The following is a 144,179-nucleotide window of genomic DNA, read 5'->3' as shown; positions in this document are numbered from 1 at the left end:
GCCTGACACTGGGAAGTTCCGACACTGGGCGGCACAGTGGTGCAGTGGTTAGCACCACAGCCTCACAGCTCCAGCGACCTGGGTTCAATTCTGGGTACTGCCTGTGTGGAGTTTGCAAGTTCTCCCTGTGTCTGCGTGGGTTTCCTCCGGGTGCTCCGGTTTCCTCCCACATGCCAAAGACTTGCAGGTTAATAGGTAAATTGGCCATTATAAATTGCCCCTAGTATAGGTAGGTGGTAGGGAAATATAAGGACAGGTGTAGGATTAGTATAAATGGGTGGTTGATGGTCGGCACAGACTCGGCGGGCCGAAGGGCCTGTTTCAGTGCTGTATCTCTAAATAAAATTAAAAAAAAATAAAAATAAATAACAAAGGGACCTTGGCGTGTTTGTCCATAGATCTCTGAAGGCAGAAGGGCAGGTTAATAGGGTGGTGAAAAAGGCATATGGGACACTTGCCTTTATCAATCGAGGCATAGATTACAAAAGCAGGGAGGTCATGTTGGAGTTGTACAGAACTTTGGTAAGGACACAGCTGGAGTACTGTGTGCAATTCTGGTTGCCACATTATAGGAAGGATGTGATTGCATTGGAGGGGGTGCAGAGGCGATTCACCAGGATGTTGCCTGGGAAGAACATTTAAGCTATGAAGAGGTTGGATAGGCTTGGGTTGTTTTCGCTGGAGCAGAGAAGACTGAGGGGTGACCTGATCGAGGTGTACAACATTATGAGGGGCATGGACAGGGTGGATAGGGAGCAGCTGTTCCCCTTAGTTGAAGGGTCAGTTACGAGGGGTCACAGGTTTAAGGTGAGGGGTGGGAGGTTTAAGGGGGATTTGAGGAAGAACTTTTTTACCCAGAGGGTGGTGAGGTTCTAGAGTGCCCTGCCTGGGAGGGTGGTAGAGGCAGGTTGCCTCACATCCTTTAAAAAGTACCTGGATGAGCACTTGGCATGTGATAACATTCAAGGCTATGGGCCAAGTGCTGGCAAATGAGATTAGGTAGACAGGTCAGGTATCTTTAATGCATCGGTGCAGACTCGATGGGCCGAAGGGCCTCTTCTGCACTGTATTATTCTGTGATTCTGTGACTCCTGCACTACCTGCCTGGCTCGCTTAGACTGCCTGATGATCACCCATTTCCTATCTGCCTGCACGCTCCTAACCTGTAGCGTGACCACCTCCCTAAATATACTATCCGCATAGTCCTCCGGCTCGCGGATCACAATAGTGACTCCAGCATCCGCTCGGGTTCAGAAACCCGGAGCTCAAGCTTCCGCAGCTGGTGACACTTCCTGCAGATGTGCCTGTCTAGGACACATGGTGCGCCCATGACTTCCCACATGCCACAGGCTGTACATTCCACTCGGCAGAGCTGCCCTGCCATATCTGAACTTTACAGACTATTATAAGTAGAATAGCTTACCAGGTAATCACCAGACCGCTCTTTCCACTGCACTGAAGCAAGAACCAAATACTGGAGGGGTAAAAAAATAGAAAAAAAAGTAGAAAATGGGGCACCTCCTCCCCCCTTCACTGAACTCACTACTCACCAAACTTGAATGTCCACACTCAACTTGCAATCTGCACATTGTTTTTTGCTATCAGGCGCCTCCTTTAATGGCGTGGTCCTGATCAGTGCAGGGGAGGAATTGAGTCTTCCTGGAAGTTTTTACCCTCCCAGGGACCCTTTGAGAGACAAAAAAAAAATCAACTTTTTTAAGGACTTCAAGGCTTTTCCTTTTTAAAAAACGGGATTCCTCTACAGATGACAGACTGACTCACCTGGTCACAATGATTGATTTGCAACCTGTCGATCAGCTCTGTCTCTTACAGATTGGGGCAAGTTCTTTTTTTTCTTACTGTTTGAGCCAGTACTTTTTTTTACTTTCTCTCACCAGTGGCTGTTGGAAAGTCATTTTCATAGCTGTTTTCCTGTGATCTTCAAACCTGGATTTTTTCTTCTCACCACAGCTGCCACCATGCAATGAGAAATTTTTTTTATGTTGTCTGATGCAACATGAATGAGACGCATGGAGTTCAGGTTGTTCGAAGATCTCAAAACAGGTTTATTCAATAGCTAACTAATATATACAGTACAGAGCTAACTATTACAGGAGTTGCCTCTTGGTGTTACAGTAGCAGAGAGAGACTGGCATATAGATACATGACTACTTGGCTCATTAGCATACGAAGATCTTAAAGGTACATTACTCTTAAAGGCAATCACACAACAGCAATCGCCGTCCCATCCCCCACCCCCGCAGCCCCTCCCAGGAAGACACTCCCCCAGCCTCATTGACTCATATCACCCTGTCTGAATGGCTCCACTGATCCCGACCCCACTTACCTCTCGCGGGGCTCCTGACTCTTTGGTACTGCAGAGCCTCTGCTCCCAGTGGCACTGGCAGTACTAAGAGCTGCCGGTCTTCCGATTGTCTGGCTGCTCTTGGAGGCGGGAGCTCATCACTTAAAAAGATGGTGGGCAGTTAATTGCCTGCCCACTGTGGAATTGCAATGGGGGTCCCAGTGGAGTGCTGAGGCGGGGTCTGCCCCAACCTTCTGGCCAGCTGCCGGAATCCCCATCATCAGAACAAAACTCAGCCCATGGTCTTTTTTTCTGATCAACTGTATTCAGAGCTCATGTCACAGTCTCCTCTACACCAGCCAATTAATTGCAGATTAAGTGACCACTTTGCTAAGTTCTTCTATTCTGTCTGCAAATGTGACTCTAAGTTTTTTTTTATTCTTTCATGGGATGTGGGCATCACTGGTAAGGCCAGCATTTATTGCCATTCCTAATTGACCTGAGGGGGTGGTGGTGAGCTGCCTTCTTGAACCCTGCAGAGCATGTGGTGCGTGTACACCCACAATGCTGTTCAGAAGATGGTGTTGTAGAGGTACTGTCGCTGAACTAGTAACCCAGTGGAATGAAAGCAGAAAGTGCTGGAAATCTCAGCAGGTCAGGCAGCATCTGTGGAGAGAGAAGCAGAGTTAAGGTTTCAGATCTGTGATGGGATTTAAATTCAATTAGTTAATAAAAATTGAAAGCTAGTTTCAGTAATTATGCTTTGAAACTATTATCTATTGTTGTAAAAATCTGTCTGGTTCACTAATGTCCTTACGTGTCTGGCCTTCATGTGACGCCAGACTGACAGGAATGTGGTTGACTCTTAACTACCCTCTGAAATGGCCTAGCAAGCCATTCAGTTCAAGGACAATTAGGGATGGGCAACAAATGTTCGCATTGCCAGCAACACTCACATCCAATGAAAGAATAAAAAAAGGAAGGGATTTCCAGGATTTCATCCAACGACAGTGAAGGAACAGCGAAATATTTCCAAGTCAGGATGATGTGTGACTTGGAGGGGAACATGCAGGTGGTGGTGCTCCCATACGTCTTCCGTCCTTGTCTTTCTCAGTGGAAGAGGTTACAGGTTTGGAAGGTGCTGTTGAAGGAGCGTGGTGAGTTGTTGCAGTGAATCTTGTAGATGGTACACACTGCAGCCACTGTGCATCAGTGGTGGAGGGAGAGAATGTTTAAGGTGGTGGATGGGGTACCATCAAGCGGGCTGCTTTGTCCTGGATGGTGTTGGGCTTCCTGTGTGTTGTTACTGTCGCACTCATCCAGGCAAGTGGAGAGTATCCCATCACACTCCTGACTAGTGCCTTATAGATGGTGGACAGGGTTTGGGGAGTCAGGAGGTAAGTTACTTGCCACAGAATTCCCAGCTCTTGAGCTCACAGTATTTATGTGGCTAGTCCAGTTTAGTTTCTGGTCAATGGTAACCACCAGGATGTTGATAGTGGGGGATTCACTGATAGAAATGCCTTTGAATGTCATTAGAATATCTCTTATTGGAGATCCTCATTATCTGGCACTTGTGTGATGTGACTGTTATTTGCTACTTATCAGCCCAAGCCTAAAAGTTGTCCAGGTTTTGCTCATATGGACACAAACTACTTCAGTATCTGAGGAGTTGCGAATGGTACTGAGCATAGTACAGTCATCAGCAAATATCCCCACTTCTGACCTTATAATAGAGCGAAGGGCATTGACGAAGCAGATGAAGATGATTAGGCCTAGGACACTGCCCTGAGGAACTCCTGCAGCAATGTCCTGGGACTGAGATGATTGGCCTCCAACAACTAGAACCATCTTCCTCTGTGCTAGCTGTGACTCCAACCAGTGGAGAGTTTTCCTCTTGATTCCCATTGACTTCAATTTTGCAAAGGGTCCTTGATGCCACACTCAGTCAAATGCTGCCTTGATATCCAGTGCAATCACTCTCACCTCATCTCTTGAGTTCAGCTCTTTTGTCCATGTTTAGATCAAGGCTGTAATGAGGTCAAGAGCCAAGTGACCCTGGTGGAACCAAAGCTGAGCATCATTGAGCAGGTTATTGCTATGTAAGTGGTGCTTGATAGTACTGTTGACGACATCTTCAATCACTTTGCTGATGATCGAGAGTAAACTGATGGGACGATAATTTTCTTCTTTTTTTATTTCTTTGGCCTCCTTATCTCGAGAGACAATGGGTAAGCACCTGGAGGTTGTCAGTGGTGTGTGGAGCAGCGCCTGGAGTGGCTATAAAGGCCAATTCTAGAGTGACAGGCTCTTCCACAGGTGCTGCAGAAAAATTTGTTTGTCGGGGCTGTTACACAGTTGGCTCTCCTTGCGCTTTTGACGATAATAGGCTGGATTAATCGGGGATAGTCAGTATGGCTTTGTCATGAGAAGATTATGTCTAACTAACTTGATTAAATTTTGAGGAGGTGACCAGATGTGTAGATCAGGGTAAAACAGCTGATGTAGTCTACATGGATTTCAGTAAGGCTTTTGATAAGGTCCCACATGGGAGATTGGTTAAGAAAGTAAGAGCCCATTGGATCCAGGGCAATTTGGCAAATTGGATCCAAAATTGGCTTAGTGGCAGGAGGTAGAGGGTGATGGTCAAGGGTTGCTTATACGAGTGGAAGCCTGTGACCAGTGGAGAACCACAGGGATTGGTGCTGGCACCCTTGCTGTTTGTAGTGTACATATGATTTAGATGTGAATATAGTAGGCATGATCAGTAAGTTCACAGATGACACGTAAATTGGTGGTGTCGTAAATAGTGAGGAGGAAAGCCTCAGATTGCAGCACAATATAGATGGGCTGGTAAGATGGGTGGAGCAGTGGCAAATGGAATTTAATCCTGAGAAGTGTGAGGTGATGCATTTTGGGAGGACTAACAAGGCAAGGGACTATGATAGGACCCGAGGAAGGACAGAAGGTCAGAGGGACCTTGGTTTACTTGTCCATAGATCACTGAAGGCAGCAGCACAGGTAGATAAGGTAGTTAGGAAGGCATATGGGATACTTGCCTTTATTAGCCAAGGCATAGAATTTAAGAGCCGGGAGGTTATGATGGAGCTGTATAAAACACTAGTTAGGCCACACCTGTGTACAGTTCTGGGCACCACACTATAGGAAGGATGTGATTGCACTGGATAGGGTGCAGAGGAGATTCACCAGGATGTTGCCTGGGCCGGAGCATTTCAACTATGAAGAGAGACTGGAAAGGCTAGGGTTGTTTTCCGTAGAGCAGAGAAGGCTGAGGGGGGACCTTAGCAGAGGGGTCAATAACCAAGGGGCATAGATATAAGGTCAGGGGCAGAAGGCTTAGAGGGGATTTGAGAACATATTTTTCACCCAGAAGGTGGTTGGAATCTGGAACGCACTGCCTAAAAAGGTGGTAGAGGTAGGAAACCTCATAGCATTTAAGAAGTATTTAGATGAGCACTTGAAACACCATAGCATACAAGGCTATGGGCCAAATGCTGGAAAATGGGATTAGAATAGTTAGGTGCTTGATGTCCAGCACAGACATGATGGGCTGAAGGGCCTATTTCTGTGCTGTATAACTCTATGACTCTATGGATTGGATTTGTCCTGCTTTTTGTAGCTAGGTCATACCTGGCAATTTTCCACATTGTCGGGCAGATGCCAGCATTGTAGCTGTACTGGAACAGCTTGGCTAGGGGTGTGACTAATTCTGCAGCACAAGTCTTCAGTACTACAACGGGGATGTTGTCAGGACCCATAGCCTTTGCAGTATCCAGTGCCTTCAACCATTTATTCATATCACATGGTACGAATCGGACTGGCTGAAGACTGCCATGCTGGGGACCTCAGGAGGAGGCCAAGATGGATCATCCACTTGGCACTTGTGGCTGAAGATGGTTGAAAATGCTTCAGCCTTTTATTTTGCACTGATGTGCTGGGCTCCCCCATCATTGAGGATGAGCCTCCTCCTCCTGTTAGTTGTTTAATTGTCCACCACCATTCACTACTGGATGTGGCAGGACTGCAGAATTTTGATCTGATCCGTTGGTTGTGAGATCGCTTAGCTCTGTCTGTTGCATGCTGCTTCTGCTGTATGACAGGCAAGTAGTCATTTGTTGTAGCTTCACCCATTGACGCCTCATTGTTTAGGTATGCCTGGTGCTGCTCCTGGCATGCTCTCCTTTTTGAACCGGGGTTGATCCCCTGGCTTGATGGCAATGGTAGAGTAGGGGATATGCCGGGCCATGAGGTTACAGATTGTACTTGAAAACAATTCTGCTACTGCTGATGGTCTACAGCACCTCATGGACGTCCAGTTTTGAGCTGCCAGATCTATTCTGAATCTACCTCATTTATCACGGTGGTATTGCCACACAACACGCTGGAGGGTATCCTCAGTGTGAAGATGGAACTTTGTTTTCACAAGGATTGTGTGGTGGACTCTCCTACCAATACTGTCATGGACAAATGCGTCTGCAACCGGTAGATTGGTGCAGACAAGGTCTAGTAGGCTTTAACCTCTTGTTGGTTCCCTCACCGTCTGCCGCAGGCCCAGTGTGGCAGATATGTTCTTCAGGACTCGGCGAGCTTAGTCAGTAGTGGTGCTGCCGAGCCACTCTTGGTGATTGATGTCCCCCACCCAGAGTACATTCTGTGCACTTGCCACCCTCAGTGCTTCTTCCAAGTGGTGTTCAACATGGAGGAGTACTGGTTCATCAGCTGAGGGAGGGTGGTAGGTGTCGATCATCAGGAGGTTTCCTCGCCCATGTTTGACCTGATGCCATGAGACTTCATTGGGTCTGAAGTCGATATTGAGGGCTCCCAGGGCAGCTCCCTCTTGAATGTATATTAGCCGAAACCTCTGCTGGGTCTGCCTGCCGGTGGGACAGGACATGCCCAGGAATGGTAATACTGGTGTCTGGGACATTGGATGTAAGGTATGCTTCCGTGAGTGTGACTATGTCATGCTGTTGCTTGACCAGTGTGTGGGATAGCTCTCCCAATTTTGGCACAAGCCCCCAGATGTTAGTAAGAATGTTAGTAAGTCTTTGCAGGGTCGACAGGGCTGCCTTTGCTGTTGTTGTTTCCTGAGCTAAGTTTGATGCTGGGCATTCTGTCCCATTTTATTCCTTTTCAACTTTTGTGTGACAGTCTTGCTAGGCCATTTCAGAAGGCAGTTAAGAGTCAACCACATTGCTGTAGATCTGGAGTCACAAGTAGGCCCAATCAGGTAAGGACAACAGATTTTCTTCCCTAAAGGACATTAGTGAACCAGATGGGTTTTTACAACAATCAACAATAGTTCCGAAGAAGGGTCACTGACCCAAAACGTTAACTCTGCTTCTCTTTCCACAGATGCTGCCAGACCTGCTGAGTGATTCCAGCATTTCTTGTTTTTGTTTCAGATTTCCAGCATCCGCAGTATTTTGCTTTTATAACAATAGTTGCATGGTCACCATTACTGACTAGCTTATAAATTCAGATTTTCATTGATTAATTGAATTTAAATTCCACCAGCTGCCATGGTGGGATTTGAACTCGTGCCCCCAGCCTGGGTTACCAGATTACTAGTCCAGTGACATTACCACTACGCCACCATCTCTCCTTAATGTCCTATGTCTCATCACTTTGACTCCCCCACCCATTCACAGTCTAATCTCTACAACTTTGGCTGCCTATACTGTTCCAACAGTGCTCAACATAGGTTTCAGGGACAGTGTATTATCTTTCTCCCAGGTGCACTGTATCCCTCAGACCTGAACAGTATCCTCTAACCCAGGAGTTCTCAATGGGGGTCCATAGCCCCTGCCAGGGCTCCGTGCCAAATCAGCATCTTTCAAGAATAAAATCTTTGAAAAAATCCAATTCTGTGACAACAACAAAAAATAAAGCGAGACTGATCACTACTGATGTCAGTGGTGCCCTGTCTATTCTGAATGAGACTTTGAAATAGGCTATGTACTTTTTACCCACCTCCAAAAAAGAGAGTTTAATGCATTGCACCGATGCAAGGTTGGGCAGATGTGCTGCCACCACTGCCCCCAGTGGGATTGAAGATGAGGAAACCCTTCCCCCTCTCTTCCCCCTCTCTTCCCCATATCCTTTAGTGATGGTTGGCAGCAGGTTCTTTTCCCAACAGGCCATACAGTACGCGATCTGATGCTGCCATGTTTAAATCCGGTCAGCAGAACAACAGGTCAGTCAAGTTTGATATCCATTTTGTGAGGTAACTGGACCGAGAATGAATCAAAGGGTATCAGTTCATGCTCGGCTGACTTCGACTTCTGTTCTTTATTCAGCTGACCGCTGCTTGGCTATTTACGGAGCCAAGTATGACAAGGGCGAGATCAAACACCCCACTGCCACCAGGAACTTACAGTTTCAGATCTGAATCCCGGAGGCATCAGTCACATGAGGTATGGGTGGCCATGAATGTTGAACTTTTATATTGGAAAGTGAGCCTGGAGCTTAGGTGCATATTTTATGTGGTGATCTATCGGATTTTCTGTTGTGGGATCTTGCTGTGCACAAATTTGCTGCTAAGTTTTACCACATGACAGAAGTCATTTCTAAAAAATAGTTTTGTTGCAGGAGGTCCCTGGAATTTTTATAACTCGGGAGGGGGTCTCAGAAGCATATTGATTGAGAACCCCTGCTCTAGTCTATTTCCTTTACAGCAGGCTATGCTGATAACACAAGATGGGTATATTGGTGTCTCGGATGAGTGGATATATAACACAAAAGCAAGGTACTGCAGATGCTGGAAATCTGAAACAAAAACTGAAATGCTGGAAATACTCAGCAGGTCTGGCAGCATCAGTGAAGAAAAAAACAGTTAAAAGTTCAGGTCTGTGTGACCTTTCATCAGAAGGATGGATATATGAGTGGATATATGTTTCCTCCAATGTAAGTGAAAATTGGGAGAATATGTAACGGGCAGTTGATCAGATATTACCCATTTTACATTATCGTGCTGTCAAAATTGTCTCCACTGTGTTTTTCTAACAATTTCTTTTTAGATTTTAGGCCTGCTCCATAGGTTTTTGGTGCTTTTGTGTTTTCTTACCTTTTCCTTAGGCAACCACTCACTGTCTTAGTTATTCACATGTCCTTTCTTTTTTTAGTGTCTTTAATTTCTTTTTTTTCCTATTATCAGATTGAGATGATCTTTTAATCAATCTCTGAATGTTTTTCATAAGTAAGCTATAGGTCACTCAAACAATATTTCCTCTTTGTGCCTGGAGATGTATTTTTCCTGTACCTTTTTCCTTTTGTCTATTACTATTAAAATACTTGCTTGTCTTTCATTTTTCAGTTCTGATGAAGGGCCTGGCCTGAAATGTGGAGCCATCTGTTTACTCCATGGATGCTGACTGACCTGTGGTTTGTTTCCAGTAATTTTTTGTTGATTTTTTTTTGAGGTCGCAGGATGCCTCAAGTGTCAAATTAAGCATTGCAAGTGAAAACCTGAGAAATAAATTCACATCCTGTCCTATTATTCCTATAAATGTTGCCTTCCTCCTCTGCACTCATTCTCTTTTATCTCATTTTATGTACATGGATATATGTATGGAATAAAATCTGCCAAATTGGACTTTTCATTCTCAACTGTGCTATCGTAGAGTTCTGGAACAGTGCCACTCTCTCATCATTGTGGGTCTGCATCTATTAATATATCCTTGCATCCATTAACAAGATAGAAAACTTGCATTTATATAGTACCTTGCACATCCTTAGAACTTTCCAAAGCATTTTACAGCCAATGAAGTACTTCTGAAGTGTAGCTATTGTTGTAATACAGGAAATATAACAGCCAATTTGCACACAACAAGGTCCCGCAAACTGCAATGTGATAAAGACCAAATAATAATTTTTAGGTGTTGATTGATAAACAAATATGTTGAGAAAAATTATTGGCCAGGACACTGTAGAGAACTCCCCTGCTCATCTTCAAATTGTGTCATGGAATATTTTATGTTCACCTGATAGGAGAGACAGAGCTTCATTTTAATATCTCACCAGAAAGACAGCACCTCCAACAGAGCAGTACCCCCTCAGTACTGCACTCAAGCATCAGCATAGATTTTCTGCTTGAGGTCTCTGGAGCGGAACGTGTACGCTCAACGTTCTGACTCAGAGCAAGAATGCTAGAACAGGCCATTGCTTTCACTAAACAATGGTGTTTAGCCAAATTAAAAAAAATATACATTCTGCAACAGTACCATAATTTCATGGTGAAGTGCTCACTGACAGAAGTAAACAGATGTCCTGCTGGGCTGAACACTACTGTGAGCTGTACTCCTGTGAATCGGACATCTCCCAGTCTGTGCTCATTGCTCTCCTGCAACTTTCTGTCTTGGATGAGTTTGATGAAGAACCCTCATCACAGGAGCTCAAGAAGGTCATAAATAGCCTAGCGAGCAGAAGGGCACCTGGCAAGCTTGGAATCCCAGCCGCACTGCTCAAGCACGGAAAGACCCATCTGTTGCCACAACTTAATGACCTTTTCCTTTTCTGCTGGAAAATAGGCTCTTTTCCATAGGAGATGCGTGATGCGAAAATCATCACACGATACAAAAACAAAAGGTGACAGAGGAGACGTCAACAATTACAGGGGCATCTTACTCCTTAGCATCATGGGAAGGCCTTTGCTAGGATCATACATAAAAGACTCAATTTTCTAGCAGACCAAGTAAACCCGGAAGCATAGTGTGTTTTCTGTGCTAGCAGATCTACTGTGCTTAGGATCTTCTCCCTACGCCAACTACAAGAGAAATGTAGGGTAACAGAATGTACCTCTTTACGTTACTTTCCTAGGTCTCAAAAGGCATTCAACACCGTCAGCAGAGCAGGGCTGTACAAGATTTGGGGGAAAATTGGCTGTCCACTGAAGCTCCTCAGTCTCATCCACTCCTTCCATGACAACATGCACTGTACTGTACAGTTTGATAGCTCCACTTCTGAAATGTTGGAGTCAAGAATGGAATGAAACAGGGTTGTGTCCTAGCCCCCACTCTGTTTAGTATCTTCTTCTTTATGCTCCTAACCTTCACCTTCCCTGCAGATATGGAAGGAGTTTACTTGCACACTAGGTCAGATGGCAAGCTCTACAATCTATCAAGGCTGAAAACAAAGGCAAAAACACAACACATCCTTATTGGAGAACACCTCTACGCTGATGATGCTGCGTTAGTCACTCACATAGAAACTCAACTACAAGGACTGACAACACACCATTAACATATTGTTTGCCTTTGCTCCGTGACCTTTTGGTCAGCTACGTGGCCTGGTCCAATCTCGACCTCCTTTGTTATCTCTTGCTCCACCCCCACCTCACTTGCTTATAACCTGTGACTTTTCTAATATTTGTCAGTTCCGATGAAGGTCACTGACCCGAAACGTTAACTCTGCTTCTCTTTCCACAGATGCTGCCAGACCTGCTGAGTGGTTCCAGCATTTCTTGTTTTTATTTCAGATTTCCAGCATCCGCGGTATTTTGCTTTTATTACAAAGACTGATGGACTGTCTCTCCCATGCCTGCAACTTGTTCTCCTTGATTTTAAGCAACAAGAAAACTGTGGTCATGGGACGAGGTGTTGCACCTCCTCCCTTGATCCCACTAAATAACACCCCACTGGAAGTGTTTAACAATTTCTGCTATCTTGGTCCATGGTGACAGACAATCTGTCCCTTGATGCAGAGCTCGATACACACATAGGAATAACAGCTACCATCCTTGGCCGACTCGCAAAACGTGCAGGGATAGCACCAAGCTGACCCTTAGGATCAAGCTAATGGTTTATATGGCCTGTGTTCTCAGCACCTTGCTGTATGGCTGTGAAACATAGGTGACTTACAGCTACCAGGAAAAGAAGCTCAATAATTTCCATCTTCGCTGTCTGTGCACATTATGGGTATATCCCAGCAGGTCAAAATCACAAAAGTGGCAGTCCTCTCAAAGGCAGAGCTCCCAAGTGTGTTGGAACTAATCAAACAGAGGCGTCTTTGTCGCATACCCAAGGAGCTTCTGTATGGTTGTCACTGGGATCTTTCTGGAGAAGTTCTATTCAGGAGATATCAAGGAGTAGTCTTGCAGGCTTTTCGGGAGAACTACTGCATCAGTGGGTTCAGCTATCACACTAGATTGTCAGAAGATTTTTCAAAACAGGTGACAAAGGATGAGTTGGGAGGCTTCTGTCTTGGCAGGATACACACCAACAGCACACCAAACAATGCAAAATGAAACCAAAAACTCCTGACCACCATAAATCTAGACATGTGACTTCTCTGTAAACAACTCCAAATAGTTCCATCGTCCATAAGGCTCTGGCTGTTTACTTAGTTTAAGACATGTGACTTCCAGTAAGTGTTTATTTTTAAACAAAGTCCCAAGTGTCCTTCCATTGACCCTTCAAAGAAAAACAAGTCCAGCATCTCCTCAGGTATTTTCCGCTGTCTTAAACACAAGTCCTCAAAAAATATTAATAATGCAAGCACCGTCATGACAATAGAGCAACTGTACAAGGCCCTGAAGCAGATACTGGCTTTTTATTTTAAGAAGCAAGTATCTCACAGGGGACATGCTGTAGACAGTGAGCTGGGGCTGGTGTACTAGCTTCATGTTATTCTTTCAGCTCGGTTTCTACGAAAGCCCTAGGGAATTGCCTTAAATTTTTGGCCTCATTTTCAAATTGCTGTATGCCCCCTCCATTGCTGTAACTCCAAGCTCTTTACTGTTTTTCTCTTTGTCCACTGCTGAAACAAAAAGCTTGCATTAAGATAGCACCTTTCATAACCACTAGCCATCTCGAAGACGTCTGCAAACGCGACATGAAATCCTGTGACATTGATCACAAGTCGTGGGAGTCAGTTGCCAGCATTCGCCAGAGCTGGCGGGCAGCCATAAAGACGGGGCTAAAGTGTGGCGAGTCGAAGAGACTTAGTAGTTGGCAGGAAAAAAGACAGAGGCGCAAGGGGAGAGCCAACTGTGTAACAGCCCCGACAAACAAATCTCTCTGCAGCACCTGTGGAAGAGCCTGTCACTCTAGAATTGGCCTTTATAGCCACTCCAGGCGCTGCTTCACAAACCACTTACCACCTCCAGGCGCTTACCCATTGTCTCTCGAGATAAGGAGGCCAAAGAAGCCATCTCGAAGTGCTTTACAAGAATGAAGTACTTTTGAAGTGTAGTCACTGCTGTAATGTCGGAACCACAGCAGCCAATTTGCACACAGCAAACTCCCACAAACAATATGATAATGACCAGATAATGTTTCCTTGTGATATTGATTGAGGGATAAATATTGGCTATGACACCAAGGATAATTCCCTTGCCCTTCTTTAAAATAGTACCATGGGAATCTCTTACATTCACCTGAGGGTGCAGACAGAGCCTCAGATTAACATCTCATCTGAAAGACAGCACTTCCTCAGTGCTGTACTGAAGTGCCAGCTTTGATTTTTGTGCTGAAGTTCTGGAGTGGGACTTAAACCCAGAACCTTATGGCTCAGAGGCAGGAGTGCTACCAACTGAGGCATGGCTGACACATGGACCTTTATTCAGCCACTACTCTCCTGCCCTCTCCTTACAGTTCTCTCCCTCTGTCTGCTTTAAAAAATAGTTCGCCTAAAGACTTTTATTCTATTGTGCCTTTCATTTGCAAACCAACTCATTTCTTTTTAAACTTTCCTTTCCTGGTTAGAATCCACAGTTTTGCATTCTGCAATGTAAAGCACTTTGAGATGTGTCCCTGCAAAGGCGTACTGTAGAATCGCAAATTGTTGTCTAAGTAAGCCACAAATAGGTTTATAAACCAACTGTCAATCAATATTCATTTATGTTTGAAAAAAACAAAAACTCAGGATTTTTATACCAAATCTCTTGATCTGTAAGAGTTTATTTCATGGTTTATAAGATGGTGGCCTTGGTATTACTGTCACCCTCATAAAAAGCCAACACTATACAGCTCCAATAGCTTAAGCCCTCAAAGGACTGTTTTCCCCAAAAGGAAATCAGTGATGGTATTCCAAAATAATTGATCATCTCTGCAATCACTGAAATGTTTGAGGCCTTAGGAAAGCCATGTACAAAATTTACATCAGCTTTCAGCAGGTATGACTTTTGTTGAGCCTATAGACACTGGCAAAAACAGTGGCGTTAAACCTGCTGTGGGGCATGACAAATAGAGTCATTTGATTTTAATCCCTCATCCATTGGGTTTCTCCTGGGCATAAGCAGTTAAAATTCCCCCCGTATCAAACTGAACTAGGACACACTCTCCTCTGTCAAACTGCCCATTACTCTCAGATTATCTTGAAGGCATATTTAACTGCTACCAAAAGCTATCTGAAGTCCCTGACCCCTCCACAGTCACCTCTAACAATATGAGCAAGGGGTGCATGGATTTCTTCATTACCAAGATAGAGATCAGATGGCACTAAATTTTCCTCTTTACCATGGCTGGTGATCTGGTGGAGTGAATCACCTGTCTGTATACAACTAAAATCGGGCAGATGCCTGTACCTTCAACCCCATTCTCATAAAACTGCTGGACACCAATGACCCTTCTTAGTTAGAATTATAAATGGTTTCCTTCTCTTCAAGCACTGCCCTGCCATCTTTCAAACTGATTTTATTACCACAAACCCCCACCCCAAATAAAACACCCTCGGCACTTCTGTCCTCATTAAATAATGCCCCGTCTCCAGCCTTCCTTTCCTCTTCAAGTTTATTATCTCTTGGATCAATGCCCATATTTCAGGCATCTCCCTGTTTGAACCCTTCCAATCAGGTTTACGCCCACCCCCCACCCCCACATCCTAACATCGAAATGGCACAAACTGAAGTTACAAACCACATTTTCTGTAACTGTCAAAGTGGTGCACTATCCACTCTCAATCTCCTTCAACTCTTCACCCTGCCGCCTTCAACATGGTTGATCACACAATCTCCTTCCATCTTTGCTCCATTATCCAAAACCATGGGACTCCCCTCGATTGGTTTCACTCTTACCTAGACAATCATAGCTAGAAAACCTGTAACAATAGCTTCTCTTCCTACTCCCATAGTAACACTTCATCCTTGGCTGCTCCTCTTTCAACAACAACAACAACTTGTATTTCTATAGTGATTGTAATGTAATAAAACGTCCCAAGGTGCTTTATAGGGGCATTATAAAACATTTGGTTAAGAAGGTAAGAGCCCATGGGATCCAGGGCAACTTGGCAAATTTGATCCAAAATTGGCTTAGTGGCAGGAGGCAGAGGGCGATAGTTGAGGGTTGTTTTTGCAATTGGAAGCCTGTGACCAGTGGTGTACCGTAGGGATCAGTGCTGGGACCCTTGCACCCCCCCAGCCTCCGCATACCTGTTGCAGCCTTTGTGTCAGCTCCTCTCCATCCCTGTGAGGATCAGTAACCTTCTGGGACGCTGCGCTGGAGATGGTGTTACGGAGATGAAATTCCCATCCGTAATTCCTCCAAGGAATGGGAACAGGAAAAGTATTTAATGGCCATAAAGCTCCAATTTTTTTCAAAAAGCGAGAGATATAAAAAGTCACCATTTTAAATAAAAATGGATGCCTCTCACTCCTGGGTAAAGCTGTGTAAACAGAGAGCATAAGTAGGATCAAGAGACAATGCCCTAGAAATTGGACCTCCATGCACTTTTTTGGGGTGCAGAATGACAGTAAAAAGCATCAATTTCACTCTGCTCCAAGTTTGCCTGAAACATGTCCAACCCCATACTGGATCGGATGATATTTAGGCATTCCTGGAGACTGGATAAAATCGGTGTTAGGGTACTAACATCTGTTTCAGGACCCATACCAGAAATATGTTTGCAATGAGTTGAATGCTGGAGACTGCCAACAAAAGACATTTTAAAAAAAACTTACCTTCATGTGGAGTCAAGATGAACTGAAGTGCTGCTTTTGGCTCCAAAATACTACCACAGGCCACTGACAGTCTACCTAGTCCTCCCTTATTCTCCCTGCCCCCACCCCACAATTATTAAAATATACCCAAGGCTCAATTTCAGGTGAGCCTTGGGTCTCTGACTTCTTGTGGTGGTAGTGCATCAATCATTCTGTGCCCAAAAATGGGCTGAAAGCAATTTTTAGGACAATGAGATATATATTTCTGGAGACAGATTACGGTATGATGTCAAGCAGTTGTATGGAGAGCTATCTAAAAGTGACAGGCTTGTTGGACATATGAAATTTCCCTGTTCCTAGAATCTCTTCAGTTATTTACTGGGTGGATCTCCTTAGTATTAACTGCTCTTCCATTTTCCAATGCCTGTGGTCTCACATATTGTGGCAGATGCTGAAGGCAGGAGAATGTGAACTGCAGCTGGCTCAATAAGGAGATAGCAATGGAATATCATGTGGTTTCTGCCAGAAAACCTCAAATGTGACAGATAGTTCAATGATTTACCTGCTGGTATATCTTCTATGATAAATGAGATGTGCAACACAACTGAAGTAGATGATTTATATTTCTGGTGCTATTTGTAAAGTAGTTGGAAAGATGCTCAAGCTCTTAGTCTACAGAAATGTCAACCTTTGATTTGAGTGCCAACAATGATTACATCTAAATAAACATATTTTAGTCATAGCCTTCTGAAAATTCTGTCATACATGTGTATATATTATGGCCTGGAGTTTCTGTTTTGGGCACATTCAGCAATTCAGCCACAAATTTTACTCAAAATTGTGCTGGTTTTGAGAGTTTCTTTTCATTAAAGTTTCTGCTCAAATCATTTGCATATCACCAAACATAAAATCTGCCATGAACCAACACAATTGGGCAACATTTTTATTTTTTTATTTTATTTAGAGATACAGCACTGAACCAGGCCCTTCGGCCCACCAAATCTGTGCCGACCAACAACCACCCATTTATACTAATCCTACATTAATCCCATATTCTCTACCACATCCCCATCATTCTCCTACCACCTACCTATACTAGGGGCAATTTACAATGGCCAATTTACCTATCAATCTGCAAGTCTTTGGAGGTGGGAGGAAACCGGAGCACCCGGCAAAAACCCACACAGACACAGGGAGAACTTGCAAACTCTGCACAGGCAGTACCTAGAACTGAATCCGGGTCGCTGGAGCTGTTAGGCTGCGGTGCTAACCACTGTGCCACTGTGCCTCCCACATTTTAGAACACATTTTAGAATGTGTTTTTTAAATTTCTGTATTAAAAGTATTTCTTGATATAGTTAAGAGTGGTAACCCGATGTGGTTTTATTAATACAGCTGAAAATGGGTTTATCACAGTAAATAAGCATTTTAATATTCTTGTCTCGTTCACCAACTGTGAGTAACCTTATTTTAAGTAACTGAAAATGGCTTTAAAAAACTATGCAGAACCATTTCCTAGTTACAGAGGTGTACAGTAGTCCATTTCTTAGTAAATTAAAAATATCTATTTAGAAGCTTTTAAAATGTGCTTATTAGTGTCCTTATGCCATTAAGGAAAAAGCTTAATTTTCAGAGCCTCCTTGAAAGCCTGAAATGAGCACAATTAGCAAAATTTCACAATGATGATTAATTTGATCTGGGAGTTTGTCCAGTTTTGTGGGTGCATGTGGTGATGTTTTTATACTTAGTTTACCTTTAACCTGCCTTAGGCTGAAAATTCCACCATCTTTTGTGCCGATTTGGCAAATTTCTGGTGAATTGTACTGAGAAAAACAGCACAACATAGCTGAAACTCCTGCCCTTTTTTAACAGACAAGTCACAATTCCACAATATATTCCTGCTTGTTAATTAAAACCAACTATATTTTTTCTCTGTTCCTGTCTTTTTTGTTAAATTCTTTAGCTTCCATTATGATTCACTTTCATTCTATCAATGTACATAGCCCTGCATCTTATTGTCTCAAGCTTTACATTTCTTGCTTCACTTTCCTTTCCTTCTCTTCTTCCATCTACTAAAGTCAAAGTCTACATTTTACAACATCAATGGTTTAGAAATAAACATTCAAAATTATGTAATTTTGAAAATGCATGTTTTAACTGTAGTAATGTTAATAATCAGAGCAGGAGCTGCTCCTACTGTGCACAAGGAGAAACAATACAGGCAGCAAGTTGATATAAATTAATTACAGAGCGATCTGTTCCTACATAGATGCAGTATTGACTGTCGACTTTGTTGACTGCACAGCGTACCACCAGAAATACAGGACCCATTTGAAGGGAGTACAAACATTCAGATGCAACACATAGAGTCTCTGATTTTCAGGATGATGAAACAGATATGATGATATCCAACATTCCTTTTTGATGCACCAGCTGCCTAGGTCTCAGCTCTGGAAGACCTCTCTTTCTCTTGTTCCTTTTTTAAGATGCTCCTTAAAACCTATCTCTTTGGCCAAGTTTTTGATCATCTGCCCTAAAATCACCTTATGTGGATCAGTGTCAAATTTTCTTCGATAATGCTTCTGTGAAGCATCATGGGGCATTTTATTTTATTAAAGGCACTATATAAATGTTGTTTTAAGATGAACTTGGAAGTAAATGCAGCGCATCCATTAGTAGCTTTTTAAACCAGCCACAGTATTACCATATTATTTCCGGGTTTCCCAATCAAATAGGTTGACAAGGAGCGATGACAACTTACATCAGGCGATTTCATCTCCTGTATTTAAGGGGACATTGCAAACATGTAATTTGATGGATTCTGCAGTTGGGAACAGAACACAAGTAAATGGAATGCACATGCTCAAAAGCTGCACCTCACTTTAATGATGCCTCCTGGTATATGATGCTGGGGGTGTTAAAGCCCATAGGGAGATACTATTTCCTACTGATAGAAGGAAGAAGCCTGCCAGTGAAACCAAGAAGGCTTGGCTGAAGGTAATGGAGGAGGTAAGCAACAGGAGTGTGGTGCCATGCTCAACAACCACCACAACCTGTACTTATATAGTGCCTTTAATGTGATCAAATGTCCCAAGACACTTCAAAGGAGCATTATAAAGCAAAATTTGACACTTAAAGTGATATTAGGGCAGATTGCCAACAGCAAGGTTTTAAGGACTATCTTAAAGGAGCGAAGAGACGTAAAAAGGCAGAGAGATTTAAGGAAGAAATTCCAGAGCTTCGGGCCTAGGCAGCTGAAGGCACGACCACCAATGGTGCAGCGATTAAAATTCAGGTGCTCAAGAGGCCAGAATTAAAGCAGCACAGATATCTTGGATGGTTGTAAGGCTGGAGGCGATTATTGAGATAGGGAGAGGCAAGATCATGGAGGAATTTGAAAGCAGGGATGAGAATTTTAAAATTGAGGCCTTGCTTAACCAGGAGCCAATGTAGGTCAGCAAGCAAAGGCATGATAGATGAATGGGACTTGGTGCAAGATAGGACACAGTTTTGAATGACCTCAGGTTCACAGAAGGTAGAATATGCGAGATCACTCAGGAGTGTATTTGAATAATCAAGTTTAGAGGTAACAACTGCATGAATGAGAGTTTCAGCAGCACATAAGCTGAGGTAGGGTGGAGTGGAGGCAGTGATAGCATGGATGTATGGTCGGAAGCTCATCTTGGTGTCAGATACAACACCAAGGTTGTGAACAGCCTGGTTCAGCCTCTGATAGTTGCAAGGGAGAGGGATGATGTCAGTAACAAGGAAACAAAGTTGGTAGCAGGGACTGAAGAAAATGGCTTAGGTCTTCCAAATATTATTTTGGAGGAAATTTCTGCTCATCCAGTACTGGATGTTGGACAAGCAGTGTGATAATTTAGCAACAGTGGATGGGTCGAGAGTGGTGGTGGTGAGGTGGTGGTGGTGAGGCAGGGTGCATGTGAAAACTAACACAGTGCTTTTGGATGGTGTTATCGAGAGGCAATGTACATTTACTGTTGTTTTATAGGCAAACACAGCAGCCACTTGCACACATAGCATGGTCTCACAAAGAATAATGAGACTTGAAATGTTAGTAATGCTTCTATCTGCACAGATGCTGCCTGACCTGCTGAATATATCCGGCAATTCTTGTTTTTATTTCAGATGTCCAGCATCTGCATTAGTTTGCTTTTGTAGACCTGTTAATTTTTTTTAGCGTTAGTATTGATCAGGCCACCATGGGGAAATTCCCTGCACTTCTTCAAAAATAACAAGGGATTTTTCCTTCAACAAAAAAGGCTTCAGTTTAACATCCTATCCATAAGATGGTAACTCCAATATTAGCACCCCTTGAATATTGCAGTGACGTGCCTGCCTTTATCATTATTAGGTAAGATATTATGAAATATTTCACACTCAAATGCTAGACTTACATAGAATCATAAAATCATAGTATGATACAGCACAGAAAGAGGCCACATTCGGTCCATCCTGCCTCTACTGGCTCTTTGGTAGAGCAACTCCTGCACTTTCCCTATAGAAACAACAACAACTTATATTTATACAGCACATTTAATGTAATAAAACATTTCAAGGCACTTCACAGGACAATTATAAAATAAAATATGACACCGAGACACATAAAGTGATATTAGGTCAAATGACCAAAAACTTGGTCAAAGAGGTAGGTTCTGAGGAGTGTCTTAAAGAAGGAAAGTGAAGTGAAGAGACAGAGAGATGTAGCGACTGTGTACCAGAGCTTAGGGACTAGACAACTGAAGGCACAACCTACAATGGTGGAGCAATTAAAATTGGAGATGCTCGAGAAAGCAGAATTAGAGGAGCGCAGATAACTTGGAGAGTTGTGGGGCTGGAGGGTTTAAAGAGATAGGGAACAGTGAGGCCATGGAGGGATTGAAAGCAAGGATTAGAATTTTAAAATCAAGATGTTGCTTCACTGGAAGCCAATGAAAGGTGATAGGTTAACAGGACTTGTGCGAGTTAAGACAGGAGGAGAAGAGTTTTAGATGACCTCAACATTACAGAGGGTAGAATGTGGGAGACCAGCCAGGAGTGTGTTGGAATAGTCAAGTCTGGAGATAACAAAGACATGAATGAGGGTTTCAGCAGCAGATGAGCTGAGACAGGGGCAAAGTCGGGTAATGTTATGAAGTTGGAAATAGGTGGTCTCAGTGATGATGCAAATATGAGGTCAGAAGCTCATCTCTGGGTCAAATGTAACACCAAGGTTGCAAACAGATTGGCTTAATCTCAGATTGTTGTGAGGGAGAGGGATGGAGCCGGTAGCTAGGGAACAGAGCTTGGAGCGGGGAGCGAAAACGATAGCTTCAGTCCCCCCAATATTTAATTGGAGAAAATTTCTGCTCATCCAGTACTAGACGTTGGCTAAGCAGTCTGATAGTTTAGTGACAGTGGACAATTCGAGAGAGGTGGTGGTGAGGTAGAGCTGGATATGGTCAGTGTACACGTGAAAACAAATGCTGTTTTTTCAGATGATGTCACCAAGGGGCATCATGCAGATGGGAAATAGGAGGGGCCAAGGAAAGATGCTAGATAAATCCAAGACTTTCTGACCATGAAATTTGGCTTCCCAGTGCCCAGTTTTTCAGCGCTATGAGTGCTATTTTGGCTCCAAATTTTGGTTCTGAGTTTTATACTGATTTGCATACAAAGTAGTAAAAAGACCTGAACTTTTGCTTTAAGTTTTACAGGCTCATAACTTTCACAAGGATTGCAGATTGGCTCTGGAAAATGCATGAGTATATATTCCTTTGTTAGTTATCTAGTTCTCCTATAAGTCACTCTCTTAGCAGGAAAATGACTGCATCATCTCACCAGAGAAAGGTAAGGAGTTCCCCAGTTTTGAGGTCCTAGAAAGGAATTATTTAGGTGACAGTGTGATGAATCTTGTTTTCTTTCTGATCAGTGATGAGCTTGATATTCACTTGAATAAGCAACTGTTGTATGATTGCCTTTAAGAGTGAGATCCCTTTAAGATCTTAGTATGCAATTGAGCTAAGTACCAGGATGCAGTCATGTGACTACAAGCCAGGGCCACTCTGCAACTGTAGCACCCAGAGTAAGGTTACATAAATAGTTTGCTCTGGACTGTACATAATAGTTTAGCTGTAATAAACCTGTTTGAGATCTTCAACCAACTGGACGCCACACATCTCATTTATGTTGCATCAGGCAACATAAAGAACTCATTATATGGAGGCAGCTGTGATGAGAAGACAAAGTCTAAGTTGAAGACCACAGATAAGACAGCTTTGAAAATGACCTTCCTGCAGCCACTACAGAGAAAGTTCAAAAAACCAATTATCATGCAGACCCCCACCTGCCAAGAATGAAGCATATTCATTTTGTCACATGAACATTGATTTTAAACTGTTGCTGGAGTGAAGAAATGGCTTGCTTGAAGATCACCAGACTTCAGGCTGGAAGGACATTTGAAAACTAAAAGACGCTGCTTGTGGAGACAAAGGACTATTTTCTGCTCCAATTAACCCAAATGGATTTTGATCACCAGGCATTGAAGGTGTAAGGAAGTGCATTCCAGAGACTGCTAAGGTAATACAATCCACAACCCTCGCAGAACAGACTGTTCCAAATAAGAAGCTAGTCACATGACTAACGTGCTGGGCAACCTGTTTTTTTTTAATTGTGCCACAGAGAACGGAACAGAAGGCAGTTTTGCAACTGAAACTGGAACAAGGAAGCCACTCTCTCTTTCTCTCGCTTTCTCCCAAACCACGGGACCCATGGAAGACACGTAAACCTCAAGAGAGAAAAGACTCCGACCTCAAAACAAGTTGAAGCGTGCACTGGGCCCCAACGATTTGCAGGACTTACCAGCAACCAAAGACTCCACAGCAAACTCAAAGGACAGTAAAAATAGAAACCCATCCTTTGCCTCAAACTTTTCCTCTTTATTCTTTTCTACTTTTTCTGTCTCTATCTGCGTGTGTGGTTATCGCGTATGCATGCTAGCATGGTCACGTTGCATGTTCGTAGTTGTTAACCAGATTAGAGTTAAAGATTAATAAACTTCTATCTTTCTTCTTTAAATCTAAGGAAACCTGTTTGATTTCTTTGCCTGAAATTGGAGCAGTGAACAAAGATTCACTGAGGGGGGAGTTAAAAACAAGGTGTTTCTAAAATTAAGCCTTGTTATGGTTAAACCAGGCTGAGAGGGAACCCCTAGACCCTTTCTCACCTGGTTGTAACACAATACTGGCTCAAACAGTGAAAAAAAAAGAACTTACCTCAAGCTGTAGAAGACAAAGCACAGAATGACAGGCTGCAAGTAAATCAGGTGAGTCATTATGCCGGCAGTCGAGGGATACTAGTTTAATAAAAAAAAAGCTTTAATATGCTTAAAAGATTGATTTTTTTCTGAAGACAGGGGAGCCGCTGGAAGAAGGAGAAGGTCTGACTCCTCTCCCAGGCTGATCGAAGTCAGCGCCATTACAAGGAGGCATTTGATTGCAAAAAGCGTGGGAATGTCCTGATCACTGCAGAGTCCCCATTCACATAGAGAAAGTAGAAAAATAATTAAAACACTCGAGCATGAAGAAGAGCTTCCATTCACACAGCCACAGCTGTTAAAAACCCATTAAACGACTTGACCATGAAGAACATAAACAAACTCTAACAAAATAAGCAATTGAACTGCCTAGTGAACAGCTGTGTAAACAAACAGGCTTAAGTGCTGCAAAAAAAGCTCTAGCAAAAAGATAAACAATTGAACTGCCTATTGAACAGCTGTGTAAACAGACAAGCTTAAGTACAATAAGCAAGATAAACACAGATCACTGTCAAACACCTACTCCTCTCAATCCATGCAGAAATCCTAAATAACAGAGAAATTGAATGAGTACAGTGTCATACAACAAGTCTTAAAGCAAGTTATAAGCAAAAGAACAGCAGGAAGGTGGATACCAAATTTCCCACCATGAACTGGAAGGCCATTGACATCCTATCCGAGTTCCAACTGTTCATACAAAGAATGCAGTTATGCTTCACAGACTAGGTGATTGCAGAATCAGAAAAACAGGCTGTAAAAATACTAATAGCAGTTGGAAATGAGAGGTTACACAGAATCAATACCTCTCGCTTATCTGAAGAGGACCAGAAAGATCCCACAAAGATATGGAAAGTGCTAGAAGAACAGTTCCAATTAAGAGTGAATTTTAGAATTCACTGCCTGGAATTGGTGTCCTACAGGCAACAGCCACAGGAATCAGTAGATCAGTTCTTCAGCAAATGCCATAGTAAGGGCAATGAATGCGATTTTTCAGAAACTGAGCTGTCAGAGCGACTAATGTTGCTGGTGATTTGCTCAACACCCATTGAAGCGTTTCAGAAAGACCTCTTGGGGAAAAGAAAGGTCACAGCATTGATGCACTGCTAGAAGATAACAGGAAATATGAAGCCATTGTAATTGGACAACAGCACCTGCAACACTAGGTGAAGCCAACAGTATCGGCACTATAACCCGGCCAAAAAGAGCAAGCAAGCTGTGTGGTAAGTGTGGTTTGTTCCACTCACCATGAACTTGACCTGCATTTCAAGATCTTTGCAAGGAGTGCGGTGCAAAAGGACACTGGGCCCGTCTATGCACTGGCTCCAAAGACGCAGCCAGAAGTCACAGTAGGACACAAACAACAGAAGACAGTCACAGCAGCATGGCAACAGCAGCAATGAGAGCTCAGAGACCTGCATAAATGCAAGCTGGTACACGAAGTCCACAGCAAAACAAACCTGAGACAAGACTCAGAGAAGAGTAATTCTCGGTCAGAACACAAGCAGGCGTTCCACATTGTGAACCTAACACGTCATGTTGATGAAGTCAAACAACTGGAAGCTTTTGCCACTATTAACATCACATATTAACAAAGAAAATTGGCAAACATACACTCAGGGTTAAGATTGACACCGGCACTAGTGCAAATATCCTACCAATTCAAATCCTGAAGGATATGTACCAGAGACTTCGCAAACTAATGACACAACCGACAGCTGCAAAGTTATCTGCATACAATGGGTCACCAATCCCTTGCAGTGACACAGTAACAATGCAATGCAGTCGTGGTAAGTCAGCATGGAAACCACAAACATTTTACCAGATAGACACGAGTGGATCAGCAGTGGCAGGATTATCACTGTGTAAGGACCTCAACAGCATAACTATCCATCAGGTCACCAAGGTACCAATTACAGCAGAAGTGACCAAGGATACCTGCATTGGGACACAGTTCCGCCAGGATCTCAGTGGTTCTGGTTTGGAGATTATCAGCCTCATTTCAGAGATGCCACACCAAGAGAATGAAGATCCAAACTCAGTTGGTAAAAGTTCTTTGTCAACAGGCAGTGTTTCCTCGCACTCCAATGACTTAGAAGAGATTGGCATTGTCACTACTGAGAAGCAAAGGCTGGCAGCGGGGAGCATTGCCAAGGGGAAATCTCCAAGGACCAGAACCTGCTCGCAGTCCCTGGCCAGCATCAAATGGTGCAGTCTGGAAATCCAGTAACAGTACAGCTCTGCTGCACCTTCACTTCTGCTCTCTAAAGAACTGACACCACCACAACGAGCTAGAATGGACAGGTACTTCCATGAAGCCAAGTACTCTTCCCTCCACATGCCCTTGACCTTGAGACTCAGGCCTTCAGATACGGAGGATGAGGAGTGGCAAAGGACACACAATGTCCCGAAGAGGCAGAGGAGGAATGAGTTGAAGCATTGTCTGTTGGCCCTTCGAGATGATAATCCCTATCCCCATACCTGTAAATTTTTTAGTCACTATCCTGTATAACTAATTTTGATGTTATCTAATTTTATGTGTTTTTACTTGTTGCATACAAGACTTACCTTTTCAAAGAAAGAAGATGTTGTATGATTGCCTTAAGAGTCATATCCCTTTAAGATCTTAGTATGTGAATGAGCTAAGTACCAGGATGCAGTCATGTGACTACAAGCCAGGGTCGTTCTGCGACTGTAATACCCAGAGTAAGGTTCTATAGTTTGCTCTGAGCTGTACATAATAGTTGAGCTGTAAGAAACCTGTTAGAAATCTTCAACCAACTGGACTCCACTCATCTCATTTATGTTGCACTAGACAACATAAAGAACTCATTACAGCAACTATTCATGCATTTGACTCCTTGGCTTACTACCACATCATACTGTGAACTGTGGGTGTGTGTTGTGTCAACACTGTATAACTGCATGGTTTTATTGCATAGCCCTGATCATTTTTTTTTACAATAAAACGCTTCAATGAGGCAAAACATCAGTAGACATATAAAATAAAATTTAGAAAGTTACATTGTGAAAACTGTAATTTATAGTGCTATGAGAAACATTACATTTTTGAAAGCTTTGCATTTTCCAATAAAGTATGGCTCACTAAAATTCTATTTGCCAATAAAGATCATTAGATAGTATATTACAAAGTAATTGCATTAACTGCTAATGCTAATTATAACTGTTATCACTTCTGTTGCAATATAATGACTTAGGCACATTTGTTAATAGACAAATCAGAAGTCTAGATGTGATGATGCCCTCAACCATTTCTCCGCAGGGCACTGATGATTAATCCTTTGAGTGCTGAGTTTGCTTTAGAGTATTCAAATATGGATTTTTCTATCATGTAAAAACTGGATAAAGTTTTTTTTAAATTTTCAATGCTATCTTTAAACTACAAAGCATTATAAAATCAAACACCATTTTCCGTCACAAAACCAGAAAATCACTTATCTAGAAAAACCTCTAGTTGTTAAAGGTTAATGGGCTGATGATGATGTTGCTCAGCTAATTATCGCAAAAAGTAATGTTTACTCCTCTCAATTTATCATATATCCCCGAACATCTAATCTCTGTGAAAGTCCCTTTCTGTTATTGTTTCTGACAGGTAGAATTTACCATTCCATCTCCCAAACATGCAATTAAGGTAGCTATCATTCTGTCTTAAAGCAATTAAAATGGAAGTAAAAAGAAGTATTTATTTTGAACAGAAATCTGTCCAATGACAGAAAAGACATTTATGTGATTTTGACTTTTCAATCAAAACCAATGACAGAGGAATGGGAACATTAACCTGCTTTTTAATTGTTTATTTCCTCTTTGACACTGAGAGTTCAAATTTCAGTTGTGCAGCACTGCTTCTAGCAATGTTACAAAGGCCTACCATGGATTTTATGTGCACAGTGCACTACTTGTTGCTTCCTGCATGACCCATGGAGTGGTGCATGCAGGCGCATCCCCTGAGTGCGCCCGGAAACTTTAAACCGTCGCAATCATGACAGCAGTGACCTGAATGCCCTGATGCAACACTAAGATACAAGATTTGGTCAATACATGTGCAGGCACTGTCTTCATTAATCACTCCTGAAACAACAAATGTTTTGAAGCAAGATGGGCCCTGTTCAGATGCTATTTAAAGTGCCACTCAACAAGTTGCAGCTGAGGTGCTTTTGACTTACTTCCAGTAAGGCAAAGTTTGTGAAAGCAGTGTGGTGAGTGGCTGGAGCAATTTGGAGGTTTCTGCTGCGTACAGGAAGGGAGGAAAGACCAGTGCCTTGCATAGATGTGGGGGCAGTAGTTGCAGTGCTACTTGCTCTGCAATATGAGCAAGACTTGGAGAGGAGGAGGCAGAGGAGTCTGAAGCAGAGAGTAGTAATAAGTAGGTCATTCTCAGGATGGCAGGCTGTTACTAGAGGGGTACCACAAGGATCAGTGCTTGGGCCACAGCTGTTTACAATCTATATAATGATTTGGATTTGGGGATCAATTGTAACATTTCCAAATTGTGGATGACACAAAACTAGAAGGGAATGTAAGTTGTGAGGAGGATGCAAGGAGGCTTCAAGGGGATTTGGAAAGGCAACGTGAATGAGCAAGAACATGGCAGATGGAATATCATGTAAATAAGTGTGAAGTTATCCACTTTAGTAGAAAAAACAGAAAGGCAGAGTATTTCTTAAATGGTGAGAGCTTGGGAAGTGTTGATGTCCAAAGGACCTGGGTGTCCTTGTTCATGAGTCACTAAAAGCTAGTATGCAGATGCAGCAAGCAATTAGGAAGGCAAATGATATGTTGGCTTTCATTGCAAGGGGATTTGAGTACAGGAGTAAAGATATATTGCTTCAATTGTATAGACCCTTGGTGAGACAGCACCTGAGGTATTGTGTACCGTTCTGGTCTCCTTATCTAAGGAAGGATATACTTGCCATAGAGAGCGTGAAAGTTTACCAGACTAATCCCTGGGATGGCAGGATTGTCTTATGAGGAGAGATTGAGGAAACTGGGCCTGTATTCTCTAGAGTTTCGAAAAATGAGAGGTGATCTCTTTGAAACTTACAAAATTCTTACAGCATCTGACAGGGTGGATGTGATAGGATGATTCCTCTGGCTGATAAGTCTAGAACCAGGGAACACAGTCTCAGAATAAGGGGCAGACCATTTTAGACTGAGATGAGGAGGAATTCTCTACTCAGAGGGTGATGAATCTGTTGAATTCTCCAGCCCAGACGGGTGTGGAAGCTCAATCATTGAGCATGCTCAAGACAGAAATCGATAGATTTCTGAATACTAGTGACATCAAGGGATATGGGGATAGTGGGTAAAAATGGCATAGAGTTGGATGATCAGTTATGATTTGTTTGAATGGTGGAGCAAGCTTGTTGGGCTGAATGGCCTACTCCTGCTCCTATTTCCGAAGATCCTAGCTCCAGTCACAATGCACCTCGCCTTTAGATGGTGCAGATTAGCTTTAAGTAATGCAAGTTATTAACAACATTGGATCCCCTGCTGAAGTGTGCAACCAATGAACAATCCAGGGAGTGTTGACTGCATGCAGAAATCATTATAATTAACAGGCAACACAGAGTTGGAGTATAGAAACATAGAAAATAGGAGCAGAAGTAGGCCATTCGGCCCTTCGAACATGCTCTGCCATTCATTATGATCATGGCTGATCATCCTACTCAATAACCAGTTCCCGCTTTCGCCTCATACCCTTTGATCCCTTTAGATCCAAGAGCTATATCTAACTCCTTCTTGAAAACATACAATGTTTTGGCCTCAACTGCTTTCTGTGGTAGTGAATTCCACAGGTTCACCACTCTCTGGGTGAAGAAATTTCTCCTCATCTCAGTCCTGAAAGGTTTACCCCGTATCCTTAGACTATGACCCCTGGTTCTGGACTCCCCCACCATCGGGAACATCCTTCCTGCATCTACCCTGTCAAGTCCTGTTAGAATTGTATAGGTTTCTATGAGATTCCCCCTCACTCTTCTGAACTCCAGCGAATATAATCCTAACCGACTCAATCTCTCCTCAAACGTCAGTCCCGCCATCCCAGGAATCAGTCTGGTAAACCTTCGCTGCACTCCCTCTATAGCAAGAGCATCTTTCCTCAGATAAGGAGACCAAAACTGCACAAAATATACCAGGTGTGGCCTCACCAAGGCCCTGTATAATTGCAGCAAGACATCCCTGCTTCTGTACTCGAATCCTCTCGCTAGGAAGGCCAACTTACCATTTGCCTTTTTTACCGCCTGTTGCACCTGCATGCTTACTTTCAGCGAATGGTGTATGAGAACACCCAGGTCGCGCTGCATATTCCTCTCTCTCATTTTATAGCTTTTCAGATAATAATCTGCCTTCCTGTTTTTGCTACCAAAGTGGATAACCTCACATTTATCCACATTATACTGCATCTGCCATGCATTAGCCCACTCACTCAACTTGTCCAAATCACCCTGAAGCCTCTCTGCATCCTCCTCACAACTCACCCTCCCACCCAATTTTGTGTCATCTGCAAATTTGGAGATATTACATTTAGTTCCTTCATCTAAATCATTACTATATATTGTGAATAGCTGGGGTCCTAGCACCGATCCCTGCAGTACCCCACTAATCACTGCCTGCCATTCGGAAAAAGATCCATTTATCTCTACTTTTTGTTTCCTGTCTGCCAACCAATTTTCTATCCATCGCAATACACTACCCCCAATCCCATGCGCTTTAATTTTACATGCTAATCTCTTATGTGGGACTTTGTCAAAAGCCTTCTCAAAGTCCAAATAAACGACATCCACTGGCTCCCCCTCATCAACTCTACTAGTTACATCCTCGAAGAATTCTAGTAGATTTGTCAAGCATGATTTCCCTTTCATACATCCATGCTGACTCTGCCTGATTCTACCTCTGTTCTCAAAATGTTCCCTGCGTTACACTCAATGGGCATGGATTAATTGCGCATCCCAATCCCCATGCTTGTTTTCTGGGTTTAACCAATGCTAGCCCTTTAGATAAGCTCATGTGGCCTCTCAGGTGGACTGGACTTTGTGCCGGATGTGGGGGACCTGGCGGCAGACTGAAAAAGTGGGGGGAATCACACCTCTGCCTTTTCATGCTACCCCGCCCCCCCACACCCCCACCACTAGAGCTATCCTCTGTTTTATTTTTTAATCAAAGTTTTAGGAGGCGGGATCCTCATCCCTTGAAAGACTTTAAACAGAAGGGGGGTCTTGCCTCCATGAGCTGTAAGCCAATCAGAGGGCTGGCAGCTCAGCAGTATCGGCAGCGCTACTGGGAGCGGTGGCCACTGCTGGTACTGCAGAGGCCTCGAACCCGGGCCCATTGGTGGAACCCCGGATCAAAGATTAGTGAGGAGGTGTCGCCGGGATCAGTCCGGAAGACCCTGGCGAGGGGCGGTGGTGGGGGGGGGTGGTCGTGCAGTCCAGAGGGAGGGTGGTCTGAGGGCTAAAATTGTTCCCGCAGGGGTCCTCCGTGCGCCACAAATTGCCCATGAAGGATGGACCTCCACCCCAAGTCTGCAGGGAGGGCACCTCGTTTTACAAGGCATGCTCCTTGCGTGTTGAAGAAATACCCCACCGCTGGTAAGATCCCAGCGACAGCGGGAAGAGGCCCTTAATTGGTCATTAATAGACCACTTAATGGCCTCAATTAGCCTCTGGGCGGGAAGGCCGTCATCGGCCTATCTCACCCCCGGGAAGATCGCTGGGTGATGGGGAGGTGTCGGACCCCCACTGGCCCGCCGCCCCGCCGTATCCCCAGCCACCTGTTGCGATACTCTGTTTCTCCCCCTACCCACCTCCAATCCCGCCCTCAGAGGGCCTCACAAAATCCCGGCCAAAAGATCTTCCAGCACTAGTCAAAGAAAAGTAGGGATTTTTCCTGTTATCCCACAAAACATTCATCCCTCAACCAATATCACTAAAATGTATTCTGCAATATATCTGGGTATTAGGCTGGCAAGTGGCAAGAATCATTCATGCCACACTATTGCCAGGCAATGACCATCTCCAACAAGTGAGAATCTAACCATCTCCTATTGACATTCAATGGCATTACCATCACTGAATCCTCCACCATAAACATCCTGGGGTTACCATTGACCAGAAACTGAACTGGAGCAGTCATATAAATACGGTGGCTACAAGAGCAGGTCAGAGGTTGGGAATTTTACAATGAGTAATTCACCTCCTGACTCCCCAAAGCCTGTCCATCATCTACAAGGCACACCACCACTTTCTCAACGGCAATTCGGGATGGGCAATAAATGCTGACCTAGCCTGTGAAAGAATTTAAAAAAAAGTTAGGAGTGTGATGGAATACTCTCCACTTGTCTGGAGGAAGCGGCAGCAGGAGCAGGCCCTTAAGTGGCAATTAATTGGCCACTTTAGGGCCTCAATTGGCCTGGGGCGGGCGGGCGGTTTGCCACCTCCCTGCCACTGGTAAAATAGCAGTATGGGTGGATGGGTGAAGGGAAAGGCACCCCCTTCTCCACTTAATTTTATGCCTCCCTCATCGCCTCCCAGCCCGCTCCTGAGGTGCGGGGTGGGGGGAAGCATAAAATTCCGGCCATGTAACTTTCCCTCCAAGCCACACACCATCCTGACTTGGAAATATATCATCGTTCCTTCACTGTCGCTAGATCAAAATCCTGGAACTCCCTCCCTAACAGCACTGTGGGTATACCCTGACCAGATGGGCTGCAGCAGTTCAAGAAGGCAGCTCACCACCACCTTCTCAAGGACAATTAGGGATGGACAACAAATTCTGACCTTGCCATCGATGCTCATATCCCATGAAAGCATTAAAAATAATGCATTTCTTCATTTAAAAAAAGATATTTCCTCAAAAAAACTATCCTCTATTTGACATTTTACAATTAATTATTTTTCTTTATAATTTAAAACTTTTTTCTCCCAGTTCTTGTTCACAACCCTCAACACAAGAATTCTGCCACGTTCCTGTCTCCACACACTCGGTTCATTTTGGCAGTCTTTCTTCTTTCCTTCCTTAGTTCAACTTGGCACTTCTCCCCCCTGCAGCCCAATTGAACCTGCCACTCTTCTTCCTCCCCATCCAGTTTAAGTTGACATTCATCTTTCCCCCTCCCCTCAGTTCAAGGTGAGACCCTTTCCCCCTCCTAATCAATTCATCCTGATACATTATTCCTCCTCTAACCCAGTTCAAGCTGGTAATGACTGCCACCTCTTTCCCATTCAAACTGCCACTCTTCTCCCCCAGATCAAGCTGGCATTCATTCTGTTCATCTATTCTAGCTGGCACACCATCTTTCTTCCTGTTCAAGTTGGCATTCTCTTTCCCTCTACCCCAGTTGATGCTGTAAATCTGCTGTTCCCCTCCCCCATCCCTTCAATTAATTCTTGCCTTCTCCTTCCTTGCCCATCCTAAAACATCATTCCCAGCTTCTTTTGTCTTTCCTTCCATCAGTATAATGGTCCTGGCTTCTCCTCCCTTCCTAGTCTCTGTACACTTTCCTTCTCTCTGGTTTACCAGTGCCGGCTTCTTGGTATCTATTCCTCTGACCTTAATTCTCCTTCCCATTATGCTACTTCTACCTTACTCTTCCTTTTGCCGTAAGTGATTCATGCGCAGTAGAATTCATGAGCCTGTGTAAACCTCTGTGCACAGCATGTAGCAGCTAGCATCAATTACAGTCGCAACAAAATTTGAGTGAATATAGATAGGTTAAATGAGTGGGGAAAGATCTGGCAAATGGAGTATAATGGAGGAAAATGTAAAATTGTCCATTTTGGCAGGAAGAATAAAAAAGAAGCATATTATCTAAATGCTGAGAGATTGCAGAGCTCTGAGATGCAGAGGGATCTGGGTGTCCTAGTGCATTAATAGTAAAAGGTTAGTGTGCAGGTACACATGTAATTAGGAAAGCTAATAGAATGTTATTGTTTATTGCAAGGAGAATTAAATACAAAAGTGGGAGGTTATGCTTCAGTTATACAGGGCATTGGTGAGACCACATCTGGAGTACTGTGTACAGTATTGGTCTCCTTATTTAAGGAAGGATGTAAATGCGTTGGAAGCAGTTCAGAGAAGGTTTATTAGACTAATACCTGGAATGGATGGGTTGTCTTATGAGAAAACGCTTGTATCCACTGGAGTTTAGAAGAGTAAGAGGTGACTTGATTGAAACATATAAGATCCTGAGGGATCTCGATAGGGTGGATGTGGAAAGGATGTTTCCCCTTGTGGGAGAATCTAGAACTAGGGGTCACTATTTAAAAATAAGGGGTTGCCCATTTAAGACAGAGATGAGGAGAAATGTTTTCTCTCAGAGGGTCGTGAGTCTTTGGAACACTCTTCCTCAAAAGACAGTAGAAGCAGAGTCTTTGAATATTTTTAAGGCAGAGGTAGATAGATTCTTGATAAGCAAGGGAATGAAGGTTATCGTGGTAAGCTGGAATGTGGAGTTGAGGTTACACTCTGAGCAGCCATGATCTTACTGAATGGCAGAGCAGACCCGAGGGGCCGAGTGGCCTAGTCCTGCTTCTAATTCGTATGTATTAGTGAAAGTGGAGGGATCCGGAACATGCTGATCTTCATCTGCAACTGTGGGCATGTAGTCTGAGCTCCCAAAATGCTAACTGACCATCTATGAAGCATATTGTTACCATCTGTGTCGATGGGCTTATCACAAGCTTTATAATCCCACTTCAGTTCTAAAAATGTTGGTATGGAAGCACAGGGGGAAATTGCTCCATGTACATCAAAAATTTGTTATTTTTTTTTTCCCTGCCAGTTCTATAACAAATTTGCAGGATTGCACCATGTTAAATAATAAAACTTCTGCAAGACTGTATTTAATAAAATGTATTCATGACTGATAAGATGATCGCAATACACCTGCAGTAATGTTGCGAGTGCTACTTGTTAAGTTGCTAATGAGGACTTGAAAAATCTGAAGAATTGACTTCTTCCCTTGGCTGTGGTAATGGCAGAGCAATGCTTCCACCCACTGCTGTGACCTCATCATAACCCAATCCATTTTTCTTGGTCAGGGGTTATTTAGTACGTAAGGCTGGATCCAAGCAGGAATACTACTACCAGGACCAAGCCCACTACTGCTGAAGAGGATAACTTGAGTGATATTGCAGCAGGACCATCTCTGCTGCATCCTAGAAATGGTTGATAGGTTAATAGGCCTCAAATGGAGTATTGTGTCCAATTCTGGCCATTGCAATTTAGGAGGGATGTGAAGTCTTTAGAGAGGGTGCAGAAAAGATTTATGAGAATGGTTCCAGGAATAAGGGACTTCAGTTATGTGCATAGATTGAAGAAGCTGTGTTTGTTCTCCTTTGAGAAGAGATGATTGAGAGGAGATTTGACAGAGTTCAAAACTTTGAGGGTTCCGGACAGAGTAGATAGGGAGAAACTATTCCCATTGGCAGAATGGTCAAGAACAAGAGGACACTGATTTAAGGTGATGGACAAAAGAACCAACAGTGACATGAGGAAAAACTTTTTCCACAACAATGGTTAGAATCTAGAATGCAGTGTTTGACAGTGTGGTGCAGGCAGATGCAATCAAGACTTCCAAAAATGAATTGCATAAGCACATGAAGAGAAAAGAAAATTGGAGGGCTCTGGGGAAAGGGCAAGGGAGTGCAACTAGCTGAGTTGGTTTTGCAGAGAGCCGGCATGGACACACCAGGCTGAATGGCCTCCTTGTGTACTGTAACCATTCTATGATTCTATGAGAATAGCCCCATTGAGAAAAGCAAGATTTTTTTTTTATTTAGGCCTCAGTCAAAATCAAGTTATTTAGGGATGTAATGGAGGGAAGAGGAGGTCAATATTAAGCCATATTCCTCTATTGAAGGCATACCACCAATTACAGATGTCCATGGGGATATGGGATACAATGGGATTAAGGGCAGAAATGGAGTGGGAGCCCAGGCACCACCCCAACTGATATTTATTTGCTGTGGGCAGGGAAGCTAGTTGGTGGCCTTCTTGGCTGGAAAGGAGGAAAATTCAACATGGAATAGAAAAGTGACTGTGGGCCTTACCACTTAATTTTGCCCCTTTTTCACTGTTTGCTCATCCAATTAATTCTGCTGTGAACATGGAGGAATCCTGATGTATCCAGAATGCCTTATATGTACTCAATATTCATAATGCCATCCTTTGTATACTTCAGGAATACAATGTAGAGCCTGTGTTAAAATTACTGCCTGTGAGAGAGTCCTTGCTGTTCATTTAATATCACAGCTCCGAGATATATCTTCAGATTCCTGGATCAGGTCAGTAATTTCTGTAAACCATGAGGAGGAAATCAGATCACACGCTTGAACAAGAGCCATGTTGCAGAAGTATAAGATTTTACCATGTTGTACCAATTAAGTGGAACTGGGGTGTACTCAGATTAGACATATTGCAACAGCTCAGGTGCATTATTATGATTCTTTTAAAGTTATTCTTCAGCAATTTAAATAATAAAGTTACACACACATGTATTATTGTAGCTGAGTCAAACATATAGAAATAGTAATCATATTTTGGTATCCTTTCCTTTTTGTATTGCTGAACTACTATATAATAGTGAAAAAGATTTACTGTAAAATATGTTTGTTGCTTACAACCTGACATTACAAATTGTGAGTTACTTATTCTGTTTGGCCGTTTACTGATCTATGCCTTATGGCATAGCTAGTATATGGATAAGAGCATGAAATCAAGAATATTTTCATTTAAGACCTTTAACCACATTTTTATGTGGCTACATTTTAAATTACAACTATAGCATGGAAGATCAATAAAGAGTTCATAGGTAGTGCAGCGAAGGTTTACCAGACTGATTCCTGGGATAGCGGGACTGATGTATGAGGAGAGATTGAGTCGGTTAGAATTATAATCGCTGGAATTCAGAAGAGGGGGTATCTCATAGAAACCTATAAAATTCTAACCGGACTTGACAGGGTAGATGCAGGAAGGATGTTCCTGATGGTGGGGGAGTCCAGAACCAGGGGTCATCGACTAAGGATACGGGGTAAGCCTTTCAGGACTGAGGTGAGGAGAAATTTCTTCACCCAGAGAGTGGTGGGAATTCGCTACCACAGAAAGCAGTTGAGGCCAAAACATTGTATGTTTTCAAGAAGGAGTTAGATATAGCTCTTGGGGCGAAAGGAATCAAAGGATATGGGGGGAAAGCGGGAACAGGTTACTGAGTTGGGTGATCAACCATGATCATAATGAATGGCGGAGCAGGCTCGAAGGGCCGAATGGCCTACTCCTGCTCCTATTTTCTGTGTTTCTATTTGGTTAAAAAATAGCTTTCAGTGCTTCAGAATACAATAAGTAAATGAGTAGCACTGCAATGCTAACATTGCTTTGCTATGACATTTACAAATGAAAGACCAGTCACAAGAGGGACAGCCAACTCCTTTGTTCACCTTAGAAATAATCATATCAACATGCCACAATTTTTTATTGGAAGGGGACAGAGTTCCTGAAATTGAGTACTTGCATTCAATGGAAAAGGAAAATACAATTATATCATGATAATACCAGGTTGACAGGTTTGAAAAATTTCAACAGTCCTATTAGCACATGTCAAACCTTCACAGTACATACAAAAATGTTTATGGAATTGAGTAGTACAAGTGCACTTCATCAGATCTGCTGGGTGAAATGTTCTGCCCTGTAGCATTGATTATTTGGGCATGTGAGGAGTGGAATATTGAACATCATGACTATCCTCTAGATCTTGCTAGCAGCTTGCCATTTTGAGTTGTGGAATAATTTTTTTTAGGCATGTTACATCTTAACAAAGGGCTATAGATGCTCATGTGAATCTCCCAATGTTTGTGCATTAGTATTGCCTAGTTTTCTATTGTCTATTCAAACCACTCCACAGGTTAGTTGCTTGGGTAAGCCAAACTTTGAAGAATTCACAGGTTTTCCAGATCAGACTATGGAAAAATGATTTTATAAGCGTGTATGCAGTTAGATCATTGTTAACAACAACACAGGAAAACTGACTACAGAGCAGCTTATCCTTAAGGAAAATGGATGTGTAAAGTGATTCCCAAAGTACTACTGTCATTCTAATTCAAGGTACATTAAGGCATCTAACTGAAAGTTACAAGCTTAGAAATTTTCTGATACAGGTGTAAAATGGATGCTTTAGTATACAACATAGCAGGTGGCATGCAGGTGTTCATTCTGCACCGGAAGTGCAGTGCCGACCATATTTGTGAAGAGTTGAGTGTAGGTGGCCTGTCCCATAAAAGTCCTCTGCAACAGAACTTGTGTGCGACCTTGGCCTCCAGTGAGCTGGCACCCGCTCTACCCCTGCCCCCTGCCCTTGGTTGCAGGCCACTCATGCTCGGTGTCACACCACGTGCAGATTCTGCCTTTATACTATCCTCCACGTTACGCGTCATATCAGTATTTGATCTGGTGGCTGTGAGTGTGAAATTGAGAGGCGGTGTTTCTTCTTCATCACTATCTTCTTGCTCTCCCACCACCGTGTAGCTAGGTTGCAGTTCTTGGGTATCTGAAAGGAGAAAGTCACAAGGGTAGGGTTATAGTACCATCATCTCCAATGGTTTCAGCCCTGCCGCTTGTCATGGGTTTCTTTGTGTTATCTTAAGCAACAAAATGAGGTACCTGGATTCCAGTTCCTTGAAGATCTCTAGGTAGTTTTTCAACAGCGAAACTAGCATGTATAACACAGAGCAATATATATACATAGCCTTTGTTCAGGGTGTTGTTGTGCAGACTGACAATGGCTTCTAGTCACATTGTCACATGAATACATCCTGGTACTTAACTCATTAGCCTACTGAGTTCTTAAAGGGACATCACTCTTTAAGCGATCATACAACATCCTCTTTCTTTCCAAAGATAAGTCTCATCCATTACTGATAAAAACACATGAAATTGGATAATATCAAAAGCAGTTATACAGGGATAGAGATTATAAAGTTTCCAAGTATAAAGATAGGAATTGTGAAATTTGCAAGTGCAGAAGCTTAAGGGTCCATATATTGTTGTGCTGGTTTGACAACTCTTCCAGAACTTGTTATGGTATAACCTTCTGGGGATGTGGATTTCACCCTTGGCTGTTTTTGATTTGCAGACATGTTGTCAATGTGCTGTTTATTGTCTGTTGTTCTGTCACACCCTTATCATCGGAATGTGTTCTTTCAAATTCGCTGTGGGTAATTGGAGTATTGCACACTTCTCTTAATTGGCTTCAGTTCCTCCTCAACACTGCTCTTGATGTTGTAATCTCGTAAGACCTAGACTCACTGTATACTTTGGATATCTCTGCTGGTAACCATGTTCTCATTGTAGGGTGTACGACCTTGACCTTTTGTCCTATGTGTAGTTGAGGTAGTTCTGCCCTGCATGTTGGTCATGCACTATCTTCATTCTCCCTTGTTTTTCGAGCAGTGTCTCCTGCATCTCAGAGAATTTGGACAAATGATGTCTTGGCAGAATCGTTATTACTTGTCTGCCAAACATGATCTCTGCTGGTGACAGTAAACCCATATCCATAGGTGTAGCTCTGAGGTGGAGCATGGCAACACAAAAATCTTGTTTCTTCGTTCTACACTTCAGGATAAGTGATTTAACTGTGAAAACCACTCGCTTGGCAAGACCGTTAGACCTAGGGTAATGTGGTGAGGGCATCACATGGTTTACGCCCATTTGGCACAAATATCCCTGAAATGTCTGCCCGTATACTGTGGCCCATTGTCAAAAATAACTTCTTCAGGTGCACCGAATAGACTGACTATGTCACTGAATGTGTATGCGAAAACTGCGCTTTAAGTGTCTTTTACCTGTCTGACAATTGAAAATTTGGAGAAATAATCGGTGACTAAGAATAAAGTCGTCTCCATTCATGGTAAACAGATCAATGTCGATTTAGGACCAAGGAACTGACAGAATTTTATGAGGGTGTAAAGGTTCTTTACGTTGTTGTGGCTGGTGGCTCTGCCATGCCTCACACATCCTCACTAAGTTTTCGATGTCACAGTTGATCCTGACCAATAAACAGTGTCTCGTGCCAGTCGTCCTGTTTGCTCTACACCCATATGGCCCTGCTGAAGTTGTGACAAGAAGTTCAGCTTTGGGCACAATCACTTGTTTTCCTTTGAAAATGACACCTCGCAAGATCCTGAGTTCATCTCTATCAGGCCAAAAGCATCTGAGGGTTTCTGGCATCTCTTTTACCGTGTCAGGCCAACCTTTTATGATGACTCTCCACAGTGCCTTCAGTTGTGGGTCATTGGCTGTTTCTGATTGCAGTTGGTCACGTTTGTGCTGACCAAAATGCTATAAATCGATTATGAGTACATCTTCCATCTCAATGTCCATACTGTCCACTTGTAGATCCAATGGAACTTTTTCATTCTTGCTTGGATTTGGCAATCTGCTTATTCTATCTGAGGTGACCATTTTGGTACCCGGTTTGCAGCAGACGTCGGAGTTGTACCCCTGTACTTTCACTAAAAGTCGCTGTAGTTGGGGTGGCGTTCTTGTCAAAGGCTTGCAGTAGATCATCTCCAGTGATTTGTAGTTAGTTTCCAAAGTGGAACCTTGTGATCTCAAACACCAGAGCAAGTGTTTCACGCTCTGTGTTGGAGTAATTGGATTATGCTGAGGATAAACATTTGGATCTGAATGCAATTGGTTTGCCATCTTGCAGGAGGCATGCTCCTAGCCCTTTCTATGAGGCGTCAACTTCCAGGATAGTCTCTTCTTCTTTGGATCATAGTACTGCAAGGTACAGGTTTCTGCTGACAATGCTTGCTTGAGATGTACAGATGGTACATCTTTTTTTAAAAGCTCTCTCAGTGATGCTTTGTCAGAAAAATTTGGAATGTATGGTGCAAAGAAGTTGAAAAATGCAAGGCATCTCTGTAGAGTTTCCTTGTCTTGTGGCTTAGGCATATGCCTTACTTCTTCAGCTTTGCCTGGGTCAGGAAAGGTACTGCAACTAGAATAGATGGAGCCAAAGAAATTGATCTGACTTACATTCACCTTCTTCTTGCTATTAATAATGACCCCTTCGCGACAAGCTACTGCCATCAGTGAATGAAGATTTCAATCATGCTCTTCTTTGGTTTTGCCCATTACCGCAATGTCATCGGCGATGCATATGCAGCCAGACATATTTTTCTATAATTCTACCCATATGTTGCTGAAAAAGATCTTGACTGACAGATAAGCCGAAGGGTAGTCTCTGGAAGCAACATCTTCAAATGGTGTTCTGAAGGTGGTGACCTCCTGACATTCCTGAGCTCGGTGTATCAACCAATATCCATGTATAGCATCCAACTTGGAGAAGAATTTGGCTCCCGTGAACTTGGGATTCAATTCCTCTAGTGTTGGAATCTTGGGCGGGCTTCTCTTTACGGAGAGGTTTAGATGCCTCGGATCTACACATACCCTGATTTCTCCGTCCTTCTTCAGTACACATGTAATTGAGCTGCACCAGTCCATGTGATGATGCACACAACGGATGATGCCTTTGCGTTCCATGTCATCTAACACATGCTTAGGCTTTTCTTGTATATGCACGTTGCACTTTCTGGGAGAGTCAATTAACGGAATTGCATCCTCACTGAGCTGCAGTACAGCATTGCCTTTGAAATCTCCTACGGTGTCGAACCTGCCCAGTTACATTTGTCATAAGTCTTGGAATGACTCCATGTGGGTGTCCATGGTCTCTTCTGCTGTAATGGGTACCTTGGTGATCTCATGGATATACACAATGTTGAGGTCCTTCCACGATGTTAGTCCTGTCACTGCTGGTCTGCTTGTGTCTACCAGGTTTGTGGCTTCCATGCCAACCTTCCATAGCTGCATTACATTGTTAGTGTGCCACTGCAAGGGATGGGTGACCCATTGCATGCAGTTAAGTTTGCAGTTGTTGGTTGTATCATTAATTTCCAATGACCCTGGTACATATCTTTCAGGATTCAGACTGGTAGGATATTTGCACTAGCTCCTGTGTAACTCTTAGTCCTGAGTGTGAGTTTGCCAACTATCTTTGGGCACATGATGTTAATAGTAGCAAAAGCTTCCAGTTGTTTGATTTCATCAACACAATGTGTCAGGTTCTGGCTGAGAGTCGCTCTACTCTGAGCCTTGTCTCAGGTCTATTTCACTGTGGATTTCCTGCATTGGCTTGCAGTTAGGCAGGTCGCTGGCACTCTTCTTGCTGCTGTTGCCATGTGTCTGCACCTGTCTTCTGTTTGTTTGTGTCCTATTGTGACTTCTGGCTGCATCTTTGTAGCCAGATTTCTAGCATAGGCGGGCCCAGAGTCCTTTTGCACCTTTCGCCTTGCAAAGATCTTGAAATGCAGGATAACTCCGCGGTGAGTGGGACTAACCACACTTACCACACAGCTTGCTTACTTTTTGTGGCCTGGTTACCATGCCAATACTGTTGGTTGCACCTAGTGCCTGCAGGTGCTGTTGTCCAGCTACAATGACTTTGCAATGCCTGCCATCTTCTAGCAGTACATCAATGCTGTGACCTTTCTTTTTCCCCAAGAGGTCTTTTTGAAATGCCTCAATGGGTGTTGAGAAAATCACCTGCAACATTAGTCACTCTGACAGCTCTGTTTCTGAAAAATCGCATTGTTGCACTTACTACGGCATCTACTGATGAACTGGTCAATTGATTCCTGCGGCTGTTGTCTGTAGGACATCAATTCCAGGCAATGAATTTTAAAATTCACTCTTACCCGAAGCTGATCTTCTAGCACTTTCCATATCTTTGTGGGATATTTCTGGTCCTCTTCAGATAAGCCAGAGGTATTGTTTCTGTATAACCCCTCATTTCTAACTGCTATCAGTATTTTTACAGCCTGCTTCTCTGATTCTGCAACTGCTTGGTCTATGAAGCATAACTGCATTCTTTGTTTTAAAAGTTTGAATTCGGATAGAATATCAATGGCCTTCCAGTTCTTGCTGGGAAATTTGATATCCATCCTTTTGCTGTTCGTTTGCTTTCTGCTCCATATTTAACTTTGTTCAGCTCTGTGTGTGCCTTGAGCATGGTACTTATTATGACTTTCCTATTTGTGGCTTAAAACTAGTTTTAAAACATGTTCGACTAACTCTGTGCTGTTGCCCCTTTAAGAAATTCCTCTTTTAAGTCAGCTGCTTTGATGGAGTGTAACAGGTGCTGGACAGTGTTCCCTGTTTTCTCTCTTTCAGCCTTTGCTTGTATGTTTACACAGTTGTTTGATAGGCAGGTGAGTGTGAGGCTTTCAGCAGTGCTAAATGTGTGAGGGTTATGTGAAGCTATCAATTTTAGCTATGAGTCGTGATGGCTGGAGTTTTTTGGTAGGTGAGTAACAGCAGCATGGTAGATTGAGCTTTGTGTGAGGCTAATGCTGCAGGTTGTTGGATATCGCAACAACCATATTGTTGTATGGTTCACTGACCTATGTAAATTGGTCACTCAGGAACTATCTAAAGCCAGTGAACTTTTTGCAGCACTGCACCCAGGTCCTCGGATCTTGACTCGGTATGACAACCGTGGCTATGCAGTCCGCATGCCTTCACAGTATTTATTTGGAGGCTCTCCTGGCTCCTTGTGCATAGATTATATCTCTCCTCTTCTCTACCTTCTGCACCAATGTAGCATCAGAAAATCTTGAAGCTTGCTCTCTGCCATGTTGTGCCACTATTGAGTGTTCTCCACATCAAAATTGCTTTGAGAATGACTTCCAGCACCTGTTCGAGCAACAATGCACCTCCCCTTTAAGAGGTAACAGCTGGCTTTAAGTAGCGCAGGATAGCTTTAACTCATATAACCCTCTTACGATTTTGTGCTCCCTGCTCAGGTGTGCAGCCACTGAACAGTATGCTTAGTGCTGGTTGTGTGTTCCAATCATTTAAATTAGCAAACAGCATGGAAGCAACAAGAGCCGGGTAATCCAGCATCGTGATGTCCCGTCCATTTTCAAGCAGTAATAGTAGTAGAAACTTGTAACATATAGGACATTTTTCTGTTTTTACAGCTACTCTAGCTTTCTCTCAAGCACTGCATTTACAAAAATTAACAAACAAAAAACGATAAATGTTATATTATTCCTTAAAGTGCATTTTTACTTTGCTTCAGAGATGTGCAATTTGATGAAAATGAAGGCGTTGGAGAAATAGGTTTGTTTCAATTATTCTTTCACAACTTTGACAATTGTCCATGATAAACATTAATCGAAGTGCCATTTTCAATGTCAACTGAACATATTCCATCTTGTCATCATCACTGTCACTGCACTCTAGACCAGGGAAATGAAAATTGCTAAGGTATGCAATGTTTTTGTTCCTCAGCTAACTGTATCTTGTACTCTAATAATTTTTATCCTGATAATCCACATCATTAGTCTGCATTTCATTTTTAATGTGACATGAGAAAAGCAGATTCCTCAGATAATGAAGCAGTTCGTGCCTACATGCAGCAGGACCTGGCCATCATCCAGACTTCAGTTGATAAGTGAAAAGAATATACAAAGGCCGGGCAAGGACCCAACGAGAGAATATGACCACCTTCTCTTGGCATTCAATGGCATCACCATTATTGAATTCCCCATCATCAATATCCTAGGGGGTCACCATTGACCTGAAACTTAACTGGACTAGATGCATAAATACTGTGGCTAAAAGAGCAGGTCAGAGGCAAGGTATTCTGTGATAGGTAACTCACCTCCTGACTTCCCAAAGCCTTCCCAACCTATACAAAGCATATGTCAGGAATGTGATGGAATACTGCCACTTGCCTGGAAGAGTACAGCTACAACAACACTCATCAGGCTCAACACCAGGCTACGGGAATCGAGGGAAGGAGTGGGACTGACTTAATAGCTTAGTAGAGAGTCAGCATGGACTCAATGGGCCGAATGGCTTCCTTCTGTGCCATAAATGACTCTATGACCATCCAACATAAAGCACCCACTTGATTGGCACCCCATCCACCACCTTCAACATTCACTCCCTCCAGTACCGGCACAACATGGCTTCAGTGTGTACCAACAACAGCAAGGGCAGGTATTGAGATCCTATGGTTAGATTTTCAAGAAATAGGGAGGAAGTTAAAGATTAGGATCTTGAAGATAGTAATCTTTGAATTATTCCCAGCGCCACGTGCTAGTGAGAGTAGAAATAGGAAGATAGGAAGGATCAATGTGTAGCTTGAAGCATGGTGCAGGAGGGAGGGCTTCAGATTCTTGGGGCATTGGGAGCAGTTCTGGGACAGAAGGTACCTATTCAAAAGGGAAGGGTTGCACCTCAACAGGACTGGGACCAATCTCCTCGTGGGGAGATTCACTGGTTAGGGAGTGGTAAACTAAATTGTCAGGGGGGTGGGCACAAGCAGATAGAAGTAGAAAAGAGGAATAAGGTGAGAGCATTAGTACTAGAGAGGGGAGTAGTTCCGTTTTAGATGGGAGCAGACTGAGAAGGACTATGAGGAATGCAAAGACAGGATTACAATGCATATGTGTAAACACACAAAGTGTGGTGAATAAGGTTGTTGAGCCACAAGCACAAGTAACAGTATGGGAATATGATGAAGTGGCAATAACAGAAACCTCGCTTAAAAATGGCAAGGACTGACTGCTTAATATACAAGGATATAAAGTATTCAGAAAAGATAGAGAAGGAAAAAAATGGAGGTGGGGTGGCAGTACTGATTAGGGAAGACATTGTAGTGTTAGAAGGGGAGGTGTCATTAAAGGGGCAAGGACAGAATCCATTTGGTTAGATTTGAGAAGCAAAAGGGTATGATCATGCTACTAGGGGTATTCTATAGGCCTCCAAATAGTGAGAGAGAGAAAGAGGAGAAAATCTGCAGGGGAATCACAGAGATGTGGAAGAACTATAGAGTGGTAATATTGGGGGACTTTACTTAACCAAATATTAATTGAGATAATGTTAGAGTAAAGGGTAAAGAAGGGGAGGAATTTCTGAAATGTGATCAGGAGAACTTCCTTGATCAGTATGTTCTCAGCCCAACTACAAAAGAGGCATTGCTGGACCTGGTGCTGGGAAATGAGGTGGGCCAAGTGGACCAAGTATCTTGTCGGGGAGCACCTGGGTAAGAGTGACCATCATATCATAAGGTTTAGACTAGTAATGCAGAAAATCAAGGAACTAAATAAGGTAGAATGTCTAGATTGGAAGAGGACTAATTCCAACACGATGAGAAGGGATCTAGCTCGGGTAAATGGAACCAAAGACTGGCAGGAAAATCTATATCGACGCAAAGATTATCTTTAAGGCAGATATACTTCAAGTACAGGCCAGGTACATTCCAGCAAGGGCAAAAGGAAAGGAAAACAAAAACAGAGCTCCTCGGATGATGAGGGAGATAGAGATTATGATGAAATAATGCATGTCAGGTGAATTCTTCAAGTTAGAACCAGGCCTTACACAATAATTTGAGAGGAGTGGTGAAGAGGAAAATAAGACTTGCAAAGAGAGAACATGAGAATAGAATAGCAGTTCACATAAAAACAAACCCAAAAATCTTCTACCGGTATGCAAATAATAGACGGGTAGTAGGAGGTAGAGTGGGGTCACTTAGGGACAAAAAGGGTAATATATGCTTAGAAGTGTAGGGCAAGGCTAGTGTACTTAATGAGTACTTTGTATCAGTGTTTACTAAGGAAGAGGAATCTAAAAAAAAATTGGTAGAAGTTGAGAGAGTAGAGGCAAAGAGAGGGTAAAACTAGAGAGGGTAATGTACTGTAAAGGCTGGCTATGCTTAGGGCAGGTAAGTCCACTTGGTCCGAATGACTTGCATCCTAGGTTGCTAAAGGAAATGGGGATGGAGATAACGGAAAAGGCTTGCTGTAATCTTCCAATCTTCCCTGGATTGAGGGATGTGCTAAAGGATTGGAGAGTGGCAAATGTAACACCCTTATTCAAGAAAGGGTGTAAGGACAGTACTAATGACTATAGGCCAGTTAGTTTAACATCAGTGGTGGATAAGGTTTAGAAACAATAATCAGGGGAAACAAATCGATAGACACTTGGAGAGGTTCGAGTTTATTAAGGATAGCCAGCATGGATTTGTAAAAGGGAGATCATGCTTAACTAATCTAATTGACATTTTTGATGAAGTAACAGAGAAGGTTGATAAAGGGAATGTGATGGATGTTGTTTATATGGATTTTAAGATAGTGTTTGATAAGGTACCATATAAAAGGCAGGTTAACAAAATTGAGGTTCATGAATTGGAGGGTCAGAGTCCAATTGGATAAAAAAAATTGGCTTAAGAACTGAAAACAGTGAGTGGTGGTAAATGGTTGCTTTTCAGTCTGGAGGACAGTGATGTTCCCCAAGGGTCAGTGCTGGGACCACTGCTTTTTTTTCTATATATAAATTACTTGGATCTTGAAATACAGAGCAGAATTAAAAATTTTGAAAATAACACCAAACTTGGAGATGTGGCAAACAGTGAGGATGATATGAAGCACCTGCAACAGGATATCGATAGGCTGGCAGAATGGACAAACAGGAGACAGATGGAATTTAACACTGACAAGTGTGAGGTGATGCATTTTGGCAGAAGGAATAGGGAGAGGCAATATATACTTCATGGCATGGTTTTAAAGAGTGTGCAGGAACAGAGTGACCTGGAGGTGCATGTGCATCGTTCTTTGAAGGTGCAGGACATATTGATAGAGTGGTTAGTAAACCACATCGGATTTTGGGCTTCCTAAATAGAGGCATAGAGTACAAAAGCAGAGAGGTTATGCTGAACCTTAAGAAACTCTGGTTAGGCCCCAGTTGGAGTATTGTATCCAGTTCTGGTCACCACACTTTAGGATAGATGTAAGGATCCTTGAGAGGGTGCAGAAGAGATTTACCAGAATGGTTCCAGGGATGGAGGGTTTTAGTTACAAGGTTAGGTTGGAGAAGCTGAGGTTGTTCTCCTTGGAGCAAAGGAAATTGAGGGGAGATTTACAAGAGATGTGCACAAGATTATGACAGGCTGAGATAAGTTAGACAAGGAAAAATTGTTCCCATTAACTTTTGGTACAGGTACTAGGGGATACAGATCTAAGGCTTTGGGCAAAAGATACATGGGGAATATGAGGAAGAACTTTTTTTACACAGCGAGTGGCAATGGCCTGGAACTTGTTGCCCACAAGACTGGTGGAAGCGAAGATAATCGATGATTTCAAAAGGAACTTGGATGGGCACTTGAAGGAAATAAACTTGCAGTGCTATGGGGATCAAGCAGGGGAGTGTGGCTGACTGGATTGCTCCATGGAGAGATGACATGAACTCGATGGGCCGAATGGCCTCCTTCTTTACTGTAAATGACTCTATCTACAAGATGCACCTCAGCAACTCATCAAGGCTTCTTTGTCAGCACCTAGCAAATCCCTGACCTCTACCAACTAGAAAGACAAGAGTAGCAGGAGCATGGAAATAACACTACCTCCAAGTCCCCATCCTGACATACCATCCTGACTTGGAAATACATTGTTATTCCTTCATCATTGCTATGTCAAAATCCTGGAACTTCTTTCCTAACAGCACTGTTGGTGTACCTTCACCACCTGGACCACTGTGGTTCAAGAAGATGGCTCACCACCACACTCTCAAGGGCAATTAGAGGTGGGTAATGAATGATGACCTTGCAAGTGACACTCACCTCCCGTGAATGAATAAAAAAAATTCTGATATGTGTGCTAATATACTGACACGTGGACTCATAAAAAAGCTTGCATTTATATAGCGCTTTTCATGACACAGACATCGCAGGGTGCTTTACAGCCAATGAAGTGTAGTCACTGTTTTAATGTAGGAAACACAGGAGCCAATTTTCGCATAGCAAACTCCCACAAACTGCAATGTGGTAACAACCATGGAATCACAGAAAGTTTATGGCACAGAAGGAGGCCACTTGGCCCATCGTGTCTGTGCCAGCCGAAAAACATGCCACCCATTTCAATTCCATCTTCCAGCAGTTGGTCCATAGCCCTGCAGATTACAGCACTTGAGGTGCATATCTAGAATCTTTTTGAATGAGTTGAGGGTTTCTGCCTCAACTATCCTTTCAGCCCCCCCACCACCCTCTGGGTGAAAAACCTTTCCTCATCTCCCCTCTAATCCTTTTACCAATCACTTTAAATCTATGTCCCCTAGTCACTGACCTCTCTGCAAAGGTAAATAAGGCCTTCACATCCACTCTATCCAGGCCCCTCAAAATTTTGTACATCTCAATCAAATCTCCCCTCAGCCTTCTCTGTTCCAAGGAGAACAACCCCAGCTTATCCAATTTTTCCTCATAGCTGCATTTTTCCAGTTCAGGCAACATCCTCATAAATCTCCCCTGTACCCTCTCCAATGCAATCACATCCTTTATTTAATGAGGTGACCAGAACTGCACATAGTACTCAAGTTGTGGCCTAACCAATGATTTATACAGTTCCAGCATAATCTCCCTGCTCTTATATTCCATACCTTGGCTAATAAAGGAAAGGATTCATATGCCTTCTTAACCACCTTATCGACCTGTCCTGCTACCTTCAGGGATCTGTGGGCATTTACTCCAGGATCCCTCACTTACTCTACACCTCTCAGTATTTTCCCATTAATCGCGTATTCCTTTGCCTTGTTTGACCTCTCAAATGCATCACCTCACACTTCTCCGGGTTGAATTTCATTTGCCACTTTTCTACTCATCTGACCAGACCATCAATATCTTCCTGCAGCCTACATCTATCCTCCTCGCTATCTACCACATGGCTAAACTTGGTGTCGTATGCAAACTTCTTGATCATGCCTCCCACATTTACATCCAAATCATTAATATATGCCAGAAAAAGCAGGGGACCCAGTACTGAGCCCTGTGGAACAACACTGGAAACAACCCTCCAGTCGCAAAAACACCCGTCACTAATTTGCCTTTGTTTCCTGCCACTGAACCAATTTTGTATCCACCTTGCTGCATTTCCCTGGATTTCATAGCATTTTATTTTTTTAACCAGTCTGCCATGTGGGATCTTGTCAAAAGTCTTGCTAAAATCCATGTAGACCACATCAACTGCACGACCCTCATCAATCTTCCTTGTTACTTCTTCAAAATATTTGATCAATTTGGTCAGGCAAGATCTTCTCTTAACAAATCCATGCTGACTATCCTTGATTAGTTTATGCCTTTCTAAGTGACAGTTTATCCTGTCTCTCAGAACATATTCCAATAATTTGCCCACTACTGATGTTAGACTGACTAGCCTGTAATTATTCGGTCAATCCCTTTCTCCCTTTTTAAACAGAGGTACAATTTTAGCAGTCCTCCAATCCTCCAGCACCACACCTGTATCCAGTGAGGACTGCAAAATGATGGTCAGACCTTCCGCTATTTCCTGTCTTGTTTCTTTTAACAGCCTGGGATATATTTCACCCTGTTCTGGTTATTTATCAACTTTCAAGGATGCTAATCCCATTAATACTTCCCTATGTTTATCACATCCAATACTTCACACCCCTCTTCCTTAACTACAATATCTGCATCATTCCCCCTCTTTTGTGAAGACAGATGCAAATATTCATTAAGAACAATACCAACATCTTCCACCCCCTACACATAGGTTACCCCTTTGGTCTTTTATGTGCCCTACCCTTTCCTTACATATCCTCTTACTCCTAATGTATTGATAAAACATCTTTAGGTTCATTTTGATTTTGCTTGCCAATATTCTTTCATGCCCTCTCCTGGCTTTCCTAATTTCCTTTTGATTTCACCCCTCCACTTTCTATACTCCTCTTGGCTTTCTGTAGTGTTAAGTTCTTGGTGTCGGGCATAAGCTTTCCTTTTCTGCCTTTTCTTACCCTGCAAGCTCCTTGACATTCATAGGGTTCCAGATTTGGCTGTTCCCACCCTTCTTCTTTGTGGGAACATGTTTACTCTGAACCTCTTGAATCTCTCCTTTGAATGCTTCCCACTGCTCTGATACTGATTTGCCTTCAAGTAGCTGTTTCCAGTCCACTTTCACTAAATCACTCCTCACCTTATTAAAATTGGCCTTGCCCCAATTGAGAACTCTAACTCCTGTTCTATCCTTGTCCTTTTCCATAATTATGTTAAAACTGACTGAATTATGATCTTTCTTCTTCTTTGGCCTACTTGTCTCGAAAAAATTTAAATGACCCGGCAGGGCTAGCTGCCCTTTAACAACTGCACAGGCAGCTGACGCCATTGTCATTGTCGGAGAGCTCGCCCCCGCCACATAATTGGTGGGGGGTGGACCGACCGGCTCATTATCCTCAGCCGCCGCGAGGAAGATCATGGTGGCATGGTGGCGTGCGGCCTGCACATGCAGGCCACAATTTTTTCGCCTGCCGCCACTCCTGGAAGCGGGAGAAGAAAATCCAACCCTGCATCTTAGAAACTCCTGATTTCTTTCCTGTTGTACTTCAGTAACTCTTCACCAGCAGATTCCAGATTTCAAGCTTCTGCAGTAGCTACTGCAGACATAAATGACAGTGCCTCAATTGTAGCAGAACCATACCAAACAATATCCATCTATCCTTCCTACTACTTCAGAGATGGAGACAGGAAAGTTCTCCACACAGTCTAACCAATCAGCCACGATTGAAATCCTTCTTTGGCCTCCTTGTCTCGAGAGACAATGGGTAAGCGCCTGGAGGTGGTCAGTGGTGTGTGGAGCAGCTGTTACATAGTTGGCTCTCCCCTTGCGCTTCTGTCTTTTTTCCTGTCAGCTGCTAAGTCTCTTCGACTTGCCACTCTTTCGCCCCGCCTTTATGGCTGTCCGCCAGCTCTGGCGATCACTGGCAACTGACTCCCACGACTTGTGATCAATGTCACAGGACTTCATGTTGCGTTTGCAGAAGTCTTTAAAGCGGAGACATGGACGGCCAGTGGGTCTGTTACCAGTGACAAGCTCGCTGTACAATGCGTCCTTGGGGATCCTGCCATCTTCCATGCGGCTCACATGACCAAGCCATCTCAAGCACCACTGGCTCAGTAGGGTGTATATGCTGGGGATGTTGGCCGGCTCGAGGACGTCTGCGTTGGATATATGGTCCTGCCACCTGATGCCAAAAATTCTCCGGAGGCAGCGATGATGGAATGAGTTGAGACGTCGCTCTTGGCTGACATACGTTGTCCAGGCCTTGCTGCCATAGAACAAGGTACTGAGGACACAGGCTTGAAACACTCAACATTTGTGTTCCGTGTCAGTGCGCCATTTTCCCACAACCTCTTGACCAGTCTGGACATAGCAGCGGACGTCTTTCCCATGCGCTTGTTGATTTGTGCATCGAGAGGCAGGTTACTGGTGTTAGTTGAGCCTAGGTAGGTGAACTCTTGAACCACTTCCAGAGCGTGATCGCCGATATTGATGGATGGAGCATTTCTGACGTCCTGTCCCATGATGTTCATTTTCTTGAGGCAGATGGTTAGGCCAAATTTGTTGCAGGCAGCCACAATCCTGTCGATGAGTCTCTGCAGACACTCTTCAGTGTGGGATGTTAATGCAGCATCGTCAGCAAAGAGGAGTTCCCTGATGAGGACTTTCCGTACTTTGGTCTTCGCTCTTAGACAGGCAAGGTTGAACAACCTGCCCCCTGATCTTGTGTGGAGGAAAATTCCTTCTTCAGAGGACTTGAACGCATGTGAGAGCAGCAGTGAGAAGAAGATCCCAAACAGTGTAGGTGCGAGAACACAGCCCTGTTTCACGCCACTCAGGATAGGAAAGGGGTCTGTTGAGGCACCGCTATGCTGAATTGTGCCTTTGATATAGTCATGGAATGAGGTAATGATACTTCGTAGCTTTGCTGGACATCCGATCTTTGCTAATAGTCTGAAGAGACCACGTCTGCTGACGAGATCAAAGGCTTTGGTGAGATCTATGAAGGCAAGGTAGAGGGGCATCCATTGTTCGCGGCATTTCTCCTGTAGCTGGCAAAGGGAGCATATCAATGGCGGATCTCTCTGCTCGAAAGCCGCACTGTGCCTCAGGGTAGACATGCTCAGCCAGCTTCTGGAGTCTGTTTAAAATGACTCGAGCGAAGGGTTTCCCCACTATGCTGAGCAGGGAGATCATTACCACCAAAATGCTCTCCCACTGCCACTCTTTCCACCTGCCCATCTTCATTTCCTAAAACTAAGTCTAAAACTGCACTCTCTCTTGTTGGACTTGCTACATACTGGCCAGAAAAGTTCTGCTGAATGCACCTCAAGAATTCTGCTCCCTCAATTCCTTTCACACTAAAACTGTCCAGTTAATATTGGGGTAGTTAAAATCCCCGATTACTGCCCTATTGTTCGTGCACTTCTCAGAGATTTGCCTTCATATCTGCTCTTCTATCTCTCTCTTACTGTTTGGGGGTCTACAGTACACTCCCAGCAGTATGATTGCCCCTTTTTTGTTCCATAGCTCAATCCACATGACCTCATTTGATGAACCTTCCAACAGATCATCCCTTCTCACAGCTGTAATAGTTTCCTTGACCAAAATTGCCACTCCCCCTTCCTGTCGTGTCTGAAAACCCTGTAAGCAGAAATGTTGTCCCTTCTTAAGCCATGTTTCTGTAATAGCTATGATATCATACTGCTACGTGTCTATCTGTGCCCTCAGCTCATTTGCTTCATTTGCCATACTCCTTACATTGAAATAGATACTCTTGAGCACTGCCAAACTCTTTTATAAAATGTTCTAACCTTTGTTTCCTCTGTCTTCCAGACTCATCTATTAATTTTCTGCCTTCCATTTTCATTTCTGATTTTGTCCCAACTCAGTCTACCTTCAGGTCCCCATCCCCCTGCCAAACTAATTTAAACCCTCCCCAAAGGCACTAACAAAACATCCCACAAGGAACACAGTCCCGGCTTTGTTCAGGTGCAACCCGTCCAGCCTGTACAGGTCCCATCTCCCCTAAAGTTAGTCCAAATATCCCAAGAATCTAAAGCCCTCCTTCCTGCACCATCTTTCCAGCCACGCATTCATCTGTCTTATCCTTTTATACCTGACTCACTTGTACGTGGCACTGGGAGTAATCCAGAGATTACTACTTTTGAGTTCCTGCTTGCTAGTTTATTATCTAGCTCGCTAAATTCTGACTGCAGGACCATATCCCTCTTTCTACCTATGTCGTTGGTTCCGAGGTGGACCACAACTGCTGGCTGTTCACCCTCCCCCTTCAAGATGCTCTGCAGCTGTTCAGTGACATCCTTGACCCTGGCACCAGTGAGGCAACACACCATCCTGGATTCACGTCTGTGGCCACACAAACACCTGCCTGTTCCCCTGACTATTGAATCACCTATCACTACGGCTCTTCCAGTCTTCCTTGAAGCTGAGCCACCCTTGGTGCCCTGGACTTGGCTCTGGCTGCATTTCCCAATTGAACCATCACTCTCATCAATATTCAGAACTGTATACCTGTTGGAAAGTGAGATGCAATCAAGGTCTCCTGCACTACCTACCTGATTCTTTTTGACTGCCGGGCTGTCACCCATTCCCTCTCTCCCTGCATAATCTTAAGCCATGGGGTGACCACATCTATAAACGTGCTATCCACATAGATAATCTGTTTTTGTGATGTTGATTGAGGGATGAATATTGGCCAGGACATCGGGGATAACTCCCTTGCTCTTCTTCGAAATAGTGCCATGGGATCTGCATTGGCATGTCAGCTTTGATTTTGTGCTTAAGCCCTGGAGGGGGACTTGAACCCAGAACCTTCTATCTCAAAAGGTAAGAGTACTACTTACTGAATCACAGCTGGCACATAACTTGCCATCACGGTTAAACATGTCAACCAGGTGAAGCTACAACCCAGGACTACTTGCATGCCAAACAGCGTAAGCATCGTGCAATAGACAGAGCTAAGCGATCCCACAACCAATGGATCAGATCTAAGCTCTGCATTCCTGCCACATCCAGTTGTGAATGGTGGTGGACAGTTAAACAACTAACTGGAGGAGGTGGCTCCACAAATATCCCCATCCTTAACGACGGGGGAGCCCAGCATATCAGTGCACAATGACAAGGCTGACGCATTAGCAACAATCTTCAGCCAGAAGTGCCGTGTGAATGATCCATCTCAGCCTCCTCCTGAAGTCTCCAGCATCACAGATGCCAGTCTTCAGCCAATTCGATTCACTCCACGTGATATCAAGAAAGGACTGAAGGTACTGGATACTGCAAAGGCTATGGGCCCTGACAATATTCCAGCAATAGTACTGAAGACCTGTGCTCCAGAACTTGCTGCACCCTAGCCAAGCTGTTCCAGTACAGCTACAACACTGGCATCTAACTGGCAATGTGGGAAATTGTCCAGGTATGTCCTGTACACAGAAAGCAGGACAAATCCAACCCAGCCACCCCATCAGTCTACTCTCGATCATCAGTAAAATGATGGAAGGTGTGGTCCACAGTGCTATCAAGCGGCATTTGCTTAGAAATAATCTGCTCAGTGATGCTCAGATTGTGTTCCGCCAGGGCCACTCAGCCCCCGACCTCATTACAGCCTTGGTTCAAACATGGACAAAACAGGTGAGGTGAGAATGACTGCCCTTGACATCAAGGCAGCATTTGACTGAGTATGGCATCAAGGAGCCCTATCAAAACTGGAGTGAATGGGAATCAGGGGGAAAACTCTCCGCTGTTTCGAGTCATACATAGCTCAAAGGAAGATGGTTGTGGTTGTTGGAGGTCAATCACCTCAGTCCCAGGACATCAATGCAGGAGTTCCTCTGGGTAGTGTCCTGGGCCCAAACACCTTCAGCTGCTTCATCAATGACCTTCCTTCAATCATAAGGTCAGAAGTGGGGATGTTTGCTGATGATTGCACAATGTTCAGCACCATTCGCAACTCCTCAGACACTGTAACTGTCTGTGTAGAAATGCAGCAAGACCTGGACAATATCCAGGCTTGGACTGATAAGTGCCAAGTAACATTCATGCCACACAAGTGCCAGGCAATGATTATCTCAAACAAGAGAATCTAACCATTTCCCCTTGACATTCAATGGCATTACGATTGCTGAATCCCCCACTATCAACATGCTGGTGCTTAACATTGACCAGAAACTGAACAGGGGTAGCCATATAAATACTATGCTGCAACAGCAGGTCAGAGGCTAGGAATCCTGAGGCGAGTAACTCACCTCCTGGTTCCCCAAAGCCTGTCCACCATCTACAAGGCACAGGTCAGGAGTGTGATGGAATAGTCTCCACTTGCCTGGATGGGTGCAGCTCCAACAACAATCAAGAAACTCGACACCATCCAGGACAAAGCAGGACATGATTGGCACCCCATCCACAAACCTTCACTTCTTAGACCACTGACGCACAGTGGCAGCAGTATGTACTATCTACAAGATGCACTGCAGCAATGCACCAAGGCTCCTTGGACAGCACCTTCCAAACCCGTGACCTCTACCACCTAGAAAGAGAAGGGCAGCTGATGCATGGGAACATCACCACCTGCAAGTTCCCCTCCAAGCCTCACACCATCCTGACTTGGACCTATATTATCGTTCCTTCGTTGTCGCTGGGTCAAAATACTGGAACTCCCTTCCTAACAGCACTGTGTCATGGAGTCATAGAGTCATGCTGCCGTGGGTGTACCTACCCCACATGGACTGCAGCGGTTCAAGAAAGCAGAACACCACCACCTTCTCAAGGGCATTTAGGGATGGGCAATAAATGCTGGCCTAGCCAATGATGTCCACATCCCATTAATGAATAACAAAATGGCTCAACTAGCTCTGTCAGACACATTCTTACTGTTACTGCCATCTTCAGCCATTCTAAGCTTATTAAAGGCTGCACTCCTAATTTCCAAGCCTCGTCAGCGCACGACCTCCCTGTTACACAGGTGTTGTGCTGAACTAAACTTAAGTGAGCTGACTCCAAAATTTGTGGCAGAGTCAGTGCTGAACAGTACAGATAAGCAGCAAGTCTGGCTCAAGGGTGTAATGGGGGCATAAATAGTCCCATTGTATTTCAGAGCCACAGTCTTTAAAGAAAAAGTCCAGACTCGAGGGTTATAACAAATATTAATTTGGTATAACCTCAAGATAAGCTAGCTTTGAACCAATCTACAGAGTAAAGGAAATGATAAATATTAGTTTTCTGTCACCTCCAGGTTAAGTATTTTTGGAAGAACAAGTCCATAGTCAGAAACAATTCATTTTTAAGCAAAAAGCTACCCTGAATATAAATCTTCCAGCTACTTTTTCTGTAATAGCTTTTTTATGGTGATAAAGTCTTCCAAATCGGTGAAGTACTTTTTCAATTTTCTACGTCCAATCAGACCTAGTGTCATAATACATACATGGTCACTGTTCCTGCCTCATCAGTTGTCTGTGATTCAGGACAAGCAATGTGGATCTAATTTTCAAAATTTGGACCCTGAAATTCCATGCAGTTGTCCCATTACCTGTCATAACTTCAGCAGAAGATCAGCAGAAATTCCAAGGAAACATTGCAAACTGCTGGTTTTAGCTTTTTACACAATTTCTTGACATAGGTGTGGAAGGTGGTTTGTCAGTCACCTGCTGTAGATACCCTATAAAATTTTCTGATGACGATTATTTTTATAGATCGTGGCCCCAGAATTGTGACAGAGGCATTACGATGTTGGAGGTGAGATGGGACTGGACCTTTGCCCACCATGACACCCTGATCTTGAACCCATCTTAAATAACAGGATCAGATAATTACAATATGGAAAGACATGCAGACTGTCTAAATGTAGCCCACAACACATCAGCTATGCTAGAATGGGTGCATTTGGGTGGGGATGGGCATGGCAAAGCAGAAAACAGAGATGAGAGAGGCAGCGACCTGAACAACAGCATGGTATACAACCTGTGACTTAAAGGGGAGATGGAGGAAGCAGACAACCTGGCAAAGAATGATGTCAATCATATCAAAGAGCAGAAAATTTCAGGGAGTCTGACCTGGATATTCTTGTTATGGAAATATTAAGCAGGAGTGATGAGCCGTTTGGAGTTGGAGAAAGAAAATCCACTTAAAATGAAGCATGCACTTTGTGAAGGAAGGCAGCTGTGGCATGAGTTCCAACTCCTCGATCCCCAGGACTCCTCTATAGTGTCAAAAGAAGCTCAATTACCTAACCAGAGAAGCCAAGGTAAGCCCCTGCTCCCCTATCCTGTCCTTAGTCTTTTCATATGTGACACACCCCATCATTCATTCCCCTCACTGTGCTGTAGCACACTAATTTAGAGATACAGCACTGAAACAGGCCCTTCAGCCCACCGAGTCTGTGCCGACCAACAACCACCCATTTATACTAACCCTACAGTAATCCCATATCACCTCCCTACACTAGGGGCAATTTACAACAGCCAATTTACCTATCACCTGCAAGTTTTTTGGATGTGGGAGGAAACCGGAGCACCCGGCGAAAACCCACGCAGACACAGGGAGAACTTGCAAACTCCACACAGGCAGTACCCAGAATTGAACCCGGGTCCCTGGAGCTGTGAGGCTGCGGTGCTAACCACTGCACCACTGTGCCGCCCATAATCTGAACATCTAATCCCTTCTCCTGCCATCTGTCACCCACTACCTACAAATGTACCTTCCTTCAGAGTGTACCAAGCATGAGCCATTCAATACAATTGTCCATTCTTGATTTTTAGTTTAGTTTAGTTTAGAGATACAGCACTGAAACAGGCCCTTCAGCCCACCGAGTCTGTGCCGACCATCAACCACCCATTTATACTAATCCTACACTAATTCCATATTCCTACCATATCCCCACCTGTCCCTATATTTCTCTACCACCTACCTCTACTAGGGGCAATTTATAATGGCCAATTTACCTATCAACCTGCAAGTCTTTGGCGTGTGGGAGGAAACCGGAGCACACGGAGGAAACTCCACACAGAATTGAACCCGGGTCGCTGGAGCTGTGAGGCTGCGGTGCTAACCACTGCGCCACTGTGCCGCCCTTTTTATTTTTGCCTCTCTAATAATCTGATGTGTCAAACTGTTGTACGAAAAGTCTCTGCCCAGCCTTCACTACAATAATCATCTCCTTTTCTCTTTTATTTTAGTCATTCATGGGATTTGGGTGTCGCTGTCAAGTCCAGTATTTATTACTCATTCCTAATTACCCTTGAGAAGGTGGTGATGAGTCACCTTCTTGAATCACTGTAGTCACTGTGTTGTATGTATTCCCACAGTGCTGTTAGGGAGTGAGTTCCAGGATTTTGACCTTGCAACAAGGAAGGAACATCCCAATTTCCAAGTCAGGATGCTGCATGACTAGGAGGAAACTAGGAGGTGGTGGTGTTCCTATGCGCCTGCAGCCATCATACTTCTAGGTGGTAGAGGTCACGGGTTTAGAAGGTGCTATCGAAGCAGGCTTGGCAAGTTTCTGGCACTGCATCTTGTATATGGTACAAACTGAAGCCATGGTGTCCCTATGATGGAGAAAGTGAATGTTGAAGGTGGAGGATGGGGTGCCAATCAAGTGAGCTGCTTTGTCCTGGATGGTGTTGAGCTTTTTTAGAGTTGTTGGAGGCACATTCATCCAGGCAAGTGGCGAGTATTCCATCACACCCCGAACTTGTGCCTTGTAGATGGTGGAAAAGTTTTGGGGAGTCAGGAGATGAGTTCCTCACTGTAGAATTCCCAGCCTCTGACATGCTCTTGTAGCCACAATATTTATGTGGCTCATCCAATTAAGTTTCTCATCAATGCTGACCCCCGGGACATTGAATGTGGTTACACTCTCTCTTGATGGAGATGATCATTGTTTGGCAATTATGCAGCATGAATGTTAATTACTACTTATCAGCCCAAACCTGAATGTTGTCCAGGTCTTGCCGCATGCGGATACAGATTGCTTCATTATCTGTGGCATTCTGAATGGGCTGAATATTATACAATCATCAGCAAACCTCCCCACTTCTGACCTTAGAATGGAGGGAAGGTCATTGATGAAGCAGCTGAAGATGGTTAGACATCAGACACAGCCGTAAGAACATAAAAACATAAGAAATAGGAGGTGAGTAGACCATTTTGCCCTTTGAGCCTGCTCCGCCATTCAACTAGATCATGGCTGATCTTCTACCTCAACTCCACATTCCTGCACTTTCCCCATATCTCTTCATTCCCTTAATACCCAAGAATCTATCAACCACTGACTTGAATATACTCAATGCTTGAGTATCCACAGCTCTCTGGGGTAACACATTCCAAAGATTCACAATCCTTTGAGCAAAGAAATTTCTCCACATCCATCACAGTCCTAAGGCCAGTCCCTTATTCTGAGACTGTGACCTTATGAACTTGATTCCCCAGCCAGGGGAAACATCATCTCAGCATCTACCCTGTCAAGCCCCTAAAGAATTTTATATGTTTCAATTAAATCACCTCTCATTCTTCTAAACTCCAGGGAATATTGGCCTAGTTTACACAATCTCTCTTCATAGGACGATTCCCTCATCCCAAGGATCAGTCTAGTGAACCTTCATTCCACTTCGTCTGGGCAAGTATGTCCTTCCTTAGGTAAGGACACCAAAACTTGCACACAGTACTCCAGGTGTGGCCTCAGCAGTGCCCGGCAAATTGTAGGAAGACTTCTTTACTCTTATATTGCAATTCCTTTGTAACAAAAGCTAGCATATCATTTGCCTTCCTAATTGCCCGCTGTACCTGTATGTTGACTTTCTATGATTCATGTGCAAGGAAACCCAGGACCCTATGAATACAAACATTTCTCACCATTGGTCATCTTTAAAAAATATTCTGCTTTTTTATTTTTCCTACTAAACTGGATAACTTCACAATTAACTACATTGTATTCCATCTGCTGTGTTTCCTTGCCCATGTTTGGCCTGATGCCATGAGACTTCAAGAGGTTTGGAGTTAATGTTGAGGACTCCCAGGGCAACTCCTTCCCAACTGATTACCACTGTGCCACCACCTCTTGTGGGTCTGTCCTGCCAGTGGGACAGGACATACCCAGGGATGGTGATGGTGGTGTCTGGGACACTGTCTGTAAGTTATGATTCCATGAGTATGACTACGTCAGGCTGTTATTTCACTAGTCTGTGGGACAGCTGTCCCAATTTTGGCACAAGCTCCCAGATGTTAGTAAGGAGGACTTTGCAGGATCAACAGGGCTGGCTTTGCCATCGTCATTTCCAGTGCCAAGGTCAATGCCAGGTGGTCCATCCAGTTTCATTCCTTTTCTTCTATTTTGTAGTAGGTTAATACAACTGAGTGGCTTGATAGGCCATTTAAGAGTCAACCACATTGCTGTGGGTCTGGAGTCACATGTAGGCCAGACCAGGTAAGGACAACAGATTTCCTTCCCTAAAGGACATTAGTGAACCAGATGGGTTTTAACAACAATCAACAATGCTTTCATGGTCACCATTAGACTAGCTTTTAATTCCAGATTTATTAATTGAATTCAACTTTCACCATCTGCCATAGTGGGATTTGAACCTATAATCCCCAGAACATGAGTCTAGGCATCTAGATTATGAGCTGATGGACATTACCATTACGTCACCACCTCCCAGAGATGAAACAAAGCAGATAAAAATCCAAGCTAATTAGGGGGGACAAAATCTTTCTTCTCTGGCACCTTAGGCAATCGAAATATGTCCAGGAACCTATCTGACCCTGATTAATGTTATACTGTACCTACCTTTTGTACGAGGTGATCGCCATTCCAGCCAGAAATAGCTCCTATCACACAATGGTTACAAGCACAGAAGGAGGCCATTCAATCCGTCATGTCCATGCCGGCTGTCTTCAAGAGCAACTCAGCTGGTCCCACTCCCCTCCCATTTCCCATAGTCCTGCAAACCTTTACTCTTCAGGTGCTTTTTCAATTCAGATCCCCATGAATTGATAATACCAGTTATATGTTTTGGTCTAATATTAAGCAGCAATCTGTAATATATTTTAGAAATACATCTGCATGTATTTCTTGTCAACATTTCCATCATCAATTCTTACATCTACATTATAAAGACAACTGCCTATGCAAACTAAAATAAGGCTTAGACTGGTAGGGCTGGATTTTAACAAGCCCTCGACATCATGATCCATGGCGCGGGGAGGTGGGGGGGTGGCGGCTGAAAACGGCTCTGGATGATGCCTACTACGGATCTCGATGCTGGCAGGGCCTGGTCCGATCCACCTGGTGGCTGCGAGGCTCTGTGGCAGCTCCCACCGCCCCCCACCCCCGCCGCTGGGTGACGGGAAACTACTGAACATATGTTAATCAAATGAATGAATAAGTTATAATACACTCATCTGCAATCTTGAGAGCCCGCTGCAATCTTTGGGCAGCGACCAGCACTCTTGCGCCTTCCATTCACTGTCTGAGGAAAAGCGGCATGACACTGGTGGGGAGGGGGGAGGAGATAAGATTTTCAGTGGGGGCGGGGGGGAGCAGGGTCAAATAATGGGTGTAGGGGATGTTGGGAAGGGTAGAAGTTCAAAGTTTGTGCCGTCAGTGGGGAGAAGATCTATTTAAAAGGCGTGCTTTTGTGGGGAAAGGCAATTAGTTATTGTAATTGCTATTGGGGGGTGGGAAAGGGGCATAAGAAATTTATTCATTTAATTTTGGGGTAATATTTCTTTAAAAATTTAAATATGCCAGCAGGGCTGGCTGTTCTTTAAAAATGGAGCCAGCGTCTGTGTGCAGGCAGCTATTGCCAATGCGGGGGACGGACTGCCCACCCCCTCCATGAGACAGAGGGGCAGGGGTTGTTGGCCGCCCCGGCTATTTAAATGAGCCATCGTACTTGAGATCACGGTGGCTCTTTAGCGTACGGCCCGCACGGACAGGCCGCCATTTTTTGAGCTCGCCACCGAGATCGGTGGCGGGCTGTTAAAATCCAGCTCATAGAGTGGGCAGATAAATGGCAAATGAATTAAAGATAACAAAGCGTGAGGTCATTCATTTTGGTGAGAGGAACAAGAAGCCACTTATTCTTCGGAAGGTAAACAAATTAAATCGGGTAGAGGAGCAAAGAGATCTTAGATACATAAATCACTAAAAGTAGCAACACCAGTTAATAAGATCATAAAGAGTGCAAATAAAGTTATGGATTCATTTCTAGAGGACTAGAAGACAAAAGCAGCAAGGTAATGATGGATTTATATACACCCTTAGTCACATCATACTTGGAGGCCAAAAAATTCAGTTGCGTAACACCCATATATTCGGCACTATAAGTGCCCCTTTGCATCTAAAATGGCAACCACTCCACATGTACACATTTCTGGTGCTGGCTGCACCAGATGACATTTGGTAGGTTGTCAACCTAGGGGGCGCTGGGAGCATGCACCAGAAATATACAGGGCTGGATTTTAAAAATGGCGGTCCGCACGTGCGGGCCATGCACCACCATGACGCTGCAATCTTCCTTGCAGCGGCCCAGGCTAATCACTCGGTCAGGCCACATCCCCAATCACTTGGGGTGGGCTCTCCGACGCCAGCAATGGCATCGGCTGCAAGTGCGCAGGCGCTGGCGCTATTTTTAAAGGCAGTCAGTCCTGCCGGCATACTTACATTTTTGAAGAGGTATCCCCCCGAAAAGTTAACGAATAAAACTGTAATGCCCGTTTCCCACCCTCAATAAAAAGTACAGTATTAGCCCTTTCGCACCCCCACAAAAACACTTACCTTTGAATTCTGACCTCCTCCCCCACAGACTGTATCAAGTTGAAAGTTCACCCCTTCCCACCATTCCCTACACTGATGATGCTTATTTGATCCCATCTCGCCCTCCCACAGTAAAAATCTTATCACCTCCCCCCTCCCCACCAGTGTCATGCCTCCTTTTCCCATACAGGGAATTGAAGGCACAGGAGTGCTGGCTGCTGCTCCAAAGATCGCGGCGGGCCTGGAAGTTTGCTGGTAAGTCAATTTAAATGCATTCATCTCCTTGATTTAGATATTTAGATTCAGCTCCCGTCGTCCAGCGCCGGGGTGCCGCCATGGAGCCTTGTCACGGCTGGGAGGATCAGGCCGGGCCCTCCCAGCATCAGCCTCCATGATGGACCTCTGCTGGAACCATCTACCGAGCCTACCCACACCACCTCCCCCATGGAACCTGACATCAAGGGCTCGGTAAAATCCAGCCCACAGAGTAGGCAGTTTGTGATGTCAGTCAGCGTGTCAACCTCCTGTCCATCTCCTACACCAAGGCCTTCAGTGCTGTATCAGAGAAACTTCGAGCAAGCTCTCTCCCCTGTTGCACCATTTTTCAGCGCCCCTCCTGCTTGGACCCTCTTCCCCAGCCACTTCCAGCACATGCTGCAGCTAGAATTTGCCTCCTCTTTAAGAAGGGCAAGTTGGCTTTAAGTAATGCAGGCTAACTTTAAGTGGTACTGGCCTCTCACAATCTTGCATCCCCTGTGCAGGCATGTAGCCACTCAGCAGCATGAGGCAATCATCTAAATGAGCATTCATTTCTCCTTCATTACCAACATGGATAAAGCTCCCCTCAAATTTTGGATCATCTGCTATAGTGAATCTGTAATTTACCCAGGATACATTACAGAGATACTCATGCAAAATGTACATTGAAGCACAAGTCTATGATGTAAATGAAGTATGAGCTTTTAGGCAGTCTGTACTACCACTATCAAAGCAAGGGGAGATTTTGAAAGTCATGGTATTACAGAATGCTTTCTCAAACTCTGATAAATTATGAACATATTGGGCCAAAGTTAGTTTGAGCAGGATATCTCTCAGTGTGCGCCATTAGACTTTGTCCCATAACCGACAGCTTGAATATAATTTGCAGCGTAACTTGCTGGATGTGTGAGCTGATAACAATGCAACGAGGGCAACAGGGCAACTGGGACCTTGCTGAACATTGAAACCAACAGTCTAGCTCCTTAAATAATGAGATTTAAGAACTGAGAAAAAAAATAGAGAAACAATAAAGAATGAGGGTGAATTAGAGTTGGTGAATTCGAGTCAATCAGCTACAGAAAGATAAATTCAGAAAAGAAAAGAAAGATTGGATAAAGAGAGAGGGAGAAAAGGGAGACAGAAAGGAAAAGTCAGAAAAAATGTAAAAATGTAAAGTTTGACAACTTTAAAATCTCGGGAAAGAATTTACCACATGTCGGAATGAGACTCCGCAATAAAAGAGGAGGTGGTATTGCACTGTTGATCAAGAAGTGAATTACTCCAGTAAGGAGGGATGATATCTTAGAAGGTTCCTCAAATGAGGCCATATGGGTAGAACTTAAAAGCAAAAAGGGGGCAATCACTTGGCTGCGAGTGTACTACAGGTCTTCAAACAGTTAGGGAGAGATAGAGAAGCAGATATGTAGGCAAATCTCAGAGAGGTGTAAAAATAATAGCGTAATAATAGTAGGGGGTTTCAACTTCCCTAATATCAACTGGGATAGTCTTAGTGCAAAAGGCTTAAAGGGGGCAGAATTCTTAAAAAGCATACAGGAGAGCGTTTTGAACCAGTACGTAGAAAGTCTTAAAAGAGAAGGGACAGTCCTGGACCTAATCCTAGAGAATGAAGCTGGACAAATGGTAGAAGTGTCAGTGAGGGAGTATTTTGGGGATAGTGAACATAACTCTGTAAGATTTAAGGTAGTTATGGAAAAGGAAAATTCGGGGCGGAAATAAAGGTACTGAATTGGAGGAAGGCCGATTTCAGTATGATAAAACAGGATCTGGCCAAAGTGGACTAGGAGCAGTTACTTGTAGGAAAGTCTACATCAGACCAGTGGGAGTCATTCAAAGAGGAAACAGTGAGAGTTCAGAGCCAACATGTACCCGTTAAGGTGAAGGGTAGGACCAACAAGTCCAGGGAACCCTGGATGTCAAGGGATATAGAGGATAGGATCAGAAAAAAAAAGGAGGCTTATGGCAGATTCAGAGCGCTGGAAACAGCGGAGGCACTAGAGGAATATGGAAGGTGTGTGGTGGGAGTGGGGTACTTAAAAAGTAATTAGGAGAGCAAAGAGGGGACATGAAAAAACACTGGCGGGCAAGATAAAGAAAAGTCCTAAGGCTTTTTATAAGTATATTAAGGGCAAGAGGATAAGCAGGGAAAGAGTGGGGCCTATCAGGGAACAAAGTGGCAATCTGTGTGCGGAGCCGGAGGATATAGGTGAGGTTTTAATTGATTACTTTTCATCTGTGTTCACCATGGAGAAGCTCGAAGTAGGTGTAGAGATCAGGGAGGGGGATTGTGATATACTTGAATATATTAGTATTGAAAGGGAGGAAGTATTAGCTGTTTTAGAGGTCTTAAAAGTGGATAAATCCCCAGGCCCAGATGAGATGCATCCCAGGCTGTTATGTGAGGCAAGGGAGGAGACAGCAGGGGCTCTGACACAAATTTTCAAATCCTCTCTGGCCACAGGAGAAGTACTAGAGGACTGGAGGACAGCGAATGTGGTACCATTATTCAAGAAAAGTAGCAAGGATAAGCCAAGTAATTACAGGCCAGTGAGTCTAACATCAGTGGTTGGGAAACGACTGGAAAAAATTCTGAGGGACAAGATTAATCTCCACTTGGAGAGGCAGAGATTAATCAGGGATAGTCAGCATGGCTTTGTCAGGGGGGATCGTGTCTAACAAACTTGATTGAATTTTTTGAGGAGGTGACTTGACGTGTAGATGAGGGTAAAGCAGTTGATGTAGTCTACATGGACTTTAGTAAGGCTTTTGATAAGGTCCCGCATGGGAGATTGGTTAAGAAGGTAAGAACCCATGGGACCCAGGGCAATTTGGCAAATTGGATCCAAAATTGGCTTAGTGGCAGGAGGCAGAGGGTAATGGTCGAGGGTTGTTTCTGCGAGTGGAAGCCTGTGACCAGTGGTGTACTACAGGGATCAGTGCTGCGACCCTTGCTGTTTGTAGTGTACATTAATGATTTAGGCGTGAATATAGTTCGCAGATGACACGAAAATTGGTGGTGTCGTAAATAGTGAGGAGGAAACCCTAAGATTACAGAACAATATAGATGGGCTGGTAAGATGGGCGGAGCAGTGCAAATGGAATTTAATCCTGAGAAGTGTGAGGTGATGCATTTTGGGAGGACTAACAAGGCAAGGGAATATACAATGGATGGTCGGACGCTAGGAAGTGCAGAAGGTCAGAGGAACCTTAGTATACTTGATCATAGATCACTGAAGACAGCAGCACAGGTAGATCAGGTGGTTAGGAAGGCATATGGGATACTTGCCTTTATTAGCTAAGCAATAGAATATAAGAGCCGGGAGGTTATGACAGAGCGTTCTAAAAGGCTAGTTAGGCCACAGCTGGAGTACTGTGTACAGTTCTGGGCACCACACTATAGGAAGGTAGTGATTGCACTGGAGAGGGTGCAGAGGAGATTCACCAGGATGCTGCCTGGGCTGGAGCATTTAAGCTATGAAGAGAGACTGAAAAGGCTAGGGTTGTTTTTTTTAGAGCAGAGAAGGCTGAGGGGGGACATGATTGAGGTATACAAAATTATGAGGGGCATTGATAGATTGGATAGGAAGAAACTTTGTCCCTTAGCGGAGGGGTCAATAACCAGGGTACATAAATGTAAGGTAAGGGGTAGGAGGTTTAGAGGGGATTTTGAGGAAAACAATTTTCACCCAGAGAGTGGTTGGAATCTGGAACGCACTGTCTGAAGAGGTGGTAGAGGCAGGAACCATCACAACATTTAAGAAGTATTTAGATGAGCACATGAAACGCCATAGCATACAAGGCTACGGGCCAAGTGTTGGAAAATGGGATTAGAATAAGTAGGTGCTTGATGGCCGGCACAGACACAATGGACCAAAGGGCCTGTTTCTGTGCTGTGTGACTCTATGCCTCTATAAATTTTTCCTTTACTGAGCTGGAGAGATTGATTGGCATTGCAGTAAAAAGGATCACATCCTTAACAGGGTATTTATGTTGTTAATTATGAGCTCTAACTTTCTTCTGCAAACTTAATGGGTAATGAATGTGCAAATTCAGCAAGTTCTTAAAAGTAACAGGGCGGCTGAGGACAAGATGCTCTTTGTGTGAGGCAAATGGCAGAGTAACGGTAATTGACCAGCAGGCTCTACAGGTTTGCAAATTATGGTGTATCACTTCATCCCCTGAATTTGCTGGTCGATTTGTGCATTAATAACAGCATGCATCATGAATTCATCATTATTTTTCCAGGAGCCCTTTATCAAAACTTGCATCCATCCTGATATGGAATATTTTCAGTCACTATCTGGAATGAGACATCTTCCTGCAACATTGTTATGCTGGATGCATGCAGCAAACTCTTTTCAGAAACATCAAATGTGGTAAACATCATTGCTATATCACTCTCTATTCATTAGATGTTGTTTCTTTTACATTTTCCTGATGCAAATGTTTCCCAGAACAAGACACTACCTCCCATGCCTGCCATCCTCACATTAATATGTAGCTGTCTGAGGATGCAGCACAACACTCTTTCACTGTCAGGGTTTCCTGTCATAAGGCACATTCATAATCCATTCACATACAAATAACAAAGCTGTGGAACTTCCTGCCTGCATCCATCTTTCTGACAGACTACAATCTCCAGTGTTTCAAAAACCACCATTTTCATTATATTTCAAACAATCCAAAATAATATGGTTTGAAGCTGCAGCTTTAGTTTTATTTGCCTGAGCCAACTGTTCCAGTGATTGTAGAAACAACCCCCTCTCAAATGTCAAAGTAAACAGAACCTGTGAGTCTGCCTTGTTACTTGGCACAGGAGAGGTAATCAACCTTCCTTGGTTGTGGCTCACATTTAATCTTCTGCACAACACTGTAGTTGGTGAACCTATCAATGCACAAACTATGTTTTCTTTTCTGGTAATTTGAAAATATGTCATAGTGAATTTGCTTTCCAGTCCCACATGTAGGCTGGGATTTTGTCTGGAGATGGGCTACGAGGAGGGAGGAGCGGGAAGATGGCATGGAATGGGATCACGAGGGTTCCCTGACGCAGTCCCGCTGCTGGGCCAATTTCCGAGCAGTGGGAATGGCAAGGGTTTGTCTGCCCGCTGACCAGAGGAGACTGGCCAATTTAAATAATTAAAAGGTCAATTGATGGACATTTTCCAGGGCCGATGGCATTTTGACAGTGGTGGAGCGGACCCCTGCCATACAGGGAATGCTGTCAGCTGCACAGAAGTGGCCTCCCAGTGGCTTCCTGGAGCGGGAGAGGGGGGCCACCTTTATTTTTGGAGGCTCCATGCCCCAAAGAGGGGGCCCCGGGCAGCAAAGTCTGCTCCTGCAGCTCCAGTGCCACCGCTGGAGGGGCTACCACTCCGATCGTCGGGACCTGCCTGTCTGCCTGCCCCACCCCCCATCACAGAAATACATTTTTCAGCTTCCCTGCGAGGGTGCCTCAATATGAAGGCACCCTCTCTTTCCCTTGTAGCCTCAGCAGCAGCCACCTCTATCAGCGGTGCTGCCAAGGCTGCAGAGCTGTCCCCTCTGATTGGGCCAGCAGCTCAGAGAGGCAGATCACCCTCCTTGATTGGACGATGGGCCTGGTGATGGCTTCTTACTTGGCTGCGGCTGGAAAGATTGCCATCAGGGACATACTGCCTGCCCATGCCGCCTGACCCAGGAAAATCCAGGCTTTACTCCTGTGTACAAGTCACACCTACATGGAACATTAAGCCCTCAGGTAGAGGCCTGCCACTGTCCCACAGTGAGCAAGAGATTGGGAGGTGACCACCCAGTAAGTAGCTGGTTCAGGAGTGGTAGCAAACCGCGGACAGAAATGTGGGCGTGAAAGCAAGGTATCTGGCCCATTTCCCACACCTCTACCCTCACCCCTTCCCCTTCCTCCCAGAACTGCGACAGGGTTCTCCTTGTCCTCACTTTCAACCCCACCAGCCTCCACATCCAAAGGATCATCCAGCCACTGCCAAACACTTCTTCCCCTCCCTTCCCTGTCAGCATTCCAAAGGGATTGTTCCCTCCACAACACCCTGGTCCACTCCTCCATCACCCTGACATCTCGTCCCCTTCATATGGCACCTTCCCATGCAATCACAGTGGGTGTAACACCTGCCCTTTTGCCTCCTCTCTCCTCACCATCCAAGGCCCCAAACACTCCTTCCAGGTGAAGCAGCAAGTTACTTGTACTTCTGTCAATTTAGTATACTGTATTCACTGCTCACAATGCGGTCTCCTCCACACTGGGTTGACCAAACGTAGGTTAGGTGACTGCTTTGCAGAACATCTCTGCTCAGTCTGCAAGAATCACCCCGAGCTTCCGATTGCTTGCCATTTTAATTCACCACCCTGCTCCCATGCTTGCATTCTGTCCTCGGCCTGTTGCAATGTTCCAGTGATGCTCAATGCAAGCTCAAGGAACAGCACCTAATTTTCCAATTATGCACTCTACAGCCCTTTGGACTCAACATTGAATTCAACAATTTCAGACTATGACTCCAATTATTACATTTCTAACCCTTGCCAGTTCTGATGTAAGGTCATCGACCTGAAACGTTAACTCTGTTTCTTTCTTCACAGATGCTGCCAGTCCTGCTGAGTATTTCCAGTACTTTCTGTTTTTGATTTCAGATTTGCAGCATCTGCAGTATTTTGCTTTTACTTTAATGAGGAGGGAGAGTTTACCATGGTCACAGTCAAATAGCACTTCATTTATCACTTTGATAAGTACCTTTTCAGTACTGTGGTGGGGCGGAAACCTGATTGTACAGGTTCAAACATTTAGTTGTGGGAAAGGTGGGCACGCATTTGGGAGGCAACATCAGGTTCAAGACCATTGGAGAGGAAAAAGAGATTGGAGATCGGGTGATAGTATTCAAGGATGGAGAGACAAAGTGTGAATTTTTTAAGGATGGGTATAAAGACAACATATTTGAATAAAAGAGGCATAGTGCCTGAGCAGAAGGAACCATTAACACTTAGGCTAACATTGATGGCAGGAAGGGGATTTGGTTGCTCAATAATTTGGTGGGAATAAGGTTGAGGGAGCAGGCAGTAAGTAACCTAACCAGCACTATTTTAAAAGGAACACTGGTTGCATCCCCAAGCTTTTTTTTTCCTTTTTGTGGGAATAGGCAAAGTTGGAGTGTTCTTCCTGGGTTCCACAAAATACTGCAGGCCACTACTAACCCATGCATGATCCCTTCCAGGTTGACCTCCACTGCCCCCATCCCACCCCTACCCGAACCTGTCAGCTGGTTCAGTGTAGGAGCTAATCGATTCCTGCCCTCTCACAATGGATGAGCTGCTGCAGAACACGCATTTGGTCCCTGCAATTCGCTAGCTACCTTCAGATGGGGCCCAAACCTGAAATTGGTTCACATTTTCCAATGGTGGTTTGAGGCAAGTAGTACTGCCACTTAGTAAGGTATTCTTTCCGAACTGCAAAAGTTAGATCATCAACTTTGTCTTCCTGAAAAGATTTCTGCTCAACTGAGAGCTTCTCAATTCCTCTCCACTTTCTTTATACCACTTGAGCAGTTGGCAAACTTGTTAGACTTTTATATTTTCCAGCTACATTTAAAACTGTCTGCCGTATCCATAACTGAACCAGTCACAAAGTTTGTACATAGTCGAAATCTGCTTTAGTCTCCCTTGCAAAGAATAATGAGAGGCATAAAATTGGCCTTCAGCAAGCTGATATTGAATCAGCAGCCCATTTTTCACCACATTCGACTTTAGCAAATGGAAAAAGAAACCATGCGCCATGAGCATGTTTGGTAAAGGCCAATTTCACTGCCAGAAACTTCACAGCCTTATGCATCAATTTAGGGTGGCACAGTGCAATTTGCTTTTTAAATCAATCGAAATTGAGCAATTGCTGCAGACCTGCGAGGAGTCCCGCCGTGGTAATAGCCACTGGTTATGGGGCCTTCTGGCTACTATCCAAAAACAGCAGTCAGATGACATCCAACACTAAGGATCCTTGGGGAACTGTGAAGAAAGGTTTTACTTATCTTTTGAAGCCTCCTTGGCTTTGCTGCCTTCCACTTGCAAATCCTCTGATCTGAGGGAAGACAGTCCCATGAGCTACAGCCAAACTCTTTTTTTTATCCTTCATGGGATGAGGGCGTCATTGGCTAGGACAGCATTTATTCTCCATTCCTACTTGCCCTTGAGAAGGTGATGTTGAGCAGCCTTCTTGAACCGCTGCAGTCCATGTGAGGTAGATACACCCACAGTGCCATTAGGAAGGGAGTTTCAGGATTTTGACCCAGCGACAGTGAAGGAATGGCGATATAGTTCCAAGTCAGGATGGTGTGTGACTTGGAGAGGAACTTGCAGGTGGTGGTGTTCCCATGTATCAGCTGCCCTTGCCATTCCAGGTGGTAGAGGTTGCCGGTTTAGGAACATAGGAACGTAGGAGCAGGAGTAGGCCATTCAGCCCATCGAGCCTGATCCGCCATTCAATACGATTAGGGCTGATCATCCACTCCAAAAGCTTTTTCCCACACTATCCTCATATCCCCTTATGTCATTTGTATTTAGAATTCTGTCAATCTCTGATTTAAACATACTCAGTGACTGAGCTTCCACAGCCCTCTGGGGTAGAGAATTCCAAAGATTCACAACCTTCTGAGTAAAGAAATTTCTCCTCATCTCTGTCCTAAGTGGCTTCCCCTTTATTTTGAAATTGTGTCCCCTGGTTCTAGACTCCCCAACTAGGGAAACATCTTACCTGCAGCTACCCTGTCTATCCCTTTAAGCATTTTGTAGGTTTCAATGAGATCACCTCTCATTCTTCAAAACTCTAGGGAATACAGGCCCAGTTTCCCCAATCTCTCTTCATAGGACAGTCCCGCCATTCCGGGAACAAGTCTGGTGAACCTTGGTTGCGCTCCCTCTATGGCAATAATATCCTTCCTAAGGTAAGGGGACCAAAACTGCATACAGTACTCAGGTGTGGTAACCAAGGTTCTATACAATTGAAGCAAGACTTCACTACTCTTGTACTCAAATCCTCTTGCGATAAAGGCTAACATAACATTACCCTTCTTAATTGTTTACTGCATCTGCATGTTAGCTTTCAGTGACCTATTGACAAGGACACCTAGGTCCCTTTGTACATCTACACTCTCTAATCTCTTACCATTTAAGAAATACTCTGCACATCTATTCCTCCTACCAAAGTGGATAACCTCACATTTTTCCACATTATATTCCATCTTCCATGTTCCTGCCCACTCACTAAGTTTGTCCAAATCCCCTTGAAGCCACTTTGCATCTTCCTCCACCTAGTTTTGTGTTATCTGCGAACTTGGAAATATTACATTTGGTCCCCACATCCAAATCATTGATATATATTGAACAGCTGGAGCCCAAGCACTGATCCCTGCGGTACCCCATTAATCACAGCCTGCCAACGCAAGAATAATCAGTTTTTTCCTACTCTCTGTTTTCTGCCTGTTAACCAATCTTTAATCCATGCCAGTTTGGAAGGTGCTGTCTAAGGAGGCCTTGGTGCATTGCTACAGTGCATCTTGTGCGTCGGTGATGGGGGGAGTCAATGTTTGTGGATGGGGTGTCAATCAAGCGGGCTGCTTTGTACTGGATGGTGTCGAGCTTCTTGAGTGTTGTTGGAGCTGCATCCATTCGGGCAAATTCCATCACACTCCTAACTTGTGCCTTGTAGATGGTGGACAGGCTTTGGGGAGTCAGGAGTGAGTTATTCGCTGCAGGATTCCTAGTCTCTGACCTGCTCTTGTAGCCATGGTATTTCTGGCTACTCCTGTTCAGTTCCTGGTCAATGGTAACCCCTAGGATGTTGTTAGTGGGGGATTCAGCAATCATAATGCCATTGAATGCCAAGGAGGGATGTTTGGAATCTCTCTTGTTTAAGGTAGTCATTGCCTAGCGCTTGTGTGGTGTGAATGTTGCTTGTTACTTGCCACTTATCAGCCCAAGCCTGGATACTGTCCTGGTCTTGCTGCATTTCTACACAGACTGCTTCATTATCTGAGGAGTTACGAATGGTACTGAACATTGTGCAATCATCAGCGAACATCCCCACTTCTGACCTTATGATTGAAGGAAGGTCATTGATGAAGCAGCTGAAGATGGTTGAGCCTAGGACACTACCCTGAGGAACTGCTGCAATGATGTCCTGGAGCTGAGATGATTGACCTCGAACAGCCACAACCATCTTTCTTTGAGCTAGGTATGACTCCAACCAGCAAAGAGTTTTCCCCCTGATTCCCATTCACTCCAGTTTTGCTAGGGCTCCTTGATGCCATACTCGGTCAAATACTGCTTTGATGTCAAGGACATTGACTCTCACCTCACCTCACCTCTGGAGTTCAGCTCTTTTGTCCATGTTTGAACCAAAGCTGTAATGAGGTCAGCAGCTGAGTGGCCCTGGCGGAACCCAAACTGAACATCACTGAGCAGGTTATTGCATAGCAGGTGCCGCTTGATAGCACTATCAATGACACCTTACATCACTTTCCTGATGATTGAGAGAAGACTGATAGGGCACTAATTGGCCGGGTTGGATTTGTCCTGCTTTTTGTGTACAAGACATACCTGGGCAATTTTTCACATTGCAGGGTAGATGCCAGTGTTGTAGCTGTACTGGAACAACTTGGCTAGGCGCGCCACAAGCTCTGGAGCACAGGTCTTCAGTACGATTGCTGGAATGTTGTCAGGGCCCATAGCCTTTGCAGTATCCAGTGCCTTCAGTTGTTTCTTGATATCACGCAGAGTGAATTGAATTGGCTGAAGACTGGCATCTGTGATACTGGGGACTCCAGGAGGAGGCCGAGCTGGATCATCCATTCCTCTTTGTCCCCCCCTCAACCCCATCCCCAACATATGCTCCAATTTAGCCTATTTGTTGATGCATTTAAAGCAAAAGGCATTTCATACATATTCAATAGTATGATTCTTGCAAATAGTGCTGAGAGTAACTTCACTCCTGTAGTCTATGGATGCTTGCAGTACAAGATTAAAAGCAGAAAGTGCTGAAAATATACAGCAGATCAGTCAGCACCTGAAAGGGAAAGGGAAATTAACATTTTAGATAGGATCCTTTATCTGTGAATGTAGGACAGATTTACAGTCGGTGCACTAAATCCAGACACAGCTGAAACATTTCAAAGGAAATTTAGTGTGAGTACTTGTACATTTATCTGACATTAGAGCAGGAGGGAGAGGAAAATAATTGGTTATAAGCCCTGACCATGAGTCCAAATGTTGGGGCAATGTTGCTGAGATGACTTTTTTTCTCATTTTATATCTTTGTATGTTTTGATGCTGGTTTGATTCGAAGTTAGGCTAGATTTTTTTTTAGTGCAGTGATTTCCATTGATTCCCATGTTCTATTGAATTTCAAACTAAAATTATTTACCCATAAACACAAACATTTTATAGGATACTTTTTGCAAGATGTGCATATATCTGTAAAAAAACAATGATCTCTATATAAACGTTGATGTGTTCAGAGATGTCGGATGTCTGACATCTTTTGTATTGATTTTTCACAATACTAATGGTTGGTTTACAAATGACAGTGGTGGAATAATGGAAAAATATGGCAGTCAGATCAGGAAAGGAACCTTGTGGGAAAAAATGGCAGCATTGTGAGAGGACTAAATATCAGGGAATTAAGTATGAGATTAACAGTTTTCAATTCTCTTTTAAATGGTCATGAGTACATTCATTTTTTTTGATCTCAGAAAGTTTAATCCATAAATAATTAATAATTAGAAGATTCAGATCCAAGCTATTTGACTGAACGGGCACGAGATCCAGTGCTCCTTAAATATGTATACAACATTAAAAAAAAAAGTGCTGCTTAACTCTGCTGTGAGCAATTCGGCTCTTATTGCACTTCAAAATGCATCTTCTGTAGTTACATGAAAAATAGTTGATGTTGATGGCAGTACACTGTGGTGCTGCTACATGCTTATTCGAAGGGAGCTACAGAACAGGCTGATCTCACACTGATCCTACAATGTATTGTACACATTCATTTATGGCTTGAATATTTCCCATTTTTCTTGCTGAGCAATAAAATAAAATGAAGAATGAGATTCTAGAGGATGAGAGCAAATCTTCCTCCTCTGACTCATAAAAAGAAAACCACAAGTGATAAATTTATATGACATAGAGTTATAGAGTCATTTATGACACAGAAGGAGGCCATTCAGCCCATCAAGTCTATGCCAGCTCTACCCGGAGCTATTCAGTCAGTTTTTTTATTTCTGATTTTAGTTCATTAAAATATATTTTTCAACAATTTACATTTGCTTATTATTCATTCCATGCAAACAAAGATTTCAAAGCAGCTTAAGTGCTGGTTAAATAATAAATGGGCACCGAGGTAATGGGAAAGGAAGGTAGAGGTAATGAGGTTTTTGAAAGCAAGAGCGTAGATGGCAATGCAGAGATGCTGCAGGGAGGAGTGTCAGAGAACAGGGGCAAAGTAGCTAAAGAGCATTCACGCATGCTGGGATGGAACAAGTGGGAAATGGGAAGTAACTCTGTTGGAGGTTGATAAATTGCATGGAGGGACATATGGCTGGAGGAATTTCAATGAGGTGGGGGGAGGAAATCAGTGGAATTTGGTGACGACAGGAATAGTGGGGATGTGGGCTTTAATGCAGCTAAGGGCACAGACTGTGGCATTGTGGATGGTTTGTAGTTTATAAATGGAAGCAATGGGGAGGATGACAAAGAGGGGGTTTGGAAAGTCCTGCCATGAGGTGATAAAAGTGTGGTTTAAGGCTTTATCCATGAGGAGAGAGGTGTTATTATTGTTATGACCAGGTGAGGAAAGAGGTCTAGGGTTCCCTTTCAGTCTTCACCTGCTCTTACTGTAACAGGGTTTTATTTTTAAAACACACTGTGTTTTTCGCTCCCCCTTGGTGAATCCTTGTTCACCACTTTCCAGTTATAAGGTAAAGAAACAAGCACCAAACAGGCTTTCTTAGGTTTAAAGAAGAAAGGTAAACTTAAGCTCTAATTCGGTTAATGCCTACTGATATGAGGGAAGATTTAAGTTATAAAAAAGGAGAGGTATGGTGTGGATGGAGAGAAGAAATAACTGTTGCCATTGGTTATTTATCTCAGCAAGGTAAATGTCAATATGTATATGCATCACAACTCTGAGCAATGTAACAAGTGCAACGTCAGAATTATGATATGTACTTCATTGGGAAAATTAGAGATTAGTGTTGATTCATTATTAATTTGCACAGGTAAAAAAAAATCCATGTCTGTAAACTGCATAAAGGATAATAGTTTACACTTATCCTTGAACTCTTAGGGCTGAATCTTACCCGCCCCTTGACATTGTTGGTCGCAGCAGGAGGCTGGTAAAATTCTGCGGGGAGAGGTCCGCCTCGACCCCCGACGTCAGGAAGGGCCCGCCGCATATTACCTCGGTGCAGTCCCCCCCCGCCGCCTGGCAGCAGGCCCTGTATCTGAAAATTCAAATTAACAATAAAAACATGGGCCGGTATTTTTCCCTCAGCAGATGGGAGCCGTCCACTGACTAAAAAGTCGGTGGCGAGCCCGCTTCCCCCTGGCCTGGGAATCCGACCCGCATTTTGCGGTTCCCCGGCCTTTAATTGTTCTGAGGTGGGACTTCCACCTAATGGAGCTGCCGGCCAATCAGTGGTGGCCACTGCTGGGACTGCAGCCCAGCTTCAAGAAGAAGATGTCGGGGGCCCCGGAACCAATGTAAGTATTTGTTGCCTCGCCGGGGGTGATCGGTCGGGCCCCGGCGAGGCAAGGATGGTCGATTGGGGGGATGGTGGGGGGGCGTGTTGTGTGCTGGGGGTGGTTGCGGCAGCAGGGGCGGCCCTCCATCGGGCACAGGGTGGCTGATCATAAGGGCTCCCCACAGGCCGTCAGTGAACCTCCTGTTTTTGTCAGGTGGCTTTTCTCGAGCCTGGGTCACCCGACTAGCTAAGGGTAAAATCCCCGTGGTGATGGGCGGAGGCCCTTAAGTGGCTGTTAAAGTGGCCACTCAAGGGCCTTGATTGGCCTGGGGCAGGCAGGCCCTTTTGCTGCTGCGCTGCATAAAGTGGCGATGGAGTTAGGAGCTGGTTCGGAAGGGTCTCCCCGAGCCTCCCGATCCCTTTTATGCCACCTTCCCACTCTTTGAGGGGGCATAAAATTCCGGCCTTGTAAATTAAGTTAGCTGCAGGTGGCGGCCGTTCCACGCCGATTTTACGGCCATTGTTAGTCATTCATGGAGTTCCGAAGCAAGAACCTGGTGGGGAGGGTGGAGGAATAGAATTTTCAGAGCAGGAGGAGTGGGAGAGTGGGGAAATCACCTTTTATTGGATATGGGGATGGTGGGAAGGGGTTGAAGGGCAAAAGTTAGAAGGTTGGGGGGAAGTTCGGGTTTGGAAAAAGGCAAGTGTTGGTTATATCGGGCATTGAAATGATCATTGTGGGGGTTGGGATAGGGCCTTCATATCTTTATTATCTGTTAATTAAAAAGTCTGAACACTTTACCTTTAAAAATTAAAATTTCATCTAAGGGCTTAAAGCCCTTTAAAAATGGTGCCAGCACCTATGCGGTGGCGCTGGACGCCATTGCCAGGGACATGGCGGCCATCCTCTCTATGTCATCGGGGGCGGCTACTCCGCTCCCTCTATTTAAATCAGTCCCAGCGCATAATATCGTGGGGGATGTGCAGCGGCCCTTCCATGTCGGAAGGCTACCGAGTTCAAAGTGCACCGCCACGGAGTGCGGCACACAAATAAAATCCAGCCCTTAGGCTTCTACCGTAAATTGAATAGGGACCTTGGTCACCAGCCCTCAATAGCTATGGAGCCAACATATTTGAACAGCAAATTTGAATTCTTTCAAAGTAAACAAAAGGAAAATAGGCTAAAATAACAATTTAAGGTTATATTAAGCTGTGATAATTGTCAACAGAAGAATAAAAAGAGGACAATAACATTTACCCAGAGTTGCTATAAAAGTACTTTACCTAAACTATTTACTAAAGATTGCAATATTTGATTGGAACATAAGAAATAGGAGGAGGAGCAGGCCATTCGGCCCCTCGAACCTGCTCCACCATTCAACTAGATCATGTCTGATCTTCTACCTCAACGTCATTTTCCCGCATTATCCCCATATCCCTTGATAACTAGAAATCTATTGATTTCTGTCTTGAACATACTCAATGACTCAGCCTCTACAGCTTTCTGGAGTAGAGAATGTGAAAGATTCATCAGTCTCTGAGTGAAGAAATTCCTCCTCTTATTCTGAGACTGTGTTCTCTGGTTCTAGACCCCCCGCACCCACCCGCAGCCAGGGGAAACATCCATCCTGCATCAACCCTGTCGAGCCCTGTAAGAATTAAGTATGCTTCAATAAGATCACCTCTCATTCTTCTAAATTCTGGTGAATATAGGCCCAATCTCCTCAATCTGAACAGTCTTCACTTTAGAATAATGGTATTCAATGTGATTAAAAGACTCAGCTATGTTTTAATCTGATCTCTGTCTGTTAGGTGTTGGAGTCACTAAAAATGCCACTATGGCCTTAAAACAAGTAACCTATTCAGACCTTCAGAAATCCTGAGGTAGAACATCCATGGAATTCTCCTGATCTCCCATTGATTTTAGCCCATTTATGCCATTTCTCAGGGGGTTCTGCCAAAGTCAGTGGTAGAGCGCTAAAGTGTTGCCTCCATGGGACAAAATGGCAAATTGGACAAGGTAAAGGCAATACGGGCAGCCATATTCTTTATGAAGGTATCCATGTAGTAATATTATAATAAAGCACCATAAATTATTTGAAAGCCTAGAAAATACTGCAGGTAGTATTAACAGATGAGTGCTTATTGTGTTTTTTTTAGATTTAGAGATACAGGCCCTTCAGCCCACCAAGTCTGTGCCGACCATTAACCACCCAATTATACTAATCCCACATTCCTACCACATCCTCACCTGTCCCTATATTCCCCTACCACCACTAGGGGCAATTTTATAATGGCCAATTAACCTGCAAGTCTTTTGGCTGTGGGAGGAAACCAGAGCACCCGGAGGAAACCCACGCAGACACAGGGAGAACTTGCAAATTCCACCCAGAATTGAACCCGGGTCGCTGGAGCTGTGAGGCTGTGGTGCTAACCATTGCGCCACTGTGCCGCCTGATGTTTCTCTGTCCAATACTATAATCAAATTCTTTACCAATTAAATTAATTGAACTAATTAAATACGTGAGATCATGTAAGTGCATTAAATATTCAGTTGCTAAGGTCACCAATAATTATTTCTAGGCTCAAAAAATATAACTATACTGCTAGAAGCAAGTAGATTATTTTGTTAATAGGTTACCACAATGTACATGATTCACTATTAAAATTCAGTGGGGTATATTCTCTCATGAAATAAATCTAACGTGGGTCAGTTTTATTTGTTATCTTCATGTTTACCATTCTGTGACCACATGCACAATCGAAGTCGAATATTGTCTATCATGTGCTGTTGCTGCTATCAATCTATCTGGTATTCGTTTCTTTCTATTAAATAATAATAATTTCCTTAGTCTTTCATTCAGTTTTTGGCCTTTCATTTCTCCCAATATGATCATTTTGCCCAGGCAAAACCCCACCACCCTACCCCAACTTCATCCACTGTGTTTTAAAGATTTTGAGTATCCTTTACTTTATCTTGGCAGCAATTTTTTAACCTTTCAAGCATTCATTTATTGGGATGGATTTTGTGGAGGAGGCGGGGCTCCTGCTGCCAGGCCAAAAAGGCACAGGGAGCCCCACCTTGACCTTTTCGCGCCCCCTCGGCGCGACCCTCTGTTGTTCCAGAGGCAAAGTTTCCGGCGCCGGGATCTCCATTCCCTTAAAGGCCAGGAGTGATGGCCACTGCTGGTACTGCAGAGGTCTCGGAACCTGGCCCTGTGCTGGAACCCCGGACTTCAGGTAAGCGAGGTGAGGTCAGGCGGTCATCATAAAGTCCAGAGGGAGGGGGGTCCTGAGAGGTGCATTGTTTCCAGGCTGGGGCCATCCTTGGGCCACAGATTGCCCACGGACAAGGGAACATTACCCCCCTCCCCCTCCCCCTCCCCAAGTCTGCAGGGAGGGCACCTTGTCTTACAAAGCACCCTCCCTGCATGGCGAAGGCCCCTCCCCCCACCGCTGGACAAAACAATGGTGTTTTGCAAGAGATCTATAGGAATGAACATACAAATAAATAGAGAGTAAATTGAACAAGTCAATAGATTTTGCTTTTTGGAATCTCAAATAACAGACTAGAACAAATGTTCAGTGGAGTTAAGAACTGGACTAGGCATTGTGTGTGAGGAAGCTGAAAGATTGAACAAGATTTGGAAGAATAGAAGGTATATTTTACAGAACGAAGAAGATACATTCTGGTAGTTAACTTTCTGTGGATGTAAAGGAACAACACAGATGGACTTTTTGATCTGGGGTTAATGAAAGACTTTCAGAATCCCACATAATGGGCTAGAGCAATCCCAGCAGTGGGGGGAAGAGGCCCTTCAGTGTCCATTAATAGGCCATTTAAGGGCCCCATTTGGCCTCTGGGCAGGAAGGCCATCGGCAGCCAATCCCGCCCCAGGAAAAATCATTTGGCAATGGGGCAGTGACAGGCCCTCCACTCACCTGCCACCTGTCGTGATCCTTTCTGTCCACCCAAACTCCAACCCGGCTCAGGGGGACCCATAAAATCCAGCCCATTCTTTGGAGACAAAAGGGAGGATGGGGATGGGTTAGTTTGCATGGATTTAATTGGCCCGAGGTGGGACCTCCACTCACTTGAGGGAGGAGGTCCCGCCTCAGTGAACTGCTGGCCAATCAGTGGACCGGCAGCTCTTCGTCTCAACAGCGCCACTGGGTGCGGTGGCCACTGCTGGGACTGCAGCTCAGCCGACGCCATGGACCCGAGAGAGTGGGTAAGTTTGGGTTGCCTCACCAGGGGGATCGGTCATGCCCTGGTGAGGCTAGGGTGGTCATTTAGGGGGAGGGGGCATCTTGGATCCCGGGGGTGGGTTGGGAGGCAGGGGCGGCCCTCAATCGGGCACCCTGTGCCCGCATGCCATGCCCCCACCCCACCCCCGGGACGCGGAAAGGCCGGCAGACATCGCTGGGCGGCCTTTCACATCCCCAGCACACCCGCTTGCCACCGGTAAAATATCCGTGGAGGTGGGCGAGGGCCCTTAAATGGCCATTAAGTGGCCACTTAAGGGGCTTGATTGGCCTCGGGCAGGCGGGCCGTTTCCCACCCCACGTCCTCCCACATGACCTCCATAAACTTGCCCGGAGGCGGAATCGAGATGGGTAGGCCTCCCGGAACCTGCCGCTCAATTTTACGCCGCCCTCATGCCACCATCCGACCCGCTAGGGCGAGAGCCTTCCACTGACTGAAAAGTAGGTGGCGAACCACTTCCGCCTGGCCTGGGGATCCAACTCGTATTTTGCGTGTCCCTGGCCTTTAATTGTTCTGAGGCGGGACTTCCACCTGCTTGAGGCAGGGAGTCCCGCCTAATAGAGCTGCCAGCCAATCAGTGGGCTGGTGGCTCTTAGTCCCAACAGCGCCACTGGGAGCAGTGGCTATGGCTGGGACTGCAGCCCAGCCTACAGAAGACGACGTCAGGGAGCCCCAGAATCAAGATAAGTTTTGTTGCATCGCCAGGGGTGATCGGTCAGCCCCAATGAGCCAAGGGTGGTCGATTGGGGGGATGGGGGAGGGGCGTGTTGGGTGTTGGGGGTGGTGGGGGCAGCAGGGGCAGCTCTCCATCTGGCACAGGGTGCCCGATCACGAGGGGGCCCCTCCAGACCATTAGAGAGCTGCCTGCTTTTGTCAGGTGGCTTTTCTCGGGCCTGGGTAAAATCCCCATGGCCACTTAAGGGCCTTGCTTGGCCTGGGACGGGAGGGCCGTTTTAGGCTGACGCCGCCCTGCGTAATATGGCGGCGGAGGCAGGAGCAGGTTGGGAAGGGCCCCCCTGAGCCTTCCGCTCCATTTTACACCACTCCCCGCCACCATACCGCTCTTTTGGGGGATGTAAAATCTAGCCCTATAGCTTTGGAATGATTTGAATATATATGTATTTTTTTTTAAGATTGTAGGGCTGATTAAGAATAAAGGGCCTATGAAATAAATAATTGCTGCTAGTTTGGAGCTTCACCATCAACCATTAATATTGGAAAATTGAGGGTGATGTGCCCCTGATGTCCTGGTATCTGCAGCTGACAGGCAACATTCCTTAAAATAAAAGCAAAATACTGTGGATGCTGGAAATCTGAAACAAAAACACGAAATGCTGGAATCACTCAACAGGTCTGGCAGCATCTGTGGAAAGAGAAGCAGAGTTAACGTTTCGGGTCAGTGACCCTTCTTCGGAACTGACAAATATTAGAAAAGTCACAGATTATAAGCAAGTGAGGTGGGGGTGGGGGTGGGGCAAGAGATAACAAAGGAGAAGGTGCAGATTGGACCAGGCCACATAGCTGACCAAAAGGTCACGGAGCAAAGGCAAACAATATGTTAATGGTGTGTTGAAAGACAAAGCATTAGTACAGATTAGGTGTGAATACACTGAATATTGAAGAGCAGCAAGTGCAAACCTGAAAAAAAACCTGGTTTGCACTTGCTGCTGTTCAATATTCAGTGTATTTACACCTAATCTGTACTAATGCTTTGTCTTTCAACACACCATTAACATATTGTTTGCCTTTGCTCAGTGACCTTTTGGTCAGCTATGTGGCCTGGTCCAATCTGCACCTTCTCCTTTGTTATCTCTTTCCCCACCCCCACCTCACTTGCTTATAATCTGTGACTTTTCTAATATTTGTCAGTTCCGAAGAAGGGTCACTGACCCGAAACGTTAACTCTGCTTCTCTTTCCACAGATGCTGCCAGACCTGCTGAGTGATTCCAGCATTTCTTGTTTTTGTTTGAGGCAACATTCCTTGCTGGTTGATGTAAGTTGGAGAATCATCCCTTATATGTTATGGAGCTCCTTGGACAGCTTTATACCATTTTTAGTCAATTTGTTTCTTTCAATGGTGATAAGCGCCATGATGGCTGTCAACAACTAGGCAATTATAGTTGGTACATGATGCCATCTGCACTGAAGAATTAGCGATTGATAGTCATCGATCATCACTGGAAAATAACATGGCTACTATTATGATAACATGTTCAACAAACAAATTAACTTGCTCACCTAATTTAAACTGTATATAAACTTAAATGTTTTGAATTTACAGGAGCAGTAAGGGACTTAAGCCACCATCAGCATGTAATGGAAAATCACTGATAGTATATCAGGAGTTTCTGATACATTCTGATGAAAGGAATACATTCTGGTGAAAGGAAAGTTAGCTTGACAGCAGGACAGACACAGAACATCTTCCCATAAAGCCCTGCAAAACTAAGTCAGTCAATTCACTTTCATTTATCTCAGTGGGCAGGAAATTCATATTCATGCAAGTAATCAGAAGAGTTAAAAATGCATCATTTATTGTTCTTCCTGAATGGATTATTCTTTAGCTGACTCCTGCTGTCCTAATGAATCTGCATCTGTTTTGTCCATTACAGTTAAATCCAATATTCCCAGAAGGCTTTCTTTATAATTTGTGATTGTTTTGACTCAAACAACAATAATAATGCATTATAATTATAATTGGAATGGATATTTAAAAGCAACTATGCTTTAACTTGAGATAAAGCTAGACTTTTTAAAGCATAAACAAATCTGTTTTTCTTTCCTTTTCTGCATTAGCAACCTAATTTTTTCAATCCAGTTTATAATTGCTGATGTTTTTAATAAAATAGTCCATGACAGTGTTCTATCAGCTACATAATGGGTCATAGTGCAGTGGTTATGTTACTGGATTAGTCAATCCAAAGGACTGGACTGATAAACCAGCAAATCCTGAATTCAAACCCACCATGGCAAATTGAGAATTTGAATTCAGTTGAAATAATAATAAGGTATCTAAATAAATGAAGCTGTCATAAAAAACAAAACTGGTTCATAAATGCCCGTGAGAGACAGGAAGTGTGACATCCCATCCCGATTTTATCCATGCGGCACATGTGGAGGGTGGAGTTCTGACAGCAATGTTGTGGGCAGGTAACTGAGATACTTTAGGGGCCAACTGAAAACGATTTTATGGTCCGATTAAATGTTTCAAATGGTGCACGGGCTTCACAGGGCTTCAGAGGCTTGCTCCCTTCAAGGAGGCGACATGAAGGTGGGAGATCATGGCTGCTTGCTCGGGGAGGCAATCGGGAGGGCAACCATCGTGGACTTGGCATGGTTACGAATGGAGGGCATCCCGCATTGCGTGAAGAGTGAGGGGAAGGTTGTTTGAGATGCGGGGGAGAAGGGGACCAAGGGGGGCAACAAGCAAGTAACACCTGGACAAAGATTACAAGTGGGGGCAACAATGGGGGCCGCTCTCAGGGAAGGACTAGAATTCAGGGAGAGGCCACCTTTTATGGGCCTCATTCATCCAGGCTTTGGGGACCCCATTGAAGACGAAGTGCAGTAGAGCGGAACAGAGGGCCAGACACCTGCACTAGCACCATAATGCTCAGTGAGCCAACAGGAAGGTCAGCAGCAGCCTCCAGATGCTGGAGAAGGCCACAGAGGAGAGAAAGGGAACTGTCCGATGCAGAAGGAGATACCATCCAGAGAGGGTCTGCAGGTCTCTGTGGCTGGTTTGTGCTCTGTACTTTACCATAAAACACTATTAAATTTAAATGGGTAGGATGGGGAAAGGTAGGTTGAGGCAGGTCTGAAAGTAGTACATATAATGAGTTCTTTATGCCTGATGCAACATAAATGAGATGTGTGGAGTAAAGTGGTTGAAGATTTCAAACAGATTTATTACAGCTAAATATTAAATACAGTACAGAGCTAACTATTTACAGAACCTTCCTCGAGGCAGGTCTGAAAGTAGTCCAGACTAAGAAAATCACGTACTCATTGAGGCTGAATCAGGAGATTTTATTTTTCTAGAAACCACTCTGCATTGCTGATTTTCTGCCATAACTGACTGAAAAATTAGCAAAGCCCCAATCATAATGTAAACTCCTCATTCCTATCAAATGCATAATGCTAAGCCCACCAGGCAATAAACCTGTGGGGGGAAAAAAACCTTTCACGTCTGCAACAATATCACATATCTGTGATTATACTTAAGTGCCTTATCCTGCTGTTATGTAAGTAAACATGGCAGCTATTTTACACTGAACAATGTCCCATGAGCAGGAATAAAGTGAACGGTCAGTGAACCTATTTTACATTGTGCTTACTTCAAGAAACAAGGTTGGCGAAGAAATCAGATGAACTCCCTGTTCCTCCTCAAATAATGCCATGGGAATTTTAACATACACCAAATTACAGGAACAGTTTCTTGAAGCCTTGGTTTAACATTTCATTTCAATGAATGCAACGTTGACCATTTAACATCTCTGTAATGCAGTGGACTTGTTAGTCTAGTTTCATTTACTCAAGTCCTGGAACTGGACTTGAATCCACAATTTTCTGACGTAAGTGAGAGTGCTATCAATTAAACCAAGCTGACATTTTAACACTTACAATGTTCTCCGAGGTAGCCCTTGGGCTCACCCCCAAGCCCTACCATAAGAGTATTTCACTGTTACACTGTACGATGTACACTGCACCTTGTGTGTTGTAGAGTACAAAGAACAAAGAACAGTACAGCACAGGAACAGGCCATTCGGCCCTCCAAGCCTGCGCCGATCTTGATGCCTGCCTAAACTAAAACCTTCTGCACTTCCGGGGTCCATATCCCTCTATTCCCATCCTATTCATCTATTTGTCAAGATGCCTCTTAAACGTCTCTATGGTACCTGCTACCACCACCTCCCCCAGCAACAAGTTCCAGGCACTCACCACCCTCTGTGTAAAGAACTTGCCTCGCACATCCCCTCTAAACTTTGCCCCTCTCACCTTAAACCTATGTCCCCTAGTAACTGACTCTTCCACCCTGGGAAAAAGCTTCTGACTATCCACTCTGTCCATGCCGCTCATAACTTTGTAAACCTCTATCATGTCACCCCTCCACCTCCGTCGTTCCAGTGAAAACAATCCGAGTTTATCCAACCTCTCCTCATAGCTAATGCCCTCCAGACCAGGCAACATCCTGCTAAACCTCTTCTGTACTCTCTCCAAAGCCTCCACTTCCTTCTGGTAGTGTGGCAACCAGAATTGCACACAATATTCTAAGTGTGGTCTAACTAAAGTTCTGTACAGCTGCAGCATGACTTGCCTATTTTTATACTCTATGCCCCGACCGATGAAGGCAAGCATGCCGTATGCCTTCTTGACTACCTTATCCACCTGTGTTGCCACTTTCAGTGACCTGTGGACCTGTACGCCCAGATCTCTCTGCCTGTCAATACTCCTAAGGGTTCTGCCATTTACTGTATATTTCCCACCTGTATTCAATCTTCCAAAATGCATTACCTCACATTTGTCCGGATTAAACTCCATCTGCCATTTCTCCGCCCAAGTCTCCAACCGATCTATATCCTGCTGTATTCTCTGACAATCCTCATCACTGTCCGCAACTCCACCAACCTTTGTGTCATCCGCAAACTTACTAATCAGACCAGATACATTTTCCTCCAAATCATTTATATATACTACAAACAGCAAAGGTCCCAGCACTGATCCCTGCGGAACACCACTAGTCACATCCCTCCATTCAGAAAAGCACCCTTCCACTGCTACCCTCTGTCTTCTATGACCGAGCCAGTTCTGTATCCATCTTGCCAGCTCCCCTCTGATCCCATGTGACTTCACCTTTTGTATCAGTCTGCCATGAGGGACCTTGTCAAAGGCTTTACTGAAGTCCATATAGATAACATCCACTGCCCTTCCTTCATCAATCATCTTGGCACTTCCTCAAAAAACTCAATCAAATTAGTGAGACACGACCTCCCCTTCACAAAACCATGCTGCCTCTCGCTAATAAGTCCATTTGTTTCCAAATGGGAGTAAATCCTGTCCCGAAGAATCCTCTCTAATAATTTCCCTGCCACTGACGTAAGGCTCACCGGCCTATAATTTCCTGGATTATCCTTGCTACCCTTCTTAAACAAAGGCACAACATTGGCTATTCTCCAGTCCTCTGGGACCTCACCTGTAGCCAATGAGAATGCAAAGATTTCTGTCAAGGCCCCAACAATTTCTTCCCTTGCCTCCCTCAGTATTCTGGGGTAGATCCCATCAGGCCCTGGGGACTTATCTACCCTAATGCTTTGCAAGACACCCAACACCTCCTCCTTTTTGATAATGAGATAACTGAGACTATCTACACTCCCTTCCCTAGGCTCATCATCCACCAAGTCCTTCTCCTTGGTGAATACTGATGTAAAGTACTCATTTAGTACCTCGCCCATTTCCTCTGGCTCCACGCATAGATTCCCTTCTCTGTCCTTGAGTGGGCCAACCCTTTCCCTGGTTACTCTCTTGCTCTTTAAATACGTATAAAAAGCCTTGGGATTACCCTTAATCCTGTTTTCCAATGACTTCTCATAACCCCTTTTAGCCCTCCTGACCCCTTGCTTAAGTTCCTTCCTACTGTCTTTATATTCCTCAAGGGATTCGTCTGTTCCTAGCCTTCCAGCCCTTACGAATGCTTCCTTTTTCATTTTGACGAGGCTCACAATATCCCGCGTTATCCAAGTAGCAAAGTAATAATACAATGCCATGTAATCAAAGAACACATACAATGGGTAGAGTTACCCTATAGTTTGGTATTCTAAACAGTTAACTATTAAAATCATAATGGAAATATTCCTTTAAATAAATTGTCAATATCACTGTTCTTCTGTTTTATTTGCTGTATTATTCTTCTTAACTGTTGGGATCGAAGAAAGAAAAATGATATTTAAAACCAAAGCTGACTCCAAAATTAACTGAAAAAAACTACTCTAATAATGCTAAAACTAATGAAGGTTCAAAACAAGCAAACCAGCATTCCTCTGTGCCTGAAAATGCATGTTCATAATAAGGGTATATCTAATCCTATTGCCTCTCTCTCATACATGCACATCCCTGCCCACTTAAATACAGACATGTCATATCTCCCCACTTTATTGCTCCTTGTAGGTACTGGAAGGAAAACAATGAGTTATGTTATCTCATTTATGTGTTAACTAGTTTTATATAACAGCTTTAATGTCTGTTCTCTTTATTCTGACATTTCTGCTGATACATACATAGAGCAATAGTGGCACCAACTGGTATTTAAATGCAATATATTGGTATTTACCTCCAAAGGTAATAGGGGTAGTATTAGATTTTCAGCTTTTGTCAACTTGATAAATGCAGTGAGTTGTCACCTTTGCACTAAGATCCAATCAACATTTCTGGTTTTATGGCAAAATTGGTAGTAGAAGTTTCTGTAATTTAGTAAGAAGCAATCTGAAATTAATCAGTTTGATCATTTTAAGAACTTGATGATGATGTATTGAATTGTCAACGTAGAAGTTGGGAAGGCAATATATGTGTGAACGATGGTAGAAATGAGAACCTAATAGTGAACACATATTCTCAAGCAGGAACTGTAAGGCTGGTAAATGAGATATTGAAATACAAGAGGACCCTCTTGGAAGCAATAAAATACCTTATTATGGCATTTCAAAGCATTCCACAGCTAATGAAAATGCAGCAGACAATTTGTGCATAGCAAGGCTACACAAACAGATATCATATAAATGACCAGATAATCTGCTTTAGTGATGTGAAGAATATATGTTGGTCACAAGACCAAGAGAACTCTCTTAATCTTCTTTGAATAGAACCATGGCATCTTTTGCATCCACCTAAATAGCCATTGGGAGAATTGTTGCATATTTATAAATAAAGAATACAAGTGGAAGCTACCAGATCATGAAGGACATAACAGCAACTGTTAAGTGCTTCTCTTCAAGTATTTAGATTGTAATGTTAGATAAAGCATTTCATATTCTTCTTTTTGGAGGCTGGAAAAGGATATCAAAGGGACAAAGGCTTGAAGTGAATACACATTAAAAAGGGCTCTGCCAAGCCTAATGTACAAAATAAAAATCTGCCAGTCAGTGAGGGTGAAAACAATATTAAATACAAAAGCATATAATGAAGATTGAAAAAAAAACCTATTCAATCTATCAAGCCTATGGGCATGAAATTCAATTACATAGCGCAGATATACCTCCATCTTAGTAGTGCAGCAGGATCGCTGGCCGCTTCCCACGTGGAAAACGTGACATCAGGCAACGAGAGTGGTGTACATAGGTATGTCCCCTGCATACACCCAAAGAGGTTGAAGGCCTGAGATCATGATGGGTTGATTCAATGCATAAATACTAAAATTGGCCAACAAATGTGCAGGCAACATGTTTAGTTTAGTTATACAGCACTGAAACAGGCCCTTCGGCCCACCGAGTCTGTGCCGACCATCAACCACCCATTTATACTAATCCTACACTAATTCCATATTCCTACCACATCCCCACCTGTCCCTATATTTCCCTCCCACCTACCTATACTAGGGCAATTGCTAATGGCCAATTTACCTATCAACCTGCAAGTCTTTGGCATGTGGGAGGTAACCGGAGCACCCAGAGGAAACCCACGCAGACACAGGGAGAACTTGCAAACTCCACACAGGCAGTACCCAGAATTGAACCCTGGTCGCTGGAGCTGTGAGGCTGCGGTGCTAACCACTGCGCCACTCCTGAAACCACAAGCGTTAACAAGCAAGTTCAAGGGCTACTCAACAAGTTGCAGCTGAGGTGTTTTTCATTTACTCGTGCTCAGGCAAAGTTAGTGGAAACACTGTGGTAAGTTGCTCGAGATATTTGTAGGTTTCTACTGACCACAGAAATGTTGTGTTTTCTTCTATCCTTCAAACACTGACTCGCCAATCACTCAATTAGGCAGGTAAACTAGACTGTGAGTTCTTTATTTGAAGATTAAAGATTACATGTTGCTGGCGAGCTCTTACTAGTATGTCTTGCTTGGTCAACTAACACATTCCAACTACTGTGTGATGTGACAGATGGCATCATATCCTGTTGATGATGTATACAGATTATGGACATACCCACTTGAAGACATACCGCAACATCTCCCTTTTTTCTAAAGTTGAGATTACATACTTTAAATAAATAAACAGATAATAACAAGGATGTCATAACACTATTTACATTACAGTAAAACTTACATGCCTTGTGGGTTCACAACTTTATGAGTTTATGAGTCTCTGAAGAGTAAAGGTGGTTTACGAATATGACCTGATCTGGTCACAGTGAAACTTTGAGATCACTGACTGTTGTCACAGTGGTCTTGATTCGTAGGTGTGTTGCTTTCTTGTACAACGACATCGCATTTGTTGCCTTCACCATAATCTTGCACAGAGCCATGTTCATGACTCATCTTTGAGCATGTTCTATTTGTGATAGGATTGCAGGGTGTTGCATAATTGGACATCTTCCTGAATTGACATCGATTTCTGCATAACGTCACTCCACTTGGTATTACCATTCCATACGATTGCAGCTCTCAACAAATATGAGCCATTTTAACTGGAAACCAGGTTCTCTCTGTTGGATGTATAACCTGAACTTTCTGTCCTATGTTCAAACTTGGCAATTCTTTACTCGTATGCCGGTCATGCATATCTTTCATCCTCCCCTGTTTTTCCAGTAACTCATCTCATACAACTGTAAACTTGGATTGGTGGTGGCTTGGAATAGTTATTCGAACTTGACTCCCAAACATGAGCTCAGCAGGTGAGGATAAAGTTGCGCTCAATGGTGTTGCCCTTAAATGTAGCATTGCGACCTGGAAATGCTGCTTCGTTTTCTGGAATTTAATAATCAAAGACTTAGCAGTATGACCTATTCGCTCCACTAGGCCGTTTAATTGAGGATAATGTGGTGACGACGTAATGTGAACAGTGCCCCACTTCGCACATGACTTGAAAAGGCTTGCCCTTGTACTGAGGATCATTGTCTGAGACAATTTCTTGTGGTGTCCGAAACAAACTAAATATGGAACTCAGTGTATTGGCAATGACTGCACTCGACATATCACGTTGTTATCGAATTATCGAAAACTTGGAAAAATAGTCTGACACTGGTAGAAAAGCATCACACAAACACTAAATAGGTCTGTAGCAGTTCTGGTCCATGGGTGTGATGGAATCTCATGACATGTCATTGCTCTTGCTGCTGGCTTGACTGGTGTACCTGACATGCCTCACAAATTCTCACGGTCTTCTCTATATCACTGCGGATCCCTGGCCAGTATATGGTTTCAATGCCCATCTGAGCCTGGTGCAATTGCATTAGAATGTCTGGTCAGAGTGACTCAGATATTAGAACCTGTCTATCCTTGAATATTATGCCTCTGGATATTCCTAATTCATCTTGGTAGATCCAAAATGGTCTTAAGGTTTCCTGGACTTCCTGTAGTGCATCAGGTTTTCCATAGTGCCTGGAATATTGGGTCGTTTGATGTCTCTTCTTGCAATTGTTGATATTTGTGTGGCCCAAACTTCATCAAATCAACTTGTAACTCATTTTCAACTTCTTTATCTAGTGAATCAACTTGCAGATCTAATGAAACATTTGCATTCTTCATTGGATTCGGCAACTTGTTCAAGGTGTCTGAAATAACCATCAAGTTATTGTAACGAACATTGCAATTGCATCCTTTAATTATGATCAACAATCATTCCAAAGAAGGCAGTGCGCTTGCCAATGATTTTTGCCATATAATTTCAAGGGGTTTGTAGTCTGTTTCCACAATGAATCTCATGCCAAACAGATATGTATGAAATCATGCTATGCCAAATACTAGAGCTAGTATCTCCCACTCTATATTTGAGTAGTTCTTTGCGCTGGAGATAAGCTCTTCAATCTAAACACAATGGGTTTTCCATCCTGCAGAATGCAAGCTCTGAACCCCTTCTGTGATGCATTTATCTCCAAGGTGGTTTCTTTCCTTGGGTGAGGACTGGAGTGAGGACATATCCACTGACAGCAAAATTTTTAGCCATGTGCTGATGGTCCACATGCCATATGAATGGAACTTCCTACCTCAATAGCTCCCTGAGCCACGATGCCTTCTGAGCAAAGTTTGGAATGTATGGTGCAAGGAAGTTAAACAATCCCAGACAACAGTATCGATCCTCCCTTTCATGTGGAGTGCATGTCCTCCAGCTTACTTGGATCCAATATTATGAACAGGTGAGGAGGGATCAAAAGGCTCCCCTCTTTTCCCTCTCCTTGTTTGACCACAACAGATTTATTTATTTTTTAGTGGATATAATTGCCAATTGAGTGAGTGTTGAACTTGGTTAGGTGGCGTGATCATAAAAAGAGCCAATCAGACAAGAGGTTAACTTTATGGTACTTAAACGTATCTAAGAAAAATAATATACGCTCTAACTTACACACACACACACGTTACAGATTTGGGAAGGATAGATTGGTCAAATTAGAGTCCAGAGAAATAAAAGGGATACACAGTCTGTGGAAGTTGGTAATTCAATTGGCTTCAGGCTAAATTCAGTGGTCCTGAGACTTGTGTGTGTTCTTTCTGTAAAGTTCTCTCTAAACTGTGCAGCTGATGGAGTTTTTCTGTCTGTTCTTTCCGGAAAGTTCCCTTCCACAATAGCTCCCCTGTCAGGCTGAACTAAGTAATCACAAACAGCAGACAGAGGTCAAAGCTTGCACCAGTTTAATATTCAAGTTTCCAGCCAGAGGATTAAAGAAATTATTTTTTTCTTTTTTATTTGGTTATTTTATTTTAGTTTTTTTTAGTGTGTTTGGTTTGTTTCTACTGTACCTACCCACTGTTTCTGTTTTTTACATTTTTTTAAATGTTTGTACTTGGGGTGCTTTGCACTTTACCGCTCTGTACTAACGCTTTGTCTTTCAGCACACCATTAACATACTGTTTGCTTTTGTTCCATGATCTTCTGGTCAGTTATTCTCTGTGACCTTGTCCTATCAACACCTTCTCTTTTGTTATCTCTTGCCCCACCCCCCACTTTACTTGCTTAAAATCTTTTACATTTCTAATATTTGTCAGTTCTGAAGAAGGGTCACTGACCTGAAACATTAACTCTGCTTCTGTCTCCACTGCCAGACCTGCTGAGTATTTCCAGCATTTCTTGTTTTTATTTCAGATTTCCAGCATCTGCAGTATTTTGCTTTTATATTAGATTAAAAAAACCTTCCCTGGACTGAACACGTTTTTGTGACACCTCCACATCACGTGAAATAAAATGCGATGACAGGAGCATTTCATTATAAATTTGTAAAAATAAGAAAAAACTGTACACAGACATTCATCCTCATACACTCACTTAACAATCTCACGCTGCCATAGCCATGCTCTGGTTTAGTTTTCATACAGGATGAACAAGTCTGCAGTAAGTGTTTGCGGCTCGAAGAGTTTCGGCTCAGAGTCCTTGAACTGGAGTCCAAGCTGCAGACACTGCGACACATCAGGGAGGGGGAAAATTACCTGGACATTTTGTACCAGGAGGCAGTCATACCTTAGGATAGGGTCTTTTGATTTGGTCAGAGATCAGGGATAAAGAGAGTATGGCTGCAGCTGAGGCAGGAAAGGGGATCCAGAGGGCAGGACTGCAGGAGCCTCAGCCTTTGCCATTGTCCAACAGGTTTGAGGTTCTTTCAGCTTGTTTGGATGAGAGTTGGGGCTGCAGGTGGATGAACAACTTGACCATGGCACCATGGTACAGGAATCCATTCAAGTGGAGGGAGAAAAAAGGAATGTAGTGGTAGTAGGGGACAGTATAGTTGGGGGATTAACACTGTTCTCTGCAGCAAAGAGCGAGAGTCCAGACAGCTGGGTTGCCTGCCCGGTGCCAGGGTTCGGGACATCTGCTCAGGGCTGGAGAGAAACTTACAGTGGGAGGGGGAGGAGCCAGTCGTCGTGGTCCATGTAGGTGCCAATGGCATAGGCAGGACAAGGAAAGAGGCTCTGCATAGTCAGTATGAGGAACTAGGTGCCAAATGAAGAAGCAGAACCTCAAAGGTAATAATCTCTGGAGTATTACCTGAGCCACAGGCAAATTGACATAGGGCAAATAAGATTAGAGAAATTAATGCGTGGCTCAAAGACTGGTGTGGTAGAAGTGGGGTCCGGTTCGTGGGGCACTGGCACCAGAACTGGGCAAAGTAGGAGCTGTACCATTGGGATGGTCTACACCTGAACCGTGTTGAGGCTGCTGTTCTAGCAAGCCGCATAACTACGGAAGTAGAGAGGGTTTTAAACTAAATAGTGGGGGCAAGGGATCAAATTTGGGAAGATGTGGTAGATCAAGGAGTACAGACAAGGCAAGAGAGAAAGGTATTGATATGGGAAATGATAAACAGACTGTGACAGGAAGGGACAGAGAGTACAAATCCAAGAGTAAATCAACAGATAAGGCTAGAGGTTACAAAAATAATAAAAGGACAAAACTAAAGGCTTTGTATCTGAATGCACGTAGCATTCAAAACAAAACAGATGAAATGAGTGCGCAAATAGAAATAAATAAGTACAATCTGATAGCTATTACAGAGACATGGCTGCAGGATGACATAGATTGGGACCTGAATATTGAAGGGTACATGGCATTTAGGAAGGACAGGAAGCTAGGAAAATGTGGAGGGGTAGCTCTGTTAATTAATGATGGTATTAGCGCCATAGATCGGGATGACCTAAATTCAGAAGACCAGGATGTAGAAGCAGTTTGGGTAGAGATGAGAAATCATAAAGGCACTTGTGGGAGTGGTGTACTGGCCACCTTACATTAACCACACTGTAGGATGGGGTATAAAGGAACAAATAATAGCAGCTTGTCAGAAAGATACAGAAATAATTATAGGGGATTTTAACCCACATATAGACTGGAAAAATCAGAGAGACTTTGATGAGGAGTACATAGAATGTTTTTGGGATAATTTCTTGGAACAATACATTATGGAGCCAACCTGAGAGCAGGCTATACTAGACCTGGTATTGTGCAAAAAGTAAGGATTAATTAATGACCTCATAGTTAAGGTGCCCCAGAAATCATAGTATGATTGAATTTTACATTCAGTTTGAGGGAGAGAAGAGTTGTTCCAAGACAAGTATTTTAAACTTAAATAAGAGCAATTATGAGGGCATGAAAGCAGAGCTGGCTAAAGTGAACTGGCAAATCAGCTTAAGGGATAGGTCAACAGAGATGCAGTGCAGACATTTAAGTGGATATTTCAGAATACACAGAATAGATACTATTCAATGAGAAAGAAAAATGCCAAGGGTGGGACCCGATATCCGTGGTTAACTAAAACAGTTAAAGATAATATCAAACTTAAAGAAAAAGCCTATAATTGCACAAAGATGGGAGGCAGGTCAGAAGATTGGACAGAATATAAAAAAAACAGCAACAAATGACTAAAAGATTGATAAGGAAGGTAAAAATTAGAATACGAGAGAAAGCTATATAGATTCTATAGGTATTTAAAAAAGAAAAGTTCACAAAATGAGCGTTGGTCCTATAGAAAGTGAGTCTGGGGAATTAATAATGGATAATAAGGAGTTGGCAAATGAATTGAACAGGTATTTTGCTTCGGTCTTCACTACTGAGGATACAAGTAGCATTCCAGTATTAGCTGTAAGTCAGGAAATGGAAGGGAGGGAGGAACTCAAGAAAATTATAATCACCAGAGAAGTGATACTGAACAAATTGTGGGAGCTGCAGGCTGACCCCAGGTCCTGATGGACTTCATCCTAGGGTTTTAAAAGAAGTGGTTAGTGAGATAGTTGATGCGTTAGCTTTAATTCTCCAACATTCCCTAGATTTGGGGAAGGTTCTGTTAGATTGGAAAATAGCGAATGTAACTCCTTTATTCAAAAAGGGAGGGGGACAGAAAGCAAGAAACTACAGGCCAGTTAGCTTAACATCTGTCTTAGGGAAGATGTTAGAAGCTATTATGAAAGACATTATAACAGGGCATTTAGAAAAGTTCAAGGTAATCAGGCAGCGTCAACGTGGTTTTGTGAAAGGGAAATCATGTTTAACCAATTTATTGGAGTTCTTTGAGGGAGTTACATGTGCTGTGGATAAAGGGGAACCAGTACTGAACTTAGATTTCCAGAAGGCATTTGATAAGGTGCCACATCAAAGGTTATTGCAGAAAATAAAAGCTCATGATGTAGGCGGTAACATATTGGCATGGATAGAAGATTGGCTAGCTAACAAGAAACAGAGAGTAGGCATAAATGGATTATTTTCTGGTTGGCAAGCTGTAATGTGTGCCACAGGGATCTGTGCTGGGGCCTCAACTTTTTACAATTTATATAAATGACTTAGATGAAGGGACAGAAGGTATGATTGCTAAAATTGCAGATGACACAAAGATAGATAGGAAAATAACTTGTGATGAGGACATAAGGAGGCTACAAAGGTATATAGGTAGGTTAAGTGAGTGGGCAAAGACCTAGCAAATGCAGTATAATGTGGGAAAGTGGGAAATTATCCACTTTGGCTAGAAGAATAAAAAAGAAGCATATTATCTAAATGGTGAGAGATTGCAGAGTTCTGAGATGCAGAGGGATCTGGGTGTCCTAGTGCATGAATCACTAAAGGTTAGTATGCAGGTACAGCACGTAATTAGGAAAGCTAATAGAATGTTTTTGCTTATCGCGAGGGGAATTGAATACAAACGTAGGGACAAAAACAAGAAATGCTGGATTCACTCAGCAGGTCTGGCAGCATCTGTAGAAAGAGAAGCAGAGTTAACGTTTCGGGTCAGTGACCCTTCTTCGGGTTCCGAAGAAGGGTCACTGACCCGAAACGTTAACTCTGCTTCTCTTTCTACAGATGCTGCCAGACCTGCTGAGTGAATCCAGCATTTCTTGTTTTTGTTTCAGATTTCCAGCATCCGCAGTATTTTGCTTTTACAAACGTAGGGACGCTATGCTTCAGCTATACAGGGCATTGGTGAGACCACATCTGGAGTACTACGTACAGGACTGGTCTCCTTGTTTAAGGAAGGATGTAAATGCGTTGGAGACAGTACAGAGTAGGTTTACTAGACTAATACCTGGAATGGGCAGGCTGTCTTACGAGAAAAGATTGGACAGGCTAGGCTTGTAGCCACTGGAATTTAGAAGAGTAAGAGGCGATTTTATTGAAGCATATAAGATTCTGAAGGGTGTTGACAGGGTGGATGTGAAAAGGATGTTTCCTCTTGAGGGAGAATCTAGAACTAGGGGTCACTGTTTAAAAATAAGGGGTCACCCATTTAAGACAGAGATGAGGAGAACTTTTTTCTCTCAGAGGGTCGTGAGTCTTTGCAATTCTCTTCCTCAAAAGGCGGTGGAAGCAGAGTCTTTGAATATGTTTAAGGCCGAGGTAGTTAGATTCTTGATAAGCAACGGGGCAGAAGGTTATCAGGGGTAGGTGGAAATGTGGAGTAATCAGTTCAGCCATGAACTTATTGAATGGTGAACAGGCTAGAAGGGCCGAGTGGCCTGCTCTTGTTCTAATTCGTATGTTCAAATGTTCGTATGATTCTGTGCTGAGTTAGACTCTGAATAAAGCATCAGCTATCACATTGTTTTTCCTTGCAATGTGAGCAATCTTTAGGTGGTAAGGTTGCAAAAGCAAGCTCCACCGAAATAGCCTTGCATTCTAGTCTTGGAATTTCTGCACAAATGTCAAAGGATTGTGGTCAGTATAAGCTACAGTCTCTCTACATCCATTTCAGACATATAGTTCAAAGTGCTTGAGAGCCAGTAACAGTCCCAAAGTTTCTTTCTCCACAGTACAGAATCTCTTTTGATGTTTGTTTAATTTTTTGGAGAACCATCCAACGATTCTCTCAATGCCCGACTCATCATCTTGGAGCAGCCTAGCACCTACCCCTACGTCACTAGCATCAACTGCCATTTTCAATGGTTTGTTAAAGTTTGGAGCTGCCAGCACCGGTTCGTTGGTTACGATAGCTTTTAGCCTCTTAAAAGCTGTTTGGCACCTCCCTGACCACACTACCTTCTCTCTTTTCTGTAACAAGTCTGTCAGTGGGGTGGCTATGGTGAAGTTTGGGACAAACTTGTGGTAAAACCCACACATCCCCAAAAATTGTATTATTTCCCCTTTGGTCATGGGAAGCAGGAAAATCCATCAATACCTGTCCCTTTGCTGCCCTGGACAGCACCTCCCCCACCACCTCCCTGCCCCCACCAACAGCTTAACCCACAACTCGTCCTAGGTAGCTTACCTGGGCTTTAGCGAATTCGCTCTTTGCAAGATTTACCAGCATGTCGGAAGAGGGTGTCTAACATGTCATTTGGATTAAGAAAAATGCCCTAGCTATTTTCCAAAGGCTGATGAACCAGGTAGTGACTGGTCTACCCAGCTGTATAGTGTACCTGGATGATCTGTTAGTGTACAGTGACACCTGGGGGGAGTGTCACTTTACACTAACAGATCATCCAGGTACACTATACAGTTGGGTAGGCCAATCACTACCTGGTTCATCAGCCTTTGGAAGATAGCTGGGGCATTTTTCTTAATCCAAATGACATCATACGGCACTGGAATATACCATCTTGGGTGACAAAAGCTGAGATCTCTTTAGCTTGAGTGGTTAAGGGAACCTGCCAGTATCCTTTTAACAAGTCTATTTTGGTTATATAGGTTGTATTTCCTACTCTATTGATATAGTCTTTTAGGCAGGGAATTGGGTAGGAGTCAGCTCTGGTCACGGCATTAACCTTCCTGTAGTCAATGCAGAACCTTGTTGAGCCATCGGGCTTGGACAAGAGCACAGCTGGGGAACTCCAGCTGCTCTGCTGGGCTATATCAGCTTGTGCTCCAGCATGTACTGAATTTCCTCCCAAACCTGGGTCAGTTTCCCGGGACCTAGGTGATTGGGATTTTGCTTTATGGGAGGAGTGTCTCCAACATCCACATCGTGTCGGGCTCGGGCTGTGCACTCTGGTTTGTCCCTGCAGATTGCTTTAAATGCTGTGAGCAGCCTTGTTAGGTCTCTTCTCTGTTCTGCTTTTAGATAGGATAGTACAGTGTCTAACCTCCCTAACATTTCAGTGTTGGCTAACCAGACAGTAGGGGGTTTGATTTTGGAATCCTCCAGGCCTCTCTCTAACTCATCCTCACTGTCCCTTTTGCCCGCCTCTTTCCTGACTGCCTGACAGATCTGTGCTTGTTTGTCCTCTTCCTGGATGTGGTACTGCTTTAACATATTGATGTGGCACAGCCTTTGCTTTTTCCTATGATCTGGGGTGTCAATTATATAATTCACCTGGCTAATTCTCTTTATTACTCTGTATGGGCCACTGAACCGGGCTTTCAATGGTTCACCCTGTATTGGGAGTAGCATAGTCTCTGAGCTGTAATGTTCTGGCCTTGGCATGTTTATCTGCCTGCCCTTTCATAGTTGTCTGGCAGGTTTTTAAGTGTTCCTAAGCCACTGCACAGGCTCTCGTGAGCTGCTAATGGAACATGGAGATGTAGTCTAACATGGAAGATTCATCCCCGTGTCCTAAAAACCTCGCCTTGATTAGTTTTGGAGGACCTCTCACCTCATGTCCATAAACTAACTCAAAGGGACTAAAGCCAGTGGACTGATTGGGTGAGTCCCTGGTAGCAAATAGAAGAAATCCCAGCCCTTTGTCCCAGTCATGGGGGTACTAATAGCAGTCTGCCCTGATCATTGTCTTGGTGGTACCGCTCCAAAGCCCCTTCTGACTGTGGGTGGTAGGCTGAGGACTTTAACGGGGTTATGCCTAGATTACCCATGACCTTTTAAAACATACTGGACATAAGATTTGTGCCCTGATCTGATTGGATCTCAGCAGGCAGCCCATATCGGGTAAAGAATTGTGTTAGGCACTCCACCACTATCTTAGCAGAGATAGTTCTTAGGGGCACGGCCTATGAAAATCGAGTAGCCACATCCATAATGGTGAGAAGATACTGGTAGCCCCCTTTTATTTTCGGCAGTGGCCCCAAACAATCCACCAGCACTCTGCTGAATGGTTCCCCAAAAGCCAGTATGGGAATTAGTGGTACAGGCTTTTTTGCAGGTTGTGGCTTCCTAACAACCTGGCATGTGTGGCAAGTTTTATAGAACTCCACCACATCCTTGTGGAGTATTGGCCAGTCAAAATGCTGTATTATACAGGCTTGGGTTTTTTGGATACTGACATGAACAGCCATTGCAATTTCGTGGGCTATTTTCAATATTTCCTCACAGTACTGATGCAGAACCATTGCCTGGTGAACGATTGTCCACTCTTCATCTGCAGGTCTGTGAGGAGGTCGCCACTTCCTCATCAGCGCCTCATCCTTTAAATAGTAGCACTCTGGAACTCCCTCTGCTTCAGCTTCAGTTTGGGCAGTCCATTGTTACCACCAGGTGAGAAAAGTGTCTCGGGGTCTTTCTCAGCCTTCACCAGGTCTTATTGTAACAGGATTTAATTTTTAAATACACCGTGTTTTGAGATACTCCTTGGTGAATCCTTGTTCACCATTTTCCAATTATAAGGCAAAGAAATGAGCACAAACAGGCTTTCTTAGGTTTAAAGAAGCAAAGTGAAATTTATTAAAACTTAAACTCTAATTTGGTTAACTCCTATGGGTACGTGCTACGTACCATGCTAGCATGCACACGCGATACGCACATGCAAATAGAGACAGAAAAGAGCAGAAGAAAAATAAAGTGGAGAGGTTTGAGGCAATATCAGAAGAGTTTCTTGTTACTGTGCTTTGAGTTCACTGTACTCTTTTTGAAGGTAGTTCTTGCTTGTAGGTAATTCTTGTTTTTCATTGAGGCCCAGTATTCTTCTTAAACCTTGATCACTGTAGGAGACTTTTCTCTCTTGGAATTCATGTGTCTGCAATGAGTCTTCAGTTCTGTGAAAAAGAGATGGGAGCAGACAGGAGAGAGATGTTCTCAGTCCAGCAGCAAAAAGCTTTCTGAGTTTTAAAACTCTGTGGCAAGTTCAAATTCAAAAAACTCCAACAGCCAGTTAGTCATGTGACTAAACTGGTCTGACCATGTCTGTTTGTGTATTCAGCCATTTTAGCAGTTAAGCTGGAATGTTAGCCTCTCCACCTTCAATGTCTGGTAATCAAAAGTCCATTGTGGATTAAATTGGAGCAGGGAGTGACCCCTTTGTTCTTTCCAAGTATTGTCTGTTACTAACTGTCTTTGCAGTCAAGGGTCTGGTGTTTTTTTTTTAACAAGTTCTTTTTTTTACTCCAATAACAGTTTAAAAATCAATGTTCATGTGGCAAAACTAATGTGTCTCATTCTTGGCAGGTGGGGGCCTGCATGACACCATGCTAACTTTCTTTTAACACTGTGTCGGCTTGCCAAGGCTCGACCAAGGAAGACCTGCTTAACACTTCCTTTGGTGCCTCTAAATTCCCGAAGAAGGTTTTGGATAATCAGACAATAGGTCATCCATCTGCAGTGCCTATTCAACCTACTCTGATGCAGTATGTTTGGCCATGGAGCAGGTCACCACACATTCAGGGAAAACCCCAGGCACCTTCTCTTATAACTGCTCTGTCTCCCTGACCTCTTTTGGCCTCTCTAAAATCACTGGGGAAGCTACACCTTCTCCCCCGCCAGGTCATTTTCAAGGAGCAGGTCGACCCATCAACAGGTAAACTAGGGACAATCCCCATGGTTACTGGTCCTGAAATAAGGTCGCACTCCAGATGCACCCAGTATAAAAGGTATAGACATATACTTTGCCACAACACCATTCACTAATACTTTGGGATACTTTGGAAGCAAATTTTTGAACTCCGCGAGGAGGATCACCCCTCTGAGATTTTCACAGGTGGGGTCTATCTTAAGCATCATATCCATCGGTCAAAAGTGAGTTGTTTAATCCTTTCAAATTCAATGTAAGTTTGTTCAGGCAGTTTTCGGAGAGTTCAGAAATTTTGGTGGTACACCTCCGGTTTCAGCTCGTATGCACTCAGGATAGCATTTTTGGTCATCTCATATTTTGATGAACTCTCGTTGGATAATAGGGAATAAACCTTATGGGCTTTTCCTGTTAAGTTGCAGTAGCAGAGTCCATCCCTCTGCCAGCCACTTCAACTTTTTTGCAAACTTTTCAAATGAGATGAAAATGCTTCCGTATCTCCCTCATTGAAATTTGGCATCAATTGCGAGAACTTTAAGAGCTCAGCACTCCGTCCTAAGCTAGGGGTAATTCCCTCACTAGCAGTGCCTCCACTGGGTATATTGGGTCTTCCCCTAGTTAATTCGAGTTGCCTTTACTCTCTTTCCTGCTTTTCCTTCTGGAAAGCTCTTTCTTGCTCCCTTTTATGGGATTCTCTCTCCTCTTCCATTCCTGTCTGTCCCTTTCCTGGAATTCTCTCTCCTCTTCCGTTCCTGCCTTTCCATTTCTTTTTTTTTTCTTTGAAATCTAGCTCTAGTCTCTGCTGTTCCAGCTGTATTTTGGCTAATGCTATTCTGTCTGTTTCAAATTCTATGCCTGTTTCCGGTTCTTCAGTTTCAATTTCAAAATGGTTGGCCACAAGTTTTAGGATTTCGGGTTTCCTAGCTTATGGCTGGATATTTATCTCTAAGTGCCTAGCTATACTCCTTAACTCTTCAACAGATAGAGCTTTTAAACTATCCCAAGTTACTTCACTTTGTTCTAGGAAGATACTGGCCTTGAATGTAAACATTCTAGCACTGAACCACAAGAAAACCTGTATTAAAGTACTTTTTAAAATTATAGCTAGTGATCAGTTTGGTTTCCCATTCCCAATTTCTCGTTTGTCTTTGAGTTTGATCTCAGATGCACAGCCCCCAAATTTGTGTTACGATCAGGTGAGGAAGGGTTGAAGGGCTTCCCTCTTTTCCCTCTCCTTGTTTGACCACGGCAGATTTATTTTTTTCTAGTCGCTATACTTGCCAATTCATTGAGTGTTTAACTTGTTTATGTGCCGTGATTATTAAAAGAACCAATCGGACAGGTTTTCTCAAGTTTAAAGAGGTTAACTTTATAGCACTTAAACTGACTAAAAGCAATAAAAATATGCTCTAATTGTGAAACACACACACACACACAGAAATAGGTTACGGAGGTGGGGGGGGGGGGGGGGGGAAGGATAGATTGGTTGAATTAGAGTCCAGGGAAATACAGTCTATGGAGGTTGGTGACTCAGCTGGGACCAGATTGAACTCAGTTGTCCAGAATCTTCTGGTTTGAAGAGGTGGACGCTGATTCAGTGGTTCTCCGGGAGACAGCAATGTGACTGAATTCCTTCGAGGGAGTTCGCGATCTGTTCTGTCCAGAAAGTACTCTCTAAACTGTGTAGTTGAAGGAGGTTTCTATCTGTTCTTTCCAGACAATTCCCTTCCCACAATAGCTCCCCTGTCAGGCTTAAGTAAGTAATCACATCCAGCAGACAGGAGTTCGAAGCTTGCAAGGTTTGAGTGGTTCATCGTGATTACTTACTTAAGCCTGACAGGGGAGCTATTGTGGGAAGGGAATTGTCTGGAAAAAACAAATAGAAACCTCCTTCAACTACACAGTTTAATATTCAGGTTTCCAGCTGGTGGATTCAAATAATCATTCTTGGACCTCGCACATTTTCATGACACCGGCCAAATACTGTCACTCGAATACCAAGAACCGAAAAAGTTAATGTGATGCACATTCACCTCGCATTTTTGACTATTGAAGACAAGGCCTGCATGATGCACTGCCTCTGTTAAAAGGTGTAAATTGAAATTGTGTTCTTCCTTCATTATGCCAACTATGGCAATATCATCAATGATGCGATTACATCCTGGTATCCCTTCAGTTATTCGGTCTATGTGCTCTTGGAACAATTCCTGGTTGATTGATAATCCAAAAAACAATCTTTGGAAACCTTCCCTTCCAAATGTTGTTCAAAATGTTGTCAACTCTTGTGAGCCTTTCGCCAGATGAACAGACCAGTAACTGTTTATAGCATCAAACTTGGAGAAGATTTTTGCACCAACAAACTTTGGATTCAACTCCTCCAACATTAGAATCTTGTGTGGGTATCTTTTCTATGCTCGGTTAAGACATCTCAGGTGTAGACATACCCTAATCGTTCAGTCCTTCTTGATCACGCACGTAATAGAACTGCACCAGTCCATGTGCTGTAGTACTTTACAAATAATACCATCTTGCACTATTTTGTGCCGTTTGACTTTTAATTTGCCTTGGATATGAATGCTACATTTTCTCAGAGGGTCTATTGAGAGAATTGCATCCTCTTGTATATGTAAGACTGCACTCCCTTTAAAACTGCTGATTGTATTGAACCAGTCTGGGTTTTGAGATTTCAGTTTGAGGACTAACTCAATGGGGCTGTCCTTGATATCTGCTATCCCCACTGGTACATTGTTGATCCTATGAATAGTAACCAGCTTAAGGTCTCTGCATGCTGGTAATTTTGCTACAGCTGGATCTTGTGTATAAAAGACCTGTGACGACCATGCTGATTTATTGTAGCTGCACTTCAGTGTTATTGTATCAATGCAATGAATCACCAATCCATTATATGCAGTTTACTTAGCTGTAGTTGGATGTACATAGTGCCTTTAAGATAATAAAACATTGCAAGGTCCTTCACAGGAGCACTATAAAGCAAAATATGAAACTGAGCTGCATAAGGCAATATTAGGGAAGCTGGCCAAAAGTTTGGTCAGCAGTTTAATGAGAATAGGGTCAAGGGAGCAGGAGGTGGGTTTCATGAACAAGATGAGCTTGGAGAGAGCATGAGGGGAGACAGGAAAAAACTAGAGAAAGATGTGAGTTCGGGGATAGGGCAGGGTGTACTTTAGAGTTAGTTTAGCCCAGTAGGCTAGTGGAAGGGAGCGACAGAGGCAGCTGTTCAAATGGTCTCAATCTTAGTGGTAAAGAAGTCCATAAGCTCCTCGCACTTATTGTTGGAGGCGAGGGTGAAGGGGACAGGGCAGAGGGATTTAGGAAGAACTGAAAGTAGTTAGAGTTTTGAAGTAATTACAGAGGCAGGAAAGGTGGTGGGCAGTGGGAAAGAAGAAAAGGGAAGTTCTGTGATAGGATGGAAAGTGGGAGTAATTTAAAAGGACAAAAGGAATGATCGTGCAAGATAAAAGGATGTGGTAATGGGACAAGTAAAGAAAAAAAGATGGGTGTTGGAGAAAATCCAGATTGTGCCCAATTGCTGAACAAATTCTCCGGACTCAGACGTTGAGAACAAACACTTTATTGCATGATATCATGGGACTGCACACCTTACCTAAAGGCGGTCCAGTGCTACTCCCCCGAGCTACAAATCGCCGTGGACTTATATAGTATAAAAGAAGCAGAGCTAGCAGTTTCACAATTAAGCATAAACCACAGGACAACCACAAGACCACCTGCAGCTCTGTGCCCTTTGCAAAGTCCGAGGTCAGTAGAGCGTTAGTTCGAGCATAACACGCTAGTTCCTTAATTCAATGCCCACTCCAGACTATACCTGGCCGTTACTTCTGGCTAGGTTGCACAAACATGATAAAAGCGGAAGAGTCAGTAACGAACAGTCTGCGTCCACTTCCCCAAAATCCATCATGAGCTCTGTCCCTTCCTAAGCCAGATGATTGTGGTCAGTTGCTCTGTCTACATTTCCTGACCATTGGTTAGGTTAGCTACAAGCTGCGTCCTGTTTTCCTATTTCTACAAAGTTAAGTAATAATTAGCAAAGTTCAGAAAATTCTCCAACAATGGGCCTACAGGTGGTATAAATGGCAACAGCAGAAGTATGACCAGTATTTGCTGCCCGAAAAAAATTGGGAGCAGTTGTTATAATATGAAATTGTTGAACTCGATATTGACTCTGGGTGGCTATAAATTGCCTGCTCCAAAGGTGAGTTGCTGTTTCTCAGGCTTCCATTCAGCTCATTAGATCAGTACCAGAGGCTGAGGATAGAGAGGTCAGAGTGGGAGTGGGATGGAAAATTAAAATGGCAAGTGAACAAAAGCTCAGGGTCACACTTGTGGACTGAATGGAAGTGTTCAGCAAAGCGATCACCCACTCTGCATTTGATTGTCCCAATGTAGAGGAGACCACATCATGGGTAGCAAATGCAATATACTAAAGTGAAAGAAGTACAAGTAAATAACTGTTTCACCTGAAAGGGGTGTTTGGGGTATTAGATAGTGGGAAGGGAGAATTAAAATGAGAGGGTAGGTGTTGCATCTCTGGACTTGCATGGTAAAGGAGCAGGAGTTGCATGCAATATCATCACTTTGTCATTTAATCACTCCTGCCATCCACCTGATCACAGAACTTTCATTTTGTCCTTTCCTCCCCTCAACACTTTTCCCTGCCCGTGTACTTATTTAAAAACTGTTACATCTCTAACTTATCCATTTCAACCTGAAATGTTAACTTCGTTACTTTCTCCACCCGTGCTGCTTGACCAAAGAGCATTTCAAAACTTTACTGTTCTTATTTCAGATTTCCAGCATCTAGAAGAGCATTTTGCAATTGATTTATTTAAGTTGGGCATTTACATGAGAACACTACGGAAGAACTGACATAAGCTTTTTTAATCAGCTAGTAAAAATGCCCTTTACAACTGCAATTATTTGGCTGTCTAGAAGGATCACTTACAATAAGAAAACTGATGAAACCGTATTACTTTGATGAAGAATATATCAACACTTCAATAATTCACTGACTCTGAGTGAATGACAGAACCTGAAACCTCATTGTAAACCTTTAACTTCATTTCTCAAGAATATTGAGAAAATTGCCACATCCATCACCAACTTTGACCTTTAACCCTACTTTCATGGGCAGAGCACCTGCTGCAATTGATTTTTTTTTATAGTAAAGCCTATATTCTTTAAAAGCTTTGTTCGTCAATTGCCATCAATAGATTTTGTTCAAATTTCCTCCTGGTTTGCTTGGTTATAAATGGTGACAGCACAGAAGGAGGCCATTCAGCCCATTGTGTCTATGCTGGCTCTCTACAAGTGCAACTCAGCTAGTCCCACTCCCCTGCCCCTTCCCTGTAGCCCTGCAGTTGCTTCCCCTGATTGAATCTGAACTAGGGGGTAACATATTGGCATGGATAGAAGATTCGTTAGCTAACAGGAAACAGAGAGTAGGCATAAATGGGGTCTTGACAGGGTGGATGTTTCCCCTTGAGGGAGAATCTAGAACGAGGAGGTCACTGTTTAAAAATAAGGAGTCATCCATTTAAGACAGAGATGAGGAGAATTTTTTTCTCTCAGAGGGGCGTGAGTCTTTGGAATTCTCTTCCTCAAAAGGCAGTGGAAGCAGAGTCTTTGAATATGTTTAAGGCAGAGGTAGATAGATTCTTGATAAGCAAGGGGGTGGGAATGTGGAGTAATCAGTTCAGCCATGAACTTATTGAATGGTGGAGCCGGCTCGATGGGCCAAGTGGCCTACTCCTGCTCCTAATTCATATGTTCGTATGTACGTATGTTCGTACCATGCTCGCAGGCAGTACATTCCAGATCCTAACCACTCACTGCACAAAAAAGATTTTCCTCAGGTTGCCTTTGGTGCTTTTGCCAATCACCTTAAATTGGTATCCTCTGGTTCTCGACCCTTCCGCCAATGAGAACAATTTCTCTCCATCTACTCTGTCTAGACCCTTCATGATTTTGAACATCTCGATCAAATCTTCTCTCAATCTTTTCTTCTCCAAGGAGATCAGCTCCAGCTTCTCTAATCTATCTGCGTAACTGAAGTCCTTCATAACTGGAACCATCCTTGTAAATCTTTTCTGCACCCTTTCGAAAGCATGGTGCCCAGAATTGGACACAATACTCCAGTTGAGGCCAAACCAGTGTTTTATCAGGGTTCATCATAACTCTCTTGCATTTGTACTCTATGGGCTGCATTTTAAAACCCCTTCGCGAGGGGGCAATGAAGATTGGTACGGCAGAGGCCCGCCACCGACCCCGACAGTGGAAAACCCCATGACGATCTTGGCGGCGGCAGCAAGGCCTCATGGCGGCCACCTCGCCGCTTGGCGATGGGACCCACATTTCAATATGTAAATGAATTTAAATACCTGATTTAATGAGGGTCCCGTTGCCTCCTTAATCATCGCACCGATCTTCATTTGGGTGGCCAACAATGCCACACCTTCGAATCCCTGTCTGGGGAAATGTGGCACGACACCTGTGGGGAGGGGGGAGGAGGATATTTTCTCTGTGTGGGAGGAGGGAGCAGGGTGACAATGCTATGGATTGGTCGATGGGGAGAAGTGATGGGAAGGGGTAAAGAGCAAAGGTTTGGCGTGGGGGCAGACAGGTCACATTCTCAATATATGAAATCCAGGTGGGGAAAAGGGCAGGAATGTTTTGAAATGCCATCGGGAGGGGTGGGAAAATGCTTGGAAAGGTAATATAATTATTTTTTCAAAACATTCACTTACCAGGCCCTTTAAATTTTAAATGTCTATTGAGGGCCGTCAGCCTTTTAAAAATGGAGCTGGTGCATGCGCATTGGCGCCAGATGACATTGCCAGTGATGGCTCGCCTGTCCCCTCCACATCATTTCAGGGGGTGGGCACCAAGGCTATGCAAATGAGCCGCCGTGTTTGAAATTGTGGCGGCTCCATGACCTGGTGCCCATGTGGGCGGGCCACATGTTTTTACGCCTGCGACCTACTTCGGCGGCAGACTCTTAAAATGCAGCCCTATGTCTCTGTTTATAAAACCCAGGATCCTGTATGCCTTTATAACCACCTTCAACAATTTGTGCACATGTACCCTAGGTCTCCCTGTTCCTGTACCCTCTTTAGAAATGTGCCCTTTATTTTATATTGCCTCTCTTTGTTTATTACTACCAAAATGTATCACTTCACATTCCTTTGCATTAAATTTCATCTGCCAAGTGTCTGCCCATTCCACCAGCCTGTTTATGCCCTCTTGAAGTCTATCATTATCCTCCTCACAGTTCACTATACTTTCTAGTTTTGTGTCATCGGCAAGTTTTGAAATTGTGTCCTGTACACCCAATTTTAGTTCATTAATATAGATCAAGAAAAGCAGTGGTTCCAGTACCGACCTCTGAGAAATCTCCTGTACCTTCCTCCAGTCTGAAAAACAACTGTTTAACGCTACTCTCAATTTCCTGTTGCTCAGCCTACTTTGTACCCATGCAGCCATTTACCCTTTCATTCCATGGATTCAAATTTTCGAGCAAGTCTGTTATGTAGCACCTAATCAAACGTCTTTTGGAAGTCCATACACATCACATCAACCACATTACCTTCATCAAACATCTCTGTTAACACATCAAAAAACTCAATCAAATTAGTTAAACAGGATTTGCCTTGAAGAAATCTATGCTGGCTTTCCCTAATTAATCCACACTTGTCCACTGTTAATTTTGTCTTGGGTTATCATATCTAAAAGCTTTCCCCCCACTGAGGTTAAACTGACTGGCCTGTGGCTGCTGTGTTTATCCTTACAGCCTTTTAGGAACATAGGAGCAGGAGTAGGCCATTCAGCCCATTGAACCTGCCCCGCCACTCAATACAATCAGGGCTGATCTTCCACTTCAATGGCTTTTTCCCACACTATCCTCATATCCCCTTATGTCATTTGTATTTAGAATTCTGTCAATCTCTGATTTAAACATACTCAGTGACTGAACTTCCACAGCCCTCTGGGGTAGAGAATTCTATAGATTCCCAACCCTCTGAGTAAAGAAATATCTCCTCATCTCTATCCTAAGTGGCTTCCCCTTTATTTTGAAATTGTGTCCCCTGGTTCTAGACTCCCCAACTAGGGAAACATCTTACCCGCATCTACCCTCTCTATCCCTTTAAGCATTTTGTAGGTTTCAATGAGATCACCTCTCATTCTTCAAAACTCTAGGGAATACAGGCCCAGTTTCCCCAATCTCTCTTCATAGGACAGTCCCGCCATTCCGGGAACAAGTCTGGTGAACCTTTGTTGCACTGCCTCTATGGCAATAATATCCTCCCTAAGGTAAGGGGACCAAAACTGCACACAGTACTCCAGGTGCAGTCTAACCAAGGTTCTATACAATTGAAGCAAGACTTCACTACTCTTGTACTCAATTCCTCTTGCGATAAAGGCTCACATACCATTAGCCTTCTGAATTGTTTGCTGCATCTGCATGTTAGCTTTCAGTGACTTACAGCCAAGGACACTCAGGTCCCCTTTAACATCTGCACTTTCTAATCTCTTACCATTTAAGAAATACTCTGCACATCTATTCCTCCTACCAAAGTGGATAACTTTACATTTTTCCACATTATATTCGCTAAGTCTATCCAAAACCCCTTGAAGCCGCTTTGCATTTTCCTCACAACACACATTCCAACCTAGTTTTGTCTCATCCGCAAACTTAGAAATACTACATTTGGTCCCCACATCCAAATCATTAATATATATTGTAAACAGAAGGGGTCCAAGCACCGATCCCTGTGGTACCCCACTAAACACAGCCTGCCAACACGAGAATGACCCGTTTATTCCTACTTTCTGCTTTCTGCCTGTTAACCAATCCTTAATCCATGCCAGTATAGCACCTCCTATCCCATGTGCTTTAATTTCACTAACCAACCTCCTGTGGGGGACTTTATCAAAAGCCTTCTGAAAATCCAAGTTTACCATGTCCACTGACTCCCCTTTATCAATTCTGTTAGCAACATCCTCAAAAAATTCCAACAGGTTCATCAAACATGATTTCCCATTCATAAATCCATGTTGGCTATGCCCAATCAGATCATTATTCTCCAAGTATCCATTTATCACATCCTTTAAAATAGATTCTAGCATTTTCCCAATGACTGATGTAAGGCTAACAGATCTGTAATTCCCTGTTTTCTCTCTCCCTCCTTTCTTAAATAGTGGGGTGATATTTGTGACCTTACAATCTGCAAGAACCGCTCCAGAATCTATAGAATTTTGAAAGATGATCACCAATGCATCCACTATCTCCATAGCTACTTCTTTCAACTCTCTGGGATGTAGAATATCAGGTCCTGGGGACTTATGAACCTTCAGCCCCATTAATAACTCCAATACAACTCCTTACTAATACTAATTTCCTTCAATTCCTCATTCTCCCCTAATCCCTTGGATTCTCTGGGAGATTTGTTGTACCTTCCTCAGTGAAGACAGACACAAAGTAATCATTTAGCTTCTCTGCCATTTCTCTATTCCCCATTATAAATTCTCCTGACTCTCTGTAATGGACACGCATTTGTCTTAGCCAAACATTTCCTTTTCACGTACCTGTAGAAGCTTTTAGAGTTCGTTTTTATATTTTTTGCTAGCTTACATTCATATTCTACTCTCCCTTTCTTTATCAGTTTATTCACATCCTTTGCTGTATTCTAAAATCCTCCCAATCTTCAGGTTTACTACTATTTCTGGCAACTTAATAAGCCTTTCTTTTAATATTATACAATTCTTAACTTCCTTTGGTATCCACGGTTGACTGCCTTAACTTTTGGAGTTTTTGTGCCTTGAAGGACTGTCTAGTTGCTGTAAACTATGTCATGCAGGCCCCCACCTGCCAAGAATGAGGCATATTTATTTTGTCAGATGAACATTGATTTTAAACCTGCTGGGAAGAAGAGAAGGCCTCTTACAAGGCCTGCCAGGTACTTAGCTAAAAAACATTTGCATACTAATTGACAGTGTTTGTGGAGACAAAAGGACCATTCCCTGACACATTCAACCCACAATGGATTTTGATCACCAGACATTGAAGGTGTAAGGAAGAGCATTCCAGAGACTGCTAAGGTGATACAATCCACAAAAGCCAGGACTGGTTAAACCAGCTGGTCACATGACTAACTGGTTGGTCCAGGGTTTTTTGAACTAGCTACAGAGTTTTTGAACAGGAGAAAGACTGTTTGCTCCTAGAGTGAGAAGACCTCTCCTGTCTGCTCCCATATTTTTCTCACAAGCCTCTGGACCCACTGAGGACACATTAACATCAAGAGAGAAAAGTCTCCTACATCAAACAAGGTTTAAGAATACTGGGCCCCAATGAAAAGCAACACCTACCTACAATCAAGGACTTTACAGCGAACTCGAAGAACAGTAAGCAAAACCACCTTCAGATATTGCCTCAAACTTTCCCACTTTATTTCTTCTGCTCTTTTCTGTCTCTGTCTGCAAGTGTGTATCGCATATGCATGCCAGCAAGGGCGTGTGGCATATTCGTAGGCGTTAGAGTTTAAGTTTAATAAATTTCAACCTTTTTTCTTTAAACCTAACAAAATCTGTTTGGCTAGTTTCTTTGCCTTATAAATGAAAGTTAGTGAACAAGGATTCATTAAGGGGGAGCTCAAAAATGGTGTGTCTAAAACAAAATCCTGTTACAATAAGACCAGGTGAAGGCTGAGAGGGAATCCTAGACCCCTTTCTCACCTGGTCATAACAGAAATTTGGGGGCTACCATCCAGGATTTTACCCACAAGAGAAATTGGAAGTGAGAAGCCAAATTGTTCCCAATCAAAAAGAGCAAGATTTCAATACAGGTTTTCTTGCGGTTATGTGTGCTTGAAAACTAACATGTCTGCAACTGAAGCTAGTAGCTCCCCAAACTAGCGTGAAGTAACTTTGGATAAGTTAAAAGCACTGTCTATGGAGGAGTTGAGTAAAGTGGGATCACTGTACGTGGCAAGGCTAGGAAGCCTGAACTCCTAAGACTAGTGGCCAACCATTTTTCCCTTGAATCTGAAGAAGCAAAAACAGGGTTAGAAATAGACTCTGAAAGGGTTATGCTAGCAAAGATACAACTGGAATAGAGGAAACTTGAATATGAGGAAAGAGAGAGAGAGGAAGAAAGAGCCTTCTAGAAGGAATGTGAAGACAAAGAGAGGGAGGAAAGAGAGAGAGAAAGAACCTTCCAGAAAGAATGCAATGAGAGATCGCTGAAGTGGCTGGATTTAACTCGGGGGTAATAGAGTAACCCCAGTGAAAGCATGGCCAATATGGAGGAGCATAATTCAGGGATGGGTATAGAATTGTTAAAACTATCTCAACTAATCCCAAAATTCAATGAGGAAGATGTGGAAGTATTTTTTGTGTCTTTTGAAAAATTGGCAAGGCAGCTAAAATGGCTAGCTAAGACCTGGCCTCTTTTATTGCAAAGCAAGCTAACCAGAAAAGCCCATGAGGTTTATTTCCTGTTGCCAGATGATAGTTCATCAAATTATGAACTGACAAAAAATGCTATCCTTGGGGCATATGAATTAGTACCCGAAGCCTATCGCCAAAAGTTTAGAACCCTCAAGAAAAAAGCTAAGAAAGAAAGAAGAAGAAGAAAGTAGTAAGCAGATGGCTTTTGACCAGTGGTTGAGGGCTCTTAAAGTACAGCTCCGCTATGAAAATCTCGGAGAAGTAATTCTGGTAGAGGAATTCAAACACACTCTCCCACTCTCCATAAAGACCCATGTAGAGGAGCAGCAAGTTCAGGGAGCCTGTCAAGCGGCTGTTCTGGCTGATAAGTTTGCTTTAATTTATTAATTGGCTTCCCAGGGGAGAACTTTTCCTCGTCACCCCCACAAATGTGTAAAAGGGTGGGAAGGTGATAGGAGCCCAAGCAGTCCTGGGAGAGAAAGCAAAGCAGGAGACACAAGGGGCCCTCCTGAAGCCAAAAAGGAAGGTGCTGTGAGGAGGAGTGAGACCCAAAGGCATGTGTGCTTCCATTGTAATAAGGCAGGGTATTTAAAGGCTGACTGCTGGAAACTAAAGAAAAAACCTGTAGTATTAATCAGCGCACACCCACTCAGTGAAGCAGGAACCCTGATGGAAAGCACAGCAGAGTAAGCTGTAGTTTTAACTGCAGAGAGTGAGTGAGACCCAGGAGGTTTACTACTACAAGTGTAGAAAAAGTTAATAGGATTCCTGAAGGCCATCAGGGTTTTGTGTTTGAAGGGAAAGTAATCCCATACCACTCAAGAGGGGCAAGCAAGCCTATAGTAATTCTCAGGAAAAAAGGGGCCACTAAATCCCTTTTACTCGGAAAGAGCCTGACCTTTCCCCAGAGAGTGCAGTGAACAGCAAAATGGTAGTGAAGGGTATTGGAGGGCAGTGTATACCTGTACCTGTACACCGAGTGCACTTGAAGTGCGACCTAGTTTTGGGACCAGTGACCGTGGGAATTATCCCTAGTTTGCCTGTGGACGGGGTTGACCTGCTCCTAGGTAATGATCTGGCTGGGGTGAAGGTGGTAGCACCCCCAGTAGTGAAAGAAAGACCGCAGGTGGTCAGAGAGACAGGGCAGTGGCAGGCAATGGTCGCCTGCAGTTTCCTTGAATGTGTAATAAATCAGTCCATGATCAAACCAATTCCCCCAGAGGAGACTGCATTGGTACTGCAGGCAAATGACCATGAGATCTGTCTGTCCGAGACTTTCTTTGGGAAGTTGGAAGACCAAGGGAGTGAATTAAATAAATTTCCCCTAGCTGAGGCTCAGCGAGCTGACCCAGTTTTGCGAGAGTTAACACAGGCTGCCCAGTCTGAAAGTGAAGCAGAGGGAGTCCCTGATTGCTATTATTTAAAGAATGAGGTACTGATGAGGAAATGGAGTTCTCCTCATAGACCTGAGAGCAAGGATTGGACAGTAGTTCACCAATTAGTGGTGCGCAGAGTTATTGGAGAAAAATATTAAGAAGGGCCCACAAAACTACAGTGGCTGTACATGCTGGTATACAGAAGACCAAAGCCTGCATAAGACAGCTGTTTGACTGGTCAAAACTCCACAAAGATGAGGTGAAGTACTGCAGGAGTTGCCACACGTACCAAGTTAAGGGGAAACCCCAACCTACAGTTAAACCTGCACCCCTACGTCCTGTACTGGTGTTAGGAGGACCCTCCAGCAGAGAGCTGGTGAACTGTAAGGGACCCCCACCGAGAACAAAAGGGGTCAGGCAACCACATGGCTGGCAAAAGGTTAGAAAGGGAAGGTTTAAATGAGACCAAGAGGGAAGGTTAACGGAAGTCCGGGAGGAATCCCTGTCAACCAACCCCGAAAAATTTGAAAAGTTAGACCCCACATCCGCCTATGTAAATACAGACACTGGAAGCACCCCACCAGAGTTGCTAACAGCAGTTACAGGAACCTGCAGAGACAAAGAAAGCCCCCTAGGGGGTAGAAAAACCATGAGGGTGATGCCTCACCTAATTGAAGTGCCGCAGGGGAGTGCAGTAGAGTCTGCACAAATACCTGCAGGCAGGAGTGTTCCAGAGGACAAAGGGGAGATGAGCAAAAAATCCTCCCCCATAGTCCAAAAAAAAGAGAACCACCCATCCCCTGAAGTCAAAAGCCTTTGCATGACTCAACAAAGCACTGAAAGAGAGTTCAGGATAGACCCGCCCGCTATTGACTCTCCTGGAAAAAAAAATTCCAACTCAGGCTAATTAAACCCAACCATCTCAAAGACACCCTCGGCAGTCATGGAAATGGGCACATTGAAGAAAAACCTCCCCAAAGAACCACATGTTTATTGGGATGCCAAAAACAGCAGTTTAAAGCAACACTGCTACCAAGAAAAGACAGGCTGTTATAAGTCTTAGGATTTATGAATGAATGTAAGAATGTAAATGACAGAGAGAGAGAGAGAGAGAGAGAGACACGCATGCTTTTTCCTGTATCTTATATTTTCACTCTCAACCCGTTTTAATGAAATGCGCATTTCATTCCTCTGGATGTGGAGGTGTCATGCAGTCCCCCACCTGCCAAGAATGAGGCATATTTATTTTTGTCAGATGAACATTGATTTTAAACCTGCTGGGAAGAAGAGAAGGCCTCTTACAAGGGCTGCTGGACACTTAGTTGAAAAACATTTGCATACTAATTGACAGTTTGTGGAGACAAAAGGACCATTCCCTGACACATTCAACCCACAATGGATTTTGATCACCAGACATTGAAGGTGTAAGGAAGAGCATTCCAGAGACTGCTAAGGTGATACAATCCACAAAAGCCAGGACTGGTTAAACTAGCTGGTTACATGACTAACTGGCTGGTCCAGGGTTTTTTGAACTAGCCACAGAGTTTTTGAACAGGAGAAAGACGGTTTGCTCCTAGAGTAAGAAGACCTCTCCTGTCTGCTCCCATCTCTTTCTCACAAGCCTCTGGACCCATTGAGGACACATTAACTTCAAGAAAGAAAAGTCTCCTACATCAAACAAGGTTTAAGAAGAATACTGGGCCCCAATGAAAAGCAAGACCTACCTACAATCAAGGACTTTACAGCGAGCTCGAAGCACAGTAACTAAAACTATCTCCAGATATTGCCTCAAACTTTTCCACTTTATTTAATCTGCTCTTTTCTGTCTCTATCTGCAAGTGTGTATCGCATATGCATGCCAGCGTGGGCGCATCGCATATCCCTAGGCGTTAACCGAATTAGAGTTTAAGTTTAATAAAGTTCAACCTTTTTTCTTTAAACCGAAGAAAACCTGTTTGGCTAGTTTCTTTGCCTTATAATTGGAAATTAGTGAACAAAGATTTACCAAGGGGGAGCTAAAAAAAACAGTGTGTTTAAACCAAAACACCATGACGGTAAGACCAGGTGAAGGCTGAGAGTGAACCCTAGACCTCTTTCTCATCTGGCCATAACAACTATGTAATATTTATTTAAAGATGATCCATTGCCTATGTACTGTCATACCTTTTGATGTATTTTCCCAATCCCCTCAGCCAATTTGCCCCTCATACCATCATAATTTCCTTTGTTCAAATTTATCACCCTGGCTTCGGATTGAACTCCCTCACTTTAAAACATAATGTAAAATTCCATCATATTATGGTCACAGATCCGTAAAGGTTCTTTTACAACAAGATTATTATAGCCCTTTCTCATTCCAGAATACTAGATCTAAAATAGTCGATTTCTCAACATACTGCTCGAGAAAACCATCCCTAACACACTCCAGAAACTTATCCTCCATAGTATTAGTGCTCATTAGGTTTACCCAGTCAATATGCAGATTGAACTCACCCATGATTACTGTATTACCCATGCCACCTGCTTCTCGAATCTCCTGATTAATACCATGACCCACACTATCACTACTCTTTGGAGGCCTATAAACAACTCCTACCAATGTTTGCTGCCCCTTGCTGTTTCTTAGCTCCACCCAAGCAGATTCCTCATTTTGTCTTCCAATCTGAGATCCTCCCTTACTAAAGTACTGATCCCATCCCTTACTATCAGTGCAACACCACCTCCTTTTCCTATTTGCCTGTCCTTCCTAAATGTCGAATATCCTTGAATATTCAGTTCCCAGTCTTGGTCACCCTGTAGCCACGTTTCCATTATGGCAATTAGATCATACCCATTTACCTCTATTTGGGCCTTTAAATCATCTAACTTGTTGCGAATGCTGCTTACATTCAGATAGAGTGCCCTTAACCTCGTCTTCTTGACAATCTGCATTATAAGCCTATTTGATGTTTGTCTTTGTTTCACTTGCCTTCTATTGACACTTGTTACTTTTCTACCTCGTGTTACCAGCTTTACTTCCTTCCAATTTGAGCTACCCCCGAGGTTCCCATCCCCCTGATAAGCTAGTTTAAACCCTCCCCAGAGCACTAGCAAATCTCCCTGCGAGAATGTTAGTTCCGGTCCTGTTACGGTGTAGTTTGTCCATCTTGTACAGGTGCCACCTGCCCCAGAACCAGTCCCAATACCTCAGAAATCTGATGCCCTCCCTCCTACACCAATTCTCCAGCCACATGTTCAATCGATGAATCCTCCTATTCCTATGCTAACTAGCACGTGGCACTGCTAGTGATCCTGAGATTATTGCTTTGGAGGTCCTGCTTTTTAATTTCCTTCCTAACTCCCTAAAGTCTGCTTTCAGGACCTCATCCCTCTTCCTACTTAAGTCATTGGTACCGACGTGGACCACAACCTCTGGCTGTTCACCCTCCCCCAGAAGGATGTCCTGCAGCCACTCAGTGACATCCTTGACCCTGGCACCAGGGACACACCATCCTGGAGTCACGTTTACTGCCACAGAAACGCCCGTCTGATCCCCTGACCATTGAATGCTGTATCACTGTTACTCTTCCACTCTTCTTGGTTCCCTCCTCTGCAGCTGAGCCACCCGTGGTGCCACGGACTTTGCTCTGGTTGCACTTCCCCGATGAACCATTGCTGTCACCAGTACCCAAAATGGAAAACCGATTAGCAAGCAAGACAGACACAGTGGACTCCTGCACTGCCTGCCTGGTTCTCTTAGATTTCCCGGTGGTCATCCATTCTCTCTCTGCCTGCACACTCCTAACCTGCGGTGTGACCACCTCCCTAAATGTGCTATTCACGTGGTCCTCTGCCTTGCGGATGCACAACAGTGACTCTAGCCGCCACTCCTCGAGTTCTGCAGCCCGGAGCTCAAGCTTCTGCAGCCAGTGAGACTTCCTGCAGATGTGTTCGTCTAGGACACGTGGTGTGTCCATGACTTCCCACATACTGCAGGACGTACATTCCACTTGGCCGAGCTGACCTGCTGTAACGTAACTTTAAAAATGTTTTATTACAATAAGAATAGAATAACTTACCAGTTACTCATCGATCGGATTCTTCCCCTGTACTGAAGAGAGAGGCAGCTACTGGAGGTTAAAAAAGGAAGGAAGGGAAGGAAGGGAAGGAAAAGAAAAGAAAAGAAAAAGAAAAGAAAAGAAAAGGAGAAGAAAAGAAAAAAGAAAAGGAGATCCTCCCTCACGCACCAAACTCCCACTATACACTCTGTGCACTAAAATTTATTTTTTAATTAATTTATAGTTCCCTTCCTTACCAAACTCCCTTCTTAACACTCTGTGCCCTCCAGCAGCACTCAATGCAGACAAGCAGCACGGAGAGTCCCCTGAATTTATACTCTGAAAATAATGCTCTGCCAGCTCTGCTAGAGCTCTGAAACCAGTTTAAGCTAGCTACCTAATTAACTAGCTACAGCTACTCTCAGAGTGTTAGTACATCCCTGTTTGAAACTGCAAGAAATCTATCTTACCTCTTAACTGAAAGTGGAATTTCAATTAACTGCTAGATGTAAACAAAAAAAAACTAGTCTTGAAAGATTAATCCTTACAATTCACTCACTAACCAAACTTCCTTCTTCATACTCAGTGCAGACCAACAAGGGTGTAATATCTGCAATTCTCCAGTTCTCTAGTGCCAACCCTGTATCTAAGGAGGATTGGAAGATTACACTCAGTACCTCGGCAATTTCCACCATTACTTCGCTCGATATCTCTGGATGCATCTCATCCGGTCCTGGTGACTTATAAACTTCAAGTACAGCCAACTCTTCTACTACCTCCTCTTTCACTATGACTTTAGCAGCATCTTCTTCCTTGTTAAAGACAGATGCAAAGTACTCATTATTACCTCAGCTATGCCTTCTGCCTTCATGTGCAGATCACTGTTTTGGTCCCTCATCGGCCCCACCCATCCTCTTACTGCCCTTTTTCTATTTATATACTGATAGAGGAATTCTGGATTCCCATTTGTTAGCTGCCAGTCCCTTCTCATACTCTCTCTTTCCTGCTGTTGTTTCCTTTCTCACTTCCCCTCTGAACAGGTTCAGCCAGATAGATAGGTGACTGCCAGGAGGGACAGGTAGGTGGTGCAGGAGTCCCCTGTGGCTAATCCCCTCAATAACAAGTATGCTGTTTTGGATACTGTTGGGGGGGGGATGGCCTCTCAGGGGAAAGCAGCAACAGCCAGGTCAATGGCACCATGACTGGCTCTGTTGTACAGCAGGGAAGGTCAGACTGGAAGCGAACGGTAGTGATAGGGGACTCTATAGTCAGGGGCACAGATGGGCATTTCTGTGGCCGCGAGCGAGAATCCAGGATGGTGTGTTGTCTCCCTGGTGCCAGGGTCAAGGATGTCTCTGAGCGGGCACAGGGCATTCTGAAAGGGGAGGGTCAGCAGCCAGAGGTTGTGGTCCATATTGGTACTAACGACACAGGCAGGAAGAGAGATGAGGTCCTGCAAAGTGAATATAGGGAGTTAGGCAGAAGGTTAAAAAGCAGGACCTCTAGGGTTGTAATCTCAGGATTACTCCCTGTGCCACGTGCTAGGGACAGTAGGAATAGGAGGATAAAGGGAAATGAATGCGTGGCTGAAGAGCTGGTGTAGGCGGGAGGACTTCAGCTACTTGGACCACTGGGATCTCTTCTGGTGCAGAGGTGATCTGTACAAGAGGGACAGGTTGCATCTGAACTGGAAGGTGACCAATATGCTTGTGGGGAGGTTTGCTAGTACTACTCGGGAAGGTTTAAACTAGTCTGGCGGGGGGTGGTGGGACCCAAAGTAGTAGTCTCTCCGATGAGATAGTTGAGGCAAATGTAGAGGTTAAAGCAAGCAAGTCTAGTAGGCAGGCTGGGCAGGGGCAGGACAGGGAGCATGTAAGCTCTGGTAGGCTAAACTGCATTTACTTCAATGCAAGAAGGCTTACAGGTAAGGCAGATGAACTCAGAGCGTGGATCAGTACATGGGATTGTGATATTATAGCTATTACGGAAATGTGGTTGAGGGATGGGCAGCTCAATGTTCTGGGGTACCGATGCTTCCAGCATGACAGAGATGGAGGTAAGAGAGGATTAGGGAGGACATCACGGCAGTACTTAGAGAGGATATCCCGGGGGGGGGGGAACGTCCAGCGAGGCCACATGGGTAGAACTTAGAAATAAGAAAGGGGTGATCACTTTGATGGGATTATACTATAGTCAGAGGGAAGTGGAGGAGCATATATGGAGGGAAATCACAGATAGGTGTAGGAATTATAGGGCTGTAATAGTAGATGATTTTAACTTCCCTAATATTGACTGGGACTGCCTTAGTGCTAAGGGATCAGATGGGGAAGAATTTGTTAAGTGTGTCCAGGATAGTTTTCTGAAGCAGTATGTGGATGACCCTACTAGAGAAGGGGCTACACTCGACCTCCTCTTAGGAAATGAGGCTGGGCAGTTGGTTGATGTGTCAGTGGGGGAGCACTTTGGGACCAGTGACCATAACTCTATTACCTTCAAGAGAGTTATGGAAAAGGATAGGACTGGTCCTCAAGTTGAAGTCCTAAATTGGGGGAAGGTTCATTTCGATGGCATCAGACAGGAACTCTCAAAAGTTGATTGTGAGAGGCTGCTTAAAGGTAAAGGGACGTCTGGCAAGTGGGAGGCTTTTAAAAGTGAGATAGGAAGCATTCAGGGCCAGCATGTTCCTGTTAGATTGAAGGGCAAGACTAGAAAGTTTAGGGAACCTTGGTTGACGAGGGATGTTGAGGGTCTGGTCAGGACAAAGAAGGAGGCATATGTCAGAAATAGGCAGCTGGGATCAAGTGAGTCCCTCGAGGAGTATAAGGGATGTAAGAGTACACTTAAGGAAATTAGGAGGGCGAAAAGGGGCCATGAGATTTCCCTGGCAGATAAGATAAAGGAGAATCCTGAAAGATTCTACAAGTATATTAAGAGCAAATGGGTAGCTAGGGAGAGAGTAGGTTCCCTTAAGGATCAGTGTGGTAATCTATGTGTGGAGCCACGGGAAATGGGCGAGGTCTTAAATGAATACTTCTCATCTGTATTTACCGTGGAAAAGGTCATGGAAGCTAGTGAGTTCAAGGGAGGGAACAGAGATAGCTTGAAGCATATCAACATTACAAAAGGAGGAGGTGTTGGAGGTTTTGACGAGCATTAAGGTGGATAAATCCCCAGGGCCTGACCAGGTGTATCCTAGGATGCTATGGGAAGCAAGGGAGGAGATTGCTGGGGCCCTGGCAGAGATTTTTGGATCATCGTTAGCCACAAGTGAGGTACCGGAAGACTGGAGGAAGCTAATGTTGTGCCTTTATTTAAGAAGGGCAGCAGGGATAAGCCAGGGAATTACAGGCCGGTGAGCCTTACATCAGTGGTGGGAAAGTTATTGGAAGGGATTCTGGGAGACAGGATTTATCTGCATTTGTAAAGGCAAGGTCTGATTAGGGATAGTCAGCATGGCTTTTGTGCGTGGGAAATCATGTCTCACAAATTTGATTGCGTTTTTTGAGGCGGTGACCAAGAGGATTGACGTGGGCAGGGCGGTGGACGTTGTCTGCATGGACTTTAGCAAGACCTTTGACAAGGTCCCGCATGGTAGGCTGGTCCAGAAGGTCCGAATACATGGGATCCACAGTGAGCTAGCAATTGGATACAAAATTGGCTTGGTGATAGGAGGCAGAGGGTGGTAGTGGAGGGTTGTTTTTCAGATTGGTGCCCAGTGACCAGTGATGTGTCACAGGGATCGGTGCTGGGCCCTCTGTTGTTTGTCATATATATTAATGACTTGGATGAGAATGTAGGGGACATGATTAGTAAGTTTGCGGATGACACCAAAATTGGTGGTATAGTTGACAGTGAAGAAGTTTGTCTAAGGTTACAACAGGATATAAATAAACTGGGAAAGTGGGCAAGGGATTGGCAAATGGAATTTAACACAGACAAGTGTGAAGTGATGCATTTTGGGAAGTTAAACTAGGGTAGGACTTATACAGTGAATGGCATGGCCCTGGGGAGTGTTATTGAGCAGAGAGACCTTGGAGTGCAAGTACATAGTTCCCTGAAAGTGGCAACACAGGTAGACAGGGTGGTGAAGAAGGCATATGGCATGCTTGCCTTCATCGGTCGAGGCATTGAGTACAAGAGTTGGGACGTCATGTTACAGTTGTACCTAACGTTGGTTAGGCCACACTTGGAGTACTGTGTGCAGTTCTGATTGCCGCACTGCAGGAAAGATGTGATTAAGCTAGAGAGGGTGCAGAGAAGATTCACAAGGATGTTGCCTGGTTTGGAGGGCTTGAGTTATAAAGAGAGATTGGATAGGCTGGGTCTGTTTTCCCTGGAGCGAAGGAGGCTGAGAGGGGCCATGATAGAGGTATATAAAATTATGAGAGGCATAGATAGGGTAGATAGCCAGAGTCTGTTTCCCATGGTAGGGTGACTAAAACTAGAGGGCATAGATTTAAGGTGAGAGGGAGCAGGTTTAAAGGGGATCAAAGGGGTAGATTTTTCACACAAAGAATAGTGGGTATCTGGAATGAGCTGCCTGAGGAGGTGGTGGAGGCAGGAATATTAGCAACATTTAAGAGGCATCTAGACAGGTACTAGAATGAGCAAGGCATAGAAGGATATGGAATTAATGCAGACAGGTGGGATTAGTATAGATAGGCATTATGGTCAGCATGGACACGATGGGCCGAAGGGCCTGTTTCTGTGCTGTATGACTCTATGACTCTATGAACTTTCTATCTTGAGCCTGGTTCTCACTTGTATTATCAAGCTGACATCTGTCATACGATCCTTTTTCTGCTTCATCTTACTGTCTATCTCTCTCGGCATCCAGGGAGCTCTGCCTTTGGTTGCCCTACATTTCCTGCTCATGGGAATGTACCTTGACTCTACCCGAATTATCTCCTCTTTAAAGGCAGCCCATTGTTGTTACAGTTTTGCCTGCCTATCTTCGATTGTCCTCCTGGTTGTTTTTCTCTATATTTCCAGAATGTGTTGAAAAGTCAGCTGAATGAACACATGAAGAGGCAAGATGAAATGTTTTACATCAGCTGGGTTGAAGCTACATAATACAACTGTGGATATTATGGTATATAGTTTCATTGCTCCAGGAGTGTTTGTTTGACCTGGACATATAGGCACCTACTCTTGTAAGCTTATGATTTTGATTTTACTTTTCAGTTGTATGGAGTTACATTTGGGTTGTAAGGAATTCAGTATAGTATAATATGTTGGAAACGGTTCAAAAAAGATGATCCTGGGATTTAGAGCTGTTTGGAGACAGGCTCACAGAGATTACTTTATTTATATTGGAGAAAAGATTGAGGAGAGACATTATGCAAGTGTTTGAAATGCTGAGAGGCACCGTTGGTGCAGAAACAGTAAGTAGATTATTTAAATTGGACCGTAAACACAGATAGAACATAAGGGAGTAAAATGAACAAGCCTCAAGCAAGCCTAGAGAGAAGAAGGATGATGTAATAGATTTCCAATATAAGCAGTTAATGTTGTGTAAATTTAAGTTTTAAGAAATAAACAACTGTCAGGCAAGCCCCCCGCCTACCAAGACTGAGGCACACATTATTTTGCCACATGGACATTAAAACTTAAAATTGCAAGCCCCTGTCGGGAAATACATTTGCATAGTAACAGACAGTGTTGGAACAATGAGGAACCAGTCCCTGCCCCAAGACACAGAAGAGACCTGGTCAAACCAGTCAGTCACATGACCACCGGCTGGCCAACTAGGGGAGTTTTAAATTGGCAAACAGAATTTGAACTCCAAAAGCCATGTGCTCCTGGTTGGAACAGAACCTCCTCTCCAGGCCTGCCCGTCTCCATCTCTTTCCCATGGAACGGAATCTTGTGAAAACACTTGAACCTCAAAGAGAGAAAAATCTCCTACATGAACAAGGTTTAAGAAGAACACTGGGCCCCGACGAACAGCAAGACTACCTACAAAAGGACTACAGTGAGCTCGAAGCACAGTAAACAAGAAACTCTTCTGATCTTGCCTCAAACCCCTCTCTCCTATGTTTTTCTCTCCTCTTTTCTGTCCCTATTTGCCTGTATGTATCACATGTGCATGCTAGCGTGGGCACATCATATGTCCGTAGGTGTTAACCATGTTAGAGTTTAAGTTTAAGTTTTAATAAAATTTCATCTTTCTTCTTTAAACCTCAGAAAACCTGTGTGAATTGGTTTCTTTGTCTTATAATTGGAAAGCTGTGAACAAGGATTCACAAAGAGGGAGCTCAAAACACAGTGTGTTTAAAATTAAACCAATGTTACTATCTTGACCTGGTCTTATTGTAACAGACGCCTAGACAGCTTTTGCACCTGGTGTAACAGAAATTTGGGTGCTAACGTCTGGAATTTTACCCACAGACGAACGAGAGAAATTGGAAGTGGGAAGCCAAATTGTTCCCAATCAAAAAGAGTAAGTTTTCAATACAGATTTTCTTGTGGTTGTGTGTGCTTGAATACTAACAAGCCTGAAACTGAAGCGAGTAGCTCCCCAAGCCAGGGTGAAGTAACTTAGGATAAGGTAAAAGCACGGTCCATGGAGGAGTTGAAGAAAATGGCTGAGCAATGAGGGATCACTGTACGTGGCAAGGCTAGGAAGTCTGAACTCCTAAGACTAGCGGCCCACCATTTTTCCCTTGAATCTGAAGAAGCAGAAGCAGTGTTAGAAGCAGACCCAGAGAGGGTACTGCTCGCAAAGATACAATTGGAAACAATGAAACTTGAATTAGAAGAGAGGGTGAAAGAGAGAGAAACTGAAGAAAATGAAAGACAGGAGAGAGAGAGAGAGAGAGAAAGACAGAAGAAGAAAAGAGGGAGAGAAGAGAGAGAGAGAGAGAGAGAGAGAGAAAGAATATTCTGGAAAGAATCCGAAGAAAGAGAGCTGAAGTGGCTCGAGTTAACTTGGGGGCGACAGAACAGCTCTAGTGAAAGCAAGGCCAATATGGAGGAGCAAAATTCGGAACTGGCTATAAGATTGCTGAAACTCGCTCAATTAATTCCAAAATTCAATGAGGAAAATGTGGAAGTATTTTTTGTGTCTTTTGAGAAACTGGCAAGGCAGCTAAAATGACCAGCTGAGACCTGGTCTCTTTTAATGCAAGGCAAACTAACCGGAAAAACCCATGAGGTTTATTCCTTGTTGCCAGATGAGGTTCATCAAATTATGAACTGACCAAAAATGCTATCCTCAGGGCATATGAATTAGAACCTGAAGTCTATCGCCAAAAGTTTAGAACCCTCAAAAAGCAAGCCAATCAAACTTATTTGGAGTTTGAAAGAAGCAAACAGCTGGCTTTTGACCAGTGGCTTGAGGGCTTTAAAAATACAACTCAGCTGTGAGACTCTCAGAGAAGTAATCCTGTTTGAGGAATTTAAAAACTCTCTCCCATTCTCAATAAAAACTCATGTAGTGGAGCAGCAGGTTCAGCGAGCCCGGCAAGCGGCCGTTCTGGCTGATGAGTTTGCTTTAAATTTATAAGTTGGTTTCCCAGAGGAGAACCTTTCCTAATCACCACCACAAATCTGAAAAGGACAATGGGTGGGAAGGTGATCTCCACCCAGGCAGTCCTGGGAGAGAAAGGAAAGCAGGAGACACAGGGGACCGTCCTCTAGCCAAAAAGGAAGGTGCTGTGAGGAGGAGTGAGATCCGGAGACCTGTGTGCTTCCATTGTAATAAGGCAGGGTGTTTAAAAGCTGACTGCTGGAAGCTAAAAGGGAAACCGGTAGGGTTAATCAGGGCAGTGAAGACGAGGGCCTGATGGAAAACACAGAACAAGCTGTGGCTTTAACTGCAGTAAGAGTGCAACCCAGGAAGCTTACTCTGGCCAGTGCAGGAAAAGTTAATAACATCTGAAACAGGAACTGTAACTGCCCACTTTTGGTTTTAACAGTGGTGAGACGGGCCAGGTGACCAATCCACAGGTGGGAAGAAATGGTCACTTAAGTATTTTAATGAGACTGTGTGCTTTCATTTTAACAATCATTCTATGCTTAACTTATGTTGGCTGATTTTCCCAGACCGCGGGAAAACTGGCGAGTGGAAGAAGGTGAGAAGGGCTGAATCCAGGAGGTAAGATCCTTTACAGCACTGCTTGTGGGTCAAGAGCCGCAGCAGTGTTTCTTCCAGGCCTAACAAGCTAACCAGCAAATACCCACCCCAACCCCCGGTGATCTGTCTGCTCCCCAACCATCCGCCACCATTGGACACCTCCCCAGACCACTATCTGCGACCCCCAAACCACTCCATCACTCCTCAGCTCAGAGCCTTTCCATGATCAGTGTCGCCCCAAACACCCCGGCCCCCACCAGGACCATCTCTACCCACCCACACACATTAGGAGCCCCTCGTGATCTCTCCCACCCCTCACAAGGCCTACCTACTCTCCTTGGCTGCACCTCCAGCCTGTCAATCAGGCTGGCTATGGGCAGGAAAACTACAGAAAAAAAATTAAAGGAGTCCGGCATTTAAAAACTATAGAACATTCAGGAAAACCATTCTTCCAGATTTCCTCAGGAAAATTCTCAACCCCCACACTGTAACCACACAATTTCATGGAACATGCCTCTGGACGAAAATCCGTTTATTTCTGTTCCAGATTGAATGCTGGTCAGTCATTTTTCTCGGGCCTTGGGAAACCCAGCATCAGAAAGGAGGCAAAAATGGGTGAATGGAGGAGGCCTTTCTGACAATTCTTGTGGGCCAAGAGGAGCAGGAGTGCTTCTCCAGCCCACCAAGCTTACCTGCTTCCAGCCTCATAGTTGGAACAGACCCGACCCCGTAATACACTCACCTGCCATCGATTCCCTTATACGTCCGACTTCCCCAACAATATCCTACTCACCTCCCCCAATATTTAATCCCTGCTGATGTCCAACCCTCAGCTGAAGACTGCTGAATGGGATGAATTGTTCAGCAGCCACCCAGCCTTTCACTCAGAACAGTTTCAAAAGATTGTAAAACAGATCTTGCTGTTAAATACAGCTTCTGAACTGTACTTAAAATTTTCTCCAAGTAAAACTTACCCCACCCCACCCCTCTCCACCTCCTCATTATGGGGTAAATGAGTTGGATAGAATTTACAGCCTCAATATTTACTCCTGAGCATTAACGCAACAATGTTATCCGGGAGTGGCAGCAGGTAGGCTCAGCTGATTTTAATAGCCAGGTGGCATCTGCATTTTGTTTCTCAACTTCTCACCAAAACGACCATGAAGTTGGCAGGAAGGAGCTGCCTGGCTATTAGAATTGTGCCTGTTGGAGCATGTGTTGAGAACTAGAGGTTATAGATCTCTAGAAGTGAGGTGAGTAGATAGGCAGGCATGGAGTGTGGGTGATTCACAGTCAGTTGGGGGATAATCACAAAGCAAAAGAGACCCAAGATTCCTTGTGAGACCCATAGGAGCACTTTTGCCCCTCCTGACTCTTAAAACAGGATTTTTACCCCCATATGGGGGAAGGACGGAGGCGGGAGGGCACGTAAATTCACAATTGCCAGACGGCATGCCGGTTTGCCAGCACCATCCCACTGCCAGACTATTTTGCCGGAGACAAGATGGGGGTTAGAAGGACTACCCACCCGCAAATGGCAGGTAGCTAATTCTGGTAGTTTAATGGCTGATTTAAGGCCAATTGTCAGAGGCTGACTGGAATTGCTGTTGGATAATTGCTTTTGGCCACTGACAGAGAAGCCATGTGACACAAAGGGAAGGAAGGGGCACCCAGATTTAATATCACCATGCTGGACTCATTCTGCCAGGAAGTAGAAGCCAGGAAGGAAGTAATGTTTCCAACATGGAGCAAGAAACCCTCCAGAGTGACACTGAGATAGAAGTGGGAGCATGCGGTGATGGTAGTGTATACCCAGACAGTAACACCACAGACCTGGCAGCAGTGCCATAACATGTTTAATGATCTCACTCAGGTGGTCAAGGTGAGTGAATGCCTCAGCACATCACATCGCATACCCACCACACAAATCACCTCACAGCTCTCACGTTGCTTAAAGCATAACACCCCCATCACTCAACGCTCATACTGTCCATCGTGTTGTGTGGCATTATCACCATGTGAAAGGGGATAGATTTCGAACAGATCTAGCAATGCAAAACGGGGCATCCATGAGGCGCTGTGGGCCATCAGCAACAGCAGAATTGTACTCAACCACAATCTGTAACCTCATGGCCCAGCATATCCCCCCCACTCTACCATTACCATCAAGCCAGGAGACCAACCCAGGTTCAATGAAGAGTGCAGGAGGGCATGCCAGGAGCAGCACCAAGCATACTTCAAAATGAGGTGTCAATCTGGTGAAGCTACAACCCAGGACTACTTGCATGCCAAACTGCGTAAGCAGCATGCAATAGACAGAGCTAAGCGATCCCATAACCAACGAATCAGATCTAAACTCTGCAGTCCTGCCACATCCAGTCGTGAATGGTGGTGGACAATTAAACAACTAACTGGAGGAGGTGGCTCCACAAATATCCCCATCCTCAATGATGGGGGAGCCCAGCACATCAGTGCGAAAGATAAGGCTGAAGCATTTGCAACAATCTTCAGCCAGAAGTGCCGAGTTGATGATCCATCTGGGCCTCCTCCTGAAGTACCCAGCATTACAGATGCCAGACTTCAGCCAATTCGATTCACTCCACGTGATATCAAGAAACGACTGCAAGCACTGGATACTGCAAAGGCTATGGGTCCTGACAATATTCCAGCAATAGTACTGAAAACCTGTGCTCCAGAACTTGCTGCACCCCTAGCCAAGCTGTTCCAGTATAGCTACGACACTGGCATCTACCCGGCAATGTGGAAAATTGCCCAGGTATGTCCTGTACACAAAAAGCAGGACAAGTCCAACCTGGCCAATTACCGCCCCATCAGTTTTCTCGCATTCATCAGTAAAGTGATGGAAGGTGTCATCTACAGTGCTATCAAGCAGCACTTGCTTAGCAATAACCTGCTCAGTGATGCTCAGTTTGGGTTCCGCCAGGGCCACTCAGTCCCTGACCTCATTACAGCCTTGGTTCAAATGTGGACAAAAGAGCTGAACTCGTGAGGTGAGAGTCACTGTCCTTGACATCAAGGCAGCATTTGATCGAGTATAGCATCAAGCAGCCCTAGCAAAACTGGAGTCAATGGGAATCAGGGGGAAAACTCTCTGCTGGTTGGAGTCATACCTAGTGCAAAGGAAGATGACTGTAGTTGTTGGAGGTCAATCATCTGAGCTCCAGGACATCACTGCAGCAGTTCCTCAGGGTCATGTCCTAGGCCCAACCATCTTCAGCTGCTTCATCAATGACCTTCCTTCAATCATAACGTCAGAAGTGGGGATGTTCGCTGATGATTGCACAATGTTCAGCACCATTCACAACTCCTCAGGTACTGAAGCAGTCCGTGTAGAAATGCAGCAAGACCTGGACAAAATCCAGGTTTGGGCTGATAAGTGGCAAGTAACATTTGCGCCACACAAGTGCCAGGCAATGACCAACTCCAACAAGAGAGAATCTAACCATCTCCCCTTGACATTCAATGGCATTACCATCGCTGAATCCCCCACTATTAACACCCTCGGTGCTACCATTGACCAGAAACTGAACTGGAGTAGTCATATAAATACCGTGGCTACAACAGCAGGTCAAAAGCTAGGAATCCTGCAGCGAGTAACCCACCTCCTGACTCCCGAAAGCCTGTCCACCATCTACAAGGCACAAGTCAGGAGTGTGATGAAATACTCTCCACTTGCCTGGATGGGTGCAGCTCCAACAACACTCAAGAAGCTCGAAACCATCCAGAACAAAGCAGCCCGCTTGATTGTTTGTGGATGGTGTGCCATTCACTGCCTCCACCACTTTCACACAGTGGCAGCAGTGTGTACCATCTACAAGATGCACTGCAGCAACTCACCAAGGCTCCTTCAACAGCACCTTCCAAACCCGCGACCTCCACCACCTCGAACGACAAGATCAGATGCATGGGAACATCACCACCTGCAAGTTCCCCTCCAAGTCACAAACCATCCTGACTTGGAACTATATCGCCGTTCCTTCACTGTCACTGGGTCAAAATCCTGGAACTGTGGGTGTACCTACCTCACATGGACTGCAGCAGTTCAAGAAGGAAGCTCACCACCACCTTCTTAAGGGCAATTAGGGATGGGCAATAAATGCTGGCCTCGCCAGTGATGCCCACATCCCATGAATGAATAATAAAAAAAACTCACCAGCAGCACTCCCTGACACTCAGGACTTACATCCTTACACTACTCCTCACCCCCACACACACACCCACACAGACAAACATCTCTCACTGCCTCCACATAACACCAGATATTCAGCTATGGAAGGCATCACCCAAACACTGACACACAGTTAATGACATTCTGCCCACTTTCTTGCAGGAGGAGGTCTGTCACAGCAAGTGGTAAAGCCAGAGATTTAGCAGAGGAGCATGAAAGCAGATCATGGGCAGCAGTGCTACAAAGCCGCGGGCATCTGACGCAGCTGAAATCATACTGGATGATGGTCAGTTGCTGCCTTATGCACCAACTGCACTATCTTCTCACCCTTATTCTGAAAGGTGCCATGAATGAAAACTTCAGATGGAGTGACCATGAACATCCTGATTTCCTCCCCGCACCCCCATCCCTTACTCCTACCCTCCCCTTATGCTTTTCAGCTTTCAGATAGCCAGGACCTTCTGGCTGCTCAGCCCCTGCAGAAGCAAGATGAAGTGTCTGCAAGAAGAAACACTGTCACTCAACCTAACACTCACAACCACCAGCTCGGATACTGCACAGTGCACACCTTAGAGGCTAGTATAGAGTTGGTATCTATACCTGGTGAGTCACTGGGCATGAGCGGGCTGCATTCAGGACAGGGGGATAAGTCAGCTTGTGTTCAAACTCTCCGGAGGGTAAGATCACACAACCTGTGCTGCTGGAGGAGACTTAGATGAGGACCTCAAGGGAGCGGTCTACAGGAAAACACTGATGAACATGCACATCGAGATACTTGGTGCATTGGCAGTGTTACTCATGCTTCAATTTTTTTTGTTAAATTATGAGGATTTATGCGCTGAAACTGAACAAAGATTCCATAGATGCTGGAACTTGGTGATTTAAAAAAAAATAAGTCAGCAGAAGGTCTTTTGAATTGAGCTTGTAAGTAACAGTTACTGGAAGAATCGAGTACTAAAACCAAGCCCTTTCTGGAAAGCATCTGTCTTCAGATAATTACCCAGCATGGGTTTTTCGACTTGGGGAAAGATGTTTACAAAGAAGTGACAGGTCAAGATTTATAGGGGTCAGGAGGCTTGATTCCTGAGATGTTTTTGGTTTCACTTTGGACAGTGAGTTGGTGATATGGACACTGTTAAAAAAGACAGTTGGAGAAAACTTGCAAAGGGAGCAAATCCCAACTTAGCTTGTTCCATCTCTTTGAAAAAGCCGACCAACTTTTCTATCTCTTTAAGAAGCCCTAAGAAACAAAAGTAAATAAAATGACCTGAAACCCCTGTTGCTGCATTTTTCCTGGAAAGCCTGACCAAACTAAACTTCAACGTTGCCCGAAAAGAACTATTCTAGGAAGATCCCAGTGACATCCGTCAACAGGTACTTGGAACACCAAACCAGAACAAAGGACCTCTGACATCTTTCCATATCTTCTCTTTTTTCTTAAAGAATTATAAAATATTTGGACAAAGTATTTTTTGTCTTTTTTTTAAAAATAGTGCTCGAAAGAATAAATCTCTCTATTTTTTCGGTTAACCAGCATATGTGTGTCTGTGTGTGAGCATAAGGGGCCTAAGGTAAAAAGGGAATTTTTATATTTCAATCTGTGTATTTATGCTTTGCTTCATTACTGGTTATCTCTTGTTTTATAATAAACTGATAATTTTGTTGTTTATTAAAGAAACTTGGTTGGTGTATTGTATTAGGCATAAAAATAGAGTCAATGATTGACCGTATCAATAACTGGGAAAAAATTTAAACATATGTTGTGACCCGTGAAGAAGTGGAACTAGAAAAACAGTGCATTCCTCCCGCCTTGGACGTAACAGCAGACCTACCAGATAATCTCCAGTCACTGGCAAGCAGCATGGAGGAGTCAAGCTCTACCATGACACAGGGCATCACACAGAGCTTGGAGCTCATTCTTTCCACCATGGAAGTGGTGAGCACCTCCCTGGCAGCACTGCTAGAAAGACCCATGAAGGAGTTTCTGATGGTCACTGTCTCAGCTTCCACTGCAGCACAGGCAGAGTCCTCCCGATGTATCGGTGCTGCAGTGGAAGCTCAGGTATATGTCATGAGATCCCCGACTGCAGGCATACAACTTGGGCTGCTGCCATCCAGGCACAGACAACTGCCATCATGGATGTGGATATCAATGTTCAAAGAGGCATGCAGGGTATCAGTATGCAGTTCAGTAATCTGTGCTCCAGCAGATAAGGATTGCTGAGGTGCCAACCTCTGTGAGTGGCATTGGCACTGTGGAACATGAACCTGCTGTCCTCTCTCAGGATGATAGCATTCCTGCTACCACCACTGCCACTCCACCAGTGCCCTTTCCATTGCCACTCAGCCAGCCAGCTCTCCCCTACTGCTCCATGTAGCCTCTGCCCATGCCTTCACCACCATCCCCTTAGAAGATTCACCCTTACTGGTGCCGAGCCTGGAGGCAAGCATCTATTGCAATGCTGGCCTGGAGGGATACATCCATTGCAATGCTGGCATTAGTTTAGCAGATGAGTCAAAGAGAGAAAAGCACAGACTTGAGACTCAACTGCACAAATCCAACTGTTGCATGCCACATTAAAACATTTGTGAACTGGGCGGCACGGGAATATCGCTCACTGTTCAGTTGATCTGGCAGGTAGGACTAAATAGTAAATATGCATAGGGTAATGACTATTCATGTTTTTTAAATGAATGCAAAGCTGGAATCCACCATTGGGCTGGGGAAACCCCAGAATGCTGCTAACCCACCACCGACTTAATTTCTGTAACATTTCCCGCCATTGGGAATACGAAAAAACACCTCCTGCCTAGATCACCCCACACTTCACCAAATCCACCACAGTGGAGAGCATAAAATTCCCCCCACTATGTCTTCTGTTGCTCCTTCTCCTTCAGCTTCCACCTCCCTTCCCTTTCTCTTCCCATTCCCTTCTCCATCTCCCATTTCCTAGCCCATTTATCTCCCCTGACCCTCTCTCCCTCCCCTCATATCTCCCTTCTACTTCCCTCACTTCCACCTAGACCCAATTATCTCACCAATTTCTAACCAGCTTGATCTGAAAACTAGGAACAGAGGAGGCCCAAAGAGATTTCGGGATCTATATACATAGACCACTAAAATGTAGTAGTCAAATAATCAAAAATGCTAATGGAATGTAAGCTTTTATAACAAGTGGGCTAGAACATAAAAGGATAGGAGTTTTGCTACAAATCTGCAAAGCCCTGGTTTGACCACATCTAGAGTGTTCTGTACAGTTCTTGGCACTGCACCTAAGAAAGGATATATTGACTTTAGAAGAGTGCAGTGCAGATTCACCAGAATGTTACCAGGCCCCAGAGGGTTTGATTATGAAGAGAGATTATATAAACCTAGCTTGTATTCCCTGGAATGTAGAAAGTTAAGGAGTGATTTGTTTGAGTTTCTTTAGGAATTTGAAATGAATTAATAGGTTAGATAGAGGTACACTTTTTCCCCCACTGGTGAGAAAGTCTATGGGAAGAGGACAGACCTTATAATCAGAGCCGGGCCATTCAGGAGAGAAGTTAGGAAACACTTCTTCATGCAAAGGGCAATAGGTGTGTCAAACTGGCTATCAAAAAAAGCAATAGATGCCAGCTCAATTAATAACTTTAAATCTGAGTTAGAATGATTTTTGCTGGATGAGGGTATAAAAGGACATGGTGCCAAGGCAGGTAGATGGAGCTATGATACAGATCAGCCACAATCTCATTGAATGGTGTAACAGGCTCGAGGGGCTGAATGGACGACTCCAGTGTTTCTGCACTTGGTCAGGACACTTGGAGTCCCTGGGCTGAAATTGGTCAATGCCAGTTGTGCAAGATGAGCTGATGGAGAATCAGCAAACTAAGTTTCTTTTTATTTGTTCATGGGATGTGAGCATCGCTGGCTAGGTCAGCATTTATTGCCCATCCCTAGTTGCCCATGAGAAAGCGGTGGTGAGCTGCCTTCTTGAACCGCTGCAGTCCTTGGGGTCTAGGTACACCCACAGTGCTGTTAGGAAGAGAGCTGCAGGATTTTGACCCAGCGGCAGTGAAGGAACGGTGATATAGTTCCAAGTCAGGATGATGTGTGGCTTGCAGAGGAACTTGCAGGTGGTTGTTTTCCCATGCATCTGCTGCCCTTGTCCTTCTTGGTGGTAGAGGTTACAGATTTGGAAGGTGTTGTTGAAGGAGGCTTGTTGAGTTGCTGCAGTGTGACTTGTAGATGGTACACACTGCTGCCACTGTGTGTTGGTGGTGAAGGGCATGAATGTTGAAGGTGGTGGATCAGGTGCCAATCAAGTGGGCTGTTTTGTCCTGGGTGGTGTCGAGCTTCTTGAGTGTTGTTGGAGCTGTACCCTGTCACATCTAAGGCTGAGATGAATCACACTTGAAATCACAGCTCTAACCTTAACAAAAGTTTAACAAGTGTTTTATTAAAAACTTCTGCAGAGTTCTTGCTTTCTGCTCTCACTGTGGCTACAAAGCTATTTGACCTTACAACAACCCCCAGGTCAGGTGTTTTCCCCAAAACACAAAACTACTTTCAGTTTCCCTTCCAAGTACCAAATATGCTCTAATACTCGAGCCCACACATACAATCATACCATTCTTCCCTTATCAGACCAAAACATGGCCATGAATTTTGAACATAACCACAACACATAATCTTGATATTGTTTTGGTGGTCTCCTCTCGCACTGTGGTCTTACTGTTGTCTCAGGAACTCTGGTCACCATGTCAAGATTAGGAAATATTGTTGGCCCCTCTGGAACCCATGTTTCTCCCTCTGGATAGCAAGCTGTCTGCCTGTCTACAGCATCACTGGCTTGGACATCTGAATTGCTGGATGTCAGCTTCACCTCAGCTCCGACATCTGGTTCATCTGCTGTTGTGTCTTTGTCACTATGATACTTTTTAATGCATGAAGAATTTCTGTCATACAATACTCCTTCTGACCACTGCATAGTCACACTGTTTCCCTTATTAGCAGTAACAATGTACAGCTTGAGATAATATGGTGGATCCATCTTACTCGGACTCTCCGTCTCAGCAATACTTCATCACCTGGCATCACATCAGACTGTCTAGCTCTCCTTCTGTGGTCTGCATAAAACTTTGCAGCACCCTTTATCTCAGCGTCATGATCTCAAACCTCCTGATCAACTCTAATGCCCCTCATTTCTGGTATCTTGGTGCACATTTCATGTCCAAACAACAACTCAGCTGGGCTCTATCCCTTCATTGTGTGTGTAGTTGCTCTATACATAGCCACATATGAAAACAACATCTCCTTCCAATCTTTCCCCTCAGCCTGAGCAATCCCCATTCGTTTCTCTTAGCATTGGTTTTGTCCTTTCACTTTCCCATTTGCCCGTGGCCATTTAGGTGTTACTCTGTGATGGTGAATACCTGTGACTTGCATGTAATCTGCAAAGGTCTGTGAAATGAATTGTGGTCTATTGTCTGAATACAAAGTGACTGGTAGACGATGCCTTGCAAATATTTCAGTCAATGCAAACACTGGGCTGAATTTTACAGCAGCCACCACCCCACCCCCCCCCACCGATATCGGGGGTTGTAGTGGTGGGGGGGGGGGGGGGCAGAAAATACCTCCGGGAGAGGCCCACCATGGGCCTCAATGCCAGGAAGGCCCGGCCCGATATTGCCAGCAGCGGTGAGGCCCCGTGGCAACCCCACGCTACTTGGCAATGGGAGCCCCATTTAAATATTTACATTTATTAAAATAAACAAATTGATTACCTTTCCGCTTCCATCGTCTGTTCCAGAACGATACTGGTGCCGGTGGCTGGCACTCCCGCACCTTCAAATCCCCGTCTGGGGATCCGAGGCGGAACACTGGTGGGAGGGATGGGGGTGGGGAGAAGGTAAGTTTTTCAGTGCGGGAGGGGGAGGGGAGCAGCATCAGTGTCATTACATTGGTCTAGGGGATGGTGGGAAGGGGTAAAGTGTAAAGTTTTAAAGTTTATGAACTTTGGGGGGGTGGGGGGGTGGCGGTGGGGGGGTGGTGAAGGTCATGTACACAAGGTAAGTGTTTTGGAGGGGACAGGGCAGGTCATTAATTATATGGTTATTGGGGGGGTGGGAGAGGGTCAGGATCAATTTGTTTTATTTTTTTAAAACACTATCTTTAAATAATTAAATTGACTGAGGGCTTGAAGCCGTTTAAAAATGGCGTCAGCGCCTGTGCAAAGACTGCTGATGCCATTGCCGGAGACGGACAGCCCGCCCCCTGCCTTCCGGTCTGCCCCAGCTATTTAAATGAACCGCTCCGCCGTGCGGTCCGTGTGGGCAGAATGCCATTTTTATGTCCGCCACCATAAAATTTCAGCCCACTAATTTTCTCTGCTGTTGTAGACTTCATTACCACATACTCATAATAATGGCTGTAATAGTCAACCATCGCTTGTATGGACACTCCTGATGGAAATGGACATAAGAAATCAACTGCCACATCCTCCCATGGTCCAGACGGTAACAGTGTGCTGCGTACTAGTTCTGGTGGATTGGGTCTACTGACAAGTTAACATCCATGACATGTTTTGACAAACTGTTCCACATCTTTCTTCATCCATGGCCACCATACTTTGGTTTGTAAGTTCTGCTGAGTACCAACCCCTCCCAAGAGACCCTCATGAGCTAGCATCACTCGTCTAGGCCTAAGATTCTGTAGCACTATAAGTCTGTTACCTCTCAGAATGCACTTGCCAGTTGTGCACAGTTCATCTCGTATAATGATATATGCTCTGAGTGGGCCGTTCTCCCAATTTCCAGCTTGGATTCGCTGTCTGAGATCATTCAATTCTGGATCTTTGTCTGACTCTCTTTCAATCTCTCTAGTTGTTGTCACTCTTGATGTAGCATGAACTGCCACAAACTGCACGAATGATTCAGCTTCCTTCTCTAGTGAAGATCTGTGTCTTTGATCCATCATTAATTCAAACTCGATGCCGTACAAGTATGCATGAAATCTTTCACATTCCCACATCAATCCTCGGGCCTCTTTCTCCATCTGAGAACACATCCTCTCAACATGTATCAGAGATCTGCTCACATAAGCAATGATTCTCGGGCCCTTAGCATGCATGTGCACCAGCACTGCTCCTAATCCTACTGGACGAGCAGCCGCAATGACTTTCGTTGGTGCTTTTGGATCATAGTATCCCAACATTCAAGCACTTGTCAAGCTGTCTTTCAAAGCTTTGAATGCTGCTTTCCGTTCATCAAAGCTGAACCGTTCATTATTTCTGGTTAACTTCCTTAATGGATCAGCCAGGGTAGCGAAGTTTGGGATATACCTCGCACAATAGCTCACAAGTCCCAGAAAACTTCTCACTTCGAGCATTTTGTGATTAATGGGCCTCTGCTATTGCTTCTATCTTTTCTTTGGCAGGATTGATTCCACTGCTTGTGAGTTTATGACCCATGAACTTTAGCTCTCACACCCAGCAAGCACTTGTCTACATTTACCGTAAGTCCTGCTGACTCAACCTCTCATCATGTTCCTCTCTATTGGCTCCATGAATAATGATGTAATCTGAGATATCAGCTGTTCCTGGGATCCCTTATATCACCTTCTGAATTTTGTGTTGGAAAATCTCAGGCGCCACATTGATGCCAAAGAGCAATCTCTTCTATTGGTAAAGTCCACGATGAGTGACAAAAGTAGTCACCTTCCTTGAATCAGGATGAAATTCCAGCTGATGGTATCCCCATTTTAAGTCTAATTTAGAGAATACCTTGCTTGTTGACAACTTTTGAATGATTTCATCCACAGTGGGAATTGGGTGATGTTCTCTCACTACTGCTTCATTTACCTGTCACATATCAACACAGTCTGATGCCACCATTTGGTTTTGGCACCATCAAAACTGGGCTCACCCACAGTGATGGTCCTTCAACTTGCTCGATGATGTATTGGTCAACCAGTTTCTTGATCTTTGCCTCAACTTTCCCTCTGAGACCAACAGGTGTCCTGCGTACAGACTGAGCTACAGGCTTCACATTCTTGTCAATTGTTAATCTCACTTGGCAGGTGTACAACTTCCTAAGTCCTTGAAATACTGGTCAAAACTCCTCTCAAAACTCCGCATAGGATTTCACGGAATTCACTTTCAATCCAATGTGTAGCATCCCCAAGGCTTGGCCAGTTTCTCTACGCAGAAGAGGGTCATCATCCTCCTCAATCACTACGAATTCTGCCTCCACATTCTGATCTCCAGCTCTTAAACTCATTGTGAAGCATCCAACAATTTGAAGTGGGGTTTTAGATGTGCAAGGATAAAGCTTACAGACTTGTGAGCAAACTTGTAGCTCATGGAATAAAAGGGACGGTAGCAACATAGATACGAAATTGGCTGAGTGACGGGAAACAAAGAGTAGTGGTTAATGATGTTTTTTGGGCTGGAGGAAGGTTTGTAGTGGAGTTCCCCAGGGATCAGTGTTGGGACCCTTGCTTTTCCTGATATATATTAATGACGTAGACCTTGGTGTACAAGGCACAATTTCAAAGTTTGCGATGATAGGAAACTTGGAAGTGTTGTGAACGGTGAGGAGGACAGTGTAGAATTTCAAAAGGACCTAGACAAGTTGGTGGAATAGACAGACAGGTGGCAGATGAAGTTCAATGCAGAGAAATGTGTAGTGATTCATTTTGGTAGGAAGAACATGGAGAGACAATATAGAATAAAGGGTACAATTCTAAAGCGGGTGCAGGAGCAGAGGCACCTAAGTGTATATGTGCATAAGTCATTGAAGGTGGCAGGACAGGTTGAGAGAGCAGTTAATAAAACATACAGCATCCTGGGCTTTATTAATAGGGGCATAGAGTACAAGAGCAAGGATGTTATGTTGAACTTGTGCGGCCTCAGCTGGAGTATTGCGTCCAGTTCTGGGAGCCACAATTTAGGAAAGATGTGAGGGCATTGGAGAGAATGCAGAAAAGATTCATGAGAATGGTTCCAGGGATGAGGAATTTCAGTTATGAAGATACATTGGAGAAGTTAGGACTGTTTTCCTTGGAGAAGAGATGGCTGAGAGGTGATGTGATAGAGGTATTCAAAATCATGAGAGGTCTGGACAGAGTAGACAGAGAGAAACTGTTCCCACTTGTGAAAGGATCGAGAACAAGAGAGCATAGATTTAAAGTATTTGGTAAGAGAAGCAAAAGTGACATGAGAAAAAAAATTTTTCAAGCAGCGAGTAGCTAAGGTCTGGAATGCGCTGCCTGAGAACATGGTGGAGGCAGATTCAACTGAAGCCTTCAAAAGGGAATTAGACAGTTATATGAAGAGGAAGTATATGCAAGGTTATGGGGAGATGGCAGGGGAATGGAACTAACAGAATTGCTCATTCGGAGAGCCAGTGCAGACACAATGGGCTGAATGGCCTCCTTCTGCACTGTAACGATTCTGTTATTCTGTGATCAAATGGCGCAATTCCCTGGACTGCTGACATATCAGCTCCATCTAATGCCATGACACAATCCTAAATATCTAGGAAATTACTTTACCACCAATGTCACATCTCAGGCTGAAATGAATCATACTTGAAATCACAGCTGTAACTTTAAAAAAAATTTAACAAGAATTTTATTAAAGACTTCTGTAGAGTTTGTGCTTACTGTTTTCACTGTAGCTACAAAGCGATTTGACCTTACAATAACCCTCAGGTCAGATGTTTTCCCCAAAGCATAAAGCTACTTTCAGTTTCCCTTCCAAGTACCATATATTCTCTAACACCCAAGCCCACATATACAATCATGACACACCCATCCAGGCAACTGGAGAGTATTCCATCACAATCCTGACTCACGCCTTGTAGATCGTGGGGACAATGGGGATTCAGGTGGTGAATTAGTCGCTGCAGAATTCCCATGCTCTGACTTGCTCTTGTAGCCACAGCATTTATATGGCAAGTCCAGTTCAATTTCTGGTCTATTGTATCCCCCAGGATGTTGATAGTGGGGGATTCAATGATGACAATGCCATCGAGGGGAGATGGTTGATACTCTCTTGTTTGAGATTGTCATTGCCTGGCACTTGTGTGACACGAATCTTACTCGTTACTTATCAGCCCAAACCTGGATGTTGTCCAGATCTTGCTGTATCTGGACAGGGGCTGCTTTAGTATCTGAGGAGTCGTGAATGGTACATCATCAGCAAACCTCCCCACTTCTGACCTTATGATGGCGGGAAGGTCATTGATGAAGCAGCTGAAGATGGTTGGGCCTAGGACACTACCCTCAGGAACTCCTGCAGTGATGTCCTGGGACTGAGATGATTGACCTCCAACAACCACAACCATCTTCCTCTGTGCTAGCTATGTTTCCTACCAGCAGAGAGTTTTCCCCCGATTCCCATTGTCAAGGGCAGGCATTCTCACCTCACCTCTGGAGTTCAGCTCTTTTGTCCATGTTTGAACCAAGCCAGTAATGAGGTCAGGAGCTGAGTGGCCCTGGCAGAACCTAAACTGAGGTCAGTGAGCAGGTTATTGCTAAGCAAGTGCCACTTGATAGCACTGTCGCTGCCACCTTCCATCACTTTATTGATGATCAAGAGCAGACTGAGAGGGCGGTAACTGGCCAGGTTGGATTTGTCCTTTTTTTGGACAGAACATACCTGGGCAATTTTCTACATTGCTGGATAGATGCCAGTGTTGTAGCTGTACTGGAACAGCTTGGCTAGGGGCGCGGCTAGTTCTGGAGCATAAGTCTTCAATACCAATGCTGGAATATTGTCAGGGCCCATAGCCTTTGTAGTATTCAGTGGCTTCAACCATTTCTTGATATCACACGAAATGAATTTGCTTGGCTGAAGACTGGCATCTGTGATGATGGGGACATCAGGAGGAGGCTGAGATGGATCATCCACTCGGCACTTCTGGTTGAAGACGGATGCAAATGCTTCAGCATTGTCTTTTGCACTGATGTGCTGGGCTCCTCCATCATTGAGGATGGGGATATTTGTGGAGCCACCTCCTCCTCTTATTAGTTTAATTGTCCACCACCATTCATGACTGGATGTAGCAGGACTGCAGAGATCGGATCTGATCGTTTGGTTGTGGGATCGCTCAGTTCTGTCTATTGCATGCTGCTTCTGCTGTTTGGCATGCAAGTAGTCCTGTGTTGTAGCTTCACTAGGCTGACACTTCACATTTTCAGTTATGCCTGGTGCTGCTCCTGGCATGCCCTCTTGCACTCTTCATTGAACCAGGGTTGGTCCCCCGGCTTGATGATAGAGTGGGGGTTATGCTGGCCATGAGGTTACAGTTTGTCGTTGAATACAATTCTGCTGCTGCTGATGACCCACAGCGCCTCATGGATGCCCAGAATTGAGTTGCTAGATCTGTTAGAAATCTATCCCATTTAGCACGGTGCTAGTGCCACACAACATGATGATGAGTACCCTTAATGTGAAGATGGGACTTTGTCTCCACAAGGACTGTGCAGTGATCACTCCTACCAATACTGTTATATAGTGGTTTGGATTAATGGAACATAGATAAATTAAGTATTTTCCACCATTCTGACTCATTTAAAATACCCTTTTTACACATATCAGCTGATGTTTTGCAATCAAGTCCCTTGCACATAAGTGTGACTTCCTCAATTATTACTATGTTACTGATTACAGCAATCAGTGCCATCATTCATTTTCATGAGCCGAAAAGAAATTTTGATTTTATATTCTCTGCTAGCTGCTATCTGTGAAGCAAAGTAATCACTGTCAATCAATGTCGCATCATAGGAAACAAATGTCTTCTTTTCATTCCTGTCGTGTAACTTTGATTTCTCCCTTCACAGACGGCAGCAAACTGAAAGTGGAAATTCAACCGTTGTTAGAAATGTAGTAATGGCTGGATTCACGAGAAGAAATATTAGGGCCGATTTTAACTTGGTCATCCCAGCCGGAACTGGGCGATTGAGGCCCTTAAATCAGAGTTCAGCACCTACATCCCCAGACCTGTTTAAATCTCACCTACTGCCATTTTCCCAGGGCCTTGTTAAGGCTGGCCTAGGAAGCTGCCTGAAGCTGGCATAAATCTATCAGAATATGCAGATCAGGGTCATTAGTTAGACATAGGACCCTGATTGCAATTTTACGGTACAAAATGGACAGACTGTGCATCACACACACTCTGTCCATTTGTGGTGACCAGTGGAGGCTGCTCAGGAAATGTTTCATTTTATATGGTGGAGCCAAGGGGAGCAGGCTCTTTCTGGACCCACAAAACAAATGTGGGCTGCTGTAGGTCCATCCGAGGCTGCTTCCTCAGTAGTCTTGTTCCCTGTACCCTTCTCTTCTTATCCTCCCCATTCTCCCTGCTCCTTCACTCCCATGCTTTCCCCCCTTCTCCCTTCCTTTCTTTTACCCCAGTTTTCCACAACCTGTCCTCCTTGATTCAATTGTTGTTCATTGAATCTATTTGCAAATTGGCTGATACATGAGTAAATGAATGCATATAAACAATCAATCCATTTTATAACTATTTGTTATGTATAAGTCCTTTTGAATGTTTCTGAAAGATGTGATAAAGTCTTATACAAATACCAATGTTTCTTTCATTCATGATGCTGCAACACCACAGTGACCTTACTCCCATTTCCATCGGATCATCTTTATATTAAAAATTTACAGGCAAATATATACACAGACAGAAAATAGCATGAAATCGAAGCAATATATGGTTCATATATATTTTGTGATAAATTACAGTTAGGTGCTGTTATCTTCTCTGCCAAGGATATCAAGCATAGTAGGAAAATATTTTAAAAATACAA

The sequence above is a fragment of the Heterodontus francisci genome, chromosome 5, assembly GCF_036365525.1.
Source record: "Heterodontus francisci isolate sHetFra1 chromosome 5, sHetFra1.hap1, whole genome shotgun sequence".
Classification (NCBI taxonomy): domain Eukaryota; kingdom Metazoa; phylum Chordata; class Chondrichthyes; order Heterodontiformes; family Heterodontidae; genus Heterodontus; species Heterodontus francisci.
Note: the sequence above shows the minus strand (reverse complement) of the source record.